At 39.0% G+C, this 144,179-nt stretch overlaps 5 protein-coding genes and 1 long non-coding RNA gene across 15 annotated transcripts; 3 read left to right on the top strand and 3 right to left on the bottom strand.

Annotated features, from left to right (window-relative positions):
* Positions 1-13,497: 13,497 nt before the first annotated feature.
* LOC145813304 (uncharacterized) lies at positions 13,498-15,221 on the bottom strand. Its single transcript, XM_082908596.1, has 2 exons — positions 14,675-15,221; positions 13,498-13,610 (listed from the first exon to the last, which is right to left on the bottom strand). Exons 1-2 carry the CDS (start codon positions 15,219-15,221, stop codon positions 13,498-13,500), a joined length of 660 nt encoding a protein of 219 aa, XP_082764722.1.
* A 7,274-nt stretch (positions 15,222-22,495) lies between these two features.
* On the bottom strand, positions 22,496-23,874 carry LOC114311785 (uncharacterized). The gene is made up of 2 exons (XR_014356881.1): positions 23,736-23,874; positions 22,496-22,733 (listed from the first exon to the last, which is right to left on the bottom strand). It is a non-coding gene; the product is annotated as an uncharacterized LOC114311785 (long non-coding RNA).
* Positions 23,875-47,429: 23,555 nt separating this feature from the next.
* LOC145813579 (uncharacterized) lies at positions 47,430-53,926 on the top strand. The gene is made up of 3 exons (XM_082909178.1): positions 47,430-47,505; positions 52,954-53,029; positions 53,458-53,926. The coding sequence occupies exons 1-3, from the start codon at positions 47,433-47,435 to the stop codon at positions 53,714-53,716; spliced, it is 408 nt and encodes a 135-aa protein (XP_082765304.1). The 5' UTR covers positions 47,430-47,432; the 3' UTR covers positions 53,717-53,926.
* A 1,597-nt stretch (positions 53,927-55,523) lies between these two features.
* Positions 55,524-56,357, top strand: LOC114320745 (protein FAR-RED IMPAIRED RESPONSE 1-like). Its single transcript, XM_028267809.2, has one exon. It carries the CDS (start codon positions 55,524-55,526, stop codon positions 56,355-56,357), a length of 834 nt encoding a protein of 277 aa, XP_028123610.2.
* A 1,435-nt stretch (positions 56,358-57,792) lies between these two features.
* LOC114316932 (WEB family protein At2g38370-like) lies at positions 57,793-102,395 on the bottom strand. Of its 10 annotated transcripts, XR_014356688.1 has the most exons (10): positions 101,972-102,388; positions 72,005-72,060; positions 71,825-71,908; positions 71,577-71,663; positions 71,340-71,417; positions 70,724-70,887; positions 69,832-69,880; positions 69,612-69,712; positions 68,460-68,560; positions 57,793-58,135 (listed from the first exon to the last, which is right to left on the bottom strand). XR_014356688.1 is itself a non-coding variant. In XM_082909065.1 (8 exons), the coding sequence occupies exons 1-2, from the start codon at positions 102,227-102,229 to the stop codon at positions 71,831-71,833; spliced, it is 336 nt and encodes a 111-aa protein (XP_082765191.1). In that variant the 5' UTR covers positions 102,230-102,395; the 3' UTR covers positions 57,793-58,135; positions 68,460-68,560; positions 69,612-69,712; positions 69,832-69,880; positions 70,724-71,417; positions 71,577-71,663; positions 71,825-71,830. The 10 variants fall into 10 exon arrangements, 2 of the variants coding, with proteins under 2 accessions (XP_082765191.1, XP_082765190.1); XR_014356686.1 differs by having other exon boundaries at positions 71,139-71,663; positions 101,972-102,390; XR_014356687.1 differs by having other exon boundaries at positions 71,340-71,663.
* A 7,308-nt stretch (positions 102,396-109,703) lies between these two features.
* Positions 109,704-117,618, top strand: LOC114298174 (cysteine-rich receptor-like protein kinase 44). The gene is made up of 5 exons (XM_082909701.1): positions 109,704-110,295; positions 115,714-115,924; positions 116,028-116,265; positions 116,479-116,629; positions 116,981-117,618. Exons 1-5 carry the CDS (start codon positions 110,083-110,085, stop codon positions 117,353-117,355), a joined length of 1,188 nt encoding a protein of 395 aa, XP_082765827.1. The 5' UTR covers positions 109,704-110,082; the 3' UTR covers positions 117,356-117,618.
* Positions 117,619-144,179: the final 26,561 nt, after the last annotated feature.

Genomic DNA, 144,179 nt, shown 5'->3' with positions numbered 1-144,179 from the left:
AACCAACAGGCGTATCTCAACGTATTTCATACGGAGAGAGGGAAGGTTTTAACCGGGGAGAATAACAATGGTGTAACCAACATGCATATCTCAACGTATTTCATACGGAGAGAGGGAAGGTTTTAACCGGAGAGAATAACGATGGTGTAACCAACAGGCGTATCTCAACGTATTTCATACGGAGAGAGGGAAGGTTTTAACCAAGGAGAATAACAATGGTGTAACCAACAGACGTATCTCAACGTATTTCATACGGAGAGAGGGAAGGTTTTAACCAAGGAGAATAACAATGGTGTAACCAACAGACGTATCTCAACGTATTTCATACGGAGAGAGGGAAGGTTTTAACCAGGGAGAATAACAATGGTGTAACCAACAGGCGTATCTCAACGTATTTCATACGGAGAGAGGGAAGGTTTTAACCGGAGAGAATAACAATGGTGTAACCAACAGGCGTATCTCAACGTATTTCATACGGAGAGAGGGAAGGTTTTAACCGGGGAGAATAACAATGGTGTAACCAACAGGCGTATCTCAACGTATTTCATACGGAGAGAGGGAAGGTTTTAACCGGGGAGAATAACAATGGTGTAACCAACAGGCATATCTCAACGTATTTCATACGGAGAGAGGGAAGGTTTTAACCGGAGAGAATAACGATGGTGTAACCAACAGGCGTATCTCAACGTATTTCATACGGAGAGAGGGAAGGTTTTAACCAGGGAGAATAACAATGGTGTAACCAACAGGCGTATCTCAACGTATTTCATACGGAGAGAGGGAAGGTTTTAACCAGGGAGAATAACAATGGTGTAACCAATAGGCGTATCTCAACGTATTTCATACGAAAAGAGGGAAGGTTTTAACCAGAGAGAATAACGATGGTGTAACCAACAGGCGTATCTCAACATATTTCATACGGAGAGAGGGAAGGTTTTAACCAAATGCGAAAGGGGGAAAGGAGGAAAGGTGAATTCGAAATCCAAATGCGTCTCACGCGAGTAGAAGAATGGTAAAATGATTTCTTGCTGACAAGGGGTAATCTCTACATGTAAAAGCCACGGATGTCGCTTTTCTTTCTGATCATATTCATAACTTTCCCTCATTACAAACAAAAGCCAAGATAACTCTGACGGGGAATGGTACTTGGGGAGAGCACTTCTGATCGCCATTCTGGCTTGAGACAGTGAAACAGTCAACATAGTATTCTGTTCACTTTGAACACACAGCTCATACCAGCACACTGCTCATTCTGAACACGCGGCTCCTAACACAGTATTTGGTTTATTCGACACACAGCTCATTCTGAACAGACAGTCTGATCTGAAAAGACAGGATGCAAAACGGAACCTGTAGAAGTTGAAACCAACCCGGATACTCCAAATTTTTCCTCTTTTCTTTTTCTTTGCAGTCTGGAACCTATATAGCTTCAGATAGATCCTGATTTTACTGTTCTCACATGACCTGGGTTGAACCCTGCCGTTTTCGAAAGAACAAATCTCGTTTTGCACAGATGTGGAGAACGGCACGGCACTCGGAGCACGAAACGATTTTATTTTTTTTTGAAATCGAGAGATGAGTTTTCGACCAGGTATTGAGTCTACGACTGAACACAGCAAAACGACTCAACAAGGAAATAAAAGGCACACAACCTAGACACATCGAGTAACACTCAAAACGACTCAAAACAAGAATCGAGATAAAACAAAAAAGACGCGACACTCAGACGTGCACAGGGAGCCTGTTTCATCGGGTAGTGTTTCCCACCCTTTCTCATTTGTGGTTCTCACATCACTTGGCCCTCAACCTCTGTTTTTTTTTCTGAAAAAGCCCTTTTCTCACTTTTTCTCTCATCGCACATCTCTCTATTCTTCAATCTCTCATTTTTCATCCCTCCCCTGGGTGGTTGATGGATAAATAGGAAGTTGCGGGCTCTTGCCCCTAGCATGCTGCTAAATTCTTTTTCTCCTGCGCACAGCAGTGAACTTCTCCCACAGAGGGGTTGTGATGCGGCTGGATGCGCAGCAGATCTGTAATTGACATTGGTTGATGATGCTCCACCGGGAGTATGGACGTGATCAGATCATTCCAGTTCGTGCTTTGCACTTGGCTTGATATCTCGCTGCTTGGAGGATGTTGAGAGCTTTCAGCCCTTTTCTGCTAACTTCAGTTGTGCCCTCTTCTGGCGAATACGATGCCCTTTCTGGTAAGTAGAGTGCCTTTTCTGGAAAATGCATTGACAACGAGGAAAAGATAGGAAGCTTGACTCAACTGTGCCCCTAGTTCATCAATTTGACCATTTTTTTGTTTTGGCTTTCTACTAAAACAGTTTTGACCAACATGAGGGTTAGATTAACATGCTTGTTCAATTTTTTGATTTGAAATCACGCAAGTCAGGCTATGAGCACTGAAAATTTTCCCTTTTTTGGGTCCAAGAAAATGGTCCAGTTTTGGAAAATGAAATAATTTTCGAGAAAATTAGCCAACCTCAGTAAAAATTCTCAAAAACTATTTTCGCAAACGGCCACTTGCTCAACGAGCATGAAACTTACTCCTGAGATGCACAACCTCGGATCCAAAGGAAAACTGCCCCGTTCTTGAAGAGAGCTGTATGGCAACGGAAAGTTGCCCCTTGTTTGAACGGCACCGCGGCGCATTGAATGGCAACGGAAAGTTGCCCCTTTGTTTGAATGGCACCGCGACGCATTGAATGGCAACGGAAAGTTGCCCCTTGTTTGAATGGCGCCGCAGCACACTGAGTGGCAACGGAGAGTTGCCCCTTGTTTGGATGATGCCGCAGCGCATTGTTGTCAGTCCTCAGAGCAATGAACACAACCAGACTCTCAGATACAGAGAAGGCAAAGATGACCAAAACGATCGCATGGGCACAATCAAATTGAAGTGTTTTACGGCTGGACTTCAGGATGAAGTTGCCTACGTATCCCTAAGATGGGAATCAAGCCTCACGTAGTTCGAGGTTAAGGTACACTCGGGTATTAACCTCTCCTTTTTTAGGCTCTAACTTTTGCCAAGGTGCCCGTCGCGGGTTTTCGACCTTGCGAGCTTTGTTCTTCTTTTCTTTTCAATTTTTTCATTTTTCATTCATTTTTTTGATTTGATTTTCTTTTCTTTTCTTTTCTCTTCTTTTTTTTTTTGCATTTTTTTTCTTCTTTTTCTTCTTTTCTTTTCTTTTTCTTCTTTTTTCTCTTTTGTTCTTTTTCTTCTTTTTCTTGCTCTAACTTTTGCCCGGGTCGCCCTTCCGAGTTTTCGGCCCAGCGAGCCTCTCAAGGGTAAAAGTGTAGCTTGGTCCATGCCAAATGGTTATAGGGTTTCGAAGCCATCCGTTTCCAGGAGAGTGGCTGTTGATTTGCACGTGGACTCATCTTCAGCTCTTCGAGCATGTCTGATATCTTTGCCCCTAGTTCGAGGGGTACTTCTGTTCTAGGTTTGCAAGCTTCTTCTGATCTTTTTGATCTGACTTTCCTGGCCTCTTGTTCGAGGGCTGCTTCAAATCTGGCCACACAGGCCTCACATCGTAGTTGACCGTTGAGCCTTCTGAATTCAAGTTCAAGGTTTGGAAGTGAAGGGGTTGAGTCTCGAGGCTGAGAGCGATCCTAGGCTGCACAATCTCAAGAGCGATTCCACACAGGTTTTCGCAGGACCGCGCAAAACATTTTGTTTTTGAAAATTTTTAAGAAAGCGACAAATCGCTCGTGCTGAAGATAGTGTGAAACCAGTCTGGATCAAGCCAGGGTCCTTCTCAGTGCTCACGCTAACAAGCATGATTTCATTCATTAAGGGCTTAGCACGCCTATCTTTCTCTCAAATGATCAAAGTTTTGCAAATCCCGAGGAATTCCTTCCTCTTTGTTTTCATCGCAGTGTTCAAAAAGTTTTGAAAAACTTAGGTCAATGCAATGATTTTGGGGTGCCGAAGAGTAGGCGAAAAGTACTGCCGTTTCATTCAAACTTTCTGGCACAATTGGCACATGGCCGAGGCAAACACAAGAGCGTGAAAAACCACTGCTGTTTCATTCAAATTTGTTGGCACGACTGGTTCCCTGGCAGAAACAGACTCAAAACAAAACGAAAAGACAAACACAAAACAAAATGGTGATGCCCGAGGCAACATCCCCTGGAATCACCCGACTCCTATACAACAGGACTGACTCGATACAGCAAGACAGACCCAAAACAAAAAAAGAGACTGACTCAAAACAAAAAGACAGACTCAAAACAAAACAACAAGACTGACCCAATACCCAAGTCAGAAAGCACAAAAGCTAGCATTCGCAAATGCTCAAAACAGTGCATGCCATCCACCATATCTGGAGTAAACTGAGCGCTGCCCGCAGGTGGTTCATCCCCCCAATCACATCACGTTATCCCCCAAGTTCACTGATCAAGTGCCGATAGACTTCGCAGGACCTGGTGCGGGGATGACCCCGTTGTCGATCAGATCTTGTATTTCGTGGCGGAGACGAAAGCACATGTCAGTGTCATGGCCAGCTCGCTGATGGAAGGCACAGTAGTCGGCTGGGTTGTGCGTGAGAGGGAGGTTCTTTGGTAATGGCTGCGGCTCCAGGGGCTTCAGATGCCCTTTCTTGATCAAAGCCCCTAGAGCCTTTGACAAAGGCATATAAAGTGGGGTGAAAACCTTCTTGGCTTGGGGTGGATATTTGGTTCCTTGTGGGCTACTTCCGGATGCACCGGTGAATGGGGTGGTTGTTTTTGGTGCGGTGGCGGTGACCATGCCCACTTCGGAAGATCTTGCAGCTGCGTCACCGCTGGTGGTCGCATTCGAACTGCGGGTAAACGCCCTCCTGGGCTGCTCCTTCTCCTGGTCAAAAAGGCCCCGCTTCATAGCGTCCTCGATCTGTACTCCTATCTCATGCAAATCTGAAAAGGTAGAGAAGGGGATCACAATCATTTTATGCATTAGCTTGGGCTGGAGATTGCGCACAATCATCCGAATTTGATCTTTGTCAGTGGGCCTAAGGGTCATCATTGAAGCCTTGGCCCTCCAGCGGGCTACGAATTCTGAGAAGCTCTCCTTCGGCGCCTGCCTCATTGTCTCAAGATCACGGGTCGTAATCTCGATTTGGGTATTGTATGAATATTGTGCGACGAAGGCCTCGGCCATCTCCTCCCAGCTTCGTTTCACTGAATCCTCTAATTTGGCATACCAGGTGACCGCAATACCCGACAAGGTCTTGCCAAAAAGGGAGAGCTTCTGTAATCTTGTCAAGCCCATCGGGCGCAAAACATCTGAAAACAAGCTCAGGTGGACCATGGGATCTCCTGACCCATCAAAACGGTCGATGTGAGGCATCTTGAACCTGTTCGGCAGAGTTACAGCTACGTCGGTGTACCCGTCCTCAATGTCCGGGATGGACTTTACCCCCTGGGATTTCTTGAACAACTTTTCAAGCTTGCTCAACTTCAACACTGTGGGGTCGACCTCGAACTCGGAGGGAGAGTCTGGTAGATTGGTAGGTGTTTTGGATAGTTGAGGTAAAATTGGGGGCGGAGCCGGCCCGCCTGGAATGTCCGCGTCATCCTGAACGTTTGGCGTCTCCCCAGGTGCTGGAGTTCCTGCTGGGGGAGGAACTTGTTGTGAAGTGGACGCACCGCTTTGCTGTTGCAGCTTGATGATGAGCTCGGCCTGCTGGGCTATGATCGCAGCCTGCTGTTTGGAAAATTCCTCCTGACGGGCAGCATCCTGCTGCATGAGTTTCATACTTTCTTGCATCTGGTGCATCATGGCCTCCATCCCTGACGTGTTCTGCTGTTCCATCTGACTGATTGGTATCTATCCCTGCAGTAGGAACTGAGACCTCAGCCTGACTGTTCACTGGTGGGGTGGATAAGGGCCACTGATCTGGTAACTGCTGAACCGGTGATTTGTGCCCGACTAGCCCTTTTTACCTTGCCTCTGGCGAAGGAACACTGATTGCCTTTGAACTGAATCTCTGACCTAACAAAGTCTATCAGCACAAGTTCGATGAACCTCGGGGGACATCGGAGCCTTCTGAAGCTATGGTTCCCAGATTACCCTAGCAAAAGAGAAAACAGACAGCATCTCAGCCTGATTCCATCTGAACAGATACGAGCATAGTTGAATGAGTGTGCCCTCTACTGAATTCTGTCTCAAAAATCTGCCCCAAATCCGAGTTTGATACCCACAGGTAAAGCTGACTCCCAAATATTGATAGTAATGCCCGCAGGCCTGATGCCCAGACTTGCAAACTGATACATGCATTCCTGTAGGGACACACCCTAAAGCACATAACAGATAAGTGAGAGCCAAAACACCCCTATGTTGGGGTAGGGTTTCCCTGTCCTATTTTGTCAGGAGCTAGGGTTTCACTACGCACACAGCGGTTTTCAAACAACCTATAAACGGGTAAGCAACCTGTCCTAGTTTGGAATGGTCACTATGGATCCGAATATGCACTAGGTCGAATGGTCAAAAAGGGTGCCCCGGTAAACCTGGGGTTTGTGTTCCCATACTGGCAGAGCCCACAACCGGTCAGCCTTATGGTTATGCCTTGACAAGACAAGCCTCCGGCAAACCGTTCAGGAATAGCAGATGGCAAACACGGTGTCCTAGGCACACCAATGCAAATGCAATGCAAAGAAACACACGAGTGTAGTCAAAAACAGATATCATGAGTTCGAGTCAAGTTCTCTAATTCCCCAGCAGAGTCGCCAGAAACTGTAGACGTCCCCGAACGCCCCGGGAGGAACGAGCTCCCGTTCTGTTCATATTGGGGTCGCTACAGCTCAGGACTCTCAAATTTGTCACGGTTCTAAGTCTGAACCAAAGAGTCCAAATCCGGCAAATCGTTTTGAGAAAACAGATTTTGAAAGAAGTGCCAAACATGGACTGCTTTGCCAGATACAGAGTCGCCACCTAAATATTTTATTTTGGGAAATTTAGGAAACCCTGACTCGTTGCCTAAGGCTACGTGTCCGTCATCACCAAAGCTGTCTCGGCTTGGGAACTTGGGTACGATTGGGGAAGGTCACTTCGTGAGCACCCCCGCTCGCCCGATCAAAGATCGGCCTCTACTAACCATGATATCTAGTTTTGAAAACTTTATGCGCTCTTATTCTAGTTATTAGCCTAGATTACTATGTGATGCGCACAGCATACAAGTATAGACTGGGTCGCCTGAATTGGAACGAAACAGTTCATGTTTGTTTTTGTTTGAAAATGGTTTGATGGTGCTACTCGCAAGTAGGCTAAGTCGTGGATTTGCCACCCTCGGGTGGGCTTAGAAAACAATGGTTTTGCCACTATCTAGTGGGCTTAAAACTCACAGTCAATGATTTGTTCCAATTTAAACAACCCAACCTTCACCCACAGGCATTCAGGCAGTTATATCACATAAGCATATTGCCTCATGGTAAGCATGCTATCATGGCATTCACTCACACGCATGCAAGGATGCTAAAGCATAAAGCTCACCGAGTACTCCAAGCCAAAATGGAAATCACATTAGAAATCATGCATGACCCTAAGTATACAGAAATGCCTAATGCAACACATGCAAAAATGCAACCTATAGTAGGCTCGGTTATTCTAAACATGGCATATGGAATGCTACAGCTAACATGTATTCAATTTGGAATTGAAAATACAATGCAGTTAGTATGATGCGCCGAGCCCGGTGCATGCAAAACGGATGAATGATGCAAACATGCTGTCATACTGTATGCTAATTGAAATATGCCCTAATCTAACCATCATAAGCGGATAAATAAAAGGGAGAAAGACGTGGGGTTGGAAGACATACAACACACACACGCACACTTATTACAGTTGTGCCCTCGCGCAGAGGGTCCGAATAAATATACAGTCCCGAATAAAAGAATATTACAGTTCAAATATTACAGTCCGAATAATATACAAATTCCTAATTAATTAACAAATTAACTAAGAAAACTGTAAAACTGGTATGCAAGCCAGGGACTGCCTTGCTTCTGATGAATGATGCATGTCTAGGCTGCCTTGCGCGGAAATCCACCGGGATGTCCCAATTAGCCTCTGTTTAGCAGTTATTCTTGGAAAGCGTGCCAAACTCCGAAAAGTTGCTCATTCTTCATTTTGCTGCAACAGAGAGCAGGAAAGGGGCATAGCAATGTATTTTCACAGATATATGCATGTCTCGATCCTCGTGCCACCAATCACGCATATCGAGGCATAATGGCCGAGGAGTCGAATTGCACAATTTAATATGGGATGAATGCACATGAAAACACAACAAGACCTAACTCCATCATGGATGATCCGGAGTGTCGGTGACTGGGGAATTGAGATACGTTCCGTCACTCGGAGTACGAAACGCACCTCGTTTCCCGTGCCCGGGCTAACTTCTATCCCGAACACGATGCAATATGCATGATATGCATGATTGCAACTAAGATACAGCCTAGCATGCACAATGCTATGAAAATGAGATGTCTCGAAATGCGTGCACACAGGCACGCAAATTGAGAAAAATGACTGAATGCGATCTAAGATACAACCTAGTATGCACTATGCTGTAAAAATGAGATGCCTCGAAATACGTGCACATGGGCACGCAAACCGAGAAAATGACATACGCAATGCAAATGACATGGAAATATGATATGGGCTTAAACTAACATGAGAGAGCCTCAGCCACGCTCACATAAGAGGCCGATGGATGAAAATGAAGTGTCTCGAAACGCGTGCACACGGGCACGCAAATCGAGGCAATGGCATACGCAATGCAATATGGCTAAAATGGCATAGAGAATGCAACATGGACTTATATTAACATGAGAGAGCCTCAGCCACACTCACATAAGAGGCCGATGGATGAAAATGAAGTGCCTCGAATGGCATATGTAATGCAATAATGGCTAAAATGGCATATAGAATGCAACGTGGACTTATACTAACATGAGAGAGCCTCAGCTGCACTCACATAAGAGGCCGATGGATGAAAATGAAGTGCCTCGAAACGCGTGCACACGGGCACGTAAATCGAGGCAATGGCATATGCAATGCAATGGCATGGAAAATGATATGCAAACATGCTAATGGGATTTCAGCACTGAAATGTGGGGGAAAACAGCCTCGAAATGAGGCGAAAGTACACCCGATGCATGGAATAGTCCCGAAACATGAATTTTGGGACCCGAAATGGCCTATAGCTATACCAAACATGCACAATATGGATATGCAATGAATAGACAGTAGCAAGGCAGCCCCAAAATAAGCATTTTACCAGTACAAATCATGGCCAATCAGCAAACACAGATAGGGCAACAATGGCATGCAAAAATGGCCCTAAATATGAGGTTATGAAGCAACTCACAGCTGCTGACCCCAAACAGGTTAGGGCCCTTCAACAACATTGAAGAGGGACCCAAAATAAGCCACTTTACAGAACTGTAAAAACCCTAAAAACAAACATAGATATGGCTAAGCTCTTATGCAAGAAAAAGGGCCAAAAGGTGGCCAAAGAGGCAAGTGGTATATGAAAAGCCCAAAATGAAAAATTCCCTTCTACAACATTGAAGAGGGACAAAAAATATGCACATTTACAGTTTATGGAAGCCCCGAAATCAGTATACAAACATGCTAGAAATGCAATGCAAAATGAGGCTCAAAAAGTGGCTATAACATGAGGTATACAAAGCATTCACCAAATGAGCAAAGACCCTTAATAAAACATGTTAAGAAGGTCAAAATAAGGCCACTTTCAGTTCTGATCATGGTCCAAAAATAGAAAAATGATAGGTTAGTGAAGCATGCAAGAATATTGACATACAAGGAGATATTGAAGCAAGTGCAAGATAGGGGGCTCAAACAGGGTTGAGCCCTTAAGAAAAAGTGAAAAAGAGCTCAAAAGAAGGCCACTTTCAGTTAGGGCCGGAGCTCAAAACAGCAAGCATATATGGCTAAGAAATGTTGCAAAAAAATGAGCTAGAAAGAGGGGAATGGTAACTCACCCTTGTAGACCAACCTTTAGCAACTTCTTGGACCAAATTTGCTGCCTCCTAGCCTCTGAGAAGACCTCCAAGCTGCTGGAAATGGAAGTGGTGGTCTGAGGCTTGGTGGTGTAGTGTAAAATGGTGTAGGGTTTGAAGGTTTTTTGAAGGAAATGAGAGAGATGGAGGGATATAATGCAAGAGGCTCTTAGGGAAATTTTCCCACCCTAAACCAGCAGCTGGAGCCTCTGTTAAATAGGCAAGAATGGGGGGAAAAATGGGGGGAAAAAGTGGGGGGAAAATGGATCAAGTTTCCCTCCAAAAAATGCCAAACCCTCGGACATGGGTGAAGTGTAAAAACAAATACATGGCTGGAATGCACTCACAGGGGCAAAAATGGCCGGCCAGTTTAAAAGGGGAAAAAAAGTCATCCACCAGGTAAGTGGCCGACCGGCCAGATAAAGTGGCCGGTCGGCTAGGTCAAAGGGAAAAAAGTGGCCGGCCACCCTCTAGGATGAAGCCCTAGAAGTTAGCTTTCCAATGGCGCAAACCTTGCATTAAAATTCCTCCTGTAGAAAAAGTTATGCCCTTTTCCGTGAAGCCGCGCAGATTCGGTCCAACCGGACTTCAACCAACCACATCTCTTCCCCCCGGACTTGGACTTGGGAGATTCTTGAGTGCAAAATGAAGCCCCGGAAGTAAGCTTTCTAATGGTGGTGGCCTCATATCTTAATTCCTCTTGTGAAAAGAGTTACGCCCGTTTCGGTGAAGCCGCGCAAATTTTTCTCCTTCCCGGATTCATGCTGAACCACTTTTGACCAAAAAGAAGTTGGCTTTTCAGCAAAATTGCTGGCCTCCCACCCTCCTACAAGCTTTCTAACAGTGAAAATAAGGTCTCCACCAAAAGTGAGCCCAAACCGATGCAAAATGAAGGTTCGGGGGCCAAAACGCGCAGCCCGAGGCCCCAAAAACTGGCTGTTAGGCACCGGGAGTGGTGTTCGACCACGAAGCCGGTCTCTCGGACCACAGTGTCCCTCAAAAGGGAGCAAATAAGATGTATGCCAAAAATCGGGGCAAACAGAGACGGTTAAGCTGTCCCGAACCGAGGCACACGGCCTGACGGTCCCGAAAATCGGAAACCGGGCTCCGAAATGGACAAAATGGCGTACAGCCACAAAATGTAGCCCACGGCCACTGAGAGATGGTCTACGAGACCTCTCCCTCCCCTTAGAAAAAGAAACAGAGAAAATCGATTCTGGTTCGCAAATCGAGACAAGGCACAGAAGAGGGTTCGGAAGTTCGGAGACAGGGCTCACGGCCGCGACTCTGAAACTTCTGAACGAGCACGATATGCAACATCACCAAGCGCTCAATCGGTGATGTCTGAGTCTTAAGGTCGGTCAAAAATGGGGTGTCTACACCCAACTAAATTATAAAGCTAAAGACTAGAATTCTTACCTAAGGTTCTCAATTTCTTAAGGTTTAGAAGTAATCTTAAGTAATTCTCCAAGCCTCCTAGCAATGTCTTCCATTTTCTTCTTGTATTCAACTCTCACCCTCTAATTCTCTCTCCCTTACGTTTGGAGTCTCTAGAGTGAAGGAACAAGAGTGTAAATGTAGTCTAGAGTATACATGAGCCTTATATAGGCCTCATTAAGTTGACTTAATTAATCTTGGCTTTACCTAATCAATGGGCATTAATTATTCTGATTTAATTTGTTCCGAATCAAATTTCAATTGAACCTATCATAATGTTCTAAACATTCTAAATAACACACATACCAAGTCAATTTCATGATCGGGTGCCGATAAGGCCTTCAATTCGTAGAGTAAAGTGGAAACACAAACAGATATTTCTACGGCAGACAGATATAAACCCAATAATGCAATGTACATGTAATTAACTCTAGATTTCATCTTAATTACTTATTAGGCATACTTAATCATGGCTTGATAGTTAATCATGGGTCGGGGTTGTTACAGTCTTCCTTCCTTAAAGAGTTTGGTCCTCTAAACTCGGATTACCTTTATTTTGAAAAAATACCAAGTCTAAAGGAAACAACTCAGGGTATCTCTTCATCATATCTTCTTCTGTTTCCCATGTCACATAGGTTCTACCATGATTTTGCCAATCAACTTTCACCAACAGAATTTCCTTATTTGTCAATCTTTTAATTCTTCGGTTAACAATTTGGATTGGTCGTTCTTCATATGTGTAATCTTCCTTCAAAAGTACGTGTGTCGACTCAATAACGTGTAATGGATCTCTCAAATAATCCTGAAGCATTGAAACTTGAAAAACAATGTACATATTCCCCATAACCGGAGGTAAGGCTACTCCGTATGTTACTGAGTTGATTTTCTTTAAGACTTCATATGGGCCAATGTATCTTGGTGCTAGTTTTCCTTTCACCCCAAATCGTGTTTGACCTTTCATTGGAGTTAATTTTATAAAAACATGATCACCGACCTCGTACTCTCAGTCTCTTCTCCAGACATCTGCATAGTTCTTTTGGCGACTTTGTGCAATTTTCAAGCGTTGTTGGATCAGTTTCACTTTTTCAGTTGTTTCTTGCACAAGTTTTGGTCCTAACAATGGTCTATCACCTACCTCAGCCCAGCAAATTAGAGATCGGCACTTTCTACCATACAAAGCTTCATAAGAAGCCATTCCAATGGTTGAATGATAACTGTTGTTGTATACAAACTCGGCTAGAGGAAGGTAAGTCTCTCAATTCCCTTAGAAGTCTAACACACACGTCCGTAGCATATCTTCCAAAGTTTGATTGGTTCGCTCAGTTTGGCCATCTGTTTGTGGGTGGTAGGCACTGCTCAGTCGCAGTTCAGTTCTCAAAGGCTATTGTAAACTCTGCCAGAATCTTGACGTGAACTTAGAATCTCTGTCAAATACAATGGATACTGGCACACTGTGCAATCTCACAATCTCATTCATATAAATGTTAGCTAACTTATTTGCATTGTAAAAAGTTTTAATAGGTAGAAAATGAGCAGATTTAGTCAAACAATCAACTATGACACAGAAAGAGTCCATACCTTGAGAGAAGTGAGGCAATCCCACAATGAAGTCCATGGTAATGTGCTCCCATTTCCATTCCGGTATTGGAAGCGGCTGAAGTAATCCAGCAGGTCGTTGATGTTCGGCTTTAACTTGTTGGCAATGTAAACATCTAGTCACATAATCAGCAATGCTCTTCTTCATTCCAGGCCACAAAAAATTCTGTTTCAAGTCTTGATACATCTTTATATTCCCCAGATGCATGGCAAAGTTGGAGTTGTGGGCTTCAGTCATAACATGTTTCCTCAATTCAGAATGGTCTGGTACACAAAATTTACCCTGAAATTTCAACACATTATTTTCCAACAAAAATCCTGGTCTCGGTTTTAAGTCAAATTCATCCATAATCTTTTTCAGAAATTCATCTTGCAGTTGTTTCTCTCTAATCTCTTCAATGATTACAGGCTGAGTAAAAATGGCGGCTAGAATTCCACTTTGTTCACGTAACACAATTTAAATCTCATTTCTCTCCAAGTCTGACATCAACTCCTTCTGACCGTTGAGCAAACATGACAAATGTCCCATTGACTTCCGACTCAAAGCATCTGCCACTGTATTAGCTTTCCCTGGATGGTACAAAATCTACAAATCATAGTCTTTAATGAATTCGAGCCATCTCCTCTATCTCATGTTCAATTCCTTTTAAGTATAGAAATATTTTAAACTTTTGTGATCGGTATACACTTCGCAAGTTATGCCGTACAGATAATGACGCCAGATTTTCAAAGCAAAGACCACAGCAGCGAGTTCAAGGTCGTGGGTCAAATAGTTCTTTTCATGTGGTCGGAGTTATTGCGAGGCATAAGCAATCACTCTACCATTTTGCATTAGTACACATCCCAAACCTTTATATGAAGTATCACTATAAATTTAGAATCTATCAGTACCATTAGACAAAGTTAAGATCGGTACAGTTACTAACCTGGTCTTCAGCTTTTGGAAGGCGTCTCCCTTTGTTCGTTTTCAATCAAATGGTGCATTTTTCTGAGTCAATTGTGTCAATGGCAAAACAAGTTTAGAGAAGTCTTTCACAAATCTGCGGTAGTAACCTGCAAGCCCCAGAAAACTTCTAACTTTAGATACATTAGTTGGCCTTGGCCAGTCTACAATGGCTTTAATTTTCTGTGGGTCTACTGATATACTATCCTTGTCAATTACATGTCCTAGAAATGCTACGCTGTCAAGCCAAAATTCACATTTGGACAATTTTGCATGCAACTTTTTTTCTCTCAAAATCTGTAAAAGCAGTTCTCAGGTGATGTTCATGTTCTTCCCTGCTTTTGAAGTAAATCAAGATATTATCAATAAACACAACAAATTCATCAAATTCATTAGGTCTATAAAAGTCGCAGGTGTATTCAATACTCCAAATGACATGACTAAAAATTCATAATACTCGTATCTAGTTTGGAAAGCGGTTTTCTCAATGTTTTCTGCCTTAACCTTCATTTGATGATAGCCCGATCTAAGGTCAATTTTGAAAAATACATAGGCTCCCTGAAGTTGGTCAAACAAATCATCTATTCAGGGAATGGATATTTATTCTTGATAGTTACTCGATTCAATTCCCAGTAATCTATACATAACCTTAGGGACCCATTCTTCTTCTTAACAAACAAAACTGGAGCACCCCAAGGTGAAGTGCTCGGGCGGATGTATTTCTTGTCTAACAAATCTTGTAATTGAGTTTTCAATTCTTTCAATTCAGAGGTTGACATGCAGTATGGGGTTTTAGAAATTAGCTGTGTCCTGAGTATTACATCAATGGTGAATTCGATTTTTCTATCAATTAAAGCCCCAGGCAATTCATTCGGAAACACATCGGGAAATTCACAAACAACAGGGATGGTTTCCACATTAGCACTATCAGAAGATATAGTCAATACACAACACAAGTAGCCCCGACACCCTTTTCTCAACAACTTCCTGGCTTTCATAAATGAAATCAAGTATGGCGAAGGAACTACCCCATTTCCAACGAACACAAACTCAAGCACACCAGGTGGTCGAAACACAACAATTTTATTCACACAATCAATAGTTGCATAATACTTTGTTAACCAATCCATACCAAGTATATAGTCAAAATGATCAAGACCCAATGGTAGTAAATCAACATATAATGTAATATCACCAATCACAATGTCACATGCTGAATACACATATGCGCATATCATCGAACCTCTAGATGGTGTAGAGACAGATAATAAATAATTCATAGGCTGTAGTGGTCTAGTTAATTTTCGGGAAAAAACTTGCAACACAAAAGAGTGCGTAGAACCAGAATCTATCAACATGTAGGCATTCTGAGCACAGATAGAAATCATACATGACACTACTAACTCAATGTTCTGTACATCACCAGGTACTAGTGCAAATACTTGACCTTGCCTCAAAGGTTCTTTCCCGGTATTGGTTCTCTCATTCGTTCTTGGTGCATGAGCAGATCCGGCAGAATTTGTTGCGAGTCAGGTAGCATTGTCGAATCTCATCGGATAGTCTCTAATGATGTGGCCAGTCTTGCCACACCAAAAACATGCACCAGATGCACGGTAACACATGCTCTTATGCTTCCTTCCACATTCTGGACAAACTGACATAGACCCACTATTTTGGCTTGAACTGCTTGAAGATCTGGTATTTTGCTTTTTGTTTATAAAGAATGAGCGGCCCTTCCGAAAGTTGGATCTAGATCTTTTAACTCTTCATTCAGTTGTTGTTGGGGCCTTGCTTTGTTTCATCGCTGCTAAGGTAGCTTCTGACATCAATGCTCTATCTAATACTTCTACATAGGTAGGCAACTTTAAGACGCCAACTCGGTCAAACACTTTTAACGTCAAAACTCCTTTAAATTTTCGTGCCTTTTTGTAATCGGTATGCACCATGTATGGAGCAAACCTGGCCAATTCAGTGAACTTGGCTTCATACTTTGCTATTGACATATTGCCCAGCTTGAGTTCTTGAAATTCTGAAACTTTTTGATTGTGAAAACACTAAGGGAAATATTTGTCGTAGAAGATCTCCTTGAATTGAACCCATGACATGTTTCCATTGTCGTTTCGAATTAACAGCCACCATCTTCGAGATTCATCCTTTAGGGTATAGGTGGCTAAAAGCACTTTCTGAGTCGTGAAGCAAGGGAACACTTCAAATAACTTTTCCATTTCAAGTAGCCATGTTTCTGCCCTCAACGGTTTAATACCACCAAAGAAAGTTGGTGGTTTCATTTTCATGAACTTTTGGGTTAAGTTGATTATGTCATTATTATCCGGTTCAATTTGCACCGGTGGAGACGGATGGGGCAAAGGTTGTTGTCTCTATTGTTGCATCATTGCTTCACTCAAAGCTGCAAGCATCTGTTCCATTCGATTCGTTCGGGCCTCAAAGGATTCAGTGGCAACATTACTTCTTGTATTTTCCATTGCTATAGGTAAACAAGATAATAATAAACATGGGCATAATAGCCTTGTTCTATGTGTTCTATTTTAAATCAATTTGCTTTATATGTGTTTACATTAGTTCAGTTTAGTTCGTGCAAGTTCTCATAATTCACACACCCACACATGCAGATAGAATGCCCCTAATTCTTTTCTAGGACATCCTATAGCTCATATGGACTCGTGTGTGCGATAGAACACCTGCTCTGATACTACTTTATCACGACCCAAACCCGCCCTTATAGGTTTAGCGTCGTAACCAGCCAATAATCCTTAGATTACCAAAGGCCTCTGAACAGATTTTGACATGGTAAGGGGCTGCGGAAGCAAATATAGGAACATACATAGTCCATAGAGCTGTGCAAACATACATGGAACTGAAATTCAAAACCTTATTTACGTATATGTGACGTCATAAATACAGTAGTCTTGCATCACATATTCATGGCAATACAACAAAATGAAGCTAGTCCATCGTACAGATCAACAAAAAACAAAATAGCAAAACATTCTTGGCATGGGTCACAAAACTTAACTTTTCAAATAGGAACCTCCCTGGGAGGCATAGTGGTTGGCTAGCCCAAAACTCTCCAGGCAATAGCTTAGGCTTAGTCACGCGCCCGCTCACCTACATACATAATATAAATAGTAAGTAAAAGCTCCGTGAATAATAAAAAAGTAAAGGGTTGAATGAATAATGTCCCATAATACTTTAGAAAACAGAAACAGATTCACATTCATATTGTTGTTCGAATCGTATACAAAAATTAGAGTTCATGCTTGATCATATGGGGTATATCCAATAGCGCTAACAGATCAATTACAGAGCATTAAGGGTCATACTTGTCAGTTCCATAAAAGAACCTCCGATACCGGGAACAGATAACATGCTTAAGCCATGATATTGTTACCCCCTCGGGCGAGGGCCATGAGACCACGGTATTATTACCCTCGAGCAAGGGCCTTGTGCTTATAGACCACGGTATGGTTACCCTCAGGCTAAGGCCTTGTGCTAAGGATACCACGAGTACTTGTTAGAAATTGGACATTCATTCATTGTACAAAATATAATATTTCATAAAATAGATCTTATTTCATCATACAGACAATAAATAAAGTTGAACATAGCTTTATTCAGTTATTACTCACAGATGGCTTCACTTGCAGAACAGGCAGAGCAGACGAATCAGATAACTTGTGGCGCGTGACCTACATAAACATAACAGACACACATATAATGAAACACACACTCGGAATTCGTTAACTTATTATATTTTGTTCCTAGTGTGTTTCTAGTCCTTATCCTTATCATTATGTCTTAAATATGGCCTAGGAATGCCTAGGATGCCAAAATGCCCTTGAAAACCCTTAGGCAAATATGCTAAAAACAGGGGCCTTGCTCGAGCGCAACTTCCTTCGCTCGAGCGGATGGTCAAAAATGTGAGTAGTCGCTCGAGCGGTCTATAAAATTTGTAAAAGTACTAGTTGTGTGAATTCTCTGCTCAACAGTCGCTCGAGCGTAAGACTAAGGTACTCGTTTGAGCGCAACTCTTGTCATTTGAGCAGTCTGCAAAACATGTGAACTTCTAGGACCATGCATTTTATGCTCAAGCCAACTTTTGGTCGCTCGAGCGGAGGTGCAAAACATAGAGGGGTCGCTCGAGCGCTGGTTCTGTCGCTCAAGTGGAGAGGCAGAATCTGGAATTTCCAGATTGCTCTTCCAAGTTCAAAACTCAAATTCAAAGTTGCAAATCATAGTCTTTTGGGCCAAAAACTTGAGGAAACTTGAGGAAACACTTGTAAACGGATAAAACATGGTGAATTCAAAATCATTTCACAAAATCATGGCCTAAAAGCTTGCTAATTGTGCAAAACAACACTCAATTCTTTGAAAACATAACATGCATGCTTTATCTTGACTTCAAAGTTCTCAAAACATGATCAATTGATATGAAATGGTATTAAACTAGATGAATTCTCAAAATAAAGGTAAGATGGACACATGTATGAGAGAATTCTTTGAAATCAAACTCAAATTGTGCTCAAATGGACACGCATGCATGGTATGATCTATATTCCTTCATTTCTAGTTCAATTCTCATGTGAATTTACCTATCTCCCTTGATTCTATGCATTACCCAACTAAACTATAAAGCTAAAGGCTAGAATTCTTACCTAAGGTTCTCAATTCCTTAAGGTTTATCTTGAGTAATTCTCCAAGCCTCCTAGTAATGTCCTCCATTTCCTTCTTGAATTCAACTCCCACCCTCTAATTCTCTCCCTCTCTTGTTTGAAGTCTCTAGAGTGAAGGAACAAGAGTGTAAATGTAGTCTAGAGTATACATGAGCCTTATATAGGCCCCATTAAGTTGACTCAATTAATCTTGGCTTTAACCATTCAATGGGCATTAATTATTCTGATTTAATTTGTTCCGAATCGAAATTCAATTGAACCTATCATAATGTTCTAAACATTCCAAATAACATATATACCAAGTCGATTTCATGATCGGATACCAATAAGGCCTTCAATTCGCAGAGTAAAGCGGAAACACAAACAGATATTTCTACGGCAGAGAGATATAAACACAATAATACAATATACATGTAATTAACTCAAGATTTCATTTTAATTACTTATTAGGCATACTTAATCATGGCTTAACAGTTAATCATGGGTTAGGGTTATTATAAAAGTGTTGTGATTAGTTGAGAAGGTAGGCCTATAATTTTATATCAGGTGATTGAGGAACATAAAGGAGCACGGTGTATGATGATTAGTCTTGAAGTATGAATACGTGACATTCTCAGAATATTAAATAGTTTTTTCTAATTGAGGCTTCCCAATTTCATCCCAATGACATGTCTAAGACCCATGTGAAATGGTCTTATACTCCTCTCTCTCTCTCTCTCTCTAAAAAAATGTTTCATCCATCCACATTCCTTCCCAATGATATGACAAATAATATCAACAAGTCAACTCTCTTTAAACTTTTCTCTCTTCTTTCAAAATTATTTGCATATCATTGGGGGAGTTTTTTTTTTTTAGGGGGAAATTGAGATGATGGAGCAATGCTCTCTCTCTCTCATCTTTAATCTCCTCTAATTTCACATTATCAAAATGAAATTGCCGAGGCAAATTAAAGAGATGAATCATTTTTCAATGCCCAAATACTAATAGCGAAAAAGGTGTATGTTTTAAGAACAATGTTAGGATCGCTATGCAACCCCTTATTAATATTATGGGTTTGACAGGGCCTACGCTGTCTATTGGGCCTAATATAGGGGTTTGCTACATACCGGGCCAGCATTGGCACAAACTAATGCAAAGTAGTAAAGCATGATTGACTAGGGTAGGTATCGTGTTGGGCTCTGTTCGTATCGTGTTATCTTGGATTCATGTCAGAATTACTTTAATGCTAATCTGATTTGTTTATTATTTTGTGTTATCGTTTTGTATCATTTTCAATTTGTATCTGGTTCATGTCGTGTTAACGTGTCATGTCAAAAAAATTTATTATTAATTAAAAATATCAAACGTATGAAAAAAAATTAAAAAAAATTCACAAGTTAAATTTAATGAAACTAGTCTCTATTAAATGAAATTATTTATAAAAATATTTGATTTCAACTTAGTTTTATTTTCTTAATTTATAAAAATTATATTTTATTATTATATTTGTTACTAGATTAACTTAAATAATAGACAAAAAAATACATTCAATTCAATTAAAAGCAAAAACAAAACCAATATTAAACTTAAAATTGCATTTTACATACTTTTTAATAGATTGGATGTAATTACGTAAGAGATTAAAAAATGTAATGATACTCTTTAGTAAAAATAATATTAAAATGTGTAACTGATTCTTCATTGTACGGGTTATTCATATCAATTTGGTGTTATATAAATTTAACACTAATTTGACCTGTTTAATATTCGTGTTATCGAGTCATGTCACATTCGTGCTCGTGTCAGGAAATGGTCAATCCTAACCAGGTAATTCATATACGGTTCGAGTCGTATTATCTTATCGTGTCTTAAATTCTCACCCTTAACACCAAAAATATATATTTATCATTTCAATCATGAAATTGTAATAATAATAATAATTAAAAAAATTAAAAAATAATGAAGATTGTGTTTCACAACATGTAACAGACATTGTAACCATATAATAACTTGATTACGTATTTAGTGTAAAGGGTATAAATTTGAATTTTTTTTTATAAAAAAAAGTGTAAATATGATAAATTAAAATGTAGAGGTAAAACTAAGTCTAAAATTGAGAACCTATGACTCAAAAATACCATAGTTTTTTTTTTTAAGAACATAAAATTCTTTGCAAATAATTCTTGCAAATGGTAGTTTAAGTAGTGTTTAACAATGATTTATATATTATGTATAATTAATTAGATAGTCAAATTATTGTTAAAAAAAAGTTCCAAATGTGTTGCAATGATTTATTGCATTATTGCGGAGATTCCTATCCCAAGATGAAAATGGGAGTTTGGGCCATGCTCATATCTTGATTGAGTTAGAGGTTAATCATATTGTGGCAACTTTACGTGAGACGGAGTTTTGTTTTTTGGGAGTAATAGTGGAAAAATTGACAGATAAGTCACCTTTACTGCTACTCTACAGAATCGTACATGAGATTTTCACTTCATAGGACTCCTCGTTCAATTCTTTCAAAGTCATTGGATCCTTTTCCTCATTCGAGAATCTCCTCCTTTCTGCCTCTCCGTCCTGATAGGACCCATTTAGTCATGTTTTCATGTTCCAATTGAATACTTTCCATATTTATTTTTGATTCTTCTCAAAGGAGAAGATTATTCTCTTTACCAAACATATGCGGCTCCAATCATGATCTTATAATAAGAATAAGAGATCTTTCTCGATCAATCCCTTTAACCCTCACTCTTCGAGAATCAGAAAGATCATTTTCATGTTTGAATTTGTTTGGTTTTAGGTTAGGTTTATCTTTTTTAGCAGTATTTTTTGTTCACTTTTTCATCTTTAGTGTTTTTTTTTTTTTTTTTTGAATTTTAGGTCTGTTAGACTTGACTGAACTAAAAAAATAATAAAAATATAAAATTTTTCTTTTAAAAAAGGGATTAAAAAAAAAGTTGATTTATTTTTGCCTTTTTTTTTTTGGTATTTACTGTCAATAATTTTTTGTTTTTGTTTTTGTTTTTTTTTTTACTTTTTACATCCTTTTAAATTAGATAAACTTGAAAAGTAAAAACTTTTTATATAGTTTTTTTTAAAGTAATTTTTTTTTTGTGAAGTAACTTTTTTTATCAGTTATCCAATAGATTCGACTGACTTTGATATAACATAGCCAACCCCACATGCAGCCCTAGTTAAAATATTATTTTTCACATTGTTTATTTCACTACTAAAATCTTAGTTTTTTGCGACGGTAAAATGCCGTCGCTAATACTCCTAATGCTGTCGCAAAAAAAATTTTGTGACGACAAATGACCTTTTGCGACGGCAAGAGGGGAGTCGCAACTGGGGACGTTGCAAAAGAGTTTTTGCAATAGCATTTTTGCCTTTTGCGACGGTACTTTGCAGTCGCTAATAATGTTTGAAATTCCTTTACTTTTTTGTGACGACACTATTTTACCGTCGCTAAAAATGTTATTTGAGATGGCAAAAAATATCGATGCTAATAATCTTTTTTTTTACAACGGTGTGACGCCGTCGCAAAAAGTATTAAAAAAATATAAAAATTTCTATTTTGCGACAGTGTACTTCTGTTGCAAAAAGTTTTTAAAAAATAATAAAATTTCTATTTTAAATAATAAAATTTCTATTTTTTCCGACAGTTTAGTGCCGTCACAAAAAGTAAAACCTATAACAAAATCGATAAAAATATTAAAATTTTCTTTTGTTTTTACGATGGTGCAGTGTCGTCGCAAAAAAGAAAAAAACATCCTACGATAAAATTATTAAAAATATTAAAATTTCTTCATAATAATATAAAAATTCCTATATAAAAATAACAATTTATCCATAATAAAATATTCTTCCATTCATAATTACACATCAACAAAATTATCCCACTACATAATATTTCATAATACATATATAATGTTTAAATACATGATTTTGTTCATAATTCAAAATAACATAAACCAAAATTAAATGTTTCTCATCATTCTTCGTAGATAACAAAAACAAAAATTAGCCAGATTCTCCACAGACATGCATTCCACAAGAAGCACACTCCTATATGGGAAATATCTGAAAAATAAAAATAAAAATAATTAATGACAATATAATTATGTGTTAATGTTAATTACAAAAAAACATAAAAATTTAACTACTATAACATCAAATACAATATTTTTTTTGTTAGTCATCAAATCCCACATGGATAATTAAACATCTCAATCAAATACAAAAATAAAAATTTAACTACTATCTCAATCAAATAGACATTCATTCCATCAAAACTGCCAAGCAACTTCTTACAAACTTCAAAACCACCGTAAAAGCTACAATGACTTCACAGACTTCCATGACAAAGCAAAATCCAACCAGAATTGGGTTCAGTACATATATTTTTAATAAGTAACATGGAAGTTTTATTTTAGCCGAGTGTATTCTAATTTTTGGCCTAATTCTTCTTTTGATGATCGATTCAACCTTATATTTCAACTCACCAACAAGTTTAGTGATGAGCGTAACGGCCCTATTGTTCTAATGGAGAAAAAAAACCTAAGATTAGCTTTCCAGAAAATTTCCAAATGAACCAAATAAAAAGGCATCAAGGAAGTTTCACTTGTATATACTAAATGTGTGTATACATATATATGAACTCTCCAGATAAAGGTCCTCTCTCTCTTTAACCTAATCAAACAAAATCTTTAATGATAACTATTTAACACAACCACATAATCCATGCCTTCAAAAGAGTGCCCTTTTTATCCCCAAGTACACCACATTTTTCTTTTTTTTTTTGATCAGCTTTGTCCCCAAATGCACCACATCAATCAAAGAGGAGCAACATTCCAATTCTTGTTGCTTAGCTTACCAAAAAACACCTTTTTCACCCACTAATAACTTCTGCTAACATTCGGGACAACCCCCATAAAGCCTCAGAATCAAGGCCCACAGATGGCTAGCAATACAAAAGCATACCAAGTTGAAAATTGAAATCCACTGTGAAAATAAAAAATAAGATTTGAACAACTTCCTAGTAAGTGATAGTAATACAAAATAAACAATAAAACATAATTCTACCTCTGTTTCATAGGTTGCCTTGCATTGTAAATTGAAATCCACTGTGTGGCAGGAACTCCTAGATGAACCTTCTTCTTAGGGAGCCCATCCTCATCCTCCTCAATATTTAATCTACTTCACTTTTGACCAACTTGATATATAATCTACCAATGATTACACAAACAGGATTTGTTAATAGCAAGGTACACAAGAAACGGAATCATAGTCATAAATTCAAAGATCACCAGAATCACCTTTTGAGCACCATCAGTGTTTATTGGCCTTATAGCAGGATTTGGTCCAATCAGTCCCTCGAACAGGGAGATTTGCTTGGAATAGTTAGGCTCTTCATCAAATTTCATGTTAATCACAATTTCAAGAAATTGTTTTAGTGGTGCAGGGCAGAAGCAGCACATCATTTCAGGACACGTTGCCATCTTCTTGATATTAGAGGTCTCTATCGAGAGAATTGGCCATTAACTAAAGTATTTTATTGCTATCTAAAGTTAGGATTATGGTTACTTTAACAATCTGGACCCACCAACCAAAGATTAAAAAAGAGAAAAAGTGAAGACCTTGTTACTAATATACAATGATTCAAAAAGATGTAAAATCTTTAACCATTCTACAACTGTAGATCACATTGTAACCAGTTAATCATGAACTACAAAAGCATGATTCCCCAGATATGTTACTTAGAAAGTATTTATAAAGTGTCTTTCAAAGGGAATTATTTGAATATAACATGCAAAATTGATGGTACAATAAAATAAAGTACAGAGAAGGAAAAGTTGTTAAAATAACAATCAAACTGTAAGATCTCACTATTAGCAATTTAGCATTATTCAAATTACATCAATAAACTCTAGTTTATGAGATTCAAAGCAAACAACCACAAACTTCAATCTGGATATTAAAATAACAAAGCAACCAATCACATCCCAATGTTTGGCATTACGGATAATTATTGTGATTCAAAAAGATTAATTCTATATCAGCAAAATCACTCATTAACAAAACCAAGCAGTCATAGAGACCTAATCAAGTTGTTTGAAGTTGACCAAGTGAATCTATACTATCTACAGTATTATATAAAGCACACAACTCATAAGATTTTGAAGGTTTGTTAAGCTATTATTTTTTCTTCCAAAAGTACACATATTGTTAAACAGTTATCAATTTCAATCCATTTTCCTCATTTAACAAATCACCAAAAAATGTATACATAAAATTGCAAACACATCACATTTGCACTTATTCTTCCAAAAATACACACATATTGTTAAACAGTTATCAATTTCAATCCATTTTCTACATTTAACAAATCACACAAAAAATTGAGATGTAAAATTAGATATAATTTATGTTAAATTACAAATGCATCACATTTGCACCGACAAGTTAGTTTTTAAAAAAGTTACTAGACCCCATCAAGTACTCTGCCAAAAAGAAAAATTGATAACAAAAATAATAAAAATACAAAGCAAAACAAGCTATATGGCTAGAAGAAACCAACAGTGTGACACCAATGAACAACCCGACAATCAAACAGTCAATTTTTCTCAAAAACCCAGATCATAACAAGCCATTATCAAACAGATCTACCAAATTGACACCCAAAACACATAGCTGCATCAAGATCTAAACATTATCATTAAAAAACAAAAACCCAGATTAAAAAACAAAAACCCAAATAGAAGGAAGACTCATAAAGCAATCATCGTCAATGGTGAAGATATACTTCTTCTTAGAACCCATATACCCAAAGCAGCGACAAGCAGAGTCCTTGAAGGAAATGCAAGAAGCCTTAGGACCCAAAATCCTGTTAATATCGTTACGATTATAGAGCTCGTAATCGAACCCATCAGGGACCTTGATGGTCTTCGAAGGGTCACCGTCCTGGACAATGATTCTCTCGATCATCCGGATGGTTTTCAAACTCTTCAAACCTCGCCAAGGGAGTCTCTTCGCTCAAATGCATGTTAGTATTCAAGGATTTGTATACCAGACGGGGAGGCGAGGAGGCTTCGAAGGGTCTAGAAGGGGAGAGAAGAAATGAGAAACTACTCGCCGCCGTCTGCAACCGCTCGCCGGAGAGAGAGAGAGAGAGAGAGAGAGAAAGAACCCTAAGAAGTGATTAGGGATTTTTGGTTTTTGAGATTGGGGATTTTGGGTTTTGGGGGGGGATTTTGGTTGAAGAGGTTGGGGATTTTGGGTTTTGGGGGGGCGGAAGGGAGAACCCGATTGGGGATTTTGGGTTTTTGGGCGGAGGGGGAGGGGGGAACGGGAATGGAAAACAAGAAACAGATTGGGGATTTTGGGTTTTGGGGGAGGGGGGAGCGGGAATGGAAAGAGGGAGGGGAGGAACCGGGCGGGAATGAGAATTTTTTTTTTTTTTAATTTCCATCACAAATAAATATTTAAATAATAAATCGGTTTTTTTTTTTCACAATGACAACAAAATTTATTTTTTGTTAAAATAATTTTTTTTATAGTTAATGAATTTATTTATTTATTTTTTATTTTCTTTTAGTTATTAAAGTTAAAAATTTATTTGTTTCATTTTATTTTAATGAATAAAAAATTATTATTATTATTTTTATTTGGTAGAAGTAGGGATAATATTTTAATGAAAAATATTTTCCATTAAAATAAAGTTAATTTTTTGTGGTCAATGAAAAATATTTTTTTGCAGCTCATTTTTTTTTTTTGTTACTAAAAATCAAGAACTAATTTTTTATGGTAGAGGATAGGGAGTGGCAGTAGTGGTGAAGGTGGTAGATAAGAGGTGATAGTGGTGGTGGTGGTAGTGGTAGCGAAGGAGATTAGTGGTGAAGTTGTGGTAGTGGTAGAGGAGGTAGAGTAGCGGTGGTGGTGGAGAGGTAATGGTAGTAGTAGTGGTGGTAGTGGAGTAATGGCGATGGCGGTAGTAATGATAGTCGTAGAGGTAGAGTGGCAACAGTAGTAGTAGTGGAATGGCGTTTGTAGTAGTGGTGAATGTGGTAGAGGAGATGGGTGGTGAGAGACAGATAGAGAAGAGAGAGAGAGAGAGACAAAGATAGAGTGATGAGTGAGAGAGAGACAAAGTGGTCTCTAAAAGTGCATTTTCTTGTAGTGGAGCGCTCGGTAAATAGAGATGATGAGAGGGAGAGAGTGAGCAAGGTGAACACAATGAAGGAGAGAGTGAGCAACAGCAATCTCTGCCGTCGTAAATACTCTATTTTTTTGCGACAACAAGTTGTGTCGTCTTAAAAAGTCATATTTTTTGCAACGGCAAGTTGTGCCGTCTCAAAAAGTCACTTTTTGCGACGGCAAATGTGCCGTCGCAAAAAGTTCCGTCTCTTATGCCCACTTTTCTTGTAGTGTTTTCATAAATAAATACGTTGAATCAGAAAATATGTGGTTGGGAGAAACAAGAGCTAAGGCCAAGTCTTGGTTTCATTAGTACGATTGTGGTTCCAATAGGCCTGGCGTTAAGCATTTGAAATTACTTGGTTATGCAAAGCTAATAATATTCAAAATGGGAGTTTATTTTCATTTTTAATTACTATCAACAAAACAAAATAGTTGACCGGTTTTTGCTATTGACAAAAATAATAAATTTGTAATTAAATTTGATTATATGAGAATTTTTTTTAAAAACCCAAATATAATTATATATCTAACTTATTCTTAAAGATATGACAAGGGAAAGTTATTAAGCGACAATATAGAGTAAAATCACAACAAGTGACATATAGAATAGATAGAAACTAATTAAGCTCTCATACTCAATCTCACGTTTGACAAAATTTGAACCCTCAATCCCTAGCTTTTCAACTTTTATTTGGTTTCTCAAATTGGCTTGACATTTCTCCATCGACTTGAAAATAAAATTTTAAAGGGTAAATTATACTTTATCCTTCTAAATCATTCTCCAATGTCACTTGATCCCCCTTGCAACCCCCTTTCATCTATCTTTTTTTTCTCAATTTAGTCCTTTATGACAAAAATATGTTTCTAACTATATGGTAAATTATAATTTACCTCGTTGAACTATCATTTAATATCACTTTACCCACTTAACAAAACAATGTTACATTTTTAACAATCTTGAACTATTAATTTGTATCAATGTAAATTTTCTGTTAAGGATTCATTACATAGATAGATACAAAATTGACTTGTGACTTGCACATGACATCTCAAATATTACACAGAATACTTAAAATAGCATTATTGTTTTTTTTCCTCCTTTTGTCCTACTCAAAGCAGCAATAATTGGCCATAATGTAGATAGCTATGGTTGTTTTTGATGTAGGCAAGACAAATAAAGGATAGAGAGATAAAAATAAATGGATATAGAAGAATACGATCTTCAAAATTTGAAATACCATGTGTAAGTCATATATCAATTCTTTATTAATTTATGCATCGGATCCTTGATGGAAGATTTACATAATTTCGGTGACAAAGTGTAACATCTATTAATTGAGAATTTAGAGTGATATTGTGTGGGTGTTGATTTTTGATCTCACAACCAAAAGGAGAACTTAGCTGGAGAGCACCGGCAGAATAGATTAAGCCCGAACAACCTATCACAAAAATATAAGAATTTGGCAGTGGTTCGTCTATCTGGGGACACTCTGACACTCAAGTCAGTAATCAAATATCTCTCAAATATAGCAAATTGTACTTAAACTCACAAGAAAGAACTTACTGCTCACAGTATGTCACACATGAAAGCATACTTTAGGCCCATGGGGGTGCCCTGCTTATATAGCCAGCATTGACCTGATCCCTGTTGAAGCCTCACTTCAGTGGACTGATGCTCAATGCTCATTCTGGACTCTCAGCTAGATAGGGATAAACTCCGTAAGAGCTTTATCTTTATCCAGGCTGAGATCCTCCATTGTTCTAGGACTCTTGTCTCTTATCCGCTTATCTCGGATTCCGGTATCTTCGCAGATAACCTCAGCCTATTCGAAATTACCTCGGCGCATAACCAGTCCACGTGGCACCTCGGCTGACATTTTGGTGTCACCTTGGCCACATGCTATTATTCACAAAATATGTCCCCATAACGTCCCGAAACTGCCCCCTAGGTTCTATTACCTCGGCAACCTGAGGAAATGAAGCCTACACCGTTCGTTCAGATTCATTTATCCTTCTGACCGAGACCATGGCTCGTCGGTTTCACATAACCAGGACTCAACTGTCCATCTTTATTAATGGCCAAGAACCAAGTACTAAGTTATTTAAGTTCCTTGACTAAGCCGAGGTTTTTACTTTGTTAAATCAAAAACTCCAAGAGTTTTATCTGCGTATAAGGTGTCACACACGGTTTTCTCAATCATTTCCGCCACGCGTCCTTTTCTCATTGATTCGTACTTGACACGCGCCATCAGATCGCGTTGTTTCTGCGCACGCCGCCTAACAAGCACGTCATCCAAGGCATTTTAATTATGTTTTGCCGTTTTTTCGTGTTTTAACAAAAACTCTTTCTCTCTCTTTGTCTTTTTACTTCGCATTCTCGCACTCTCTCTCAAAGTTTTCTTTGTCTACAAATTTTTCCCTAAACCTCCATTACCTTTTTTTCGAGCTTTCTGTGATCATCTAACTACCATTTCCGGTGAGCTTTTTACTATCAGGCTCTAGACAATACCATCGTTGGACTCCGACGATCCTCATTCTGGTGTACTTTCTGTTGGCTCCACTCGGTAAGTCCTCAGTTTCCATATATTCCACTCCATATCTATTTGCTGGGGAAGTTACATCTAGTTTCGTAGTTGTACTTTGTTTAGTATGAGACATTCTCTATTCTTGAATCTGTCTTGTTCCTTGAACTTTCGCCATTGTATTTGCTTGTGATTTGTGCACATTGCTTTTATATACTCGTATTGTATTTGTAATTCATGTTCTTGGACTGTCATCTGTATGGCTAAGCTCGTCTTTGACACATTGTACTGGTCACTTTGAATAACTGGCACTGCTCGTGCCATATCTATATTTCTTCCTACATGTTTGCTTTGTTCAATTCTTGAATTTTGTTTGCCTTTGTTGCTTTTGACTCTAAATCTTACTCCTTTTTCTATTTTTCTTGTTGTATTTTCAGATTTTTCCCTCAATTCTTATTTTTGTGTAGACTTAAAATTAGCTTTCGTCTAGAAACCAAATACTTAGAAGAAACTAAAGCAAACTTCCCTTAGATCTGAAAAAACCTTAGCCCCAGTGCTAGTTTAGGTTTTAATCGAGGCATTCAAACCTATATCCATCACTCTGTTGCCCAACCCTTCTTGCCGAGGTAATGGGTATGTTCAGATGGACGGTAGTCACCCCAAAAAAGCTCGAGTACTTTAGGAGATAGTTTTCTATCTCTGCCGACGTCTAGATTAGATTAGCTGGGAATGAGGACTCTATCATACCAGATGGAGACTCCATACCCTTCCCCGTTGTGACCTTTATAGAATGCAGACTTCGGCTTCTCTTAGACATTTTCTTTAGAGAAATCCTTTACTACTATAAACTCAACCCTATGCAGCTAGCCATCAATGGTATAATTGTTTTGTCCCGCCGAGAAAATGCTAGGATAACATTATCCGACATTCAGTATTGTTATACCATGTGTGGCCTAAAGTCTGAAAAATGCTACATTTACTACCTGAAACCCAGATCCACTACATATAAAATCATAACCGACTTCCCAGACTCCAACAAGGGTGCTGGAGATGATTACCTCATCGTTTCGGGCAACTGGGAGTTTGCTGCCGATGATGATCTTCATTTCTTCCCTCTGCGCCGATCTGTGTTTTAAAGAGGGTGATGGTAAGAACTGAGTCATCCTTTTAATCCTATTTCTATTAAGACTTGTCAACTCATATTTCTTTTTCTGAATGTCTTTCCCTTCTTGTTCTTTTTTGCAGTTCTTCCCCAACCGGCAAAGGACTTTTGAGAAACTTTTTTCCCCAGCAAGGACTTGAAAAAGTTGCTGGGCCTGCTTATTGACTAGCGCTGTCAAGACCTAGACCCAGACCCAGCCCTATAGATTTAGCGTTGTAACCGGCTAGTAATCCTTAGATTACCAAAGGCCTCATAACATAATATAAATATAATTAGGGGTTACGGAAGTAAATACATAAAATATACATAGTCCATCGAGTTATGAAGACATACATGGGACAGATAATCTTAAACTTTTATAAACATATGAGTGATGTCAAAAGATACAATATTTACACATCATTTCATGTACATAAAAATAGAGAAACTTGTTCAGGGAGCAAAAGAAACAAAATCTTATACAATCATAACAACACAACCACTAGACTTAACTTAATCCGAAACCTTCTTGGGAGGCGCAAAGGTTGGCTGACAAAAATTGAAACGCCAGGTCCTCAACTCTGAGCCCGGTCATGTGCTTGATCATCTGCATACATAATATAAATAGTGAGCCGGAGCCCAGTAAATAATAACAAAGTAAAGGGTTAAATGAATGATGTCCCATGACTAAGCTAGTTCACATTCGTATTCTTATTCAAATCATATACAGAATTCAGAATTTATACTTGATCATACATGGTTTATCCATTAGTGCTAATAGATCATATACAGAGCATCATAGATTATACTTGTTAGTTCCATAGGGGAACCTCCAACCGGGTACAGTTCCATAAAAAACCTCCGGACTGGGAACGGATAACTTGTCAATTCCATAAGGAACCTCCAGACTGGGAACAGATAACTTGTCAGTTCCATAAGGAACCTCCAGCCGAGTACAGATCACTTGTCAGTTGCATAAGGAACCTCCGGTCCGAGAACAGATAACATACTTATTATAAATACTTATCGAAAATTGGACAATCATTCATAACATTTCATAAAACAGATCTTATTGTAGACGAAAAAATAATTTAGCTTGAACATAGTTTTACTAAGTTGTTACTCACAGATAATCGGTGGCTCCAAATGGACGAATAGAGTAGGCAATTCGCTTAACTTGAGGCGCGTAACCTACATAACATGACAGATACATGCATTGGAACATACGCTCGGATTGTACATAACTTATTTCATTTGTTCTTAATGTGTTCTTAGTCTTTATCCTTATCATAGTGTCTTGATCTTGGCCTAGGAATGCCTAGGATGGAATAAGGATACAAAAATGTGCTTGAAAACATTTTTCAAAACTTGCTAAAGACATGGTCCACGCTCGAGCGTGGCTTTCCTTGCTCGAGCAAACATGTAAAATGTGAGGGTCTGCTCGAGCGCAACTTCCTTCGTTCGAGCGGTCTACAAATTTTTGAAAAAGTGCTGGTTGCTTGATTTTTCCGCTCGATGGTCGCTCGAGTGTGAGAGACATGCCCTCGCTCGAGCGCAACTTTTGTCACTTGAGCGGACTACAAAACATAAGAACTTCTGAGAGCTTGCATTTCCAGCTCGAGCAGATTTTTGGTTGCTTGAGCGAAAGTACACGCACTTAAAGTGGTCGCTTGTGTGTGGATTCCGTCGCTTGAGTATGGAAGTAGAATTCTGGAATTTCCAGATTTATTTCCAAAGTTCAAAACTCAATCTTAAAGCATCAAAACTCGATTTTCTGGGCTAAAACTTGAGGGAACACTTATAAACTCATAAAACATCATGAATTAAGGATCATTTCAAGAAATCATGGCCCAATAGCTTACCAATTGTGCAAAAATTTAACTTAAAATTTACGAATGTTCTATGAACATGACATGCATGAATTTCTTTGAACTTAAGCTTCTCAAAACATGATAAAATGTTACAAAACAACATAAAACTTGATGATTTCCTAAAATTAAGGTGAATTCAAGATATGCATGAGGGAATTCTTGGAAATTAAACTCAAAATGTGAGAAAATATGCATGCACGCATGGTATGGCTCAATACTCTTCATTCTAACCCAATTCTTACATTACTCAACTTAATTCTCTAGAGTTCATGTCTTACACTTCATAGTTATTCAAACAAAGGGTTGGATTCTTACCTAAACTTGTCAAGATGAGAGCTACAAGTTTGGTCCTTGAGTTTCTAACTCCAAATTCCCAAGTTCTCTAGCAATCTTTATAATTTGAGCTCAACTTCTCTTCTTCCCCTCTTTCTCACGTTGGTTGTGTGTGTGTGAGAGCTCAAAATGTGTTGACATGAGGGAAAAGAGTAAGTAGGAGTACACAAGAAGCCTTATATAGGCTTGTTTAATGGTAGATAATTAAGACTAATCAAATGAGCCATTAAATTAATCTAATTTAATCGTTCCGAATCGAATTTTAATTGGACCTACCATAAAATTCTAAAAATTCTAAATAACACACAAATCAAGTCAACTTCTGAATCGGATGTCGATAAGGCCTTCAATTTGCAACCCGAATAAAAACATGAACAAATCTTTCTACGTTAAACAGATATAAACACAAAGAGAGCAACACATGGTGCAAATTTTCACGTTAATTTCTTGTTAGGTGTGATTAACCATGGATTAACGTTAATCATGGGTCAGGGTTGTTACAAGCGCAAAACTCCTCTGCTACTCAATTACATCCCAACATACAAGTCGGCATTGCCCAACGTCCCGCGGAGAAGTCTAACTCCACCGTCTACCTCAACCCCTCCAGTTACTTCTTCACCCAAGGATGATCAAGCTTATTCTTCTGATCCACTTGAGTTACCATCAACATCTGTCCCCCAACTCATCCTGATATCACAACGCCAACGCCGACGCCGACGCCGAGCTCCACCAAATGTCCCTACCGACAGAACCCAAAGTCGCTGACAATGAGATTCTGAAGAATTGGCATTTGATCCAGCAAACCCATCAACAGCCTTGCCAACAATTCATTTTGGTACCAAAGTTACCCTCGCTGCTACTGCTGAAAACATGGGTCGCAAAGCCGTTGTTGAGGACCTCCTGACCCACTTGCCAGGAGTGTTCACCATCATTTCTTCTTCACTATCTCATTCCCAACCCAAATAAAAACCAAAAAAGATAAAGAGGGCTAAGGCAAAGGCCCTTGTTACCCAAGTTGATACTGATGATACAGTGTCAATCTCAAAATTAGTTGACGTTAAAAAGAGTGCCTCCAACGTCGAGAAAAGGCCTGTTGAGGACGAGCCGACCAACACTTCGCAATCGAAGAAGCCGAAGCCCTAGGCAGCCGCAAGCCCAAGTGCCTTTAAAGCCGATGATCCCTGGGCTCCTACCATCACGATTGGGGACCAACCAATCAAGGTTGATGTTAGTGCCATTGATAATATTGAGGTTGGTGTCGCTCTTTCCACCGCCGTTCTTCTCCCAATTGATCTAAATCGTATGGCCGAGATCTCGAGGTATGAAAACTTTGCTTTAATGATGCAACACTCTGTTCTGGTAAGCTTTCAACTCTTATCTCTTCTGGCTTTTTAGTTCAAGTTCTCATATTCCAAAATTTTACTAATTTGTTCATTATTTTCTTTTCAGGTGATCCAGCATGCTCATTCTTTTGCGATGAAAGCTGAGGATTTGAAGAAGGAATTGGTCCACAAGACCAAGGAGGCTGCTGGCTTCCTCACTTCCTTAAACAATGCTGAGGCCAAGATGAAAGTTCTGTTGGATCAGGCCAAGATAGCCAAACAAGCCCAAGACCAGGCCGAGGAAAAAGCAAAAGCAGCGAAGGCTATGGCCGAGGTTCTCAAAGCCGAGGCCCGAGGTTCTCAAAGCCAAGGCCAAGGAGGCCGAAACAAAAATCACCGAACCCCAATCAGAGCTCCAAAAAACCTTGGCCACTAAAGAGGCCGAAATCAAAGCTGCCGATGAGAAGGCTTTCTCAGAGAGGCAGGCTGCAATCCTACCCAAGCCTGTAACCAAGGCTTTTTCCTCGGCTGAACTGCAGCCCTAGACAAACTATCCATACCTACTGACTCTCTTTGCCGAGATACCAACTAACTCCAATTGCCATTTCCTCCAACTCCCAACAATTCCGAGGACGAAGCCGAGGATGAAGACCCTAAGGCTGGTGATGCTGATAAAGAGGAGGTTTCCATTAGTTTGAAAACCCACATTTAATTATTCTTAAAATAAAATAAATAAATAAATAAATAAATTAATTAATTAATTAATTTTATTCAGAGTCTACCTAAAATATATAATAGTGTAAAAGTTAGTTTTAAATTAACCCAATTCAATCACTAACAAAAACATTATTATGAATAATAATTTTGCGGGTATTCAATATTTATTGTTTATAAATTATTTTAATTAGTATTCAACATGATAATTATTCTTACTAAATACCTTAGTTAAAAATTTTAGTGTATCAATTTTAAGCAACTCACACAAAACAAAAACATATATATAGCAAATTTTTGGTGGCAACTTTGCCACATGTTTGTTTGCATGTAAGTGTAGGAACCCTTACCTCAATATGCATCATTGGAATTGAGAGGCACGTTGGACTACATGGAATGAAGATAAAGAGAAAGAAGAGAGAGAGAGAGAGAGAGAGAGCCTCAGAGAAGCTTCTATATATTCATACACACACAGTGTTCATGTTTTCAAAAGGCTAATCGGAGAGAGAGTAAGAAAAAGAAGAGGAGGGAATTCCTGTGGAAGAAGAGGAGGAGATTAAGGTTGCATATTTTCCTACCATTTCACCATTCCATTTCAATCCTACAACTAAGTAAGAAATCCCTCTCAACCATCTCATTTTTTTTTTTTTATTGTTGAAATTTTCAGATGATAAAATGACTAATTTATAGATAGAAATTTTTATATATATGTATGTAAATTTTGTGATGTGTATATCAAATATTTGAAGATATTGATAGTCTTAACGTCATGGTATTAGTGTGGAAATAGGCTTGCATGTGCAGTTTATACCATTAAAGAAAGGGTTGAAGAATTTATTTGGTCCTTAAATCTGCCAGAAAATTTGTACGAATTTTTAGAAAATTTTATACTCAAAATGTGAAGATGATATCTTCTAAAAGGTTGTTTAGAATGATGTCTACTTCATCCATGAATTTTTGTAACAATTATGGAGTTTTGTACGAATTTATACAGATTTTTAACAAAATTTGGAGCTATAGGTAGATTTTACTATGTGTTTGAAAAATCATTAAAAATTTTATATTAAACTAAATCTGGTAATTTCTAAACAAAAAATGAAATTTGAGAATTCAAGTTTCATAATAAAATTTTATATTATGGAATTGATTTATAAATTTAAGTATGGAATTAATTTAAGAAAATGTAATAAATCTGTGTCACGAACTTTCTTGGAATTTTTAAGAATTATTTATAATTCATTTTTGGAAAATTATTTCTGAAAAATGACCATAACATATTTATTGAGTATTCTGTATATTTTTATTAATTTTAAAGTTGTATAAGTAATTTATTTATAATTTTATCTGCGAGATATGCATTCTGAAAATTTTGACAGATTCAGGAGGAATCCAAAAAAAAATTATCTCTTCAATTGTTTATTTGGACTAAAATAAGATGATTTCTTCTACAAAGTTGTTTAGAATGATGTCTACTTTATCCATACATTTTTGCAACAATTATGGAGTTTTGTACAAATTTATACAGATTTTTAACCAAATCTGGAGCTATAGGCAGATTTTACCATGTGTTTGAAAAATCATTAAAAATTTTATATTAAACCAAATCTGGTAATTTCTAAGTAAAAAATGAAATTTGAGAAGTCTAGTTTCATAATAAATTTTTAGATTATGGAATTGATTTATAAATTTAAGTATGGAGTTAATTTAAGAAAATGTGATAAATCTGTGGCATGGAATTTTTAAGAATTATTTAAGAATTATTTTTTGGAAAATGCTTTCTGAAAAATTACCATAGCATGTTTATTGAGTATTCTGTATATTTATATGAATTTTAGGGTTGTATAAGTAATTTATTTATAATTTTATTTGCAAGATATACATTCTGAAAATTTTGGCAGATTCAAGAGGAATCAAAAATTATCTCTTCAATTGTTTACTTGGACTAAAATTTAAAATTGTGCTAGTCTAATCTTGTAGCCGAAAAATCCATGCAAGAGTGTGATTATGATTTATTTCTTTTTGGTATCTACATTATTATTTTATACCATGGTTTAAATTAATTGTTTATTTAAATTTTGTACATTGATTTATTTTTGGTATGACATGTGTAACATTTTATGTTGGGAGTTTTAATGAGTTGGTACAACATTATTGGTGAATAAAATTGGAATTATTTGTGATTAACATAAAACTAACTGAAACGATTAACAACTTATACAAAATTAACAATTGAGGGTTAATACCGGTTGTTCAGGGTGAGCCCTGATTTTTAATAATTTTTACGTAAATTGTGTCGCGAAACCCTAAGATAGCAGGGGACTTATTTGAACCTTTATCGGTATTTGGTTTTGAATTAAGGGTGGATGTGCGGGTGGCACGCAGGGAGGTTACATGCCCCTGGCAGACCATTCCCTTGGGGTAGACCATGGATGCCACAGTTTGGGTATATAACTCCGGGTGTGTGCATCTTTGGTAGTTCTTTAATATTTGACCAAGGGGGGGTTTTCAAATTAACCGTGGCCATGGCTTAGTAGTTAGTAAGAAAATCTCTTTGGTGAGATTTTGAGTGTCACCTAAACTATTAAAATTGTCGAAATTATTATAATGGTTGTTACATTTATCATGTTATTGAATTTTACTATCATTTTAATTGTCATGATTTGATTATTTTCTCTTAAAAATTGGTTACGTTTTCTTACTGTGTTGCAAAACTCATGGCATATATTTTGTTACCCTGGCGTTTCATGCTAGATTATGTCGAAGAAGGGACTGAGGCTAAATTTGGAGCTGCTGCTAATATTGAACCTTGGCTAACTTAAAGCCAAGACTTTATCGAAATAAAATTTTATTATACTTGGTATTGGTAATAACGTATGTTATAAAGTTGTTGTAATATTGTATGTGGACTCGTAATTTAGTTGTTAAGCTTTGACTATGTAAGAATCTAAATTTCCCTAATTAGTTATTAAAATTTTTATTTAGCAGATTATTTTTTATTAAAATTTTATGACGTTCCAAAAGAAAAATTGGGGCGTCACAATTTGGGCCAAGTCCCCTACTCTGAATGAGCAGGTCCTGGACTTGACTTGTGATGAGAAAGAAGAATTGGTTTCCAAGGATATTTCTCCCAAATGAACAACTTCTGAAGCTGAGGTTTTGTTAGCCGAGAAAAACTTAGACAAGACCCTTCTGGAAATTGACGCCGAGATAGCGGAAGAGAAGGAAACCACATTGCCAACCAAGGTCGACACAACGCCAACAGCCGAGGTTGAGCAATCTGAGACCCATGTCCCTGCCACCAACACCTAGAAGTTTATTTTCTTTTACTTTGAACCTTTCTTCTTTCAGTTGTACCTTCATTTTGTTTGAACAATTCTAAGTTTCAATTTGGCCAATGTGCCTTCTTTTGTGTTCGAACAAGTTGCCTTTTTGCCAGGCCGAAGTGCCTGCTTATGTACTTGAACAAGTTGTCTTTTTTTAGAATGCAAGTCTTATATTTTCTTCCAAGTGTTGAATGCATGCCTTCGTTTCTTTTATGTATGCCTTCAATGCTTCCATACTTAGAATATTTTTGCATTTCTTCAAAGCATACCTTAACTGTATAATAACTCCAGGATATAATACCTTGGATATAAACCTTGACTGTTTGCCTCGGCCAACCATTGGCATACCTCGGCTAACACTTTAAAAATATCAAAATATTTTTACAAGTGTTATTCAGTATTGCTTTTTTATCTCCATATGCTATCTTCTATTAAGACTTCACCCTTTCCAAGTTTTGATAACCTAGTTGGTTACCTTGGGTAACATGTATCTCGGATACTTTATTCATAATTACCTCTGCTAAATCCAACTTGTACATTTCTCCGAAATTTCAACAAATGTTAAGCCCATTTTAACTTGTTAATTTTTTTGAAATTTTCAACAAGTCCCAAGCTCTTAAGTTTATTTATCATTCATGCTCCCTACCCCCTAATGTGAACCTAAGTTCCAGTTAAGTTTACATTAAGCATGTGTCTACGATCTTTTGCCAAAGTCAGATTCAAACAAAGACTTCCCTAGGTGTTTCAACCTTGGTTTTCTCTGGTTAATGAACTTAGTTCCATTTTGAGTTTGACTCTGCCGATATGACAAGTCCAAGTTAATTCAACTTAGTTCAACTCTGTTATATGCAAGTATAATTCAACTATGCCATGAAATGAGTCTAAGTTATTCGTCATGTGTCATTCAAAAATATCATCAACTTAGTTCAACTCCGCCATATAATAAGTCTAAGTTATTCGTCATGTTTCATTCAAAAATATCGCCAATTTAGTTCAACTCTATTATATGCAAGTATAATTCAACTCTATCATATAATAAGTCTAAGTTATTCGTCATGTTTCATTTAGAAACATCGCCAACTTAGTTCAACTATATTATATGCAAGCATAATTCAACTCTGTTATATAATAAGTCTTAGTTATTCGTCATGTTTCATTCAGAAACATCGCCAACTTAGTTAAACTCTATTATATGCAAGTATAATTCAACTCTGCTACATAATAAATCTAAGTTATTCATCATGTTTCATTTAGAAACATCGCCATAGGACTGGTCAGTCCTATCACACAAATTTCAAATAAAAATCAAACTAAAATTTTATTATTACTTTGGCTAATAACATAAACTTCGAAAAACAAAAATCTAATGATAAAAAAACTTTAAGTTGCAAGTGTTCCAGGCTCTTGGCAACTCTTTTCCATCACTGTCCTCAAGCCGATATGCCCCGTTGCCAGCGACCGAGATGATTCTATAAGACCCCTCCCAATTTGGGCCTAGCTTGCCCTCCTTAGGATCCTTCTTGTTGTCAACTAATTTCCTCAGTACAAGGTCCCCAACTTTGAACTCTCTTAGGTTAACCTTCTTGTTGAATTAACTTATAGTCAAACTGTGTGTCATTGCCTGCTATTATTGCCCTTGAAATCCCAAACCTGGCGATGATGTTCTTCCATATGAAGTTCTTAATATTAATATCTCAAATCTTCGCAAGGGGTTCAGCTTTTACCCATTTTGTGAAGTAATCAGTCACTACCAACAGAAACTTTCTTTGCCTAGTTGCTTGGGGCAGTTGTCCAACAAGATCCATGCCCCACTGAGCAAATGGCCAAGGCTGGACGCTGGGTTCAAATCTGCTGCTAGTTGATGTATTAAAGGTGCAAACCTTTGACACTTCTCGCATTTTCTGACGTAGGCTCCAACATCCTTCTGCATGTAAGGCCACTAGTACCCCTGAGTAATGGCCCTATAAGCAAGTGATCTGCCCCCAGCATGACTTCCACATACTCCTTTATATATTTCATACAAGAAGTCTTCAACTTGGGAGGGATGCACACATCTTAAAAGGGACCAGTGAAGGATCTCCTATAGAGATGGCCATTTGCTGTTAGGCTGAACCTGGCCGATTTCAACCTGGTCTTATGTACCTCTTTTCGGTCGTCTGGCAGCTTGTCATCTTTAAGGAACATCACTATTGCATCCATCCAACTTGGTCCCATCTCCACACACATTGCTTCGTACTCTATGATTAGCGGTTCCATACTTGGGCCTGACAAATAATCAACCATTATTGTCCTTGCCTCTCCTGATTTCATTGCGCTAGCCATGTTAGCCAATGCATCGGCATGACTATTATCATCTCGGCTAACCTGTTGCAGCCAGCAATCCTGGAACAATGCTAGCAGTCTAATAACTTCTTCTACATAGGCTATCAATCTTTCATCTCAGGTTACATACTCGTCTGTTGCTTGGTTCACAATAATTTGGGAGTCACAGAAGACTACCACCTCATCGTCTTCTATTGTTGCTGCTAACTTCAACCTTGCAATCAGTACCTTATATTCTGCTTTATTGTTTGAGGCCTTGAACCCCAAATGAATAGAATGCTCTAACATTCGCCCATTTGACGATACTAACACCACTCCTGACCCCGCTCCTTGATGGTTTAAACTTCCATCGACAAACAAGCGGAAGGAATCGGGATGCAGATGTTGCAGGGCTTTGGCTTCTCTACCTTTTTCTACTCTCCTGTTGTGGGGTTTTTCATTCCCAACTAGGTTTCTTTTTGCTCCCTTGGACACCCTAAGCCACGGCTCACTGGAGCCTGACGTAGGACGACACCAGGTGTGAACTCGGCCATAAAGTCGGCCAGAACCTGGCCTTTAATTACTGTTCTGGGCCTAAACTCTAAGTCATATTGGCCCAACACTATCGCCTATCTGGCTACCCTGCATGTCAGATCTCCTTGCTGCAGCAGGGACTTCAAAAGATGCTCAGTCAACCCCACAATCTTGTGGGCCAGGAAATAATGATTCAACTTTTTGGAAGCCATCACTAAGGTCAATGTCAATTTCTCCAAGGGTAAGTACTTGGTCTCTGCACCTGCTAGGGTTTTATTTACATAGTATACTACCCTTTGTTCTCCTTTCTCTTCTTTGATTACCACTGCACTCACTGCGTGCTCTGAAACTACTAAGTATATGAGAAACTCTTCTCCAAGTACTAGATTTGACAGAACTGGAGATGTAGTCAGGTACTTCTTCAAGTCGGCCAAGGCAACTTCACACTCTTTCGTCCATAAAAAATCTGTGGCCTTCTTTAACAAACTGAAAAATGGTTTACATTTATCCGTACTTCTGCTTATAAACCTGTTCAGGGTTGCGGCCCTTCCAGTTAACATCTGCACTTGTTTTGCGAATATTGGGCTCTTCAAGTCCAAGATGGCCTTGATTTGATCTGGGCTTGCCTCAATGCCCCTTCCAGTAACCAAGTATCCCAGGAACTTACCAAACTCAACTCCAAATGCGCATTTCGAAACATTGAGTCGGAGCTAATATGTTCTAAGAATATTAAAAACTGCCTTTAAGTCGGCCAGGTGATTCACAGTTTCTTTGGTCTTCACGACCATGTCATGAATGTATACTTCCACTGTTTTGCTAATCAGATGTCTAAACATCTTGGTCACCAACCTCTGGTAGGTTGCTCCTGCATTTTTCAACCCGAAAGGCATCACCCTTTAGCAATACAGTCCTTTCAAGGTGATAAATGCAGCATTCTCCTCATCAGGGGGATACATTGCTATTTGGTGGTATCTCCTGTAAGCATCCAAGAAGCTCATCCTTTCATGCCCTAAAGTGGCATCTACTAATTGATCAATCTTGGGCAATGGGAAACTGTCTTTGGGATAAGTCTTATTCAGGCTGGTGAAGTCCACGCAGACCCTCCACATCTCATTCTTCTTTTTCACAACAACTGTGTTTGACAACCAAGTTGGATATTTTACCTCCCGAATGGCTCTGGTTTCCAATAATTTGTCCACTTCCTCATCTACTGCCTCCACATGAACCAATGTCAGCTTCCTTGCTCGTTGAATGACAAGTTTAGCCGACCTGTCTACATTTAGTCTATGGCAAGTGACCTCAGGATCAATGCCAGGCATCTCGTACGGCGTCCAGGCAAACACCTCTATGTTTGCTTACAAGAATGCTTCTAATTCCCTTTCCTCTTCCTCGACCAAGCCTGAGCCAAGAAGAAAGAAGCACTCTTCATCCCCTTATTGGACCAGAATTTTCTTCAAAGCTTCCTCGCATTTGTCGGTCGGTTCTTTGCTGACGTCATCCAGGACCTCCATGTCCTCATCTTCAATTTCTACTATTTCTGCCTCTCGCACATTGCAAGTGGATTTCATTGTTGCCATGGAGCAATTTTTTGCTTGCACTTGATCTCCTCTGACCTCCTCAATTCCATGCTTTGTTGAGAACCACAACAGCTGGTGTAATGTTGAGGGAACAACCCTTATTACATGCAACAATGGCCTCCCCAAGATAACATTATAAGGGGAGGGGGTGTCAATTACTGTGAACTTTGTGCTTACTTTCTTGGTGCCTGCCTGCACCTCCAAATTTATTGCTCCTAGGGGCCATGTCGGTTTTCTATTGAACTCAACTGTTAGGCTGTTGGACTGCTCCAAATCATCTCGATGAAGGCCGAGCTCCTTGCAACATCTGACGTACATGATGTCACAAGAGTTGTCTTGGTCAATCAGAATGCGCCTTACCTGGCATTCTTTAATTTTGAATGTTATTACCAGAGCAACGTTGTATGGATGTTGCACCATGTCTAGGTCTGCTTTAGTAAAAGACACCATTGGTCCTTAGTACTCGTTTGTCCTAGGTCTCTTTTGTTGGATTTGACACACATCCTATAAGTGCCTTCCCCTCTGAGTCTGCCCACGCACCTCGTTCTCATTGACCTTTGAGTGAATCTCATTGATCACTCTAGGTCCGTCTGCTTGCTGTTGTGATGCTGCTGGAGGTGGTGCTGCTAGTGACTGGGGTAGCCTTACATGCCTTTCCCTCGTTCTTTCTTAGTCTACTAGGTCCTTCAAGGGACCTTGTCTAACCAGGTCTTCCAAGTGCGTCTTCAGGGCTCTGCACCCCTGAGTTAGGTGCTCATCATCATTGTAGCAAGCACAGTGCTTCTCAAGGCTTCTTCTCATAAATTCTCTAGGAATCTTCTTTGGTGCTCTATAATAAGGCTGGTTCTTGATCTTTTCCAGAACTTTATAAACCGGGATCCTAAACACAGTGGTGACTGCCTGTGCAGTTCTTAACCCTATTTCATGTCTGTTAAAACTTGTATTACCTCGGCCTCGCTTCGGCAAGCCGTTCCTCTTCTCCTGCCTTAGCACCTTCATTCCTGGCTTATCTTCTTCTACTCTAGCATATTTCTCAATCCTTGTCATGAGCTCCTTCATACTCTTTGGCAAAATCTTTGCCAATGACTTCTAAAGCATGCAATCATCCTCCAGGCTGTTCTTAAAAGACACGACCGCCAACTCTTAGTTACATCCTGGTATTTGGTTGAACACCTCATAATACCTTTTGGCATAAGCCCTGAGGCTTTCACCCTCGCCAATTTTCAAAGCCATCAAGGAATTTACCCTCAACGGTTACAATTTATTTGTAACAAACCTAGCCACAAGCATCTCGGCCAGGCCTTCCCAACTCATCACAGTTCCTTTCGACAACTTGTAAAACCAATCTGATGCGATTTTTCCAAAGGATGAGGGAAACACCTTGCAAAGCAACAGTCCGTTCCAGGTATACAGTGCCATTAAATTCAAATATAAGCCGACATGAAAGTTCAGATCAGACTTACCGTCATATATTTGGAACCTCGGCATATGTAATCTTTTTGGGGCCTCAAACTTATCCAACTCCACCGAGAACTGTGTTCTCGGCTTGACGAGACATGTGACCTCATCATTCTGCCGCTTCCTTTAGAGGTAGTCCCTCAAATCCTCCTTAGTCTGACTAGGAGCTTGGCTGTCAACGGATTTCAGCCTTTTTGGTGCGCTGCTCCTGGTGTCGTTATGAGTCCTCTTGGACTTCTCTTCATTCACCGTGTCAAAACAAAGTTCCTTTCCTTGAACATGCTGATGCTCCTTGACATAAGTTCCTTTGGTACGAGACGTCCTATAAGACTCCTCTCTCATTGGCTCTACTCGCTCGGCGTCCTGTGAAGGCTGATGTGAGCGTTCCCTCACCTTGTTATGCTGGCGAACTACTGGGGTTACTTTCTGCCCCCCTTTCTGGGCATTGTTTTTGGCCGCTGGAATCGGCGTGTCCTTCAATGTTGACAACCAATTGTAGATATGCCAACTTGTTTGTTATTCCCTTCATCTCGTCGTCCCTCTTCGGGCATCTATCTTTCCATACCTAGAGGTCGTTTTCGTTGTAGTACTCGTCTCGGCCTACTTTTTTCGGTGGGTCTCCCTCTTGGCCGATGTCTTTCTCCCCGAGATTTTAATCTCATGGTCCTTCATTAGGGTTTTCCTCCTCCATGTTAGGATCAGCATGTTTACCACTTTCACTAAGGATGTCGTCCCCAATCTTCTCTTTCTGTCCGTCTTTGGCCATCTATTCTCTTTACGTTCCTACAGACAGTGCCAAATTATGGGTGTTTATTTTTGACCATATAACCAAACGGGAAACTCAGCTGGAGAGCATCGACAAAATAGATTAAGCCCGAACAACCTGTCATAGAAAGATAAGAATCCGATGATAGTTCGTCCACCCGAGGACACTTCGACGCTCAAGTCAGTAATCAAATATCTCTCAAAGAGAGTAAATTGTGCTTAAACTCACAAGAAAGAACTTACTGCTCACAGTATGTCACACATGAAAGCATAGCTTAGGCCTACGGAGGTGCCCTACTTATATAGCCAGCACTAACCTGATCCTTGTAAAAGCCTCACTTTAGTGGACTCATGCTCAATGCTCATTCTGAACTCTCAGTTAGATAGGGATAAACTCTCTGAGAGCTTTATCTTTATCCAGACTGAGATCCTTCCCTGTTCTAGGACTCTTGTCTCTTATTCGCTTATCTCAGATTCCGATATCTCCGCAGATAACCTTGGCCTATCCGAGATTACCTCAGTGCATGACCAGGTCACGTAGCATCTCGGCTGACACTTCAGCGTCACCTTGGCCACGTACTGTTATACATAAAATATGTCCTCACAACGAATATGTCCCCACATATTGAATGATAGCTTAAGAGGAAAAAGTGTAAATTGCCCCAATAGTTTAAAACGTATTTTCATCATTAAAGTTTAAATTTTTCAAAAAAAAATTGACAAATAAAGTATTATAATTTTTAATTTAAAAAAATGATTGATATATCGAATTGAAGTTCATCCGAATTGTAGGAATTTTGTAAGCTGGACGGCCGTCTGGATGATCAGTGCAATTCTTATCAATTGTGATTGTCATTTTTATCAATTGCGACTGTTATTCTTAAGTCTTGTTTGGTAACCTTCTATTTTAGCTAAAAAGTCAAAAAGTTATAATAAATTGTCACATCACTCTATCTACTTTTTTACACATCTTTTTGTAAAAATTAAAAAAATTATTAAAATAATATATTTTCAAACGAGGCCTTATTCTTAAATAATCGATCGAATGACGGAATATGCTCAAATTTAAACGAACTAAAATTCAGTAAATATAATATTATTTTTTTAATTAGTTGGTAAAATGATACCACAGAACAACTAAGAAAGGAACGTGAAATTTATCCAATTGATTAATGTTTGGAAGCACTAAAAAGGAAGTATTAGGGGGAGCGCTAATAAGGCAGCTCCCCTTGATGTGATGGTTGTCTCTTCTATTTTTTTTTTTTTTTCAATTCCGCTACAGACCCCCAGCAAAAGTTGACCCCCAGTGACCCCTAGTGACATGGCAGATGAGGTAGCAGCTGATGTGGAGTATGGGTGTATACGCTGTTGTGCTATGAGGAAAAAAAAAAAAAAGAAAGAAAAACAAAAACAAAAGATATAACGGGAACTTCCCAAACCTGTCTCCGCCATCTTCTTTCGTCTGTCCCCATCTGTCGCGGCCATCCTCCTCCTCCATTGTAGCTCTCCGCCGTCGACGACGGCCATAGCTCGCCGGGAACTCTGGCTGTCCTCTGTCTGTCTCTGGCTGTCTTCTTTCTGTTGCTCTGTATCTTTGGCTGTATCTCTGCTCGTCACTCTTATCAATCTTCAGCTGCGTGTCTGTGTCTCCCTCGTCTGTCTACAGCTGCGCTGTCGCTCTCTATCTTCGGCTGTGTCTCTGTCTCGTATGTAATCTGGATCGGTGGTTTATGAGGTAAAAAATCAATTTCATTAACTTCCTATAAAAAATCAGTTTCATATAAAATTAATAAACAAATCTGAAATTTGAATAGGGCTTCACATATGACTAATCTGAAATTTGAATATATGAAGTTCACATATGGCCTTCACATATGCTAATTCTCATCTATGGAGTTTGTATATATGGAGTCTGTATATATTCTGATATGGAGTTTAAAATGAGTTTGTATATATATATTCTCACTTTAATTCTCAAATATTCTAAAATCACTTTGAAATGAGTTTGTATATATATTTTGAAATCACTTTGAAATGAGTTTGTACATATATTCTGAAATCACTTTAATTCTCATATATGGAGTTCTCATAGATGCCGAAATCAGTTTTAGATTATATGTATAGAAGTGATTTCTGAAAATCAGTTCCATTTGTGAAGTTTATTTTTGACTCATTAACTCCCCTAATATGAAATTTGTCGTTTTGGACATTCCATCTTCCCACTGTGAGGATCTTTATTACTCTGTTTTGATTTGTAATGAACTTATAAACTTGGAATTTAGCAGACACAATAAGTAATTCTGATGGATGTCTTAGGTGTAGCTGGGATTACAGTGGATTGGATGCTAGGATTCATACCTCGTAGCCTATCAAAGCTCAAAAGAAATATCAATAAATTCTTGAATGGTCCAAGAAGATTTTACAAAAATAGTGATGGTGATTTTAGACATGTTGCTAATCTCGTGTGGATTGATATTTTGAAGTTATTACTGATAGAAGATGGTTATCTAAAGTTGTCCAATTTTGCGGGATTTTAATGTTTGTAAAAATCAGTTCCATATATATATATGAGTAATCTAAAATATGAAATTTGTCATTTTGAAGGAGGTTGTTTAACCTGAAATTATGAAATTTGTCATTTTGATCAAATCAATATTTTGTTTGGGTATTGTTAGGGAATTGATATTTGTTTAATTGTTATTTGATTACGCAGAGTAGAAGAATGGAGGTTGATTCAAATGTTGGTGACAATCCTTCAATAAATGAGAGCGAAGAAGTTGAAAAACCTAAGAAGGGTATGTGTTTTAGCTCAAGGGAAGAGGTGTACACATTTTATGGCAAATAGGCCAAGCATGTCGGATTTTCTATCACTACAAGAAAAGTGGGTTTATGAGACGGAACTATTTGCGACGGCACACTTGCCGTCTCAAAAAGTCACTTTTTGCGACGGCAGAAAATGCCATCTCAAAAAAGTAGAGTATTTGCGACGGCAGAAAATGCCGTCTCAAAAAAGCAGAGTATTTGCGACGGCACAATTTGCCGTCTCAAAAAATGAGAGTATTTGCGACGGCAGAAAATACCGTCGCAAATACTGTCATTTTTGAGACGGCAAATTGTGCCGTCGCAAATACTCTGCTTTTTTGAGACGGCATTTTCTGCCATCGCAAAAAGTGACTTTTGTGTTTTTTTTTTTTAGTGAATATTTTTAAAATTTTAAATATTTTTTTAAGATGCACCTTACTTAGATGTATCTAAAAAAAAAAATTATGAATTTTTTTTTTTAAAAATTAATAAATACATAAAAATACAAAAAAAAATGTATTGAATTATTGTATTTTTGGTATTTAGTGAATTTTAAAAATATTTTTTACAATTTTTTTAATTTTTAGGTGTATTTATGTTAGGTGTGTCTAAAAATTACAAAAAATACTTTAAATATTAAAAAAATTCAGTAAAAACAATATAACACGGAAACAAGAAAGTATAATTTTCTCAAAAGAGTTTTTGGAAAACTCTAACCTAGCATAGTGATTGTGGTTTTGAGACAGCTTCATATATATACAGTCACAAAATGGTTTGAATAAATTCAACGGTATTTTTCTATCGCAAAAAAAATTTAAAAAAACAATGTCGTCTTACTCTTTTGATATAACATTTCTCTTTTCATTCATTTTTTCATCTTCCTGTCTCTCTGTCTCTATCTCTCTCTCTCTTCTCTTTATCTCTTTCACTCATCACTCTTCTTTCTCTGTCTGTTTGTTTCTCTCTCTCATTTTCTCTCTATGTCTCTCGCCTATCTCTCTTCTCTCTATCTCTCGCATCTATTTTCTCTCTCTATCTCTCTCGCTCATCTCTCTTCTCTCTATCTCTCTCATTTCTTTTCTCTCTCTCTCTCTCTCTCTTATCTTTCTATCTCTCTCGCTCATTTCTCTTCTCTCTCTGTCTCTCTCTTTTTCTGTGTCTCTCTCTCACTCATCTTTTTTCGCTCTATTTCTCTCTTTTTTTTGTCTATCTCTCGCTCATCTCTTGTTTCTCTCTTTTTTTCTATCTCTCCCTCTCTCCATCTCTCTCTCTATCTCTTTTTCTGTCTATCTCTCTCTTTCACTGTCTCTCTCTCACTCATCACTCTTCTCTTTCTCTCTCTCTCTGTCTACTTGTCTATTTGTCTATCTCTCCCTCACTATGTTTGCCTTACTCACTTTCTTACTCTCATCTTCTCTATTTATCGAGCTCCTTCTCGATTTATCGATCCACTACAAACAATGTCGTCTTACTCTTTTGAACATTTCTCTTTTCACCCATTTTTTCATCTTCCTATCTCTCTGTCTCTCTTCTCTTTCTCTCTTTTACTCATCACTCTTCTCTGTTTGTCTCTCTCTCATTTTCTCTATGTGTCTCTGTCTCTCTTCTCTCTCTCTCATCACTCTTCTCTTTCTGTCAATCTCTCTCTTTCTCTCTGTCTCTGTCTCTCTTCTCTTTCTCACTCTGACTCATCACTCTTCTCTATCTGTCTGTCTATCTCTCTCTTTTTCTCTATGTCTCTCGTCCATCTCTCTTCTCTCTATCTCTTTCATATATCTTCTCTCTCTGTCTCTCTTCTCTCTCTCTTATTTTTTTCTCTCTCACTCTCTCGCTCATCTCTTTCTGTCTGTCTCTCTCTCTTATTTATCTATTTTCGCTCTTTTTTTTCTCTCTGTTTCTGTCTCTGTCTCTCTCTCTCTTTGGCTATATCTTTTCACTCATTTTTTCATCTTCTTCTCTCTCTTTTCTTTCTCTCTCTTATTCATCACTCTTCTCTCTCTGTCTGTCTGTTTGACTCTCTCTCTCTCTCTCTCTGTGTCTCTCATTCATTTATCTCTTCTCTCATCTATCTTCTCTCTTTGTCTCTTTCGCTCATCTCTCTTCTCTCTATCTCTCTCACCCATTACTACTGCCAACGTCACCACTTCACTACCACTACTACCACTATTGTGTAAATATTGATCCATTGTTTATCTCTTTCTCTCTATGTGTCTGTCTGTCTGTTTGTCTCTCTCCTCCATTGTGTTCTCCTTGCTCACTCTCTCCCTCATTTCTTCTTTATTTATTGAGTTATCCACTACAAGAAAATGCACTTTTAGCGACCACTTTGTCTCTCTCTCGCTCATCACTTTGTCTCTGTCTGTCTGTCTGTCTGTCTCTCTTTCTCTCTCTCTCTCTCTCTCTCTCTCTCTCTCTCTCTCTTCTCTATTTGTCTCTCACTCATCTCTCTTTCACTACCTATCTTCTCTACCACATTCACCACTACTACAAATGTCATTCCATTACTACCACTGTTGTCACTCCACCTCTATAACTATCATTACTACCATCATCGCTACCACTCTACTACCACCACTACTACTACCATTACCTCTCCTCTACCACTGCTATTCTATCTCCTCTACTACTACCACAACTTCACTACTTATCTTCTTCACCATCACTACCACCACCATTATCACCTCTTATCCACCACTTTCACCACTACTGCCACTTCCTATCTTCTACCACAAATATTAGTTCTTGATTTTTAATAACAAAAAAAAAAAAAAATGGGTCACAAAAAAATCTTTTTCATTGACCACAAAAAATTAACTTTATTTTAATGGAAAATATTATTCCTACTTTTACCAAATAAAAAAATAATAATAATTTTTTATTCATTAAAATAAATATAAAACAAATAAATTTTTAACTTTACCAAATGAAAAAAAAAATTCATTAACTATAACATTTGTGGGTGTGCGTAGGGTTTTGTTTGAGAACACACACACAACACAAACACAACAGAGCCGTCTCCTCTCCTCCTGTTCGCTCTCTCTCTCTCTCTCTCCATCTAGGGTTTCGCCTTCGTCTCTCTCTTTCACACAACGACGGCGCCGATCATCCGTCACCGCCGATCCTCCCTCACCCCCGATCCTCCCTCACCGTCGCTCGTACCTCACTGTCGATCCTCCTCCCTTACCGCCGCTGCTGCCTCCCTCTCTCTCTCTCTCACAAACGACGTTGACGGTTGCTCGCCCCTCACCGCCACTCCTCCCTCGCCGGCGATCTTCCCTCACCGCCGATTTCAAAGGGTATCTCTCTCTCTCTTTGTGTGTCGGGATTTCGGATATAGGGGGTTTTCATACACACACACACATATATATATATATATCTGTGAGTGTATATAGGGGGTTTTTGATCTGTTACATATATATATATATATATATGATCTGGTTTTTTTTCTTGATCTGTTTTTCCCATGCAGATCTGCCTAGTACTGCTACTCATACCAGCAGTACTAGTATCGATAGAGAAAAAAAAAAGTTTGAAACATTTTTGCTACACAAATAGAGAAAAAAGTTTTTTGCTACACAAATAGTATCGATAGAGAAAAAGACGACAAAGAAGAAAGGACGACAAATAGTATCGATTGAGTTGAAGATGCTTTTATTGGAAGAATGTGGTTTATTTTAGTTTTGTGCTAGTGTATGGGCAGCATTGGAGTGGTTTTTCTTAGTGATTTACTGGTTTTTCTAAGTGGTTTTTTTAGGTGGTTTTTCTAAGTGGTTTTTCTAGGTGGTTTTGCTATGCTAGTTATTTACTGGTATGCCACTCTGCTCTTCAAAAGAAAATTATTGACACATTATACTAACCTATTTCTCTGCTTTTAATGAATTTTTGAACAATGTTTCAAAATGAAAATGAAATCTATTTGCTGATTTATTAGGTGATTCATCATGTTTTTGCTAATTTAAAGTTATACAGATAGATAGAGATATGATTTCGGTGATTGATCTTGTTTTTACTAATTTGTTGGCTTATGTCTGGTGTTTTACCAGATTCTATGAATGAATATTAATCAAAAATTGATGAATGAATATTCTTAAATAACCATGACAGTTAGTGAACTCCAGTTCAAATTTCCTCTCAAAAACACATTAGCACAGTCTCCATAATTCTTTATGATAGCTTTGGGGGCTTTATTACTTTGAGAGAGGTCAATAGTCTGCTTTTTTATAAAACTTGTCTATATATGTGGTGTGGGACTGAAAACAGCTTTGGGGGCTTTATGACTTTGAGAGAGGTTAATGGTCTGCTTTTTACACCACCTTTTGTCTAGCAGAGAGCCAACTATAGCATAGAAGGCAAAAGTAATAATGGGATTTGTAATTGAGTTGGTTTAGTTGACATACAATTGTTGATACATTGTCATTTTGTTTCTTATTGCTGAAAAAAAAAGTACCATGTCTAAGAGGCGTGCTAGAGCAAAGATGGTTGACTTTACGTTAGTTGGTTGGAGAAATCTCTTAGAGACGTGTATTTAATTAATTGACACTTTTAATTCATCTTCTTCTGTAAATTGACCTTGAGAATCTTCAATCTTGTAATCCATACCAGAGAAGCTGGGTGGAACTAGACTAATTTTAGGAGTTCACTTGCAGTTGATTATGGTTTAATGTTTGCTTCACTGTCAAAAATCAATTATGAAAGTGCAAACTTCTAGATCTAAATGACTGACACTTTGTGTCGGAGTCACATTGGATTTCATTATCATATACCCAGATGTTGTTGGTTTTTGGGTTGGTCACAATGCATGCTAGATTCTGGTAAGATCAAGGAGCCAAATTGATCTATAGATTGGTGGTTTATTTACGGGTTAGTTGTTCAGACAGAGTTTCTATGCAATGATGTCAATTGGAAGTATCTATTTTGCTTAGCTGATTATGTTTATTAAGGAACAACAAATCATGGATTGCAAACACTTAAAAGGGAGAGAGTTGTTTTTGTAAATTCTCAGATCAACTAGTCATTGAGGTGCGATGAGTGTGTTATTTAAAACACATTTCCCTGTTGTAGTTTAAAAAACATGTAAGGTGGAACTGATAGGAATCTAACTATTTTTAAGTAATGAACCACTTGGCCAGGTACCTCTGCTGAAGTAGTTCAGATAACAGTTAAACAAATCCACCAATCAAATTTCTTAGTCCTTTATAGATGTTGGATGTTGGATGTTGGGGAAAGAAGGGTTATTACACATTTCATTGCTCATTGATTATTCTATAATGCATGATTTCTTCTCTGCCTAATTCCTTGAACTAGATTATGAAAAACTTGTAACAAATTTTCTTAATTGGATGACATCAATATCAATATTACATATTCACACTACATCCTACCAAAAAAGTTGCGCTCTTAAGTTTCTTATTTTTTGACTTAGATTTGGCTTTTGTCTGCAGGTCTCGAAAATTCCAAGGATGCACATAATGGAGGGGCTCAAACTGATTTAATTGTTGGAACAACTGCACAACCAAAGTGCGTAAGCTTTTATTTTGTGTTGGTTCTAGGTAGTCTTGCAGGGATAACTGTGGTTCTATCATTTCATATATTCCCTATCAAAATTTTCTTATATAACTCATGTCTTTGCTATCAATTTTTATTAGCCACCATTTCAATTACTCTTAGAGGTCAATTCTTTAATTAACCTTTACATAAACTAGCATCGACATTAATTACGTAACCCAGTGGAAATTTGTGAAATAAGCTGCATGACGCTTGAGTGCGTAAAACATGACTGTAGGAATGAGATATTGTTAAATATTGGAACCCAAAGGCAAGGCATACTGAGCCCTTGCCCTTTTTTCAAGTTTTATGTACCTGGTAGTTAACAGTAGAGCCATAATTGTGTCCACACTGAAACCTTTTCTATGGAACTGATTTGGTGCTTATGCATTTTTCAACAGACTTGATGTTGGTTTTTCCGGGAAAAGCACTGCTGTTGTTTCTACTGGCTGTTCATCTAAAAGGTTCTTGTCTTCCTTCTTTAGAGGATGGGTCATGGGCGTTATATTTCAGTTAGAGGATGGCCATTTCTACTTGGAAGACGTCACTGGAGCAGTTGAAATCAATTTGTCTAATGCAATATCCTCTACATGTTTATATTTTTCCCTTTTGAAAGACTTATTGTTTGTTTTGAATGCTTGGATTTGGGCTGCCCTATAATCTCCAAAAGCGAAAGTTCTCATTGTAGGCCTTTTTAAATAATGGAAAATAATGGTGAATTTTAGATTTTATTTTATTATTTTATTTTTTTTTAGGATTTGGGTGAATTTTATAATTTAAATATGCTTTTATGAACATGTACAGTTTAATTATTCTTTATAAAATATTGAATTTGATGGTTTGATCAATTTTTATTTTTATTTTCTGTTATGATGTTTTTGTGAATGGAATGTAAATAATCAGCTCTTAGAGAGTGAGAGACGGCACCACCGTCGGAAAAAATAGAAAATTTTAATATTTTTATTAATTTTGTTATAGGTTTTACTTTTTGCGACGACATTATACTGTCACAAAAAATAGAAATTTTATTATTTAAAATAAAAATTTTATTATTTTTTAATATTTTTTGCGACGGCATTACATTGTCGCAAAAAATAGAAAATTTCATATTTTTTATACTTTCTGCGACGGCACCACATCGTCGCAAAAAATAGTTTTTTTTTTTTTAAAAAAAAGATTATTAACGACGGTATTTTTTGCCGTCTCAAATAACATTTTTAGCGCGGTAAAATAGGGCCGTCGCAAAAAAGTCAAGAAATTTCAAATTATTAGCGACTGCACGGTGCCGTCGCAAAAAGGTAAAAAATGCCGTCACAAAACATTAGCGACGGCACTTACCGTCGCAAAAACTCTTTTGCAACCCCTGCAGTTGCGACCCCCTCTTGCCGTCGCAAAAAGTCATTTTGCCGTCGCAAAAAGTATTAGCGACGGCATTAGAAGTATTAGCGACGGTATTTTACCGTCGCAAAAAGTCAATTTTTTTGTAGTGTATAGCTTATAGAGCACAACATTTTAGAGATGATGGGCAATTACTAAACTTTGCAATTGAATGTTCTCGAGCGGGAGAGAGAAAAAAGAAATCAGAAGTCAACCCTCTGAAGCCATCTTTGTCCACAAAAATTGGTTGCACAGTAAGGGTACGAAGTAGTGTACAAAAGGATGGCAGATATAAACTAACCACAGTTAGCCTTAAGCATAATCATGATTTGATTCCCACTGACTCATGTCATTTTGCAATAAATAAGAAAATTCTTACTCCTGTAAAGAGAAGATTAGAAATTAATGATCAAGTAGGGATTGGGGTGTCTAGGAACTTTCATTCAATGGTTGTTGAAGCAGGGGGGTACGAGATCATTGACATTTGATGAGCGAGATGCAAGAAATTACATTGAGAGAGCTAGAAGATTGAGGGGGAAGGTGATGCCAAATCACTTCAAAGTTATTTTATGAGGATTTAAGCACATAGTGAGAGATTCTTTTATGTGATTGATGTTGATGAGGAGTTTTACATTAGAAACTTGTTTTGGGCTAATGCAAGAAGTCGGGCGACTTATGAAGCACTTGGAGATGTCGTTTCATTTGACACAACTTATTTGACGAACAAATATGACATGCCATTTGCTCCATTTGTCGGAGTTAATCACCATGGACAGTCCATTTTGCTTGGTTGTGGATTGTTATCTAGTGAAGGCACTAACACATTTGTTCGGCTATTCAAGTCGTGGTTAAGTTGCATATCAAATCATCCGCCAAAAGCTATCATAATTGATTAGTGTAGAGCTATGCAAAATGCTATAAAAATTGTCTTTCCACAAGCTCAACATCAATGGTGCTTATGGCATATCATGAAGAAAATTTCGGAGAAGTTGAAAGGATATGCTCAGTATGAAGCCATAAAGTTGGGGCTATGCAAAATGCAGTTTATGACTGTTTGACAAGAGCTGAATTTGAGAGTAAATAGGAAGAGATGCTTGCAACATTCAATCTTTATGATGATGAGTGGTTGGGGGTACTATATGATGAGCGGCATCGATGGGTACTTGTCTATGTTAAAGACATTTTTTGGGCTGGCATGTCAACTACACAACGAAGTGAAGGTATGAATGCGTTTTTTGATGGATATGTAAATCCAAAGACTACATTGAAGCATTTCGTTGAACAATATGACAATGCCTTGAGAAATAAGGTAGAGAAAGAGAAGACAGTAGACTTCAAGTCACGACACAAATTGTTTGATTGCCTAACTATATATGGTTTTGAGAAGCAATTTCAGCAAGCCTACACCAATGCAAAATTCAAAGAAATTCAAGGAGAGTTGAAGAGATTAGTTTACTGTCAACCGTTGTTTGTGCAAGAGGAGGGATCAATTTCTACATATAATGTCCAAGAAGCGATGGTAGTTTGTGAGAAGATGAAGCATGTGGACTTTGTTGTCTATTTTAATTCAATTGAATTTGAAGTTCAATGCATGTGTCGGTTGTTTGAGTTTAGAGGCATTATGTGTGCTCATTTACTCGATGTGCTTGTCAGAAGATGCATAAATGAGATGCCAAGTAAATGTATTTTTCCCCGGTGGAGAAAAGATGTGGATAGAGAATACGCATGCATCAAAACCACATACACTGGCTTTGGGAATGATTTCAATGCAAGTAGCTATGAGAGGATGAACAAAAAATTGATTGCCATTGTACAACTTGCTGGTAACTCTGAAGGCAAAACTAAAATTATAGACCTTGGGTTGGATGAAATCAAGGAAAGGGTCATGAAAGAAGAATCCGGTGATGGGAGTAATTTGCCATGATCCAAAAAAATTCGATTCGCACCGGTTCTACACAAGGAGCTACTAGTAGGAAAATGATTAGTCCTTTAGTTGCTCGGCAAAGAGGCCGTCCAGTTATCAAACGAAAGGTTGCCAAAGTAGATCAAATTGTGAATCGGTTTAAGGCAACAACAAAAAAACAAACAAAAGCAAAGGTAAATTGTGTATTCAACATTTTTTTTTTTACAAAGTGCATTCAAGTATGTAAAAGCAATTCATAAATTTCAATATTTAATTATTCTTAAAAAAATACAAGCTGCTAAGTTGCTTCGATTTGAAGCTCAAGCTCAAGCTCAAGCTAAAGCTACTACATATACACCGTATTATCTTTATATGGTTGGCACATACAATAGTATGTATGTACCAGTACGTGTTCGAAAGAGGACTTCATGTACTGTTAACATGTACTTTTAATTGAAAGAGGACTTCATGTACGTGTTTGAAAGAGGACTTCATGTACTTTTACAAAGTGTATTCTTCTAACATGTACTTTTAATTGGATTATCACAGGTGGCCCATGGTATTGGAGGCACATCTCTTACTCCATCGGATTTCATAAGTGGCACACAGGGAAGTTTGATGAGTGCTCCAACTCAGATTTATGGTTCTGTATCTCTAACCCCATCGGTTTCTAATGCATGCACACCGGGAAGCTTGGATATTACAGACATGTTTGACTAGTTTCTATGTATTCCAACAGTTTGTTTTTGAGATTGTAGCTTATGTTACAACTTTGTTATTGAGATTCAGCATGTGGATTTGTAAACACATGTTGTGTACTAATTATTAATGAAGTTATGTTATTATTATTATTTGTTATGTAATGAAGATGTTGCAATATTTATTAATGAACAATGTTTATTTAACAGTTCTTTGTATTGAACAATGTTTATTGAACAGTTTCCATGTATTCAACCATGTGTATTCAATAGTTTCCCTGCAATGAATAATGTATATTTAATAGTTTCTTTGCATTCAACAATGTATATTCAATGATTTCCCTGTATTCAACCATGTATATTCAATGGTTTCCTTGTATTCAAGAATGTATATTCAATGGTTTCCCCGTATTCAACAATGTATATTCAATAGTTTCCCTGTATTCAACAACGTATATTCAATAATTTCCTTGTATTCAACAATGTCTATTCAATGAGTATTAAATAAAGTGTACAAGTTTGAACAAGTCATTTTCCATTCCACTCACCACAAAAGAGGTACAATAATTAGGTTTCAATACACAACAAAACATAACTTCCTCTAAAACATCACAGTATTATACAAAAGTATTCAGTCTACTTGAACTTGTACATTGACATCTACTTCTACTTCTAACTTACATAACGGTATATCTATGTTATTACATCTTCATAAGTGTTAAGGTACAAATTACAAGCAACACGGACAATATATATATATATATATATATATATCAGCTTTTGCATCTTTGCACTTTGAACTCGAAGTTGTTCCGTCATCTCTCTTTGTTGTTCCGTCATAGCTCTAAGTTGTTCGGTCATAACTTGTTCGCCGACAATTGGCACTTCTTCTCTTGGCATTTGATGACGACCTCCATATTCTGAATTCATAGGCAAACACCATCCAACAAAACCACAATCATTACAAGAGTAGAATAATTTGTTCTTGTTTCGACCAGTCTCAGAAATTCGAATGATGGCCTTTTTATTACATCTACGACAATTTCTGTTGATGTATGTCAACCGATCTGAGCTACTGCCATTGACACTTGAACTTGACATCTCCAAAAACGAACAAATAGCAAGTTATGAAGGTTAATAAACTATTGTAGTAAGTTAAGTAAAGTTAATAAGTTAAGTTAACAAGTTAAGTTAATAAGCAACGCTGGTTTGATGTTAAAGTCAAAAAGGGACAAATAACAACACTGGATTGATGTTAAGTTAATAAGTTAAATTACTCTTGTTGGTTGCATTTATTTGAATTGAAAGAACTGGTCAAAATATGCATCAATAATATACATATCTAAAACCAGTGTTTGTGGTTTGTTAAGTTACTCTTGTTAGTTAAGGTACACTGCTTAACTAACCAATTAAGTTACACTGCTTAACTAATAATATACATATCTGAAACCAATTCTTCCAATTCAAATAATAAGTTACACTGCTTAACTAACCAGTTAAGTTAAGTTACTGCATCAATAATATACATAGCTGAAACCAATTCTTCCAATTCAAATAATATACATATCAAAATGTGCATCAATAATATACATATCTGAAACCAAGTAAGTTACTCTTGTTAGTTAAGTTACACTGCTTTTGAGTTTTTATACATATATGAAACCAGTGTTTGTGGTTTGTGAAAAACCCAATTCAAAATGTGCATCAATTTAGTGTCAAAATGTGAGTCCTGAGAGCAATCCCAAGATGTCCGAAATCCCTCCAAAGCCTTCTCATTAGCAAATGGCACCCGTAGACACCCCATTTTTGACCGTCCTCAAGACTTAGACGTCATCGTTTGAACACTCGATGATCATCCATGCTCGTGTTCGTTTTGAGTTCTCGAAAGTCTCGACTACGCGCCTTGCCTCAAGATCTCTCAACTTGTCTGTTTTGTGCTTGGTTGTGAACCAAACATTTGTGTTTTTGCTTCTAAGGGAAGATGGTGGCTTTTTTGCCATGCTCTCAACCCACCAGCCAAGGCTTGAGGCCACCGGCCCTGTTTTCTTTCCATCGGCCAAGTGTGTTGGCCGATCGGCACTGTTTTTGGCCGGCCGGCCATTATGTTGGTCGATCAGCCATTTTTTCTAGCCGAACCCTATTTATCTGCTTTATGCAGATATTTTGTGCTAGCTGGCACAGCTGGCATCCACAATTAACCCCCTCCATATACGTGTATGGAGGGATTTGCCCTTTGCTTAACTTCTCCAAGAAGCTTTGCAAATTGGATTTCTATAAGAGGGGAGGCCCTCCTCCCTTCTTAGAGGTTCTGGATTTTAGGGTTAGAATAGTTGTATCTCTCTATATGTCCTTATCTTCACACTTTTGTGTGTGTTTTTGAGACCTAAAGTATGATTTTGTCTTACTATTGCACACAAACACCTAGCAATACACCTTTTCTTTGTTACTGAGGTACTAAGGAGTTGGTTTTGGTGTTCTTGGGTGGGTTTGAACTCAGAAAACCTGTTGGAGTTTTGTTCTTGAAGAGGTTCTATAAGGGTGAGTTCCTTGCTTTAGATACCCCATTTTTGCTTAAGCTTTTAGCCCTTCTTGCTTATTGTTTTAAGCTTAGATTATAACTGATAAAAGTTCTGATTTTTAGTGCTTAAGATCTTTTTTTAAGGTCATTTTGGTGTTTGGGTTTGTCCCCCCCCCTCCTCTTAGGCCTTGTTTGGCCTTGTTCTTGTGCTTTATTTTTAAGCTTTGAAATCACCTTGTTTAGGCCTTCTCACCACTGAAATCCAGAGGGATTTCAGTGGTGGGGATGGTGTTTTAAGGTCTCAAATAGGAGAGGGCCATCCCCTCTCCTTGTTGTCTTGAATGCTTGCATAAATGGCTTATGTTGGTGGCTTGTATGCTTAGCTTGTTTTAGCTTCATTTCGGTATATATTAGGCTTTGTTTTGCCATGATATAGCACTGTTTTGACTTGGTTTAGACATACCATGCATGTTTTGTATACTTGTCTTGTAAACCCATGATTTGCCTTAGCATGTACCTAGCATTTAGACTATTATGCTTGCATGTTTTGGCCTACCTCCATGAAGCTTTTAGCCATGTTGTGACATGCTTAAGCTCTGATTTTGGTCTTCTTGGTCATGCTTGCATTGTTTTGTATAACTACCATGTAATCTAGCTTGTTAGCTTTGGGTGCTCAAGTCATTAGCATGCTCTATTTCGACCATTTTAGTGGTTTGGCATCACTTGTTACGCTATTTTAGTCCATATAATATGCTCATATGCTTGCACTTGTGATTTCTTTAATGCTTTAAAGAGTTGATATGTTATGCCTCATGAATATGCCATCATGTATGCCACCATGCTTAGGCCTTTGGGATGCCATCTAAGTGGGTTTTTTGGCTCATTTTGGCATGCCATATCTTTGTTTCCATTAACTTAAAACATGTCATGTTTGGTTGTCTTAGGTATAATGTAACACCTCTTAGGTAGTCTTGCATGTCTCATGTTTTTTGCCCCTTTATTTTTAGCTTGTTTTGGCTTTGATCATTGCATGTTTTAGGCTCACTTTGCCATGGTTTAGGACTGTTTTGGGTTATGCTTGCCATATTCCCTTTGTTTTGTGTAGCTTTGGTTCAAGTCCCTTCACTAGTCTTAGGCTTTAAGCCTTGTGCATACTATGATTGTGATTTGTTTATGTAATTTGGCATCACTCCTAGCCTCACTAAAAAGCATGTAATGTTGTTACATTTACATGTTTTTCATCCTTTTTAAGCATTCTCAAAGGTTGCCCTTTGATGCTTAAGTGTTAGGCCAATTACCATGCATGTTTGTATGTGATTGTCCCTTGTCCCTTAGCATATTGGCCACTGATTTGGGCCTATTTGAGAGGTGTCCATATTGGTTTAAGTCTATCCTTTGCATGTTGTTGCATTCTCGCCTTGCATGTTGTTATATACTTGGCCTATTGCATGTTGTTGCATGCTTAAGTTGTATTGCATTTGGCATACCCTTTTGTTAAGTTGCTTTGCATGTTTGCATGCATTGTCCCTTGCATGTTGTTGCATGCTTGCCTCGCATGTTGTTACATGCTTGCCTATCTTTAAATGTTGTCACATGCCTTGCATGTTTGCATACTTGTCTAGGTTGTATTGCATTTGGCATGCTTGTTACCTTTAGCCTTGTATGGCATGATCATTAACATGCTCATGTTACACTAGTTTTGCTTGCATGTTTACATCCCTTGCCTCTTGATAAACCATGATAGAGGTTGCGGTCCTTTATGTGTTTTATGTGCATTTCACTTGACATTAAAATGCACACTTGGCTCCTTTGGCCATCATGCATTGAAATGCATGATTGGTGATCCGAGAGTCAAGAATCATACTCCTTTGAGTCTTAAATATGATAAGGAGGGTGGTTGTGCAAACAGTTCCTTGAAAATGCATTGCCATGCTCTATCTGTCCTCTGTTGCAGCAAAAATAGCTTTCTGCAGGAATAGATAGCCGGTCTGCTATCTTCAATGCCGGTCGACTATGCATTGTTGGCCAAGAGCTTCATTCATGGTCGATGACCATTTCCACATAGCCGGTGTTCCTGTATTTTGGCCGGTGACATCCCACAGTGTTCAGGGAGTGGTTTGGAAGCATCCTTGAGACCTGCACAGTTTTCAGAGGTGCAATGCAGTGTAAATAGAGGTAGCATGAGCATGGCGATAGATTTCCGAGCGGAGCCGAGCATGCATGCATTTGTCCCTCTTTCCGAGGCCTCTTTATTGCTTTCATAGCTTAATTAATTTGTTTAATTAGTTAAGTGTTGTGTAATAATTAATTAGCTAGAATAGTTAGTTAATTAGTTGGTTTGTATTATTCTTTCGGTCCCTCCGTCGAGAGGGCACAATTTTGTAATAAGTGTGCATGAGTGTGTGAATGTCTTCCAACCCCGCGTCTTTCTCCCTTTTACTTAACCTCTTACGATGGTTAGTTTAGGGCATGTTTCAATTAGCATACTTATGCCTCGCATGTTTGTATTCATTCATCTGTATTGCATGCACCGGGCTCGGCGCATCATACTAATTGCATTGTATTTCAATACTGATTTGAATACATGATTATCAAGTTGCATTTCACATGCCATTTTAGAATAAGCGAGCCTAGTTGCATTTTGCATGCGTTCCATTAGCCATTTTAACATGAACTAGGGCCATACATTATTTACTAACTAGTTCCTGTTTTGGCTCGGAGTACTCGATGAGTGTTATGCTTTAGCATCTTGCATGAGTGTGAGTGTTACCATGATAGCATGCTTGCCATGAGGCTATTTGCTTATATGATATAAACTGTCTAAAAGCCTTTGGGTGAAGGTTGGGTTACTTGAATTGGAACAATTCATTAAAATGCGAGTTTTAAGCCCACTTGATTGTGGCAAAATCATGTTTTTTAAGCCCACTCGAGGGTGGCAAAATCCACGTCTTAGCCTACTTGCGAGTAGCACATTCAAACAATTTCCAAATAAACATGAGATGTTTTGTTCTAACTTAGGTGATCTAGTCTATACTTGTGTGTTGTGCGCATCACATAGTAATTGTAGCTAATAAACCGGAATAAGAATACATGTGTTTTCAAAAACAAGATATCATGTTTAGTACAGGCCGATCTTTGATCGGGCGAGCGGGGGTACTCATAGATGACCTTCCCCAATTGTACCTAAGTTCTCGAGTCGAGGCAACTTTGGTGATGACGGACACGTGGCCTTGGGCAGGGTTTCCTAAATTCCCCCAAAAATAAAATATTTAGGTGGCGACTCTGTATCTGGCAAAACAGTCCATGCTTGACACTTCTTTCTTAAAAATCAATTTTCCAAAACGATTTGCCGGATTTGGACTCTTTGGTGATTTATCAATCTCACATCGCACATTGTGAGATCAGATTAAGAACCGTGACAATTGAGTCCGAACTGTAGCATGAGGCCCTTGGGGCGCATCTACAGCACCAACTTCTTAGCAACTCATTAATCAAACATTAGGTGCACATGGCTAATTTTGTTAAAACGTTTAACATTTACTACGAATTGGACTAGCTTCATATGAAATCAAACAAGTTTATGAAATCAAGGATAGTAGAGTTTCACTTGCTTCAACCACAAATTTTGGATAAGAAGCTTTTTCAGGTCTTCATAATTTCATCATTTCATTGAGGAATTTCATCAAACAGGTTTATGGCAAGGTAAAACGCTAAATGAAAAGGCCACAATTTCCAAATCAAAAGGCCAAATTCAAGTCCCAAATCAAAAGGCCAAACTTCAATTTTTCAATTCCTATATCAGATTGTCAAAACTACTAAATACAAACATTCAGGAAATTTATGCAGATGTACACAAATATATATATATATATATATATATATATATATGCGCAGACATACATACATAGAGAGAGTCGGGGCTATATATATATACGCAGACATACATACATAGAGAGAGTCGGGGCTTCACAGATAGATATATATAGATATATATATATACGCAGATATACCTGTCGAATGAAAGGGATGAGAGGGAAAGAGACACAGAGAGAGTCGGGGCTTCAACACAGCGACAGTCGAGAAATTTACCTCCTAATCGTCCTTCGTCGGATGAGAGGGAAAGAGAGACAGAGAGATTCGCGAGTGAAGGGAACGAGCTGTCGGCGTCAGAGAGAAGGGAACGAGTTGTCACCGGCGTCGGAGTGGGGGTCACTAGCTGTTACCGTCTAGCCGTCTCAATCGTTGGAGTGAAGAGAGATATGTGTTTGAGGAGGGGGAGATTATTTTGAAAAGTGAATGTTTGGGTCTTATAGTCATGTGACTATCATGTGACTTGCCACATCAAGTGGGGGTCATGGGGGTCGAAAGAAACTAGAGGTCGGAAGTATTTTTGTTTTTTTTTTTTCACATTTTTCAATTTATTAGAGCTTTTAAAGGTATATTTTTTAGTGGTCTTAATCACTTCTGTATCTAATTTCAAAGGTTGGATGAGATGTCTATCTGGATAGAATTAAATGTATTGTCGGCTAAAAAATAAAAAAACTATTCTTGTCAGAAGTAACTTTTGAAGTTTGACTATTTCCAAGAATGATGCAATTTACTTTTTGGTCATCAACTGAAATTTATAAGTTGATTGTTGAATTGTTTTCATAAATAGTAACGCGTTCACAAATATGACATACTTGCTGTTATTACATGAAAGTAAACTTAAATTTCGGTGCGATGCAAGAAGGGTGAGAAATTGTTTCTACGTCAAAACTTTGACATAATTGTGATGAGTTAGAGCAATGAGAGTGTGAAATTGTGTCCAAAATCGAAACTTTGACAAAAATTGAGATGAGTGGGATTTGAGAAAACCATCCACTTCTTGCGCGAATAGTATGTAAGTGGCATTAACATTTTGTTTTTGCAGAATGAGTGGGATTAACACTTGGATGCTAGAGAAACATATTTGTGGGAAAATATGTCGCTCAAAACTTGTTTGGGATTTGAATTTATTTATTTATTTATTATTGGGTAAATTATATTGACATTCCTAAGGTTTATGTTTATTACAGTTCTCTCTTCACATTTGAGAAATTACACTGACTCCCTTGTCAGTGTAATTATTTGATGGTATTAACTTTTAAGTTAAAATGACATATTTACGCTTAACCTTTACATATACTTTAAAGGGTAAATTACATTGACACTCCCTGATATTTCAATTTAAAATGGATCCCCCCTGACATTTAAAAAAAAAAAAAAACTTATTTAATAAAAATAAATATGAAGAAATATATTTAGCTTGTAAAAAATTATTTCTAACCACTCGAAAAATAAAAATTATATAAAAATGATAATTATTTTTTTTAATTTCTTAACCAAATTAATTTTTAATTTTTTAAAAAAAAATTCTAAAAATCAAACCATACATAGCCTAAGAATCTTTTGATAAGTAATTTCTTACGTTAGTAACTTATTTAATTATTTGTTAATTTTACGACATTTTTACCATCTAAGACCTATTTGGTAACTATTTCGTTTTCAGTTTTCAATTTATATTTACAAAAATTTTTTAAAAAATGACATAAAAACTTGTTTGATAATTTTTTTGGTTTATAAATGGTTGTCTCAGTTTGTAAATTTGAAGAAAAAATGTAAATTCAAAAAATGAGTTTACGTTGGTTTTTAAGCAGAGATTTAAAATTTTGACTAACAAAATTTTTTTTCAATTCATTTTTTTTTTCAATTAAATTTTTTTTCAGCTAATACTAATCGAGAAGGCAATTGGTAATGCTACTTTAAACCTTGAGGAGGGGATTGTAATTTTTAAAATATGAGGAATGTCAATGTCATTTATCCAGTGAGGACAAAATTGATATTTAAAAAAATTAAATTACTAACATCAGCAAAATTTGTTAGTTGACTTAACAATCAACTAACTAAGAGAACAATCTGTAATAAAACTTTAACTCTCAAAAAAGGAAATGTTATTTTCAAAAGATGAGAAAAAAAATTATAATAAACATAAACTTCAGGAAATGTCAACGTAATTTACTCATAAAAAAAACTATTCTTGTCAGTAACTTTCAAGTTTGACTATTTCCAAGAATGATGCAATTTACTTTTTGGTCATCAACTGAAATTCATAAGTTGATTGTTGAATTGTTTTCATAAATAGTAACACGTTCACAAATAAGACATACTTCCTGTTATTACGAGAAAGTAAACTTAAATTTCGGTGCCATGCAAGAAGGGTGAGAAATTGTTTCTAAGTCAAAACTTTGACATAATTGTGATGAGTTAGAGCAATCAGGGTGTGAAATTGTTTCCAAAATCAAAACTTTGACAAAAATTTAGATGAGTTAATTTACCCAAGGGGCGGCACATTGGATAGCTCGAGCTAGATTAGGAGGGTCTCTTCCTGAAAATTTGGTGGCTAGTCCCCCATGTTGTCTCGTTCCTCACTTGACTTCTTTCAATATATAATGTTGTTTGGATCAAAAAATAAAAATAAAAATTTACCCATCATAAGTTAAACAAATATTTATAAATATCTTTTATGAATTCGTTTAATTCAATTGACCACTCATCTTTTAATTGTGAGATTAGAGCGTCTCCAACGCTTACTCTTTTCTTTTATCAAATTTAAATTTGATAAAAAAAAATTAGTTTTGGTACTCCAAAGTTAACGTCAAACTAATATCAAATTGAGAATTTTTTAAACTTTTCATCAAATTAAATATGTCTAGAGCCTTTCATTAAATTGATGTAGTAGCCGTTGGGACCATACAAGAATGACTGACCAATTGTCCTCCCAGACAACTTTTTCCTTGCTTCAAACTTCTAGTAAATTTATACTAACCGGTTGATCGGCTGAACATCCCCCCAATGGTTTGATAAAAAATGAAAATTTTCTATTGGAATACTCAATATATGAAGTTTTTACTCAAATTTGATGGGGAAAAAAAAAAGTAAACATTAGAGATACTCTTAGAGTCAATTTTTGTCAAAAATAAAGATTAATTATTTTTCCTTTATTAATTTATTTAGGTTATATCATCTCTTTATTTTTCTATATATCTTTTCAAAATAAATAAAAAAATTAACTTATAATTCATATTTAAAACAATCCTTTAAGGTTTTTTATTTCTCTATTTTAGGACTCTTTCTTATAAACAATCTCTCTTTCTTTTGCCACTCTTTTTCTCTATCTCTGTCTCTTTGTTTAGGAATTATAGAGGAAAAAGTAAGGTGACAGGCAGGCTAAAAAGGTGGGAGCGGAAGTGAGAATGGCAATAGAGATAGGAATGAGGGGGCGAGAGAGGCTAGAGATGACTCAGAGATGGGGTGACGGAGGGTAAAAGAGGTTAGGAATGGACTGTTAAGGAGTCGAGAATGGACAAAAGATGGTGTAGGTGGGAAGTAAGAGATAGCACCAACTAAGATTGAAATTTCAAAGGATTAGGAATGAAAAATACTAATAAGCTTAATGTAAGTATTTAAAAAAAAAAAGAAAAAAAAAGGGGATTTGTGGTGGCTCTTGTGTTAGAGGCATAGTGGCCATTGTTATACAGTTAAATAAGTCCATTTTGAGATTTATTTTGATAATTCAAATCGTTCACATTTTAGATGACATTAAGTGAACATATTTGCAAAACATTAAGTTAATCAGATACCGTTAATTCTTTTATCCACTTATATTTGTATCTATAAAAATAAATAACAATTACGATTTAAAGTATTAAAATAAATATAAATATAAGTGAATAAAAAAGTTAACAATATCTAATTAATTTAATTTTTTTAAATATATTATACTCAATATAATTTAAAATATAAACGATTAAGATTATTAAAACGAACTCTAAAATCAGCCTATCGGCTGCAGCCACCCGAATCCGAAATAAGGTGGGGGTAAGCAATCAGTCTTCTTCGTAACATAAGTGAATCTCATTTTCAATTTCAAAACCTTGGATTCAATTTTCAACGCCCCGTCAAATAAGTAACATATCCCCGTTGATTGGACCACTAAATTAAATGTATTCTAAATCAGAAGAGTCCAAAGGCAAAAAAATATCTAATTACCAAATTGAATTGAAAAAATATCTGATTACCGAATTGAATAGAGTTTTATATTCGAAATAGTATTACATACATCAATTAATATAATAATTAAGAAAAATATTATAAATTTTAAATTTTTTACTAAATAAATGACCAAATATTTCATATGAATAGACCTACACTTTTGTAGATCTCACACCATATGAGACATTTGGTCATTTATTTGGTAAAAAATTTAGTATGTCTAACATTACTCATCAATTAATATACCAATATATATTATGACACAGTCATTTTAAAATTATGAAAAAATTATAAAAATTCAAAATTTCTAAAATTATGTCACCGTTAATACACTAATTGATATTTAAAAAAATTAAATTACTAACATCAACAAAATTTGTTAGTTGACTGTTAAGTCAACTAACTAAGAGAACAATCTGTAATGAAATTTTAACTCTCAGAAAAAAAAATATAATTTTCAAAAGATAAGTGAAAAATTATAATAAACATAAACTTCAGAGGATGTCAACGTAATTTACTCATAAAAAAAACTATTCTTGTCAGTAACTTTCAAGTTTGACTATTCCAAGAATGATGCAGTTTACTTTTTGGTCATCAACTGAAATTCATAAGTTGGTTGTTGAATTGTTTTCATAAATAGTAACACGTTCACAAATAAGACATACTTCCTGTTATTACGTGAAAGTAGACTTAAATTTCGGTGCCGTGCAAGAAGGGTGAGAAATTGTTTCTAAGTCAAAACTTTGACATAATTGTGATGAGTTAAGAGCAATCAGGGTGTGAAATTGTTTCCAAAATCAAAACTTTGGCAAAAATTGAGATGAGTTAATTTACCCACGGGGCGGCACATTGGATAGCTCGAGCTAGATTAGGAGGGTCTCTTCCTGAAAATTTGGTGGCTAGTCCCCCTTCTTGTCTCGTTCCTCACTTGACTTCTTTCAATATATAATTGGTTGTTTCGATAAAAAAAAATAAATAAAAATTTACCCATCATAAGTTAAACAAATATTTATAAATATCTTTTATGAATTCGTTTAATTCAGTTGACCTCTCATCTTTTAATTGTGAGATTAGAGCGTCTCCAACGCTTACTCTTTTCTTTTATCAAATTTAAATTTGATGAAAAAAATTAATTTTGGTACTCCAACGTTAACGCCAAACTAATATCAAATTGAGAATTTTTTAAACTTTTCATCAAATTAAATGTCTGGAGCCTTTCATTAAATTGATGTAGTAGCCGTTGGGGCCATACACAGAATGACTGACCAATTGTCCTCCCAGACAGCTTTTTCCTTGCTTCAAACTTCTAGTAAATTTATACTAACCGGTTGATCGGCTAAACATCCTCCCGATGGTTTGATAAAAAATAATAATTTTCTATTGGAATACTCAATATATGAAGCTTTTACTCAAATTTGATGGGGAAAAAAAAAAGTAAACATTAGAGATACTCTTAGAGTCAATTTTTGTCAAAAATAAAGATTAATTATTTTTCCTTTATGAAGGAATCTTCTTTTTTTTTTCTTTCCTTTCTTAAGCCTCTTTTGGTAACATCTAAAAAAATTAGCTTATTGATTTATTAATTTACTAGCGTATGCCCGTGCCTAAAGGCACAGTGTAAATAATTTTAAGATTAAAATGTAGTTATAATTTATACAGTTTGTGTCATTTTTTGATAAAGACATTTCAATATTGTTATAAGTTCTTTAAGAAGAAAAATATTTCAATATATTTTTTCAGTATCTTTATTAAAAAATGGCACAAACTTTATAAATTTCAACATAATACGTATAAATTATAACGGCATTTTAATCTTAAAATTATTTACACCGTGTCTTTAGGCACAGGCATACGCTAGTATCACAATATTAGAAAAATGAGAGTAATCTACCTAAGTAGAGTAATCAACCTAAAACTCTATCTCTTATGTAGTAAGTTTGTATTTGTAAACTTGTTACATATCTTTTGTAGGTTAGGGCAAATTACCGTAGGTAAAACTGATAGCTTGAACTGCCCTCAATTATGTATTCATTCGGCGGAAAGATGTTGCTATTGAGACTGGACCGACCGCAAGATTAAGCTTGAGTCTGCATAAAAGCCCAATTCAAGTAAAATTAATACATTAAAGACTATCAAATCTTGTGAATTTAATAGTTTGTTGAACTTAATTAGCAAGAAAAACAAAGTAAGGGTGTTGAATACTCACAGAGGCCGACTATAGGTGGTAAATTCGCAAGCTTTGAATAACTTATTCCCTGCAGTGTGAGATAAAATCGACATGAGATCTGGGGAAAAGGTATAGATTTTCTTCTTTGCTATATATTTTTCTGGGATAGTATATGACCCCGATATGTGACATAGAACAAATAATTTTCCTAGCCGTTTAGTTGTGTTTCTGTTTGTAGTTTTTTTGAAAAACGAAGACAATGAAAAATTCTAAAAATGGCCATCATTTTAATATTTATGATTATATACACATATGAATACTCGAAAATAAGTACTTGTTTAGTTGCGTTTTCATCTTCTGTCATCTGTTTTTTATTTTTGGAAAAATAGCCAGAAATGTGACATAAAACTGGATAATTTTCCTACATAGCCCTGTTTGGTTATGCTTTTGTTTTCTTTGTTTTTCATGCTTTAAAAAATTAAAAAAAAAAACCAAAACAAGGAACAATGAAATGTTAAAATAAAAAATAAAATAAAAAAGTGATTTTTTTCATTGATAAGCAAAAACCGGCTGCTATGAAGAATGAATAATGCCCCTGCTCTCATGAGTCATATCCCCAGTTTAAGGTGAATACACAATGAAATCTATTGAAAATTCATATACCAAAGATTAATGTTTAGGTAAATTAGAAAGAAATAGGATTTCTGGTGCAATATCTTTATATGACTTAATAGATTGGGGTGTTTCTATAAATGTTAAAATAAAAAATAAAATAAAAAAGTGGTTTTTTTCATTGCTAAGAAAAAATGGTTTACGAAAATTCGAAAAATAATTCCTAAAAAGTGGGTTTTGTTCATTACAAAAATTTAATTAAATCAAAAAAGTTCACCAACCAACCTTTTTATGTTTATTCAAAAAACAAAACACCAACCTTTTTACTTGTTTTTTGAAAATGACATTATGTGTCCGAGCGTCTCTGATTCTGAAGGCATGACGAAAACATCTCCGCTGGCGTATGCTTGAGAGAGCTCTTCACCTCCTAACATCCCTGTGAATACGGCAGGCATGCCGGAGAACAGCTTTTCTAGATCCTCCCTGCCACGAACAAATCATTCTAGATGAATAAATTTTGCCCATGGTTCTTACTGGAAAATAAATTCAGACGATCATCATAGCCCAATTTGTGTATCATTGGATGTAAGCAAAAATATAAAAATAAATAATTCATTTCGTTAGACAGCGGTTTGTGGTTTTTAATACAAAGAATCATTTTATACTATATTCTATAGAGATTGCTCCGGCAATGTTGACAAAACTAAACAGCCAATAAGTCCTTAGAGAAATACATGTATGGTCCATCTCCAATAAAAGCAATTCGTGCCTCTGGTATCTGGTCCATGGCATTGTTCAATCATACATCCCAAATGTCAATGGTTACAACTTATAATAATTATGAAAAAAGCATTATTCCGTCAATATTTTGCAAATAATATTTCCTAAATTGCAAAAGCATAAAATACTTATCATTTGAAATAAAAGAGCAGTACCTTTTGAGTAAATCCAAACTCTTCTCAACTCCTAGTCGTCCAACATGGACTATCAATGGTCTCTCGGGCTCCCCATTGCTGATTAAAAAAAGAACAAAATAAAAACTGCAGAAATGGGATGGAAGAAAGCCATACCTTAGTCTTATTCGGGCTCCCCATTGCTTTCTCAAGCCATACCTTTGGAGGAAACTCATATTTTATTTCTCTGAAATTTTAAGGATTGAAAGAAAGCCATACCTTAGTCTTATTCGCATTTCTTGAGAGCGATATTTGGATGGAAGCTTTCGGAATCAACACCCTTATTCCAGAGACGAATCATGTTACCTGAAAATAAACAAAGAATTAACATGGATATGAGATGCTATTTTCAGAGAAACATTTGAAAAAAATAAAATAAAAATTCAAGCAAAAGCATAAATGTCAAATTTTGTTATGTGATCAATGTGAAATTTCAGAGAGTTATCTATTGGGCGATGTTCATTTACCTGCTGTTACCCTAGCTGCTTCAAGCTTCTTTGCAAGGGCAGCTGATGGAACCAGTGTAAGATCAGCTGCCCTATGAAGAAACTCTGTTAAGAAAAGAACAAAACTTTCATTTATTAGTTCACAAACACGAAAAGTCAGAATCCATGTGAAATTAAGGCTAGAAACAAAAGTTCACGTACTTATGACCCACGACAAAGGTTTGACCAGCCAACTAAAGGTGTATCTTGGTATGTATCTGCAAATCAAAACAAGAATCGGGCTCAACCCTTGTGGGGTGGCAAGCACACTGTGCAATTCCCAAAGATGATATGAAAAAAATTTATTGATACAAAGAAATTTTATTTGATTTGTATCAGCAGATTTTATTTTATAACAAATCAAATGTTGATCAGAAATAAAATCTACACAGAGATTAAAAAGTGAACTTCGAAAGATGACTAATTTTACAAACATAGTTTACATGAATTTACAAAGATACTGTGTTACTTCGCATCACAATCAAGATCAATATTCCCATAGAGAAAGCTCAAGCAATTCATTAGAAACCGTCATCACAATCAAGGATGATCCACTTGACTGACTTTAATTGGATTCAATTATAAATGCACACATGCCTCACATGCAATGGAGAATTAAAAATGTTGAGTCCCATAAATAACCACCTAGATTGGAATTCAAAAATGCATTCTCGTACTATAATGTCTGGCCCATGCCAAATTGGCTATACACAGGTACATTTCTCATGAATGGAAATTAGTGTGTATTCCTGCTAGAATGACTAAATTTGTGTTCTCTCCACCTTTCTAGATGCTCAATGATTGGTATGATAGAGAGATTGATGCTATTAATGAACCTTATCGTCCTATTCCTTCAGGGGCAATATCTGAGAATGAGGTACGGAATGTGATTAATTATTTTTTTTATACGCGAATGAGCACCAGAATTCATGTATTTTCGGATTTTTTTTTTTTTTTTGGAAAAAGGAAACAAATCTTTTAAAATTCCTTCTGTAACAAGCCCGCGGGGGACCTCGCTACAGCTCGGACTTGACTTGTAGTCACGGTTCTAGGTCTGAACCAAAGAGTCCAAATCCGGCAAATCGTTTTGAGAAAACAGATTTTTGAAAGAAGTGCCAAACATGGACTGCTTTTCCAGATACAGAGTCGCCACCTAAATATTTTATTTTGGGAAATTTAGGAAACCCTGACTCGGTGCCAAAAGGCCACGTGTCCGTCATCACCAAAGTTGCCTCGGCTCGGGAACTTGGGTACGATTGGGGAAGGTCACTTCGTGAGCACCCCCGCTCGCCCGATCAAAGATCGGCCTCTACTAACCATGATATCTATTTTTGAAAACATTGTGTGTTCTTATTCCAGTTATTAGCCTAGGTTACTATGTGATGCACACGGCATATAAGTATAGACTGGGTCGCCCGAATTGGAACAAAACATTTCATGCTTGTTTATTTGAAAGATGGTTTGCTACTCGCAAGTAGGCTTAAAATGCAGATTTTGCCACTCGCGGGTGGGCTTAGAAAAGATGATTTTGCCACTATCTAGTGGGCTTAAAACAAACATTTGATGAATTATTCCAATCTAAGTAACCCAACCTTCACCCACAGGCATTCAGGCAGTTATATCATATAAGCACATAGCCTCATGGTAAGCATGCTATTCATGGCAGTCACTCACACGTATGCAAGGATGCTAAAGCATAAAACTTACCGAGTGCTCCAAGCCAAAACAGAATTTACATTAGAAATCATGCATGATCCTAAGTATACAGAAATGCCTAATGCAACACATGCAAAATGCAACTATAGCAGGCTCGGCTATTCTAAGATGGCATATGAAATGCTACAACTATCATGTATTCAATTTGGAATTGAAAGTACAATGCAGTTAGTATGATGCGCCGAGCCCGGTGCATGCAAAACAGATGAATGATGCAAACATGCTGTCATACTGTATGCTAATTTAAACGTGCCCTAATCTAACCATCATAAGCAGGTAAATAAAAGGGAGAAAGACGTGGGATTGGAAGACATACAACACACACACGCACACTTATTACAGTTATGCCCTCGCGCAGAGGGTCCGAATAAATAATACAGTCCCAAATGAAAGAATAGTACAGTCCAAATATTACAGTCCGAAAAATATACAAATTCCTAATTAATTAACAAATTAACTAAGAAAACTGTAAAATTGGCATGCAAGCCAGGGGACTGCCTTGCTTCTGATGGATGATGCATATTTAGGCTGCCTTGCGCGGAAATCCACCGGGATGCCCCAATTAGCCTCTATTTAGCAGTTATTCTTGGAAAGCGTGCCAAGCTCCGAAAAGTTGTTGATTCTTCATTTTGCTGCAACAGAGAGCAGGAAAGGGGCATAGCAATGTATTTTCACAAATATATGCATGCCTCGATCCTCGTGCCACCAATCACGCATACCGATGCATGATGGCCGAGGAGTTGAATTGCACAACTCAATATAGAATGAATGCACATGAAAACACAACAAAACCTAACTCCATCATGGATGATCCGGAGTGTCGGTGACTGGGGAATTGAGACACATTCGGTCACTCGGAGTACGAAATGCACCTCGATTCCCGTGCCCGGGCTAACTCCTATCCCGAACACGATGCAATATGCATGACATGTATGAATGCAACTAAGATACAGCCTAGCATGCACAATGCTATGAAAATGAGATGCCTCGAAATGCGTGCACATGGGCACGCAAACCGAGAAAATGACAGAATGTGATCTAAGATACAACCTAGTATGCACTATGCTGTAAAAATGAGATGCCTCGAAATGCGTGCACACGGGCACACAAACCGAGAAGATGACATACGCAATGCAAATGATAGAGAAATATGATATGGGCTTACACTAACATGAGAGAGCCTTAGCCACACTCACATAAGAGGCCGATAGATGAAAATGAAGTGCCTCGAAATGCGTGCACACGGGCACGCAAACCGAGACAATGGCATACGCAATGCAATGGCATGGAAATGACATATAGAATGCAACATGGACTTATACCAACATGAGAGAGCCTCAGCCACACTCACATAAGAGGCCGATAGATGAAAATGAAGCGCCTCAAAATGCGTGCACACGGGCACGCAAACCGAGGCAATGGTATATGCAATGTAGATGACATGGAAATGTGATATGGGCTTACACTAACATGAGAGAGCCTCAGCCACACTCACATAAGAGGCCGGTAGATGAAAATGAAGCGCCTCGAAATGCGTGCACACGGGCACGCAAACCGAGGCAATGGTATATACAATGTAAATGACATGGAAATGTGATATGGGCTTACACTAACATGAGAGAGCCTCAGCCACACTCACATAAGAGGCCGGTAGATGAAAATGAAGCGCCTCGAAATGCGTGCACACGGGCACGCAAATCGAGGCAATGGTATATGCAATGTAAATGACATGGAAATGTGATATGAGCATGCTAATGGATTTTCAGCAATGGAACGTGGGGGAAAACAGCCCCGAAATGAGGCGAAAACACACCCGATGCGCGGAATAGTCCCGAAACACGAATTTTGGCACCTGAAATGGCCTATAGCTATACCAAACATGCAAAATTGGTACGTGGAATGTAAAGACAGAAGAAAGGCATCCCCAAAGTTAGCATTTTACTAGCACAAATCATGGCCAAACAGCAAACCAAGATAGGGCAAAACTAGCATGCAAGAAATGGCCCTAAACATGGGATTAAGAAGCAACTCATAGCTGATGCCCTCAAACAGGTTAGGGCCCTTCAACAAAGTTGAAGAGGGGCCCAAAATATGATGTTTTTCAGAACTGTAAAAACCCCAAAAACAAACACAGGTATGGCTGCACTCTCATGCAAGAAAAAGGGCCAAAAGGTGGCCAAAGAGGCAAGTGGTATATGCAAAGCCCAAACTGAAAAATTCCCTTCTACAACATTGAAGAGGGACCAAAAATATGACTATTTTCAGAACTGTAAAATGGCCAAAACAGTATACAAACATGCTAGAAATGCAATGCAAAATGAGGCTCAAAAGTGGCTATAACACAAAGTATACAAAATATTCCACAAACGGCCAAAGACCCTTAATGAAACATGAATAATGGGCCAAAATAAGACTATTTTCAGAACTGTAAAATGGCCAAAAACAAAAGCATGATAGGCTAACAAAACATGCAAGAATGGGGACCAAAAGAGAGATATAACATGAAGTGGCATATGGAGGTCCCAAACCATGAAAGGCCCTAAATGAAACATGAAGAATGGACCAAAATAAGACTATTTTCAGAACTGTAAAATGGCAAAAAACGAAAGCATGATAGGCTGCCAAAGCATGCAAAAATGGGACCAAAAAAGGAGTATAAAGGAAAGTATAGCATGGAGGTCCCAAACAGTGTTGAGCCCTTCTTCAATGTTGAAGAGGGGCTCAAAATAAGCCTATTATCATTTTAAAACATGCTCCAAAACAAATCACACACAAGCTAAAAATATCATGCAAGAAAATGACATTTTAGAGGGATAATGAAGCAAGTGCAAGATGGAGGGCTCAAATAGGGTTGAGCCCTTAATGAGACATGAAAATGAACTCAAAAGAAGGCCACTTTCAGTTATGGCCGGAGCTCAAAGCAAAAAGCATAGATGGCTAAGAAATATTGCAAAGAAAAGCTCAAAAAAGGGGAAATGGCAACTCACCCTTGGAAACAAGTCTTTTGTTGCTTTTTGGACCAATTTTGATGACTCTAAGCTGCTGGAATTCTTCCCCTTGCTGCTGAAATGGAGTGGTGGTGGTAGAGCTTGGTGGTGATGAAGAAAACAAGGTGTAGGACTTAAGGATTTTTAGGAAAATGAGGAAGATGGAGGGAGATATGTGTATTGAGGCTTGAAGACAATTTTTTCCAACCCCAAAATATGATATTGCCTGCTGGTTATATGGACCAAAAAGGGGGTGTAAAGGTGGGGGAAAAGGAGGCCAACTTTTCCCCACAAAATATCCCCTGGATACAGATATTTTCCGGGGGATAAAGCTATACAGCTGTAAAGTGAACAGTGTGAGGATTACGGCCGGCCAAGTATTTTGGTTGCAGGTGGCCGGCCGGCCACACCCCCTAGCCGGCCGGCTAGGGGCAAAAGGGTCAAGCTGGTTTAGTGGCCGGCCACCACATGATGGTGTCCTCCCATGTGTGTACATCACAAATATGTGGTTCAAAGTTCAAGAAAGTGGCCCCAAGGTGTTCAACATTAGCCCGGAAGGAGGGGTTCAAAAGGGTCAAGTAACATTAATGGCCGGCCACCAACTTTTAGGGTCCTCCTATGTGTGTACATCACAAATATGTGGATCAAAATTCAAGAAAGTGGCCTCAAGGTGTTCAACATTAGCCCGGAATGAGGGGTTCAAAAGGGTCAAGTAACATTAATGGCCGGCCACCAACTTTTAGGGTCCTCCCATGTGTGTACATCACAAATATGTGGTTCAAAGTTCAAGAAAGTGGCCCCAAGGTGTTCAACATTGGCTCAGAAGTGAGAAAAACGGGTGCCGGAGGGCGTCGGAGGATATATAACTGGTTGTTGCAACAATTACTGGCCTCCCACCCTTCTACGGCCTTCCCAGTGATAAAACAGAGGTACCTGCCAAAAATGAACGAAAACCGTTGCAAAACGAATGCTCGGGGGCCAAAACGCGTAGTTCGGGGTCCCGAAAATGGGCTGTTAAGCACCGAAAGTGGCATTCGGCCACGAAGTGGGTTTCTTAGACCCCAGTGTCCCTTGAAAGGGAGAAAAAAGGAAGTATGCCAAAATTTAGAGCAAACGGAGATGGTTAAGCGGTCCCGAACCGAGGCACACGGCCAACGGTCCCGAAAAATCGGAAACCGGGCTCCGAAATGGGCAAAATGGCCTACGGCCACAAAATGTAGCCCACGGCCACTGAGAGATGGTCTACGGGACCTCTCCCTCCCCTCAGGAAAAGAAACAAAGAAAACCGAGCCTGGTTCGCAAACCGAGGCAAAGCACAAAAGAGGGTTCGGAAGTCCGGAGGCAGGGCTCACGGCCGCGACTCTGAAACTTCTGAACGAGCACATTATGCAGTATCACCAAGCGCTCAACTGGTGATGTCTAAGTCTTAAGGTCGGTCAAAAATGGGGTGTCTACAATTGCCCATCTTTGACAGAACTCGGAAGTCACAAGTGACGGGAGTGAATGTCAAAGCCTAGAGACGACCCATTTTTGACAAGGCCGAAGACTTAGACAAACTTACAAAGTAAGCAGAGATGTGCCCGCAGGCAGGGGGGGCAAAATGCAAAGCGATATGTAAGAAGCCGAACATAACTCAATGATCATGCAAATGCAGCAAGCTGTAATGAAGCAAGTATTCGCAAATAGATGCAACAGTTTTAAGCAAGAATGCAAAGCAACAACTACATTTCATGCAGTTAAGAATGCGGAGAATTATTCAATCCTCGCCACGTCTCACACGGAGAAGATACGATACCTGCGCGATTTGTCTGGTCGCACCAGCCTCAATTGAACCGTACATACAATATCGTGCCTGCAAAAGAGAGAAATTGCAACAAGTACAATATGCTACCAACATATATCCAATGTGATTCTGGAAGTTTGACACACGCAGTGCCGGCGAGTGAATGCATCGCAATGCAAGAGTGGAACATGCGTGACAACGCATGCTCAAGCATAGAGGTATGCCAATATCAAGAAATGTGCATAAAAATGTAAGTATGCTCATGAGAATGCGAATTATGTGCATGATAGTGCAAAGCGAGCATAAGTCAACGTGCCCGTTTGTTACGAAACAACGAGCAATGGAAACGCGTGTTTCGGAGAAGGCAACTCGATCACGGCCTCCAATCCGCTTCCCGGAAAGGCTACAACTCATTCAAAAAGGATACACTTTGATTTTGATGAATGATGATGAGACACATGTCAGATCTTGAAGCTGAAGTTCCGGCGGAGCAATTTCGCGACCGGAAGTGTACTTTTCTTAAACTTTTTCAGGTCCCGGGAACTCCGATCTTCCTCAAAATTTGCAGAGAGCTAGGTGGGCATGTGGAGGACACCACCGGCCGTTTATCTTCCCAAGGGAAGGCCACCGGCCACTTTTGCAAAAAGGAATTGGCTGGCCGGCCGGTTTTCCAAAAAGGAAATGGCTGGCCGGCTAGAAAAGGTGGCCGGCCGGCCATATGCCCAAATCCGAGGGCATTTTGGTCTTTTCACCTCCTTTTTTCATGCTCCTTCATCCCAAGACTTGGAGCCTATATAATGCAGCCGAGATCTTCTCCTCTCTTGCCTCCTACAACACTTTTTTCTCCAGATCTGAGTTCCATACGCGTTTTCCAACGCCCCACGCAAGTTGTTTCCGCAAAAATATTCAGTTTTAAACACTTTGAAGCGATTAAATTTCGGTTTCGGAGCTTCTTTTCTCATTTTCGCCACTTGAGGTAAGTTTGTCTCAATATTTGGAAGATTTTCTCGGGAGTTGACTCTTGTTGACCTTTTCATTTCCCGAGAGTTGACTTTTGTTGACTTTTTCCAATTTTGGCTCATTTTCGCTCATTTTTGCTCCTTTTGCAGATTCTTTGAAAATGGTGGGTAATTCTCCCCATGGTGGAGGCTTTCCGGGTGCCGGGGACGATTTTGATCCTATGACTTTGCCCCCGAGGGTCCGACCTTTTATTCCCGGGAGGTACAATCCGCCAGCACATGTCCTCCCTCGTGCCGTCTTCCGTCATTTCACTAATTTTGATGAGCGAGCACCTGGGGATCTGCTTCTCCGAGAACCAGAGCATCACCTCTCTCATGAGGCTCGAGAGGTATTTACTTCATTTTCTGCATTTTTCGTACATTTCAGCACCTTTGCCATGCTTGAACACGCAGTTTAGCTTATGACATAGTACTTTGCTTGCATCCTGAACATGTAGTTTAAATACTCGAATTTCTGAACACTCGGCTCATTAATTAATTGCGAACACACAGTACACATTAGTTAAGAGGTGAACACACGGTTCAAACACTGCTTTGTCGAACACACAGCCCGAATTCGAAAGTGAACACACAGCCCACACTTTAAATTTTCTGAACACACAGCCCAGATTAGAATAGTGAACACGCAGACCACACTGATTGAAAGTTGAACACGCAGCCCAAACTTTAAATTTTCTGAACACGCAGCCCAGATTAAATAGTGAACACGCAGCCCACACTAGTTGAAAGTTGAACACGCAGCCTAAACTTTAAATTTTCTGAACACGCAGCCCAGATTAGAATAGTGAACACGCAGCCCACACTGGTTGAATGTTGAACACGCAACCCAAACTTTAATTTTCTGAACACGCAGCCCAGATTAGTTAGTGAACACGCAGCCCACGCTAGTTGAAAGTTGAACACGCAGCCCAAAATTTAAATTTTCTGAACACGCAGCCCAGATTAGAATAGTGAACACGCAGCCCACACTAGTTGAAAGTTGAACACGCAGCCCAAACTTTAATTTTCTGAACACGCAGCCCAGATTAAATAGTGAACACACAGCCCACACTAGTTAAAAGTTGAACACGCAGCCCAAACTTTAAATTTTCTGAACACGCAGCCCAGATTAGAATAGTGAACACGCAGCCCACACTAGTTGAAAGTTGAACACGCAGCCCAAACTTTAATTTTCTGAACACGCAGCCCAGATTAAATACTGAACACGCAGCCCACACTAGTTGAAAGTTGAACACGCAGCCCAAACTTTAAATTTTCTGAACACGCAACCCAGATTAAATAGTGAACACGCAGCCCACACTAGTTGAAAGTTGAACACGCAGCCCAAACTTTAAATTTTCTGAACACGCAGCCCAGATTAGAATAGTGAACACGCAGCCCACACTGGTTAAAAGTTGAACACGCAGCCCAAACTTTAATTTTCTGAACACGCAGCCCAGATTAGTTAGTGAACACGCAGCCCACACTAGTTGAAAGTTGAACACGCAGCCCAAACTTTAATTTTCTGAACACGCAGCCCAGATTAGAATAGTGAACACGCAGCCCACACTAGTTGAAAGTTGAACACGCAGCCCAAACTTTAATTTTCTGAACACGCAGCCCAGATTAAATAGTGAACACGCAGCCCACACTAGTTGAAAGTTGAACACGCAGCCCAAACTTTAAATTTTCTGAACACGCAGCCCAGATTAGAATAGTGAACACGCAGCCCACACTAGTTGAAAGTTGAACACGCAGCCCAAACTTTAATTTTCTGAACACGCAGCCCAGATTAAATAGTGAACACGCAGCCCACACTAGTTGAAAGTTGAACACGCAGCCCAAACTTTAATTTTCTGAACACGCAGCCCAGATTAGAATAGTGAACACGCAGCCCACACTGGTTGAAAGTTGAACACGCAGCCCAAACTTTAATTTTCTGAACACGCAGCCCAGATTAAATAGTGAACACGCAGCCCACACTAGTTGAAAGTTGAACACGCAGCCCAAACTTTAATTTTCTGAACACGCAGCCCAGATTAGAATAGTGAACACGCAGCCCACACTGGTTGAAAGTTGAACACGCAGCCCAAACTTTAATTTTCTGAACACGCAGCCCAGATTAAATAGTGAACACGCAGCCCACACTAGTTGAAAGTTGAACACGCAGCCCAAACTTTAATTTTCTGAACACGCAGCCCAGATTAAATAGTGAACACGCAGCCCACACTAGTTGAAAGTTGAACACGCAGCCCAAACTTTAAATTTTCTGAACACGCAGCCCAGATTAAATAGTGAACACGCAGCCCACACTAGTTGAAAGTTGAACACGCAGCCCAAACTTTAATTTTCTGAACACGCAGCCCAGATTAGAATAGTGAACACGCAGCCCACACTGGTTGAAAGTCAAACACGCAGCCCAAACTTTAATTTTCTGAACAGGCAGCCCAGATTAAATAGTGAACACGCAGCCCACACTAGTTGAAAGTTGAACACACAGCCCAAACTTTAATTTTCTGAACACGCAGCCCAGATTAAATAGTGAACACGCAGCCCACACTAGTTGAAAGTTGAACACGCAGCCCAAACTTTAATTTTCTGAACACGCAGCCCAGATTGGAATAGTGAACACGCAGCCCACACTGGTTGAAAGTTGAACACGCAGCCCAAACTTTAATTTTCTGAACACGCAGCCCAGATTAAATAGTGAACACGCAGCCCACACTAGTTGAAAGTTGAACACGCAGCCCAAACTTTAATTTTCTGGACACGCAGCCCAGATTAAATATCATGTAGCTTATTTCACTTCATTGGTACACAACCCATTTCATTTCATCGGCACGCAGCCTATTTCACTTCATTGGCATGCAGCTAAAACTTTCCATTATTGACACATGTATTCATTCTGAATGCAGGTTGGTTCTCGTAGTGTACGGGGGTATGGTTCCACCGCCGCGCGGGACTGGTACGCTGAGCTCCGGGAGAGTGTCCGAGATTTAGTAGACTTGGCAGGGTTCGGGGCCTTCTGCGTTGGGTTGTCACGTTGTTCCGCCAGGAGGACACTGATGGCAGCATTGGTAGAGAGATGGTGGGACACCACCAACTCTTTTCATTTCTCTGCCACTAGAAACATGACCATGACGCCTCTAGATTTTGCTGTGCTGACCGGCCTGGACATAGGAGGTTGGCCCATCCCCTATGACGAGGACATGGGCGAGTGGGAGGCCGCTTGGGCATATCTATTGGGGGCTCGCCCGCCTGTTGACAGGGTTTCTGGGAGAGTCCGATACACTTGGTTCTCTTCCCACTTCCGGCGGGCGGAGATGGTGCCCGAGACTCCTGAGGAGACGGAGCAGTACGCCCGTGGTTTCCTTATGTTCCTCTTTGGGACTACCCTGTTCGCCGATAGAGGGAACACAGTCGGGCTATACCTGCTGAGCGCTCTGGTTGACCTATCACAGGTCAGTCGATATGACTGGGGTGGCGCCGGTCTGGCTACCCTTTACTTTTATATGAGCGCGACCTCCCGCGGGCGAGGAGATTTACTTGGCGGCTACTGGAGAGCCTGGGAGGTACTTTTCTGTCCCCTTGATTTACATTTCTGCTCTTCATTACTTGTACATTACACATACAGCGCACTTTTACAGTCTGTATTTTGCTCTCAGCATTTCGTACTTACATTCTGCACTGCTTTTCTCAACTATGGGTCTATGTATACTTCCCAGCATTAGCCCCAGAGTTGGAGGTGGCAGGGCCCCCCATGACCCCATATTCGCTGGTGTTCGAGGGCCTGCACCGGCCGAGACCCCGAGAGACTCTCATTTACCTGCGACAGTACTTTGACACTGTGCGGCATTCGGAGGTACTCCAGAACTTTCAGTTCCTTTCATTTTCATCTTTGATTTGCTCTGTATATTCCCGATTTCTGATTGGTTTATGCATTTATCATCCGCAGATCACATGGCAGCCCTGGGCGTCTCTGGGTGATGGTCTCCGACTTCAGTATACCGGAGGGTCGGACACCTCCCAGTATAGGGTCCTGCTCGAAGGGCCGGTTGGCAGGGCATGGTTTCTGGGGGAACGCTTTCTGCGTCAGGTATGGGGGTATCTTTCTCAGGATCCTCCCGCAGTACCCCCAGTCAGTATGCGGACTGCTGACAGGCTCTCTTTCTCGGAGGTAGTCGGCGCCATGCTGGGTAGTGATGCTTTACTATATCTTGAGGAGGGGGACTACGCCACTTACCGTCACATATATTTGATGCCTCCATTGACGGGAGCCCGTACCCCGATGACGAGGCCTGCTGGTATGTCATCCTCGGGCCAGGCCCGGGCTCGGGCTGCAGACGCCCCTTCTACTAGTAGGGCTGGTACATCTAGAGGTGGGGGTAGACCAGTTCCTCCGATTCCGTCGACTTATCCTCATCCTGGATGGCCAGACATGCCAACTGAGTTGATGGCGTGGTAGTATGGGGCTATCTCTCCGACCCCGATCCCGCTAGAGCCTCCGATGCCCAGTGATCGATACGCCATTGATCCTGACTCACCGCTGGTATGCTCCACTGTTTTTCATTCATCATTCAGATGTTTAGACATTCTTTTGTTCACTGATGATTATGAGCTCATATTTGCAGCCACCGCGAGGGTACATGGAGGAGGTGGTTGGACTGGTGGCCACACTCGAGGGCATGGTCCTGCGGAGGGAGGCACAGTTGTCTATCGCGGGCATTCAGGTACCTTTCAGTTTTCTGGCATTTATCATACTTCTGATGACATGCTGATTTCTACTGCATCGATAGACTACTTGTGTAGAGCACATCTGACACACACCCCACTTGTACACTGTATTTACATGCACCTACTTCACGTAGCCTTTGCTTGTATCTGCATCTGATGTATATATTTGGACTGATGTATTTGAATTGATCTCTTTGTTTTCAGATGCCTTCATGGTCCGGTCAGCCGCAGGCCAGGCCACCTGCGCCTCCTTGGGGAGCTGGGCCATCTAGGCCATTTCACGGAGTTGGGTCATCCGGGCCTTTTCAGGGGGCTGGGCCATCCCGGCCTTTCCGAGGAGCCGGGCCATCTAGGCCTTTTCGAGGAGCTCGAGGAGGGCCTGTCCGCAGACGCAGGGCTCACGTTGTGGAGGCGGAGCCTGATGAGGAGGAGGAGGAGGAGGATGATGAGGAGGAGGAGGAGGAGGCTACCGACCGTCAGTCAGAGACATCTGCTGAGGAGGGGGCTCCGGTCTTGGTTCGGGGAATAGAGGCGAGGCTGAGGGGGATCCTGAGGATGACAGCTCCGACCCAGATGATGATGATGGTGCAGAGGTTGTCCCGCAGAAGAGGATGAGGAGTGCTTCTCATTCCCGCTCCCGAGGACATTGATGCTGTTGTTTCCTGCTTTATTTTTCTTTTGCTAGTAGTTTGTAGCACTTTGCACATTGTTAGGCAGTTTTATTTTTTTGTAAAACTTGTACCTTTGTTTGTTGTAAAGCATGATGGAATGAAACAGCTTTTGAAAAGGTGTTTGTATTTTAAACTTTAGCATCGTATCGCATCATTTTATTTTGCACAAAAATGAAATTGAATGGGAATGCGCATTGTGTAATCATCAAGTCAGGTAGTGAACCGACGCAACAAACTAAGCAACTCAACTTACTAAGATATAACAAAACCTTTAGCAAGTTTACAACTCGATAAACAAAATGCAATAACGTTGACAACACAAATAAACAAGATTTAAACAAAGATTGCTTAAACAGAGCGCAATGACTCAAAAACACGAAACACGTCCGCTCAACAAACAACTCAATAAGCAAAACAACAACTCGATAATCAAAACAACAACAACAGAGTGTACTTCAAACGATCTGGGCACCGGAACGCATCCGAAACAGAGGGAAATGAAGGCCTTTGACTCTCCCGTTGCATAGAAATGCTTGAAACTTTCCCTCGAAGGGTAAAACAGGGCCAATGGGATACACTGCAGCATTGCCGGCCACCTTTGGGAGCCGGCCGGCCAATTTTGTGGAGAGAGGGAGCCGGCCGGCCAGTTTGTAAAAAGTAAATGGCTGGCCAGCCAGAAAAGGTGGCCGGCCGGCCACTTATTCCTGCAGCCACCTGGTTTTTGACACGTGTCCTCGTGAATAGTATTTTTCCCTCTATAAAAGCCTCAACTTCGGGAACATTCATTTCATCTTAGTTTTACACAAAAATGGAGGCGTTTCTCGCGGAAAATCTCACATCTTAGATCTTTTCTCTAGATGGCTCGGAAAAGCTGAACTTCCGGGGTTTCGGCTTGAATGCACTATTCACGCTAAGTCGTACCCCGCTACAGCTCCCTTTTCTCCATGTCGCGGCAAGGTTCTGGAACCCAGTGACGCACGTTTTTAGCTTTGGCGGCCAAGAGATGTGTCCCACTTTCGAAGATTTTCAGGTTTTGATGGAGTCTGAATGCTCTGAAGTGATCTTGCCCCAGCTCCGTTTTGGCCATGCTCAGGCTTTAGGGCGGATGTGTGGCCTCACGGCGCATGACGCTCGATCTCTGATCTGCAGTGGGGAACTGGACATCCTCGGCTTGATCCATCGTTTTTCCGACGCCGGTGACCGCAGCAACCATTATTGGCAGGGTTTCCGGCAACACGCCCTCTACTTGTGTTTGTTGTCTCACTTTCTGCTTTCCTCGGGCTTCGGCGGGGCTAGCATTCGCCTGATTCAAGTCGCCCAAGGCTTGAGAGAAGGAAAGAGCTGTATTGCCATGACCTTGGCCGAGACACTGATGGGCTTAGATTCTGTCTATCGCCGGGAGGCGACTAGGTTTGCTGGGAGTCCACTGCTGCTGCAGGTAATGTTTCCCACCCAACCTTACATATATATTTGCTCACATCACTCGACCCTCAGGCTCGGTTTTTCTCACAAAACCCTTGTCTTACTTTTCTCTCATCGTACATCTCTCTGTTCTTTATTCTCTCATTTTCCATCCCTCCCCTAGGTATGGTTAATGGATAAGTTGCAGGTTGTGGACTCTTGCCGGCCTATTTAGCTCGAGGCTACTTCTTTCGGCAGCGCCTAGTCAATGCTCTTGACGAAAGGTGGTGGTTTGACTGGATGTGCAATTTGTCCGCAGACCGCATCGCTTGGCGTTGTCCTTGGCTCAACCTCCCGGCAATGAGCTATAGTATGTCCCGGCTGATTGGGATCCAATTGATTGGTCTAACCCACTGCGTATTCTATTTTCCGTTCCGGTTCCTGCGTCAGTTTGGTCATGATCAGACCTGCCCACCGGAAGGGATTGAGTACCCAGCTGCTTTCCCGGTCCGGGGTGCACAGCTTGCCCGATATGCCACAGCATGGAGGACTAGAGAGCTCCTAGCCCCTGCTTCCACTTTCAGTTGCACTTTGTTCGACGAGTGCTTGGATTGGCTCAACGAGGAGGCACAGGTTGGGCCTAGCTTGGCTTCAGATGCTTCGTCCAGCTCTGGGAGGGGACGCAGAGATACTTGATTCAACTATGTCCCAAATTTATTGCTTATTTAGTATTTTCAAGTTTTCTTTATGAATGTACTAAAAAAGCAACCTCGATTGTAATGCAAGAGCAGGAGAACTCAGTTTTGAAATCAATGAAATTGAAGGTTGTGGTACTGAAAATTTTCCGCTTTGGTCCAAAAATGGTCTTAGTCGTAAAAAGATTAATTTGAACAAAGTCAACTTTTATTAAAACTTTTCAAAACTATTTTCGATGTGGATCAGAACTGGACACGCCGAAGATCTGTCACTGAGATGCACAACCCCAGATCCCTGCAACTGGAAAGTTGCCCTAGTCTGAAGAACAATGCGGCACTTCATGGCAACGGAAAGTTGCCCCTTGTCTGAGTAACTTTGCACCGTCGCGGCAACGGAAAGTTGCCCCTAGTCTGAACAGCACTGTACCGGAGATCGCGATAAATGCTGATGGATAAAGATGACTGAGATGATCAAAATGGACAGAGTTGATCGGGGAAAAGTTTATGGCTGAACTTCAAGGTGAAGTTGCCTGCGTATCCCAAAGATGGGAATCAAGCCTTACGTAGTTCAGGCCTAGGTTCACTCGAGTATTTTCACTCTCCTTTTGCGCTCTAACTTTTGCCAAGGCCGCCCTTTGCGGGTTTTCAACCTTGCGAGCTCAGTTTTTATATTTTCTAATTTTTTGTGCTCTGACTTTTGCCTAGGTCGCCCTTTCGGGTTTTCGACCTAGCGAGCCTCTCAAGGGTAATATTTCTTCAACTTGTCCATATTGATCGGTTGTGAGAACTCCAAGCCATCTAGATCCATCAGAACCACAGCTCCACCTGACCAGATAGCTTTGATGATGTAAGGACCAGTCCAATTGGGTTTGAACTTGCCCCTTGGGTCGTGGATGGGAGCTCGGTTGTCTTTGAGCACCAAATCTCCTTCTTTCAGATTCCTGGACTTAACCTTCTTGTTGAAAGCCCGGGCAATTCTGCGTTGATAGCCTTAGATGTGGTACAGTGCTTTCAGTCTTCTTTCATCAAAGAGCATGAGTTCTTCGAATCTGCTTTGCTGCCAATCTGCTTCGGCTATTTGGCATTCAGCCAATACTCGTAACGACGGAACCTCAATCTCGATGGGTAGAACAGCCTCCATTCCATAGACCAATGAATATGGAGTTGCTCCAGTAGAAGTTCTGATTGAAGTCCTGTAGCCCCACAGAGCAAATGGCAGCTTGTCTGGCCAATCCCGATAGGTTCCCACCATCTTCTGCAATATATGCTTGATATTCTTGTTGGCGGCCTCAACCGCTCCGTTGGTCTGCGGCCGGTATGTAGATGACTTATGGAAAGCCACATTGTATTTTTCCAACAAGTCTATCACTTCTTTCTTGAAGTGGGAACCATTATCTGAAATTATCTCATTTGGCACCCCGTAGCGACAGATGATGTTGTTTCTGATGAACTTTGCGACGTGCGACGCCTTCAACACCGCGTATGATTGGGCCTCGACCCACTTTGTGAAATAATCTATCGCTACTAGGATAAACTCATGCCCGTTTGACCCTTTCGGGGTAACAGCTCCGATCACATCAATTCCCCAAACCGAAAAAGGCCATGGTGAAGTCATGTTGTACAGCTTTGACGGCGGGATGTTCATGCGGTTTGCATGAATTTGACACTTGTGGCATCGCCGAACAAAACTAATACAATCCTCCTCCATGGTTGACCAGTAGTAGCCCTGTCTGAGGATCTTTCTGGCCAACATTACTCCATTCATGTGTGCACCGCACTCCCCCCCATGGATGGCTTCCATCAGGCGTTTCGACTCTTCAGCTTCTACACAGAGCTTATGCATTCCCAGATGACCCCTTTTGTACAGCTTACCCCCGCAGATGATAAACTGAGCAGCCATTCTTCTGATGGCCCTCTTATCCTTGGCATTTGCCCCTAGTTGATACGTCTCCTTTTCCAAGCAGTTCCAGATGTCGTAATACCAGGGGTTGCCGTCTTGAGCCTCATCTATGGCGGAAATCGACTCGTATGCTGGCACAAACTTCTGATCAATAATGACTGGACGCATCTGGACTCCGGACGGGATGTCTATCATAGAAGATAGAGTTGCTAACGAATCTGCGAACCTGTTGTTCTCTCTTACGAGGTGGGTGAAATTTAGCTTCTCAAACCGAGGAATTAACAAATCTAAGGTTTGGTGGTAAATTATCATCCTTTCCTCCTTGACTTTCCAATCTCCTTTTGCTTGAGATACAACTAGGTTTGAGTCCCCAATGACGTCCAACCGTCTTGCCCCTAGTTCTAGGGCTGCTTCCAGGCCAGCAATACATGCCTCATACTCTGCCTCATTGTTCGAGACTTTGAACTGGAGCTTGAATGCTAAAGGGATACGGGAATCATCAGGTGCTATCAGCAACACCCCTATCCCATACCCATACTGGTTTGACGCTCCGTCAAAGTACATCGTCCAAGTTTCATCTTCGACGTGCAGAATGGCTTCATCTGGGAATAGATACTCAACCGCTTCATCCCCCTCAACCGGGTGGTCGGCAAGGAACTCCGCTACCGCTCTCCCTTTTACTGACTTGCGCGTTATATACTTCAAATCAAATTCGGAGAGCAACAGCAGCCAACGAGCTAGCCTACCCGTAAGTGCTGGTTTCTCGAAAAGATATTTGATGGGATCCAAACGCGAAACCAACATTACAGAGTGAGCTAACAGATAGTGCCGCAGCTTCCTGGTAGCCCATACCAAGGCCAAACAAGCCTTCTCCAGCGGTGTATAGCGGGTCTCGTAATCCAGCATCTTTTTGCTCAGATAGTAGATGACCCTTTCCACTTTGTCTTCTGACTCTTGCGCGAGCATGCAGCCCATGGTAGTCTCAGTTACCGAAAGGTACAATATCAACGGTCTTCCCGTCTCTGGTGGTGACAACACGGGTGGGTTCTGTAGATACTCTTTGATCTGCTCAAAAGCTGCTTGACATCGGCCGTCCCATTGGAATTTCTTTCCTTTCTTCAGGAGACCAAAAAGTGGTTCACAAGTCAAGGTTAATTTAGAAATAAACCGTCTTATGAATTGCACTTTACCCAGAAAGCCTCGCACCTCCTTTTCAGTCCTTGGGGGTGGCATTTCTAAGATGGCCTTGATTTTGGAAGGGTCAACCTCGATACCTCTCTGTGTAATCAGAAACCCTAGCATCTTCCCTGCTGTAACACCAAACGTGCACTTCTGGGGATTCAATCGCAGCCGAAACTCTCTGATCCTTTGAAAGAATTTTTGTAAGGCGGTGTAGTGGCCCTCTCTTTCTTTGGACTTGACAATCATGTCGTCCACATACACCTCGACCTCTTTATGGATCATATCATGCAATATTGTAGTTGCTGCCCGTTGATACGTAGCTCCAGCATTTTTCAACCCGAATGGCATCACTCTATAACAATATGTACCCCACGGGGTAGTGAACGCAGTCTTCTCCCGGTCTTCGGGTGCCATTACTATCTGATTATAGCCTGAGAAACCATCCATAAACGAAAGCAAAGCGTGTCCTGCCGTGAAATCCACCAATTCATCAATGTGTGGCAAGGGAAAGTCGTCCTTCGGACTGGCCCTGTTCAAATCTCTGAAGTCTACACAGACCCGAATTCTGCCGTCCTTCTTTGGCACCGGAACAATGTTGGCCAACCAAGTTGGGTATTCAGATACCAGCAGGAACCCTGCGTCAATTTGCTTGGTGACCTCTTCCTTAATTTTGAGAGCCCAGTCCGAGCGGATCCTTCTGAGTTTCTGTTTGACAGGGCGGGCCTCGGGATCAAGAGGGATCCGGTGTTGTACAATCTCAGGATCGATTCCAGGCATGTCTTCGTAGGACCACGTGAAAACATCTTTGAAATCTTTTAATAAAGCGACTAAGCGCTCGCGCTCCTCCGAAGACAACGTGGACCCGATCTGGACCAGCCGCGGGTCCTTCTCAGTACCAACATTCACAGTAGTGATTTCATCCATTAAAGGTTTAACAAATCTTTCCTGCTCTTGATCAATTAACCGTTGTAAAACTGGGGGAATTTCTCCCTCGTTGTTTTCATCAAAATTTTGAAAATCCTGATTTAAGCAATAAATCAAAGGCACAGAAAAATACTCAGAAACCACATCCACATCATTCTCATTAAATATTTCCAAGCCGTCAAATTCCTCTGTTACAACAGACTCAAAAGAAAATGAAAATGACGACCTAGACAGGACTGTGGCATCCGGGTTATCACCCCCAGGAATACCGGACTCAGACTCAGTCGAGCTGGAATCTGATTCCGACGCACAAGATTCGGTGGAATCAGATTCCGGCTCACTACCTGACCCGGAACTGCTAGATAAAAAGCCTTCCTCATATTGCCAGATGAGAGAAGGTGCGATAGATGCATCCAAGATCGGCGCTGGAAAGCCCGCAGCTATTTCATCTCCAATCATAGAAACCGAAGAGTTATCCCCCAAGCACTCTTGGTCGATCGGAGGATCTAAAAGTAGACTCGCCAGTGCTACCCCCATTTCAAGCTTTGTGCTCTCAGGATCCACTGTTCTACACTGCTCAACCTCAGTTGGTGGGTCTGTCTGCGCTTCGGCAACGTCATCCCCAGATAATTGTATGTCGAAGAAGATTTCGAAACCAGGCACGCGCTTCTTCTCCGCGTTCAGCCATGGCTCTGGGAAGCCGCAGAATGGAAAATCTTCCCCCTCCCGGACGAAGCGTCCGTTTAGGGTACCCCAGATGGGTCTATGCATTAACTCAAATGGCTTCCCAGCCTTCTTTGCTCTGGCCCTTCCGGCCATTTCTTTTCCTTTCCTTACCCAATCCTCTTTGGTGGGCAGATAACCCAATCCAAAGGTGTGAGGGTTGTGTGGCACTTCGGCCAACACTGAGACGCCCTTCCGGCCGCTTCTCCCTAATCCCATCCCGGCGGTATGTTTTAGCTTGTTCATGAGGTAGATAGATTGAGCACTAACGTACATACCCTCATTCACAGCCATGACATTCTACACCACTTGAGCCTCGGCCAAAGCGAACCCCGACAAAAACACATCCTCCGTGCCGTGCTCGATCTCCAAGACAGGTGTGGACACTTCCGGCGGCGGATGGATTGATGAATTCCCAAAAACGATCGCTACTCCTTTCCCGTGAGGGTACTTTAGCATCTGATGTAGAGTGGAAGAGACTGCTTTGACCTGGTGCAACCACGGTCGTCCCAAAAGTAGGTTAAAGGTTGCGGGAACGTCCAAGATATGAAATTCAATGCTGTGTTGTCCTGGACCAACCTTAGTTTGAATTTTAACAGTCCCCATCACTTCTCTGCTGGTATTGTCGTATGCTCTGATCACTTGGGTAGTTGGGACGAAGTCCACGGGCTTCAACCCGATTGCATATGCCGTTCTGGTCGGGCAGACATTAATCACAGACCCGGTATCAACAAGTACCACCGGTATCCACTTATCTCTACATTCCACAGAAATATAGAGAGGTCTGTTATGATTTGTGCCCTCAGGCGGTAGCTCCTTGTCCGAAAAGGTTAATGCCGGGGAACCTCCTCCCGGAAAAACCAGCCCAACCAGCTGTTCAGGCGTGGTATCTATGGAGAGTTTGGACTTGTCCATAGCAGACAGGACAACTTCTCTATGTACTCGTGATGCCATTAGCAGTCCCCAGATGGAGATGTCTGCTTGTATCTTTTTTAACTGTTTCAGCACAGTTTCATCTTCAATCTGCTTCTCCTTCTGTTTCTCCACTTCTCTATCCTTCCCGGATGCCTCGGGTTGGTCCAGGTGTGGGGGTTTGAAGTACCGCCCACTTCTCGTCATGTGGTCAACCTCATCGAGGTACCAAGTGTCATCCGGTTGATTATTCCCCCAGTCTTCATCCGTGTGGGCAAGACATAAGTCATCGTCTTCCCACCACATTCCGTCGGCAACCAACAGACACCTGTCTGGCTCCGGTTTAGTTGCATTCGCAGTACTCCCTGTCCACATGCTCGCAGCATTCTCTATCTTCGTGCACACAGCACTTTCAGTTCCCTCAGGGCCTTTAGCTTTCCTAATTCTCTCAGCCTCCTCAAACTTTTCTCGTTCCAGCTGCATCAGTACAGCTGTTTGTTCAACAATTCTCGTATCCATAATGCCCATGTCTCGAGCGGAATTCTTAGCACCGGCGCTCTCCGGCGATACAATTTGACTTTTGGCCATTCCGGCCACAGCTGATACCTCTGCCCCTGCCGGGCTTTGTTCTGGTTGGGCTTCCCCCACTTCATCTGGTTGATCCTCGAGCCATCCAGTGGCCTCTGCCGATTCCTCATGGTCGAACCAGTTGATTGACGCATCCCCCGGTTCCTAGTCATCGAAAAATTGCAGGTTGGCAAAGTCCTCCTCTACGGCTGTCAGATCATCTGCCCATAGCCCAGATCCATCCCCTCGGATCATGCATAGCTCTCCTGTCTCTGGCAATTCTATACCTAGCCCAATTCGGCTCGTTGATAGGATATACTCGCTTGGATCATAGGCTCTCCCAGCAAAACTCTATCCAGTCCCAGATTCAACAATCTCATTCTCTCCTGAAATCTGCCCTGCCCCGTCTTCGACGGTCACCACCATCGGTTCTGGTTGGGTTTTGGAGATGTCCACTATGCACAAGAAGTCAGTGCAATCGGGGAGGAGTACCTCCGGTTTGGGTAGGTGGGTGGGCGTAATATAGATGCTAGGATCGTAAGATGCGACCCCAGTCTGGATAAAATTGATTCTATTGGGAGGAGGAGCTTGGTTATGTGGTGGGAGAGGGTTGGTTGTGACATTGGGTTTATCAGGAGGCGCGATCACCTGCTTGTCAATAAGATCCTAGATCTCATAACGCAATCTGTAACAACGGTCGGTGTCGTGACCGTGTTATTGGTGATACGCACAGTACTTTGCTGGGTCATGAGAGGGAGGGAGTGGATTCGGTAATGGCTTTGGCTCCAGGGGTTTCAAATGCTTTTTCCTGATCAATACCCCTAGAGCTTTGGATAGGGGCATATATAGTGGGGTAAAGGTTCTTTGGCCTCGCGGTTGGAATCTGTTGGTTTGTGTGTTGCTTCCGGACGTGCCGGAGAAGGGTGTGGCAGCCATGGGCCTTGGAGGTGGAGGGGGAGGGGGAGTGGTGGTGACCATACTAACTTCCGAGGCTCTCATATTTGCAGCGCCACTCGGGCCCGCATTGTTGTTACGGTTGAAGGTCCTCCTCGGTTGTTCCCTGTCGTGGTCAAACAAACCTTGTTTCATTGCATCTTCGATTTGCACCCCCATCTCATGTAAATCTGCGAAAGTAGGAAAGGGGACTACAATCATTCTCTGCATCAACTTTGGGTGGAGATTGCGCACAATCATCCGGATTTTATCTTTGTCAGTGGGCCTTAAAGTCATCATTGACGCCTTTGCCCTCCATCGGATCACAAAGTCCGAGAAAGTTTCCTTGGGCTCTTGCCTTGTCGTTTCAAAATCACGGGTTGTGATCTCGATCTGAATGTTGTACGAATATTGCGCGACAAAGGCCTCAGCCATTTCATCTCAATTACTTTTCACTTCATCTTGTAACTTTGCATACCAGTGGGCGGCCACACCCGACAGGGTTCGGCCGAATAGTGAAAGCTTCTGTGGTCGTGTTAGGCCCATTGGCCGCAAAATGTCTGCGAACAGTCGGAGATGGACCATGGGGTCGCCGGACCCGTCAAAGCGGTCGATTTGTGGCATTTTGAACCTATCGGGGAGTGTCACGGCCTCCTCGGTATATCCGTCTTTGATATCCGGCATAGCCTTGACCCCTTGGGATTTCTTGAAGAGTTTCTCAAGTTTGCTCAATTTCAGAGCTTTATGATCAACCTCGAACTCGAAGGGAGAGTCGGGGCGATTGGGTGCATGGACCTTGGACAGTTGTGGTGGAAGCGGGGGCAGAGCTGGCCCCGTTGGAAGATTCGTGTCCTCTTGTAAGTTTTGGACATTCGGCAGGGTATTCTGGGCATTTGGTGGGGCGTTCTGAACAGTAGGTGCCTGCTCAGGTAATGGAGCCCCTGCCGGAGGAGGAATTTGGTGTGAAACAGATGCAGCATTCTGCTGTTGCAATCGGGTAATTAGCTCAGCCTACTGGGTCATAATCTCGGCCTGCTGCTTGGCGAGTTCATCTCGGCGAACGGCATCCTACTGCATGGCCCGCATGGTTTCTTGCATTTGGCGCACCATCTCCTCAACTCCTGTTGGCGTTGCCATACTGTTTTGATCTATCTGAACTACTAACAGATCTGTCTCAATGGGGATCTCAATCCGACTATCCACTGATGGGGGAAACCACTGTTCTGGTGATCTCTGTTCAGATACATTGCGCTTTTTCTGCTTTCTTCTGGTAATAGGGGGTAGAGAATGGAACACTGGCTGTCCGTCGATTAAATCCTCAGATCGATTGAGTCGACGACCTCGTGTCCAAAGTGCTTGGGGAATGCCTGCTGGGTTGGAAGCAATTGTGCTAGAACTGACCTAGCAAAAGATAAATAAAGCGAAAAGGAAATAAATAAACAGATAAACGGACAACATAACAGCTTAAAAAAAAATGCATGACACACAGCCGGGCATAACAACACACAGTTGATAAGCTGAATACACACTGTCCTCAAACACTGATTATTATCCCTGTATCACTGTTCCCTAAAACAGAATCTGATACCCGCAGATAGCTGATTCTCAAATACTGGCTGATGCCCGCAGGCCTGATACTGACAATACTGAACTGATGCCCGCAGGCCTGATACTGACAATACTGAACTGATGCCCGCAGGCCTGATACCCAAACTCATATACTGATACATGCATTCCTGTAGAGACGCACTCTAAAGCACATAACAGATATGTGAGAGCCAAAACACCCCTATGTTGGGGTAGGGTTTCCCTGTCCTATTTCGTCAGGAGCTAGGGTTTCACTACGCACACAGCGGTTTAAAACAACCTATAAACTGGTAAGCAACCTGTCCTAATTTGGAATGGTCACTATGGATCCGAATATGTACTAGGTCGAAAGGTCAAAGAGGGTGCCCCGGTAAAACCGGGGTTTGTGTTCCCATACTGGCAGAGCCCACAACCGGTCAGCCTTATGGTCATGCCTTGACAAGACAAGCCTCCGGCAAACCGTTCAGGAATAGCAGATGGCAAACACGGTGTCCTAGGCGCACCAATGCAAATGCAATGCAAAGAAACACACAAGTGTAGTCAAAAACAGATATCATGAGTTCGAGTCAAGTTCTCTAAATCCCCAGCAGAGTCGCCAAAAACTGTAACAAGCCCGCGGGGGACCTCGCTACAGCTCGGACTCGACTTGTAGTCACGGTTCTAGGTCTGAACCAAAGAGTCCAAATCCGGCAAATCGTTTTGAGAAAACAGATTTTTGAAAGAAGTGCCAAACATGGACTGCTTTGCCAAATACAGAGTCGCCACCTAAATATTTTATTTTGAAAAATTTAGGAAACCCTGACTCGGTGCCAAAAGGCCACGTGTCCGTCATCACCAAAGTTGCCTCGGCTCGGGAACTTGGGTACGATTGGGGAAGGTCACTTCGTGAGCACCCCCGCTCGCCCGATCAAAGATCGGCCTCTACTAACCATGATATCTATTTTTGAAAACATTGTGTGTTCTTATTCCAGTTATTAGCCTAGGTTACTATGTGATGCACACGGCATATAAGTATAGACTGGGTCGCCCGAATTGGAACAAAACATTTCATGCTTGTTTATTTGAAAGATGGTTTGCTACTCGCAAGTAGGCTTAAAATGCAGATTTTGCCACTCGCGGGTGGGCTTAGAAAAGATGATTTTGCCACTATCTAGTGGGCTTAAAACAAACATTTGATGAATTATTCCAATCTAAGTAACCCAACCTTCACCCACAGACATTCAGGCAGTTATATCATATAAGCACATAGCCTCATGGTAAGCATGCTATTCATGGCAGTCACTCACACGTATGCAAGGATGCTAAAGCATAAAACTTACCGAGTACTCCAAGCCAAAACAGAATTTACATTAGAAATCATGCATGATCCTAAGTATACAGAAATGCCTAATGCAACACATGCAAAATGCAACTATAGCAGGCTCGGCTATTCTAAGATGGCATATGAAATGCTACAACTATCATGTATTCAATTTGGAATTGAAAGTACAATGCAGTTAGTATGATGCGCCGAGCCCGGTGCATGCAAAACAGATGAATGATGCAAACATGCTGTCATACTGTATGCTAATTTAAACGTGCCCTAATCTAACCATCATAAGCAGGTAAATAAAAGGGAGAAAGACGTGGGATTGGAAGACATACAACACACACACGCACACTTATTACAGTTATGCCCTCGCGCAGAGGGTCCGAATAAATAATACAGTCCCAAATGAAAGAATAGTACAGTCCAAATATTACAGTCCGAAAAATATACAAATTCCTAATTAATTAACAAATTAACTAAGAAAACTGTAAAATTGGCATGCAAGCCAGGGGACTGCCTTGCTTCTGATGGATGATGCATATTTAGGCTGCCTTGCGCGGAAATCCACCGGGATGCCCCAATTAGCCTCTATTTAGCAGTTATTCTTGGAAAGCGTGCCAAGCTCCGAAAAGTTACTGATTCTTCATTTTGCTGCAACAGAGGGCAGGAAAGGGGCATAGCAATGTATTTTCACAAATATATGCATGCCTCGATCCTCGTGCCACCAATCACGCATACCGATGCATGATGGCCGAGGAGTCGAATTGCACAACTCAATATAGAATGAATGCACATGAAAACACAACAAAACCTAACTCCATCATGGATGATTCGGAGTGTCGGTGACTGGGGAATTGAGACACATTCCGTCACTCGAAGTACGAAATGCACCTCGATTCCCGTGCCCGGGCTAACTCCTATCCCGAACACGATGCAATATGCATGACATGTATGAATGCAACTAAGATACAGCCTAGCATGCACAATGCTATGAAAATGAGATGCCTCGAAATGCGTGCACACGGGCACGCAAACTGAGAAAATGACAGAATGTGATCTAAGATACAACCTAGTATGCACTATGCTGTAAAAATAAGATGCCTCGAAATGCGTGCACACGGGCACGCAAACCGAGAAGATGACATACGCAATGCAAATGATAGAGAAATATGATATGGGCTTACACTAACATGAGAGAGCCTCAGCCACACTCACATAAGAGGCCGATAGATGAAAATGAAGTGCCTCGAAATGCGTGCACACGGGCACGCAAACCGAGGCAATGGCATACGCAATGCAATGGCATGGAAATGACATATAGAATGCAACATGGACTTATACCAACATGAGAGAGCCCCAGCCACACTCACATAAGAGGCTGATAGATGAAAATGAAGCGCCTCGAAATGCGTGCACACGGGCATGCAAACCGAGGCAATGGTATATGCAATGTAAATAACATGGAAATGTGATATGGGCTTACACTAATATGAGAGAGCCTCAGCCACACTCACATAAGAGGCCGGTAGATGAAAATGAAGCGCCTCGAAATGCGTGCACACGGGCACGCAAACCGAGGCAATGGTATATGCAATGTAAATGACATGGAATTGTGATATGAGCATGCTAATGGATTTTCAGCAATGGAACGTGGGGGAAAACAGCCCCGAAATGAGGCGAAAACACACCCGATGCGCGGAATAGTCCCGAAACACGAATTTTGGCACCCGAAATGGCCTATAGCTATACCAAACATGCAAAATTGGTACGTGGAATGTAAAGACAGAAGAAAGGCATCCCCAAAGTTAGCATTTTACTAGCACAAATCATGGCCAAACAGCAAACCAAGATAGGGCAAAACTAGCATGCAAGAAATGGCCCTAAACATGGGATTAAGAAGCAACTCATAGCTGATGCCATCAAACAGGTTAGGGCCCTTCAACAAAGTTGAAGAGGGGCCCAAAATATGATGTTTTTCAGAACTGTAAAAACCCCAAAAACAAACACAGGTATGGCTGCACTCTCATGCAAGAAAAAGGGCCAAAAGGTGGCCAAAGAGGCAAGTGGTATATGCAAAGCCCAAACTGAAAAATTCCCTTCTACAACATTGAAGAGGGACCAAAAATATGACTATTTTCAGAACTGTAAAATGGCCAAAACAGTATACAAACATGCTAGAAATGCAATGCAAAATGAGGCTCAAAAGTGGCTATAACACAAAGTATACAAAATATTCCACAAACGGCCAAAGACCCTTAATGAAACATGAATAATGGGCCAAAATAAGACTATTTTCAGAACTGTAAAATGGCCAAAAACAAAAGCATGATAGGCTAACAAAACATGCAAGAATGGGGACCAAAAGAGAGATATAACATGAAGTGGCATATGGAGGTCCCAAACCATGAAAGGCCCTAAATGAAACATGAAGAATGGACCAAAATAAGACTATTTTTAGAACTGTAAAATGTCCAAAAACGAAAGCATGATAGGCTGCCAAAGCATGCAAAAATGGTACCAAAAAAGGAGTATAAAGGCAAGTATAGCATGGAGGTCCCAAACAGTGTTGAGCCCTTCTTCAATGTTGAAGAGGGGCTCAAAATAAGTCTATTATCAGTTTACAACATGCTCCAAAACAAATCACACACAAGCTAAAAATATCATGCAAGAAAATGACATTTTAGAAGGATAATAAAGCAAGTGCAAGATGGAGGGCTCAAACAGGGTTGAGCCCTTAATGAGACATGAAAATGAGCTCAAAAGAAGGCCACTTTCAGTTATGGCCGGAGCTCAAAGCAAAAAGCATAGATGGCTAAGAAATATTGCAAAGAAAAGCTCAAAAAAGGGGAAATGGCAACTCACCCTTGGAGACAAGTCTTTTGTTGCTTTTTGGACCAATTTTGATGACTCTAAGCTGCTGGAATTCTTCCCCTTGCTGCTGAAATGGAGTGGTGGTGGTAGAGCTTGGTGGTGATGAAGAAAACAAGGTGTAGGACTTAAGGATTTTTAGGAAAATGAGGAAGATGGAGGGAGATATGTGTATTGAGGCTTGAAGACAATTTTTTCCAACCCCAAAATATGATATTGCCTGCTGGTTATATGGACCAAAAAGGGGGTGTAAAGGTGGGGGAAAAGGAGGCCAACTTTTCCCCACAAAATATCCCCTGGATACAGATATTTTCCGGGGGATAAAGCTATACAGCTGTAAAGTGAACAGTGTGAGGATTACGGCCGGCCAAGTATTTTGGTTGCAGGTGGCCGGCCGGCCACACCCCCTAGCCGGCCGGTTAGGGGTCAAAAGGGTCAAGCTGGTTTAGTGGCCGGCCACCACATGAGGGTGTCCTCCCATGTGTGTACATCACAAATATGTGGTTCAAAGTTCAAGAAAGTGGCCCCAAGGTGTTCAACATTAGCCCGGAATGAGGGGTTCAAAAGGGTCAAGTAACATTAATGGCCGGCCACCAACTTTTAGGGTCCTCCTATGTGTGTACATCACAAATATGTGGTTCAAAGTTCAAGAAAGTGGCCCCAAGGTGTTCAACATTAGCCCGAAATGAGGGGTTCAAAAGGGTCAAGTAACATTAATGGCCGGCCACCAACTTTTAGGGTCCTCTCATGTGTGTACATCACAAATATGTGGTTCAAAGTTTAAGAAAGTGGCCCCAAGGTGTTCAACATTGGCTCGGAAGTGAGAAAAACGGGTGCCGGAGGGCGTCGGAGGATATATAACTGGTTGCTGCAACAATTACTGGCCTCCCACCCTTCTATGGCCTTCCCAGTGATAAAACAGAGGTACCTGCCAAAAATGAACGAAAACCGTTGCAAAACGAATGCTCGGGGGCCAAAACGCGCAGTTCGGGGTCCCAAAAATGGGCTGTTAAGCACCGAAAGTGGCATTCGGCCACGAAGTGGGTTTCTTAGACCCCAGTGTCCCTTGAAAGGGATAAAAAAGGAAGTATGCCAAAATTTAGAGCAAACGGAGATGGTTAAGCGGTCCCGAACCGAGGCACACGGCCAACGGTCCCGAAAAACCGGAAACCGGGCTCTGAAATGAGCAAAATGGCCTACGGCCACAAAATGTAGCCCACGGCCACTGAGAGATGGTCTACGGGACCTCTCCCTCCCCTTAGGAAAAGAAACAAAGAAAACCGAGCCTGGTTCGCAAACCGAGGCAAAGCACAAAAGAGGGTTCGGAAGTCCGGAGGCAGGGCTCACGGCCGTGACTCTGAAACTTCTGAACGAGCACATTATGCAGTATCACCAAGCGCTCAACTGGTGATGTCTGAGTCTTAAGGTCGGTTAAAAATGGGGTGTCTACACCTTCACTCGGGTGATTACCCAAATCTGGGTACTGCTTTTGGGAGGCCTTGGGTCAGTTGGTTTATTGAATTATTTAATAGGTGGCCAGTGATCTATTTTTCTTCTCATAAAGTATTTAAAATGAATGGCAATCCCTGAATGTCATCTATTTTTCTTCTCATAAAGTATTTAAAACAATCTCATAAAGTATTTTTCTTCTCAAATTCATATTTAAAATCCTTCAATTATCCAAATTCAAAAGTCATTCATATTTCAAATTCTTATTTCAAACTTTGGAGGTCTTCATAGATATGGTCATCGAATTCATATTTCAAAAGTTGCTTCAATTTATATATATTAACACTCTAGCCTAATGTAATATAGAGAAGGAAAAAAAAGGTATAGAATTGTATTTCAAATTTCAAACTGAAATAAAAGGAATAAATGTTTTAGAAGAAACCATAACTCCCATTGTCGAAAATTTGAAACATCAAATCAAAAAAAAAAAAACAATCAAAATCAGAACCAATCTGGAGCAACACAAAATTGAAAACAATGATGTAACAAAAACAGAGGGTAAGATCGATGAATAGCTGTAATCCAGATACAAAATTAAACAAACCCAGATCACAAAATCATCAAAAAAAAAATAGAATCAAAGAACAGAGAGATCCCATTATTAAAATAATTGTAATCCAGATCGATGAATAGCTGTAATAACTAAAGAATAACATGTTAAAATAAAAACATTAATAAACTTTGCTTGGAGAGAGAGAGAGAGAGAGAGAGAGAGAGAGAGAGAGTAGACCTTAGAAGACCCAGAAGGCTTGTGGGAATTGGGTTTCCAGAAACCGATTCCACCGAATCGACTCGCTGCCTCCTTCACAGACTCGAAAGGCGCTGACGTGTCGATTTCAGCCCTCATCTTCATCTTCTTCCCCGAACCCAGTTCAGCTTCGCTCTGTCTAAGTCCAATTTCGACACTTTTTGCTTCACCCCCAATTGAATCTGTCTCTAGTGTTTTCGAAACAAATTGGGTAAAGCAATCTGATTCCTCAGCAGCCATTGAAACCTCAATCCAAAACCTAAAACTTGTGGATAATGAACAATGATTATCCCAAACAGAGAGAGATGTATTAAAGAACAGAGAGGGAGAGAGAGAGAGAGATAGAAAGGGAAGGTGGGGAGGCAGACGTGGGTAGGTGGAAAAGACAATAATGCTTAGGAGAGAAGTCTTGGGCAGGAGGTGTATTGATCTCAACCGTTAATATATTCTTAGAATTGATTTCAGCCATTGGATTAAAATGTATCTCACATACATTTTGATATATTTTTCAAAAACCTTTGTGCCTTATTATATAGATTTAGGTTATATAATCTTTTTATTTTTCTACACATCTTTTCAAAATAAATAAAAAAATTAACTTATAAGTCATATTTAAAACAATCCTTAAGGTTGTTTATTTCTCTATTTTAGGACTCTTTCTTATTAACAATCTCTCTTTCTTTTGCCACTCTTTTTCTCTATCTCTCTCTTTGTTTAGGAATTATAGAGGAAAAAGTAAGGTGACTGGGAGGCTAAAAAAGAGAGAGCGGAAGTGAGAATGGCAATAGAGATAGGAATGAGGGGGCGAAAGAGGCTAGAGATGACTCAGAGATGGGCTGACGGAGGTTAAAAGAGGTTAGGAATGGACTGTTAAGGAGTCGAGAATGGACAAAAGATGGTGCAGGTGGGATGTAAGAGTTAGCACCAACTAAGATTGAAATTTCGAAGGATTAGGAATGAAAAATACTAATAAGCTTAATGTAAGTATTTAAAAACAAAATAAAAATAAAAAATTAGGGGATTTGGGGTGGCTCGTGTTAGAGGCATAGCAGCTATTGTTTATTTTAATAATTTAAATCGTTCACATTTTAGATGACATTAAGTGAGCATATTTGTAAAAAATTAAGTTAATCAGATACCTTTAATTCTTTCATCCACTCACATTTGTATCTATAAAAATAAATAACAATTACAATTTAAAGTATTAAAATAAATATAAATATAAGTGCATAAAAAAATTAATGACATCCGATTAATTTAATTTTTTTAAATATATTATACTCAATATAGTTTAAAATATAAACGATTAAGATTATTAAAAGGAACTCTAAAATGAGCCTATCAGCTGCAGCCACCCAAATCCGAAATTAGGTCCAAATGAACCGAGCTTTTCATGAACAAGCTCGGCTCGGCTTGTTAAGGGCTCGGCTCAACTCGGCTCGTTTAGTAAATGAGTCGAGCTCGAGTTCGATTATTAGGCTCGTTTAGTAAACGAGTCAAGCTCGAGTTCGCATAAATTCGGCTCGTTAAGTTCAGCTCGTTTATCTTTATTTAAATTATATAATAAATATATTATTTATTTATTAAATAATAATATAAATACATTTTTTATATATTAAATAATATAAATAATATTTTTATTTAAATATTTATATTTAAATAATATAAATAATATTAAAAAAAATTATCGAGCCAAACTGAGCCGAACTCGAGTTTCATTAAAATTGACGAGTCGAACCGAGCTCGAGCCCAATTTCTTATCAAGCTAATTTCAAACTCAATAAACAAATTTAATAAGTAAATGAGTTGAGCTTAATTTCAACAAAACTCGACTCGATTCGATTCGTTTGTAGTCTTAGGCCAAGTTTGGCATCCTCCAAAAAATCCAAAAAGTCAAAAAGTCACTATCCTATTTAAGTCACATCATCTTATTTAAGTCACATCACCTCTCTAACACATCACTTCAAACCCAACCCAAATCCAACCCATATTTTATAAAAAGTCAAAAAGTACACTTATTTAGTCTTCCCAAACTTGGCCTTAGAGACAAGTAACCAGTCATCTTCATAACATAAGTGAATCTCATTTTCAATTTCAAAACCTTGGATTCAATTTTCAACGCCCCGTCAAATAAGTAACATCTCCCCGTCAAATCAGAAGAGTCCCAAGGCAAAAAAATATCTAGTTACCAAATTGAATTGAAAAAATATCTGATTACCGAATTGAATAGAGTTTTATATTCGAAATAGTATTACATACATCAATTAATTTAATAATTAAGAAAAATATTATAAGTATTAAATTTTACTAAATAAATAACTAAATACACTTTTGTGAACTACACATTCATATGAGATATTTAGTCATTTATTTGATAAAAAATTTAGTATCTCTAACATTACTCATCAATTAATATACCAACATATATTATGACACAGTCATTTTAAAATTATGAAAAAATTATAAAAATTCAAAATTTCTAAAATTATGTCACTGTTAATACACTAATTGATATATCAATCGATACATATAATTTTATTCTATTCAAAATGTTAATCCATTTGTGGTCTTTATTACGTCATAATTAAATCCTTTTGCAGTTGTAACTATAAAAGAAAAAATCATAATTAAATATCATACAAAATATAATTAAAAAAATTGAATCATAATTAAAATACTAAGTAACATCACCCCGTTGATTGAACCACTAAGGTTTATTTTGACATCTGGATTAAAACTAAAGTTTTTACTTTTTTGACTTTTTTAACTCGCATCACCATTTTATTTTATTTTTTGCACGTTTTTATAATTAAAAAAAAAAACCTGACTTTTAAATAAGCCTAAAATGTATTCTAAATCAAAAGAGTCGCAAGGCAATAAAAAACCTAATTATCAAATGACTAGAGTTTTATATTGGGTCCAGTTTGTTTCATGTTTGAAATCAGTCCAATTTGGCCCATGGGATTATTTTTGGGCCCATTTTGATAATTTGAACCATTCAATATGTAGAACTCGTCAAGTACTATATTCTTGTAAAAATTCAAGTTAATCGGATATCGATAACTATATGACCAGATCAAATTTGTATAAATAAATGGATGGTGAAAAAATAAATGATTGACAGAATTCTGATCCGATCAAATAACTATCGATATCCGATCAAAGTAAATTTTTATAAAGATATAGTACTTAACGAGTTCTACATATTGAACGATTCGAAATATCAAAACGGGACCCAAAAATGAGCCCATAGACTGAATTGGACAGTCCAATCTTGATCTCAAACATGAAACAAGCTGGACCTTTTATATTCAAAATGTTGATTCATTTGTGGTCTTCATTATGTCAACTAAGGCCCCGTTTGGGGAGGGGCTAAAAAAGTCAAAAAACTAATATAAGTTGTCAAATTATTCTCTACTTTTTTTTTACATATTTTTTAATAAAAAATCAAAAAGTCACTAAAAAAAACTACCAAACACCTGGTAAATCCTTTTGTGTCGTAATTATAAAAGAAAAAGCCATAATCAAACCTCATATAAAGGTATAACAAAAAAATATATATATAATTAGAATAATATTTATAACTAGCATCATAATGATTTATAATTAAGTTATAACTAACATCACAATAAATCATAATAAAGATCAAAATTGTCTTAATTAGAACGTATGGTATACACCCCAAAAGGTATTATAGAATCCCTATTATGATAGATGTTTGAGAAAATAACAAAAAAAATCTCAGAGTTTGATCTTTGTAACAAAATAAATTCTAATTTTTTTATTTTGTTAATTTAAAGTTTAATTGTTAATTTGTTTATAATTTAAACCATTTGCCTATTTTTATTAAATAAAACTGATGGATTAGTCATTAAATTGAACAAAAAATAATATTTCAAGCATTTTATATACACCTACATTGAGTTTAATAGCTAAAATATTTTTTTTTTTGTTAGTTTTACTTGACCAAAATAGAATTAGAATTTAAATTAACAAATTAAAATTTTTAATATTTATTTTGTTACAAAAGTCAAATTCTAAGATTTTCTCTATTTTTTTAAAAAAATAGCAATTTTCGGGTGCTTTCATTACTTAAATCTATTATTAATAGATATATTAATACAATAATGACATGGTCATGATAGATTACTTTAGTGTCGGTGTTTATTCGTAATAAATTATTACAATGCATAAAGTTATAATATGTCGTTAAATTTAGGAAAAATTACTTATTAGTGGTCCTATTAAAAAAAATATTACAGAATTATAAAAGAAATTATAATTCTAATTATTTATATGTATAAAGTTTATCACTTGTCTGTAGTTTTTATTTTTATTTGTATTTTAAACCATACATTGAATTGAAATTCCCTCTTCAATTTAAAATTAATCATCTATAAGTTTGACTTTTTTATAAAGTGAAAAAAGTTAGTGTATTTGAAATGATTTTTTCAGTTGAATATATAGTTATGAAGAAGAAAAAAAATTTAATAGGTATGGTATGATATTTTGATTCTTTTGTAATTTTTAAATTTTTTTAATTAAAAGATTGATTACCAAAGGAGACCTTAATAAAAATATGTGATTTTTTCACAACAATTTACACGGTATGATGCAGAGAGGAGTATTCATATCCCCGTTTTTTAATTAAAAATCAACTAAATATTATATGAATTAGAATTTTAAATTAATTAATTGAATATAATTATGATAAAATTATATAAGTTATTACATTTTTTCAAAATTTTAGAGCCCAGTTTATGTGTTGGACTAGGTTGGATAAGATTATTTATATAATGAGTTTGAATGAATATATTATTAACATGATAATATTAAGTTGAAAATGTAAGATAAATTGTGTTGTGTACTAATACCATGATATTAGTTAGATGAAATTAAATGTATAAAATTACGTTAAAATTCTCATTATGTAAAAAATAACTTTGTTACATGGAAAATTCTCCATTCTGCATTGCACACTGTATGCAAGCAACAATATATAATATTATGTAATTTTTCATGAATTTACATAAGTAATCTCATAAAATTGAGTATATTGAATAAAATTTTACGTGATCATGTAAGTTTTCACGAACTTACTGAAATCACTTGTGTAAATTCGTAAAAACTTAAGTATTTTATGTAGGGTTGCATACAGTGTGCATTGCACATCAAAGCATACTTTTGTAAAGAAACAAAATAGTCATTTCACCTCTCATCCTATGAGATTGAATTTGAAACTCTCCGTGTCTCTTTTTTTTTTTTTTTTTGGTCTAATTTTCATTTTAGGGTTGATTTGGGAAGTTGGTTAAAAGCTGACTTTTTGAATTTTTAAACTTCTTTTAGCTTTTTTTATGTGAAAAGTGATATGACCAAAAATGGGTTAAAAGCTAACTTTTGATTTTTTTTTTAATTTGTTCCCAACTGATCCCTTAGTCTATCCCAAAATATTTATTTCTTTTTATTTTAGGTTTTGAAATTTTTTAGACTTTTAAAATTGCCCATTATACACAAACATAAACATGTTTTAAAATTCAAAATCAAAAAATATTACGATAAAAATATTTTAAATTTTAAATTAGTATATAATAATTATTTGTCTCCTTAATAAGTTAAATTCTTTAAAATAAATAAATATATTGGGACAAAAGGAAAGGAGTAGCACATATCTCTCATGTAATTCCAATCAATGCCATCTTTTAAAATAACGGTGGTGTTATATGTATTAATTAGTATATTAATATTAGTTATAACATTATTATTGATTCCACTCATTAAACAAATTATAAATATCAAAAACTTCTTAAATTATATCACATCATCAATTGATATACTAATTAATACACTAACAATATTCTTAAGGGCTAATTTAGGAAGTGGGTTAAAAGCTACTTTCCAACTTTTAACCCACTTCCCTCTCTTACGAAAAAGGAAAATTCTATTTTCACACACTTAATTATCTCAATTCAAATCATTTCTTAGTATACACGCTTTATAATTTAATTATTAATTAATTTTCTCAATGTACACACTAAATGTATCAATTATACCCTTCACTCATTTCATTGTATACACACCCTTTCAACCCTCATTCTACACACTTGTCCCTCTTTTCACATGCACTGCTACTGCTACGATTTGAAAATTTGTAGACTCACAGTGCTACAACAGTCAAAGTAAAGATCCACAATGAAGAATTTTGCTCTGTTGAAGACCTTAATTCTCAGAGAAAAGAAAAAAAAAATCTTAGTCCAGTTCTTTAATCTTCTTAATTAATTTTAGTTCCTCTACCTAGTTCTTCAATCATAAACCAAAGAGATATGCAGAGAGATAAAATTAAATAAATAAAATGAAATAAAATGAACTGAGTAGATATTAAACATGAGCTGTGATTGGAAGCCCGAATGTGGGAGCCCCGAATGCCCCTAATATACAAAACGTCGCCGTTTTTGTATTTATTTATTTTTTTTCAGCAGAAGAAGGAAGAAGACGAAGAAGAGAATGAGGGGGAGGGGGAGGGGAGGAAGAGAAGGAGGGGAGGAGAGGGGGCCATCAAACTCTGGGCTGAGGCAAGGGGCGGAGGCGGGGGGCGGTGAGGTAGAGGCGGAGCTACGACGGCAGGGCTGCTGCGACGAGCTGGAGCTACTGCGACGAGCTGGAGCTGCTGCGACGAGCAACGGCGGGCGACGATCGGGCGGCTGCGACGGCGGGCGGCGAGGCGACGAGCTGCGGTCCTCTCTTCTCTCTCTTTCTCTCCCTCTCCCTCTCCCTCAGCCTCACCCTTACCCGTTTCAGACTGGAGGAAGAAAAAAAAAATTGAATTGGTGAAACGACGTCGTTTCACCAATTCGGGGCATTCGGGGGAGCCTCATTCGAGGCACAAATCTTTTCTCATTAAACATATATAAGGAATTGACGAAACCCAAAACCCTAAATCGATATAAGTAAAGAAAACAACATGGGAGTACTCAATCTTAGCTTCTTCTTTTTTTTTTCTTTTTTTTTTCGAGTATTTATTTAGTTTGGTTTCTTCACACTTACCATTGATTGGAGAATTAATCGAGTGCTGATTTCAAGGAATCAATGAGTGCGAATCGTTCGTATTATATGTATCATATCATCGTCCCAGTCACCCTCTAACAGCAATGGTTCTCATTCTCAAAAATTCAACCCGATCTTTCCCCTTCAATCCTGGGTTGAGTCGACCCAGTCCTCTATTGGAAAACCTCACTTCTTAGATAATAATAATAATAATAATCCTCAACCCAGTTTTTCAATCTTCTTAGTTAATTTTAGTTCCTCAATATGGTTCTTCAATTATAAATCAAAGAGCATTTTATGTTGATAAGAAGATAAACCAAAATAATCAATCATAAACCAAAGAGCAGAGTACGTTCACTATTTTTTTTAGGGTTGTGCTTCGCTGGTTAACAATCCTTAACACAATTCTTTAATCTTCTTAGTTAATTTCAGTTGAATCTAAAAAAAAAAAAAAAAAAAATGCAATCTCTCTCAGCAATGTGACAACAATAGAAAAATTAGGGTTTACTTCTTCTTCTTCTTTTTTAGTTCAAAAGGTGTATATTGAGTTTTTTTATTCTTAAAAGATGTGTATAGAGAATTTTTTCATATAATATTATAAATGTTGTTAAATGTCTATTATGATCATTTTTATTTACAATATAAATATCATTAAATTAATATTTCATTAAATATGTGCCATAAACTAACTATGTGGGTAGAATTAGAATTTTCCCACAAAAAAGTTTTAAAAAAAAATAAAAAATAATTATTAACTATTTTCTCAAAACACCTCTAAAATAAACATGATAGATGAGTAAAATTTTCTCAAAATGGTTTGTCAATAAAGTAGCTACAATCCAACGAATAAACTTTCGGACTCGGGACCACAGTAGTTGGTGAGTTCTTAAAAGCAAAGTTCAACCTCCACAACCACACATATTTCGTACTTGTATATTCACGTTCACAAGTTTTATAATAGTCCACAGAGTTGTTATTAGCCGTACGATTCGATCGAGAGGTTGAGGATCATCATCAAAATCATCAAATCAAATGTCCTCGTAGGTTTGGCGATGTTAATCAATGCCTGCATGAGGTTTCTCTTCGGATTCTGCGGTTGCTTGGAGAAGAGGCTGAGACTCGGCGGCGATGACGGCGGAGGAGAGGAGGAAGGCGGCGGAGAGTCGTCGGACTTGTTCTTCGAGCTTCGGACTCTGCAAGTGGCCACCAATTTTTTCTCCGAGTTGAACCAGCTCGGTCACGGAGGCTTTGGTCCTGTTTACAAGGTATGTTTCGCAAATTTCAAGTTCGTTTAGGGTTAATTTCGGGAAATCAAAAAAAAATTCAAAGTTTTCGTGGTTGGGATAGTTCAGTTCGTTCATTTAGTGGATTGGTTTTTTTGCGCGGAAATGATGGATTGTCTAGATTACCCTTCGTAGTTGGTTGCAATAACAGAAACAAGGATGGATCTAGGGGCGGGGCGGGGCGGGCGGTGGCAGGTCAAAAATTATAAAAACTATATATAATATAATGGTAATTAATAAGATAATTATAAAAAAAATGAGAAGTTATATGTGTTTTTGCTTTCCAAAGTTCAAATCCTCATCCATTATTGAACGGAAATAGATTTTGGGTTGGGTTGGGGGGTGTTGTGTGTGTGTGTGTTGAGTACGCATAATCTAAATAAATATATATATATATATATATATATTTTATTTATTTATTTATAAAAGATGTGTAAAGATGTAGAGAGTTGATATCAGTGTTCTAAAGGGTTTTAGCCGCACCAAGATGTTAAGGTCTCCTATAGCCTAAGCGTGAGGCAGGAGGTGAGGCACGCACAATTCACCAAAGCGAAGCATAAGTAATAGAAGAAAAGTAAAATTATAAAATAGGTAAATTTTTCAATATAACAAATATATATAAAATTTTAAAAATTATAACTATTTTCGATAATCTTTAAATATAATATTCAATCTTCTAAAAATTAGAAATATAATATCTAACAAAAGATATAAAGTATGACATTCAATCTTTTATCACTTTTTGCTTTCTTTTAAGCATATTTAGGCCTTGTTTGACAAACACCCTTTTAGTCAAAAAGTTATTAAAAAAATTAAAAAGCCAACAATCCATACTAAAAAATCAAAGATTTCATTCTCTCTACTTTTTGCACATCTTTTCGTAAAAAGTCAAAAAGTCATTCTAAACATACTAGTTTTTTTTACATCACATTTTAGTCAAAAAATCAAAAAATTACTAAAAAAACATGTTCCCAAACGAGGCATTAGTCATTTTATATTGAAGAGTTTTGAATTTCCATGGGTATGCCCACAAAAAAAGCACTAAATCAACAATTGGAGTAGAAAAATAAGTAAAGCACATGAAGCCCACACCTCGTGCCTCAAAAGCTATCGCCTCAACGCCTTACGTATTGCGCCGTGCCTCGCCTCAATCTGTTCAAAGCGCAAGGCGTGTGCCTGAGCGTGCCTTTTAAAACACTGGATGATGTGATCCAAATAAGTGTATTTATCTGAATAAGTGCACTTATATAGGTTATGTCAAATACTCCTAAGTTATTTATAGATTTATTGACTTATTCTGTCACATCACTTCTAATACTTTTTACATATTTTTTTGTAATAAGTAAAAAAATAAGCGATAATGTTATGCTTGTTGATTTGAACCATTTGGTACATGCATAGCCACCATATTAATCTGTATTATTTGATGCTATATTTCCTTGTTGGTTTTCAAAGTTTTTGAGTTCGTTTTTTTCTTAAATAATTTTTTTTTTTGTATTTTTGTCAAATTTTAAATTTGTTTGATACATGGATATTTGTAAAGGAAACGTTTAAAAGAAATGTTCACCACTAAAAAAAAATGGGAAAATTGTACGTTTTCGTATCTTAGTGCCTTCTTTTTTTTTTTTTGTATAAATATTTTACATGTAATTTAAAAGTTAGAATATAAAAATAATAAGAATAAACACAAAAATTCAGAAAGTTAAAAACAGTTTTTATTCGGTTTATGGCTTTATTAGGGAAGTGAGTTAGCTTTTTTTTTTTTTTTGGTTATTTTAGTTTGGAATTAAAAAATCTAGTTTGGGGAGGGATTTTAACTTTTTTGACTTTTTTGTGAGAGAAAAAATGTAATAATTATGAGTTGAACGTAATGTTTTACTGAAAAATCTATTTTATTTTTTATTACTATTTTAACTCCAAACTCACTACCCAAACAATGCCTATGATGCATAATTATGCCTTGATGGAAAAATTGTTGTGCGCTCCTGACCGAGTCCCAACTCTCCTCCCAGGGCCCACATGATCGTGTAAATCCTATGAGCTATGGGGCTGTGTCTCGGGACCATGGAATAAGATGAGTTTATGATTCGACATGGCATTGCTTGTTTGTTTGGTTGATATGCTCAAGGTGGCATAGGCTGGATAGCATTCTAATATATGGCTTCTTATTACACGTGTCACGAGTCAAAGACATCACCCTGTTTCATGGATTTTACAAGAGACTAACTAAATTCCTTTTGTGAATTTTTATAATTAAAATTTTTTTTTTCTAATTTTGCCCTAGTTACGAAGTTAGGCCTCATTTGAGAATAAACTTTTTTAGTAATTGTTTGACTTTTTGAATAAAATATAACGTAAAAAAAATTAATATATTTGTGATGACTTTTTAATTTTTTACAAAAAGATGTGTAAAAAAATAGAGAAAAAAGAGAATTTTTTTTTTTTAATTTTTTGATATAAGTTGTTGATTTTTTAATATTTTTAATAATTTTTTAATTAAAAAAACTACTTGTCAAACGAGGCGATACAAGGTATGTATGCAAGAATGCCCTTTTTTGGGGGTGGTTGTTTACTTCAATAGTATGACAAAATGTTTACACCACTGTGGGAAGTAGACTGTACATCTTGAAGAACAAATCAAATTTGTGTACCGCTTCTAATTCTTTAATCGATTCCGGTGGGTTTCAGTTGGGTTTTAAGACTTTTTTTAACTTTGTTTATGACTATATAGTAATTTAGTTAGGTTTCATTAGAATATCAATGCCTGTTGAGCTGTATTATTATTTTAAAAAATTATTTCTTCGACAAGTTCTTCCTTGATATAATATTATTTATTTATCCTTTTTGGACCTTAAAAGTCAAGAATTATTTTATAATCATGGGGCAGATTTACTGTGTGTCTGTGAACATTATTAGTCAACATCTTACTTAATTACAAGTATGCGCGTATCTTCTTTCGCAAAAGAATTTTGAATTTATTTTATATGAACGTGCAAGACCTTTTAACTCGAAAGGTTATGAATTAAGTTAACTACCAAAAATATATGTTTTCATTATTTTATATTATTAATGAACGTAAATGAAAATTATGAATGATTGGTTATGAGAGGCTTGAATATGTACATGCGTAATATTTTTTAATTTTTGCCAACTGTCCTTCATATGTGACAATGACAGGATTTCTTGAATGTTATGTTTGGATTTTCAAAATTATCAATGAAAGAAATTGTTTAGTATAGATATTCAATTTTTTTTTTTTATAAATACAGATATTTATTTTTCATCGGTAAGGATTTTTTTTTTTTTGTGTGGGTGTGTTAATTAACTATTGATTTTCTTCTCATTTTTCTGAAAAAAAATATAATTGAAAGATACAGCTGAAGTTGAGGTCAACACCAAGTTTTAAAACCATGTGTTAGTTGGATGTGGAGCCACCACTTGAATCTTTTACAAGATGGATTTTGCAACTAGTGCAACAGTCTTATTAAAGTCTTTCCTTCAATTTGAATCTAGCCTTATGCAACTAATGTAGCCTTTGTTTCTAACAACGGTACCATGCTCATCCTTTTGTTTTTTAAAATATATTTAATACCTATTATCACATTAGTATCCTTTTGAAACACCATCCTCACTTTTGTGGTTAGGGTCAAAAACAAAATATTTAATTTTTGTCACAGCCTCACAGGGTACATTTAAAGGTTTGTGACCTTATCAGTTTATAGCCTGTGTTTTATTTTATCCAGCAGTTGTTGATGTAGGACGAGTAGGGACTAATTTTGTACAAGTAGTGAGCTTGGTTTAAGTATACCGGTAGCAGCAACAGTAGACTTGTAGGGATGGATTTGGTAGAATTTTATGACTGTTGAAGTATTGAAAAAATAAGAGTTTAAGGGTTTGTAAAAAGGTAGGGTTTTGAAAATGAAAACACAAATGTTTAGGGACAGTTGGGTGGTTGTTCTAAGTACTGTGAATAGTGACGTGACAATAACCTTACTTGATAGAAGAGAGAGAGAGAGAGAGAGAGAGAGAGAGAAGTGCTTCGCCCTCACAAGGGATAGGCCAATCACACGAACACAATCTCAAATTTTCATAGTATTAATTGAATCATTGAGATTACATATATATTTATAGGCTAAAGACTCTTCTAATTCTATAAGGACTATTACTCAAATTTAGAAATTAAAAATATTTAGCAACTACTAATATTCTAAACCAACTATAACTTCAAATTCTACTTCAATCATAATAGAAAACTTAAATGACTTCTAATTCTACTTCAATATCAAAATAGGAAATTTGGACTTCTGAGCACTAAGATTATTTTAGACATAATAAAACCTATATATATATAATAACCCATTTCATAACTTGACCACAAATAAAATCCATGGGCAACCTTATAGCCCATGTCCAGCAAAATTGAAATTACCATAATATCCTTAACTAGTAAAACCTACTACAACGTCATGAAGACTCAAAATAATTCCAAATATTTAATTCTTGATGTCCTAAATGTGCTTCGTGTGAAATTCCAAATCTGCCCTTTTTCTTTTTTTCATGATCTTCATCAGTTGCTTTACTTAGGTTTGAAACAAAACACATGGCTGCTAAAATAGCAGCAAAGGAAGCTCCAGTGCTGACAGGGGTTGTGTTAGGAATTTGTGGTGAAACAGATACAGACATTGCTCCTTCTGGACAGCGATTGCTGTTCATTTGGCTAAGAATTAGGTCCTCTATGCCAGAAGTACTTTAATTGGAAGTATAACTAGATATAAAAGCTGGTTGTGGATATTAGGATACTGTTGGTAAAGGCTTACAGCAATAACAAAGCAGTAAATGTGGCAATAAAGTTAGATTTAGAAGTTCAAACATTGTTTGCACTGGATTTGTATTTTGTGGCACTTGAGGAGTACATATTTATCTGCACTATACTCTAAATGCAACCCAAGTTACGGAATTCTGGGAAATCTCTTTGCGTGATTTTTTTTTCATAGTCTTGCCTGTAGAATCAGCCTTTCAGTATAATGGATGAAGTTTATCTTCTAATTGAGAATAGGGCCTAGGTGGGTGGTGTCCAAAACAAGAAACAGGTATTCAGGAGCTAGTGCAGCTAGAAAGATTGATTGAAAGGCGTCAAGTGTCCAATATGGGTAATAGCATAGGAGCTCTATGACCATCTTTGGATTGTTGGTGGTCACTTCCCATTCCTGTTTTGGGTTTATACTTTCTTAGAAACTATTTAGCTCCTCTGTGCTTTGTATGTTACGTATGCTATATTTTCTGAAACCTGTAATGATACCAATTCAACAGTTGGATTTCTATTGCAAATTAATGGACGTTTTACTGGTTCTGTCAAACTAGTATTCGATTCTGTCTTATGTATATTTTATTTTGTTACAGGGGTTGATGCCAAATGGGCAAGAAGTAGCTGTGAAGAAGCTATCACTGAATTCAAGACAGGGACTGAGAGAATTCACTAATGAGGTGAAACTGTTATTGAAAATTCAACACAAAAACTTGGTGACATTATTGGGATGTTGTGCTGATGGACCTGAGAAGATGCTCGTGTACGAGTACCTTCCAAACAAGAGCCTTGACTATTTCCTTTTCGGTAAAAAAAAGAACCGTTCAACTTTTGATTTTTATCTCCATAGGTGAGATGAAGCTTATTTGGTAGTTTGCATGCGAAATTGAAAGATTTCCAATTGTTTCAGATAAAACTAAGTCTCCATCGTTGGATTGGTCGAAACGCTTTCAAATAGTCACAGGCATTGCAAGAGGTCTTCTCTACCTACACGAAGAAGCTCCTGAAAGGATCATCCATAGAGACATTAAAGCCAGTAATATTTTGTTAGATGAACAGTTAAATCCGAAGATCTCAGATTTCGGCTTGGCTAGGCTTTTCCCTGGGGAAGACACCCATGTAAATACGTTTCGGATTTCTGGTACTCAGTAAGTAGTTTTTCCTCAACCTCTTTCTGTCCCCTCAACTATTGTACTAACACCAAGGCTATGTTTGGATCTTGAATGAAACAGAAGTATTTTTTTAGCATAACTGTCATCATGGGGACTTTGTTTTCCCTTTTCTAGTCTACATGTCCAATGCTTTCTTGAATAGCTAAAAAGAGTGTACAATAAATAAACAAATTATGTTGTTCAATGCAGTGGTTATATGGCTCCTGAATATGCAATACATGGGTACTTGTCTGTGAAAACGGATGTGTTCAGTTTTGGAGTTTTAGTGTTGGAGATAGTGAGTGGAAGAAAGAATCATGCTAAGGAGCTTGGTGGAGAGAAGGCTGATCTCTTAAACTACGTAAGTTTTCTCGAAAAGTTCTAATGTAATCTTTTTTTATTTTGTTTGATTGGAAAAATCTCCCAAATAACATCCACCCCTGCTGAACTCATCCAAACACTAGTGCCCCTGTTGAGGCTTGAAACCTCAACCTCCCCCATGGAAGTGTTGAGGTTAATGCAATCTTTCCCATTAACTATAGTGACAGTTGCATTTTATTGAGGTTTTTATTTTTAAACTTTTCCCTCATAAAAATAATAATTAAATGATGTTTGTCTTTGAGACCGAGTAAATTCGTCTTCAAATTTTGATGATTTGACAAAAATGAGGGATGAGTAATTTCAACAGACTTTGTTTGCTCCTCTTCCGCAGACGTGGACGCTCTTTCAAGCCAGGAAAACATTGGAATTAGTTGACCCAAGTCTTGCAAAATATATTCCAGATGAGGCAGCAATGTGCATTCAGCTAGGGTTGTTATGCTGTCAAGCAAGTGTCCAAGACAGGCCCGATATGAACTCTGTTCATCTTATGCTGTCAAGCGATTCGTTTACTTTGGCAAAACCTGGAAAACCCGGGCTTCAAGGCCGCAAAGGGCAGTGGAATACCACCACCACATCTGCAGCATTTAGTAGCACTAATCCCGGTAGTACCAACACAGCCACAACCAGGGTTTCTGGAGGTAGTAGTTTTGTTGAGGAGTTTTCTAGGAATTCTATATCTTATTCTTCCATGGATGAAGGTAGATAGATGGCGCCTCTCCATTGATGTAAAGCTTTGTTATTATTGATTGTAACTTCTTCTATATATAGTTACAGGTAAAATTCTTGATTTTGCATTTTTTAGTACGAAACTGTTTTTGCATTATTTGTAGTGGAAGTTCTCTGAGGCTTTCTCTAGCAAAGTAATAGGTTATTTTACAGAAAATTCATACAGAATAGGCTACTAGCTTAGTGTTGTAACATTTTTGTAATTGATAATTATCTTAGTGGATTTTTTATTTTGAAGTGATAGATTTATGATGCAGTTATATCATTGTGTAAATTTTTTGTTGTTTCTCATTACTAATTAAGAGTTTTTAGCTATATAATATCATAGAATACTAATTAAGAGTTCTTAAAAGTATTTCAATTTTTAACTGTTTAGAAAAAAATTTATTAATCAATCTTAACTAGAAAGTTGAATATTTGATATTTAATTTTTATTATATGGCTGAAAAACAATTTTCATTATAGTAATCAATATTCAGAATTTTTTTTTTTTTTTGATCTTTATTATTGTTATTTTTTGACTTTACTAATATTATACACTAATAATAAACAAAAAAAAGAAAAAAAAAAAAGAAGCACTCAAACCAGATGTTCAAATTTTAAACTTTTGAGGTCAATGAGGTTAACTTCGTTTGGAAAGAATTATTTTAACTTGATTTTTTAGTATTTTTGCTTAATCTGGCTAAAGCCTAGTTTGGCGTAAATTAGTAAGTACACATTTTTTATCTTTTTATTTGAGAAGGATTTTTTGATTTTTTTTACTTTTTTGTAAAAGAAAAATTAAAATAATTATAGTTTAGATATAACATTTTATCTTATTGACTTATTTAGTATATTTTACCTTTTTGTATGACTTATTTAGTCTATTTTATCTTTTTGTATTTTTTTTAATTTTAACCTAAACCCAATTCACTTATCAAATGAGGACTTAAATTTTTTAAGTCCAAAAAGATATTGATTTATCCAAAATGACATCTATCTATTCAAAACTTACCTAGTAGTGTGGACTTTTCACTAATTAATTTATTTAAAAAAATAGAAGAAAAAAAAATAAAATCTGACAAAAAAAATTGAAAGTAGATTTCTTTATTAAGACGACGGTGCCGTAACTATTGATTACAGGGATTAACAGTTGGCCACATGCAAGTCTGTGCCTTTTTTTTTTTTTGTTTTGTTTTTTTTTTTTGGATTCAAATGAAAGGTTAAAGATAAGGTATACAGTTACGGTGTCTTTGATTAGATGGGCTGGATAAAAGGGGATTAGAATTTATCGAATTTGAGTCTTAAGACTGTGAATCTCTCAGATTATTTGGTTAGATTGAATATGTATCCCGTATTTGTTTTTTCATGGGATTAGATGTCTGGAAATGATGATTTTTAATAAATCCAACGTTTGGTTAGACGGACTGGATATGATAAATGATCAAAAGACTATTTTACTCTTTTTCAATAGTTTATTAAATAATAACAATATTAAACATATCTTTAATATTTTAATTATTTTTATCTAGATTAAATAAAAATTTATTTTATTTTATTTTTTACACAATTAAATAAATTTATTTTTAAAAAATTAAATAAATAAAATATCAATAAAAATATATGTTATTTTTTAATTAAAATTTTAAATAAATTTGTTTTTAAAAATAATAATAATTAAACAATGAAATTAAATAAAACATCTATTAAAATTTAAATAATGAAATTAAATAAAATATAAATAAAATTTTAAAATAAAACATCAACAAAATATCTATAAAAAATTATTTTAAAAAAATTAAATAAATAAAACATCAATAAAAAGTTAAATAAAATTATTTTATTTTTAAATTGAGACATTTAAATTTTATTGAATTTTATTAAATATAATACATAATTAAATAGTAGATGGTCAAAATTGTCATTTTATCACCTAATTTCAATAGTGGATTGTCCCTCCAAAATTGTCCCACACCCCCCTTAGGACACAATAGTCCCCCATACGAGGGATAAGGAGTTCGGTCGGACTCCATGTTCGGGGGACTAAAAAAAAAACAAACGGCGGATTGGATGCTTCCTCCAAATTACAATCCGCACAGTAAATAGTCCCCCCTTATCCCCCCTTAGGTAGGAATAGCAACGGGGCAAGGCGGGGCCGGGGATCACACTCCCCGTCCCCGATCCCCGATTGTGAAAATCTCCCCAGTCCCGGCCCCGATCCCGATCCCCGACGGGGAACATACCACCGTCCCCATCCCCGCGCCCCTAACGGGGATCGGGTTTCCCCGACCTCGAAAATTCCCCGGCCCCCAAATCTATTTCAACACCACCATCAACAACAACAACAACAACAACAACATCAACAGAATCATCAATATGAACTTATCATTTTCAACATCATATCAACAAAATCATCAATAGATAATAAACCAAAAATGAATAAAAATTAACAGACACACATGTATACCTACACAAACAGATCTGAGATATGTGTCAGAGAGAGAGAGAGAGAGAGAGAGAGAGAGTGGAAGATCGGATACAGATGGAGGACGATACAGATCTCAGATCGGAGAAGATTAGACGATACACACATGCACACATACGTGTAGACGTCCCCCGAACGCCCCGGGAGGGTGAGTCCCGTTCTGTTCATTTGGGGTCACTACAGCTCAAGACTCTCAAATTGTCACGGTTCTAAATCTGAACCAAAGAGTCCAAATCCGGCAAATCGTTTTGAGAAAATAGATTTTTGAAAGAAGTGCCAAACATGGACTACTTTGCCAGATACAGAGTCGCCACCTAAATATTTTATTTTTGGGAAATTTAAGAAACCCTGACTCGTTTGCCTAAGGCCACGTGTCCGTCATCACCAAAGTTACCTCGGCTCGGGAACTTGGGTACGATTGGGGAAGGTCACTTCGTGAGCACCCCCGCTTGCCCGATCAAAGATCGGCCTCTACTAACCATGATATCTATTTTTGAAAACATTATGTGTTCTTATTCCGGTTATTAGCCTAGATTACTATGTGATGCGCACAGCATACAAGTATAGACTGGATCGCCTGAATTGGAACAAAGCATTTCATGTTTGTTTGTTTGAAAATGGTTTGATGGTGCTACCCGCAAGTAGGCTAAGACGTGGATTTGCCACCCTCAGGTGGGCTTAGAAAAAATATGATTTTGCCACTATCTAGTGGGCTTAAAACTCACAATTGATGAATTGTTCCAATCCAAATAACCCAACCTTCACCCACAGGCACTTAGGCAGTTATATCACATAAGCAATTAGCTTCATGGCAAGCATGCTATCATGGCAGTCACTCACACACATGCAAGGATGCTAAAGCATAAAACTTACCGAGTACTCCAAGCCAAAACAGAAACTAGGTTAGAAATCCATGCATGATCCTAACTATACAGAAATGCCTAATGCAACACATGCAAAAATGCAACTATAGCAGGCTCGGCTATTCTAAACATGGCATATGAAATGCTACAGCTAACATGTATTCAATTTGGAATTGAAAATACAATGCAGTTAGTATGATGCGCCGAGCCCGGTGCATGCAAAACAGATGAATGAATGCAAACATGCTATCATACTGTATGCTAATTGAAACATGCCCTAATCTAACCATCATAAGCTGGTAAATAAAAGGGAAGAAAGACGTGGGGTTGGAAGACATACATCACACACACGCACACTTATTACAACATTGCCCTCGCACAGAGGGTCCAAATAAATATACAGTCCCAAATAAATAATTACAGTCCCGAATAAATACAAAAATCCTAATTAATTTACAAATTAATCTAGGAAAGCTATAAACTGGCATGCAAGCCAGAGACTGCCTTGATTCTGATGAATGATGTATGTTTGGGCTGCCTTGCGCGGAAATCCACTGGGATGCCCCAATTAGTCTCTGTTTTGCAATTATTCTTGGAAAGCATGCCAAGCTCCGGAAGGTTGCTAATTCTTGATTTGCTGCAACAGAGAGCAGGAAAGGGGCATAGCAATGTATTTTCACATATGTATGCATGTCTCGATCCCCGTGCCACCAATCACGCATATCGATGCATAATGGTCGAGGAGTCGAATTGCGCAACTCAATATAGAATGAATGCACATGAAAACAAAACAAAACCTAGACTCCATCATGGATAATCTGGAGTGTCGGTGACTGGGGAATTGAGACACGTTCCGTCACTCGGAGTACGAAACGTCCCTCGTTTCCCATGCTCGGGCTAACTCCTATCCCGAACACAATGCAATATGCATGACATGCATGAATGCAACTAATATACAACCTAGCATGCACAATGCTAAGAAATGACATACACGATGTACGAGATAACATGGCATACACAATGCGCTAACATATAACCTAGCATACGCAATACTACAAAATGAAATGGCATACACAATGCATAATGGACTTACACCAACATGAGTGGACCTCAGCCACACTCACATAGGCGGCCATAAGATGAAAATGAGACAACTCGGAATGCGTGCACACGTGCACGCAAACCGAGGACCGGTCCTAAGGCACAAAATGCTACTCTAACAAGATATGGCAAGGCATGAAATATGATATGCATACATGCAAATTTGAGAACTGAAATGCGACACAAAACAGCCCCGAATCATGGAAACATGGCACCCGATGCATGAAATGGTACCCGAAATGCAAAATTAGGCATACGCAATGACCTGTAGCTACATCAAGCATGCATTATTTGAACATGAAATGTAAAGACAGGTTCAAGGAAGTCCCAAAACAAGCATGTTTTCAGTTTATAGAAAAGCCAAACAATGAACATAAATGAGGCTAAACCAGCATGCAAAAATGGCCCTAAATATGAGGTAATGAAGCAAGTCACAGCTGCTGGCCCCAAACAGCTGAGGGTCCTTCAACAACATTGAAGAGGGGCCCAAAATATGACCTTTTACAGTTTACAACAAACCACAAAAACCAACACAGGTATGGCTAAGCTCTTATGCAAGAAATGGGCCAAAAGAGGGACAAAGAAGCAAGTGGTGGTTTCTGGCCTTAAACACAAAGGGGCCCTTCAACAATATTGAAGAGGGGCCAAAAATATTGCACTTTACAGTTGATGGACAGACCCAAAACTATATGCAAGCATGCTCAAAAATGCTATGCAAAATAAGGCCAAAAAGAGAGATATAACACAAAGTATAAAAAGGATGCCTCAAACAGTAGAAGACCCTCAATGAAACATGAAGAGGGGGTCAAAATAAGACTATTTTCAGTTCTGAAAAGAGCCCCAAAACAGAAGCACAATAGGCTAACAAATCATGCAAAAAAATGGCCAAAAGAGAGTTATAAAGGCAAGTGGAAGATAGAGACCTCAAACAGCAATGAGCCCTTCAAAAATGTTGAAGAAGGGCTCAAAATAAGCCTCTTCTCAGTTCATGACAGAGCTCAAAACAGTTTATACATAGGCCAAAAATACTACGCAAGAAAATGGCATACAAGAGGGATAATGAAGCAAGTGCAACGAGGAGGCCTCAAACAGTTAGAGGCCCTTAAACAAAAGTGAAAAGGGGCTCAAAATAAGCCTAGTTCCAGTTAGGGTCGGAGCCCAAAACAGCAAGCAAGTATGGCTAATGTATTGAACAAAATAAAGCTCAAAAAAGAAAAATAGGGACTCACCCTTGTAGACCAATACTCCAACAACCTTTGAGCCAAGTTTGGGAGTCCTTCACCTCTGGAAATCAGCTTTGACCTTCTGGAATGGAAGATGGGGATGTGGTGCTATGAGGTGTAGTGTAAAATGGTGTAGGGTTTGAAGGATTTTGGTGCTTGGAGTAGAGAGGGAGAGAGATGTAATGCAAGAGCCTAAAGCAATTTTTTGTAACCCTTAAACCAGAGCTGGAGCTGCTGTTATATAGGCAAAAAGGAGGGAAAAAAAGGGGGGGGGGAAATGGGGGGGGGGAAACAATTCAAGTTTCCCTCCAAAAATGTCAAAAAGTGGAATATAAAGGCAAGTGGTAGCTTCTGGACCCAAATTGCCGAGAGCCCTTCAACAAAGTTGAAGAGGGGCTCAAAAAAAGACACTTTGTAGTTTATGACCAAGTCCGAAACAGCTCACAAGTAAGCCTAAAATACCGTGCAAAAATAGGCCTAAAAGAGCATTAAAGAAGCAAGTGATAGGAGGAGATCTCAAACAGCAAAAGGTCCTTAATCAAACATAAAAAGGACCTCAAAATATGACTATCTCAAGTTCGGGTCGGAGCCCAAAAATGCAGAATGAAGGTTTGGAAGCCAAAATACGCAGTTTGGGGCCCCGAAAGTGGGCTGTTAGGCACCGGAAGTGGTGTCCGACCACGAAGTTGGTCTCTCGGACCACAGTGTCCCTCAAAAGGGAGCAAATAAGATGTATGCCAAAAACTGAGACAAACGGAGGTGGTTAAGCGGTCCCGAACCGAGGCACACGGCCAACGGCTCCGAAAAATCGAAAACCGGGCTCCAAACGGGCAAAATAGCCTACGACCACGAAACGTAGCCTACAGCCACTGAGAGATGATCTACGAGACCTCTCCCTCCCTTCGAGAAGAGAAAACAGAGAAAATAGATCCTGGTTCGCAAACCGAGGCAAAGCATGAAAGAGTTCAGAAGTTCGGAGGCAAGGTTCGCAGCCGAGACTCTGAAACTTCTGAACAAGCACAATATGCAATATCACCGAGTGCTCAACTGGTGACGTCTGAGTCTCAAGGCCGGTCAAAAATGGGGTGTCTACAATTGCCCCTCTTTGACAGAACTCGAAAGTCATAAGTGACGGGAGTGAATGTCAAAGCCCAGAGACGACCCATTTTTGACAAGGCCGAAGACTTAGACAAACAGGTGTGATAAACAGAGATGGGCCCGCAGGAAAGCCCGCAAGCAGGGGCAAAATGCAACTGACAATGCAAGAAGCCGAAGGTACCTTATGACCATGCAAATGCAGCAAGCTGTAATGAAGCAAGTATTCGCAAATAGATGCAACAGTTTTAAGCAATAATGCAAATCGAACTACATTTCATGCAGTTATGGTGCAATCTTAGCGAGCATGTGTGATAGATACACAAAAGTGAAGAGAGTGTGTTGGATACACTAATAAAGTGTGATTGATACACTAAGTGAAGCAAAGTGTGATAGATACACAAAGTGAACAGAGTGTGATTGATACACTGAAGGTGAACACAGAGTGTGATAGATGCACTATGTGAATAGAGTATGATAAATATACTGAAAATGAACACGAAGTGTGATAGATGCACTTAGTGAACAGAGTATGATTGATATACTGAAAATGAACACAAAGTGTGATAGATGCACAATGTGAGCAGAGTATGATTGATATACCAAATGTGAGCATGGAGTGTGATAAATGCACTTACTGCATGTTTGATTGGAAGGATTAAAGTATGGGATTAGGATTATTAATCCGTGGGCCCAACCATCCTATGTTTGTTTTGACATTTGGTTTAGGACTATTAATCCAATGGATAATTAATCCAACAAATTTGTAGGATAATTAGTAATGGGGTAGGGGTGGGATAGTTAATACCACACTAATTTGATAGGATTATTAATACCTCACTATTAGTATTGTGAATCAAACATGGCCTTAGTGAACAGAGTATGATTGATATACTGAAAATGAACACAAAGTGTGATAGATGCACAATGTGAGCAGAGTATGATTGATATACTAAATGTGAACACGAAGTGTGATAGATGCACTTAGTGAACAGAGTATGATTGATATACTGAAAATGAACACAAAGTGTGATAGATGCACAGTGTGAACAGAGTATGATTGATATACTGAAAATGAACACAAAGTGTGATAGATGCACAATGTGAGCAGAGTATGATTGATATACTAAATGTGAACACGAAGTGTGATAGATGCACAGTGTGAACAGAGTATGATTGATATACTGAAAATGAACACAAAGTGTGATAGATGCACAGTGTGAACAGAGTATGATTGATATACAAAATGTGAACACGAAGTGTGATAGATGCACTTAGTGAACAGAGTATGATTGATATACTAGAGGTGAACACGAAGTGTAATAGATGCACTTAGTGAACAGAGTATGATTGATATACTGAAAATGAACACAAAGTGTGATAGATGCACAATGTGAGCAGAGTATGATTGATATACTGAAAATGAACACAAAGTGTGATAGATGCACAATGTGAACAGAGTATGATTGATATACTAAATGTGAACACGAAGTGTGATAGACGCACTTAGTGAACAGAGTATGATTGATATACTGAAAATGAACACAAAGTGTGATAGATGCACAATGTGAACAGAGTATGATTGATATACTAAATGTGAACACGAAGTGTGATAGATGCACTTAGTGAACAGAGTATGATTGATATACTAAAGGTGAACACGAAGTGTGATAGATGCACTTAGTGAACAGAGTATGATTGATATACTGAAAATGAACACAAAGTGTGATAGATGCACTATGTGAACAGAGTGTGATTGATGCACTAAAAGTGAACACAAAGTGTGATAGATGCACTATGTGAACAGAGTGTGATTGATACACTAAAAGTGAACACTAAAAGTGAACACAAAGTGTGATAGATGCACTAAATAAATGAAGTGTGATTGATACACTAAATAAATGATCTTAAAACGAAACTTCTTTGAATGAGCCCTACATACATCGTGCGTGATTGAGGAACAAACTTGATAGGTACAATGCATTACAATGCATGATGCTTAAGGAAAGCAATAAATGGACAAAGCGGCGCTTTAGAAAGCACCTCATGAGGTGAGTGGCGATGAACCGCTCTACTCTGACGGGGATCTCCCCTCGTGCTCTTCGAACACTTACCTTCAACTTACAGTACAAAGGCTCTGAAATGCTAACAGGGGTCCTTCACGTAGAACACTTGGGATGCCACTTTTCTTCCTGACCACATTCACAACTTTCCCTATTCTCCAACGGGGTGACAGACTAGGTTGGTTCAGTATCCAGAATTGAGGTGCATACACATGCTATCTCAATCTATGGGGCTGCCATGCAGATTTCAAGCCGAGGATAGACCCCTGGGTATTTAAACCAGACTTTAGTCTCGAAAATTCCAAACCTTTGCGTTCTAGGCAATAGCCGTCCGAACTCTAGTTTCCACCGTCGCAGTTGGTCTCCTAGGAACTCATTGCAAACACAGCCAAGATGCATCTGGCAGGGGCTGGTTTTCTGAGAGAGCACTTCGATTGCCATTCTGGCATTGAAGTAGGCTTGATCTTGAGCTTGAGGTAGAGGCACACTCATACTTCGGAGCTTTGGCAAGACTTGAAGAGGTATATCACGGAATGTAGTCTCGGAACTTACTGAAGTAGAAACAAACTCAGATACCCGACATTTCCTCTTTTCTTTTGCTTTGCAGTCTGGGACCCATATAGCTTCAGATAGGTCCTGGTTTTATTGCTCTCACATGACCTGGGTTGAATCCTGCGATTTTATGAAAGAACAAATTCTGTTTTGTACAAATGTGGAGAATGGCACGGCACTCGGAGCACAAAACGATTTTATTTTTGAAATTGGGAGATGAGTTTTTGACCAAGTATTGAGCCTACGACTGAACACAGCAAAACGGCTCAACAAGGAAATAAAAGGCACACAACCTAGACACATCGAGTAACACTCGAAACGACTCGAAACAAGAATCAAGATAAAACAAAAAGACACGACACTCAGACGTGCACAGGGAGCCTGTTTCACCGGGTAGTGTTTCCCACCCTTTCTCATTTGTGGTTCTCACAGCACTCGGCCCTCAAGCTCTGTTTTTTTGAAAAAGCCTTCTTCTCACTTTTCCTCTCATCGCACATCTCTCTATTCTTCAATCTCTCATTTTTCATCCCTCTCCTGGGTGGTTGATGGATAAACAGCAAATTGTGGGCTCGTACCCCTAGCATTCTGCTAGATTCTCTTTCTTCCGCTCACAGCTAGTGAATTCCTTCCACGGAAGGGTTGCGCTACAACTGGGTGTGTAGCAAATCTGCAGCTAACATCAGTTGATGATGCTTTGCTAGGGAGTTTGGACGTGATAAGATCTGTCTAGATGATAGAGTGGAATATCTTGCCCCATTCTAGTTCGTGCTTCGCACTTTGCTTGATACCTTGTTGCTTGGAGGATGCGAGAGCTTTCTGCCCTTTGTTGTGCCCTTTTCTGGCGAATACGGTGCCCTTTCCGACAAGTAGAGTGCCCTTTCTGGCAAGTATTTTGACAAAGGGGAAAAGACAGAACACCTCACTCAACTGTGCCCCTAGTTCATCATTTTGACCATTTTTTGTTTTTGTTTTCAACTAAAACAGTTTTGACCAACATGAGAGTTAGATTAACGCGCTTGTTCGATTTTCTGATTTAAAATCATGCAAGTCAGGCTATAAGCACTGAAAATTTTCCTCTTTTGGGTCCAAGAAATGGTCCAGTTTTGAAAATGGAATACTTTTCGAGAAGATTAGTCAACCTCAGTAAAAATTCTCAAAAAACTATTTTTGCAAACGACCACTGCTTAACTAGCACGGAACCTACTCTTGAGATGCACGACCTCGGATCCATAGCAATGGAAAATTGCCCCTTGTCTGAAGGACACTGCATGGCAACGGAAAGTTGCCCCTTGTTTGAAATGACATTGCGGCGTTTTGAATGGCAACGGAAAGTTGCCCCTTGTTTGGATAGCACTGCAGCGCATTGTAGTCAGTCCTCAGAGCGACGAACACAACCAGACTCTCAGATACAGAGAAGACAAAGATGACCAGAACCATCGCATGGACACAGTTGATTTGGAAGTGTTTATGGCTGGACTTCAGAATGAAGTTGCCTACGTATCCCAAAGATGGGAATCAAGCCTTACGTAGTTCGGGGTTAAGGTACACTCGGGTATTAACCTCTCATTTTTAGGTTCTAACTTTTGCCAAGGCGCCCGTCGCGGGTTTTTGACCTTGCGAGCTTTGTTCTTCTTTCTTTCTTTTTTCCAATTCTTTTCTTCTTTTTTTTTGATATTCTTTTCTTTTCTTTTCTTTTCTTTTTTTTTTTTTTTTTTTTTGCATTTTTTTTTGCATTTTTTTTTTTCTTTTCTTTTTCTTCTTTTTTCTTTTTTTGTTCTTTTTCTTCTTTTTCTTGCTCTAACTTTTGCCTGGGTCGCCCTTCCGGGTTTTCGGCCCAGCGAGCCTCTCAAGGGTAAAAGTGTAGCTTGGTCCATGCCAAATGGTTATAGGGTTTCGAAGCCATCCGTATCCAGGAGAGTGGCTGTTGATTTGCAAGAGGACTCATCTTCAGCTCTTCGAGCATGTCTGATATCTTTGCCCCTAGTTCGAGGGGTACTTCTGTTCTAGCTTTGCAAGCTTCTTCTGATCTTCTGATCTTTTTTATCTGACTTTCCTGACCTCTTGTTCGAGGGCTGCTTCAAATCTAGCCACACAGGCCTCACATCGTAGTTGACCGTTGAACCTTCTGAATTCAAGTTCAAGGTTTGGAAGCGAAAGGGGTTGAGTCTCGAGGCTGAGAGCGATCCTAGGCTGCACAATCTCAAGAGCGATTCCACACAGGTCTTCGCAGGACCGCGCAAAACATTTTGTTTTTGAAAGTTTTTAAGAAAGCGACAAATCGCTCGCGCTGAAGATAGTGTGAAACCAGTCTGAATCAAGCCAGGGTCCTTCTCAGTACTCACGCTAACAAGCATGATTTCATTCATTAAGGGCTTAGCACGCCTCTCTTTCTCTCAAATGATCAAAGTTTTACAAATCTCGAGAAATTCCTTCCTCTTTGTTTTCATCACAATGTTCAAAAGGTTTTGAAAAACTTAGGTCAATGCAATGAATTCAAGGCACAGAAAAGTAGGTGAAAAGTACTGCCGTTCGATTCAAATTTTCTGGCACAATTGGCGCATGGCCGAGGCAAACACACAAGAGTGTGAAAATCACTGCTGTTTCATTCAAATCTGTTGGCACAACTGGCTCCCCGGCAGAAACAGACTCAAAAGAAAACAAAAGGACAAACACAAAACAAAATAGTGATATCCGAAGTAACACCTTCGGAATCACCCGACTCTAACAAAACAGGACTGACCCGGTACAACAAGACAGGCCCAACTGACTCAGTAAGAAAAGACTGACTCTGTACAAAACGACAAGACTGACCGAATACCCAAGTCAGAAACTGGCATTCGCAAATGCTCAAAACAGTGCCTGTCCTTCCCACATCTGGAGTAAATCGAGTGTCACCCGCAGCTGGTTCAACCTCTGATCAGATCACATTATCCCCCCACAAATTCACTGATCAAGTGCCGATAGACTTTGTAGGACTTGGTGCGGCAATGACCCCGTTGTCAAATGGATCTTGTACATCATGGCGCAGACGAAAGCAATTGTCGGTGTCATGACCGGTTTGTTAATGGTAGGCGCAGTACTTAGTCTAATCATGTTTTGCAGGGATAGGATCAGGTAGGGGCCGTTGTTCCAACGGTTTTAGATGCCCTTTCCGGATTAAAACCTCTAGAGCCTTTGACAAAGGCATATGAAGTGGGGTAAAAACCCTCTTGACTCGAGGCGGGTATTTGGTTCCTTGTGAGCTACTTCCGGACGCACCGGTGAATAGGGTAGCTGTTTTTGATACAGTGGTGGTAACCATGCCCACATCAGAAGATCTTGTAGCTGCATCACCACTGGTGGTCGCATTTGAATTGCGGAAAAATGCCCTCCTAGGCTGCTCTTTCTCCTGGTCAAGAAGGCCCTGCTTCATAGCGTCCTCAATCTGTACCCCCATCTCATGCAGATCAGAAAAGGTAGGGAAGGGGAGTACAATCATCTTTTGCATCAGTTTTGGCTGGAGATTGCGCACAATCATCCTGATCTGGTCCTTGTCAGTAGGCCTCAGGGTCATCATCGATGCCTTCGCCCTCCATCGAGTTACAAATTCTGAGAAAGTCTCTTTGGGCTCCTGCCTCGTCGTTTCGAAATCACGAGTTGTAATCTCAATCTGGGTATTGTACGAGTACTGCGCGACAAAGGCCTCAGCCATTTCATCCCAGCTTCTTTTTACCTCATCTTCCAATTTCGCGTACCAGATAGCGGCCACACCCGACAGGGTTCGGCCGAACAGCGAAAGCTTTTGTGGTCGAGTTAGGCCCATTGGCCGCAGTATATCTGAGAATAACCGGAGGTGGACCATGGGATCCCCGGATCCGTCAAAACGATCAATCTATGGTATCTTGAATCTATCTGGCAACATTACGGCCACATCGGTATATCCGTCCTCGATATCCGGAATAGCCTTTACTCCTTGTGATTTCTTGAAAAGCTTCTCGAGCTTGCTCAGTTTCAGAGCTATATGGTCTATCTCGAACTCGAAGGGAGAGTCCGGGTGGTTGGGTGTATGGGTCTTGGACAGTTGAGGCGGAAGCGGGGGCGGAGCTGGCCCCGTTGGAAGGTCTGTGTCCTCTTGGATGTTCTGGACATTGGGTAAGGTGTTCTGGGTGTTTGGAAGGGCATTCTGGACAGTAGGTGCTTGCTCGGGTAACGGGATCCCTGGTTGAGGAGGAACTTGATGTGAGGCCGATGCTGCATTTTACTGTTGCAGTCTAGTGATTAGCTCGGCCTGCTGAGCCATGACTGTGGCCTGCTGTTTAGAGAACTCTGCTTGGCGGGCAGCGTCCTCCTACATTTGTTTCATGCTCTCTTGGAGCTGGCGCAATATTTCTTCCATCCTGGCAGTATTTTACTGATCTTGCTGACTGACTGGTGGGGTGACTAAAATCTGATAAAAACTGAGGCCTCAGCCCGGCTATTCACTGGTGGGGCGGATAAGGGCCACTGATCTGGTAACTGCTGAACTGGTGATTTGTGCCTGACCGGCCCTTTTACCCTGCCTCTGGCAAAGGAACACTGATTGCCCTTGAACTGAATTTTCGACCTGACAAAGTCTATCAGCACAAGTTCGATGAACCTCGGGGGATATCGGAGCCTTTCGAAGCTATGGTTCCTAGACTACCCCTAGCAAAAGAGAAAACATGCAGCATCTCAGCCTGATTTCACCTGAATAGATATGAGCATAGTTGAATGAGTGTGCTCTCTACTGAATTCTGCCCAAAATTCTACCGGCGAACTGATACCCTCAGGTAAAACTGATTCCCAGATACTGATGCCCTCAGGCCTGATGCCCAAACTACTAAACTGGTGCCCGCAGGCCTGATGCCCAAACTTGTAGACTGATACATGCATTCCTGTAGAGACGCACTCTAAAGCACATAACAGATAAGTGAGAGCCAAAACACCCCTATGTTGGGGTAGGGTTTCCCTGTCCTATTTTGTCAGTAGCTAGGGTTTCACTACGTACGCAGCGGTTTCAAACAACCTATATCGGGTAAGCAACCTGTCCTAGTTTGGAATGGTCACTATGGATTCCGAATATGCACTAGGTCGAATGGTCAAAAGGGTGCCCCGGTAAAACCGGGGTTTGTGTTCCCATACTGGCAGAGCCCACAACCGGTCTGCCTTATGGTCATGTCTTGACAAGACAAGCCTCCGGCAAACCGTTCAGGAATAGCAGATGGCAAACACGGTGTCCTAGGCGCACCAATGCAAATGCAATGCAAAGAAACACACAAGTGTAGTCAAAACAAGATATCATCAGTTCAAGTCAAGTTCTCTAAATCCCAAGCAGAGTCGCCAGAAACTGTAGACGTCCCCCGAACGCCCCGGGAGGGTGAGTCCCGTTCTGTTCATTTGGGGTCACTACAGCTCAGGACTCTCAAATTGTCACAGTTCTAAATCTGAACCAAAGAGTCCAAATTCGGCAAATCGTTTTGAGAAAATAGATTTTTGAAAGAAGTGCCAAACATGGACTACTTTGCCAGATACAGAGTCGCCACCTAAATATTTTATTTTTGAGAAATTTAGGAAACCCTGACTCGTTTGCCTAAGGCCACGTGTCCGTCATCACCAAAGTTGCCTCGGCTCGGGAATTTGGGTACGATTGGGGAAGGTCACTTCGTGAGCACCCCCGCTCGCCCGATCAAAGATCGGCCTCTACTAACCATGATATCTATTTTTGAAAACATTATGTGTTCTTATTCCGGTTATTAGCCTAGATTACTATGTAATGCGCACAGCATACAAGTATAGACTGGATCGCCTGAATTGGAATAAAACATTTCATGTTTGTTTGTTTGAAAATGGTTTGATGGTGCTACCCGCAAGTAGGCTAAGACGTGGATTTGCCACCCTCAGGTGGGCTAAGAAAAAACATGATTTTACCACTATCTAGTGGGCTTAAAACTCACAATTGATGAATTGTTCCAATCCAAATAACCCAACCTTCACCCACAGGCACTCAGGCAGTTATATCACATAAGCAATTAGCCTCATGGCAAGCATGCTATCATGGCAGTCACTCACACAGATGCAAGGATGCTAAAGCATAAAACTTATCGAGTACTCCAAGCCAAAACAGAAACTAGGTTAGAAATCCATGCATGATCCTAACTATACAGAAATGCCTAATGCAACACATGCAAAAATGCAACTATAGCAGGCTCAGCTATTCTAAACATGGCATATGAAATGCTACAGCTAACATGTATTCAATTTGGAATTGAAAATACAATGCAGTTAGTATGATGCGCCGAGCCCGGTGCATGCAAAACAGATGAATGAATGCAAACATGTTATCATACTGTATGCTAACTGAAACATGCCCTAATCTAACCATCATAAGCTAGTAAATAAAAGGGAAGAAAGACGTGGGGTTGGAAGACATACATCACACACACGCACACTTATTACAACATTGCCCTCGCACAGAGGGTCCAAATAAATATACAGTCCAAAATAAATAATTACAGTCCCGAATAAATACAAAAATCCAAATTAATTTACAAATTAATCTAGGAAAGCTATAAACTGGCATGCAAGCCAGGGACTACCTTGCTTTTGATGAATGATGTATGTTTGGGCTGCCTTGCGCGGAAATCCACTGGGATGCCCTAATTAGCCTCTATTTTGCAATTATTCTTGGAAAGCACGCCAAGCTCCGGAAGGTTGCTAATTCTTGATTTGCTGCAACAGAGAGCAGGAAAGGGGCATAGCAATGTATTTTCACATATGTATGCATGTCTCGATCCCCGTGCCACCAATCACGCATATCGATGCATAATGGCCGAGGAGTCGAATTGCGTAACTCAATATAGAATGAATGCACATGAAAACAAAACAAAACCTAGACTCCATCATGGATAATCCGGAGTGTCGGTGACTGGGGAATTGAGACACGTTCCGTCACTCGGAGTACGAAATGTCCCTCGTTTCCCATGCTCGGGCTAACTCCTATCTCGAACACAATGCAATATGCATGACATGCATGAATGCAACTAATATACAACCTAGCATGCACAATGCTAAGAAATGACATACACGATGTACGAGATAACATGGCATACACAATACGCTAACATACAACCTAGCATACGCAATACTATGAAATGAAATGGCATACACAATGCATAATGGACTTACACCAACATGAGTGGACCTCAGCCACACTCACATAGGCGGCCATAAGATGAAAATGAGACAACTCGGAATGCGTGCACACGTGCACGCAAACCGAGGACCGGCCCTAAGGCACAAAATGCCACTCTAACAAGACATGGCAAAGCATGAAATATGATATGCAAAAATGAAAATTTCAGAACTGAAATGCGACACAAAACAGCCCCGAATCATGGAAACATGGCACCCGATGCATGAAATGGTACCCGAAATGCAAAATTAGGCATACGCAATGACCTGTAGCTACATCAAGCATGCATTATTTGAACATGAAATGTAAAGACAGGTTCAAGGAAGTCCCAAAACAAGCATGTTTCCAGTTTATAGAAAAGCCAAACAATGAACATAAATGAGGCTAAACCAGCATGCAAAAATGGCCCTTAATATGAGGTAATGAAGCAAGTCACAGCTGCTGGCCCCAAACAGCTGAGGGTCCTTCAACAACATTGAAGAGGGGCCCAAAATATGACCTTTTACAGTTTACAACAAACCACAAAAACCAACACAGGTATGGCTAAGCTCTTATGCAAGAAATGGGCCAAAAGAGGGACAAAGAAGCAAGTGGTGGTTTCTGGCCTTAAACACAAAGGGGCCCTTCAACAATGTTGAAGAGGGGCCAAAAATATTTCACTTTACAGTTGATGGAAAGACCCAAAACAGTATGCAAGCATGCTCAAAAATGCTATGCAAAATAAGGCCAAAAAGAGAGATATAACACAAAGTATAAAAAGGATGCCTCAAACAGTAGAAGACCCTCAATGAAAAATGAAGAGGGGGTCAAAATAAGACTGTTTTCAGTTCTGAAAAGAGCCCCAAAACAGAAGCACAATAGGCTAACAAATCATGCAAAAAAATGGCCAAAAGAGAGTTATAAAGGCAAGTGGAAGATAGAGACCTCAAACAGCAATGAGCCCTTCAAAAATGTTGAAGAAGGGCTCAAAATAAGCCTCTTCTCAGTTCATGACAGAGCTCAAAACAGTTTATACATAGGCCAAAAATACTACGCAAGAAAATGGCATACAAGAGGGATAATGAAGCAAGTGAAACGAGGAGGCCTCAAACAGGGAGAGGCCCTAAACAAAAGTGAAAAGGGGCTCAAAATAAGCCTAGTTCCAGTTAGGGTCGGAGCCCAAAACAGCAAGCAAGTATGGCTAATGTATTGAACAAAATAAAGCTCAAAAAAGGAAAATAGGGACTCACCCTTGTAGACCAATACTCCAACAACCTTTGAGCCAAGTTTGGGAGTCCTTCACCTTTGGAAATCAGCTTCGACCTTCTGGAATGGAAGATGGGGATGTGGTGCTATGAGGTGTAGTGTAAAATGGTGTAGGGTTTGAAGGATTTTGGTGCTTGGAGTAGAGAGGGAGAGAGATGTAATGCAAGAGCCTAAAGAAATTTTTTGTAACCCTTAAAGCAGAGCTAGAGCTGCTGTTATATAGGCAAAAAAGGGGGGAAAAAGGGGGTGGAAAAAATGGGCGGGAAAACAATTCAAGTTTCCCCCCAAAAAGGCCAAAAAGTGGGATATAAAGGCAAGTGGTAGCTGCTGGACCCAAATGGCCGAGAGCCCTTCAACAAAGTTGAAGAGGGGCTCAAAAAAAGACACTTTGTAGTTTATGACCAAGTCCTAAACAGCTCACAAGTAAGCCTAAAATACCGTGCAAAAATAGGCCTAAAAGAGCGTTAAAGAAGCAAGTGATAGGAGGAGATCTCAAACAGCAAAAGGTCCTTAATCAAACATGAAAAGGACCTCAAAATATGACTATCTCAAGTTTGGGTCGAAGCCCAAAAAAATATGAAAAGGACCTCAAAATACGACTATCTCAAGTTCGGGTCGGAGCCAAAAAATGCAGAATGAAGGTTTGGGAGCCAAAACACGCAGTTCGGGGCCCTGAAAGTGGGCTGTTAGGCACCGGAAGTGGTGTCCGACCACGAAGTTGGTCTCTCGGACCACAGTGTCCCTCAAAAGGGAGCAAATAAGATGTATGCCAAAAACTGAGGCAAACGGAGGTGGTTAAGTGGTCCCGGACCGAGGCACACGGCCAACGGCTCCGAAAAACCGATAACCGGGCTTCAAATGGGCAAAATGCCCTACGACCACGAAACGTAGCCTACGGCCACTGAGAGATGATCTACGAGACCTCTCCCTCCCTTCGAGAAGAGAAAACAGAGAAAACAGATCCTGGTTCGCAAACTGAGGCAAAGTATGAAAGAGTCTGAAAGTTCGGAGGCAAGGCTCGCAGCCGAGACTCTGAAACTTCTGAACGAGCACAATATGCAATATCACCGAGCGCTCAACTGGTGACGTCTGAGTCTCAAGGCCGGTCAAAAATGGGGTGTCTACAATACGGAGGAGATCGGAGGAGGCGATGGTGGACGAAGGAGGAGGAGGACGATCGGAGATTCCGAGGCGATGGATGGCTGTGACTGTGACGACGGAGGCCATGGACGACGGAGGAGGCCGATCGGCGTCGCGGACAGTGACGATCGGCGTCGCGAACAATACGAGAGTGAGTGAGAGAGTAGAACTGTACGAGAGTTTACTACATGAGTGAGAGAGTAGAACAGTGAACTGAGATATGAGGACGGTTTACCACATGTGTATATAATATATATATAGGGGTAACATAGTAATTTCACATCGGGGATAAACCGGGCTGGGGAACGGGGACGCGGCCGGGCCGGGTACGCGGCTGGGACACTTATCCCCGTCCCCAGCCCCGGCCCGAATCTGTTCGGGGATTGATTTTTGAATACCATCCCTGTCCCGTCGAGGGTATTTTTTGAAGAAAACCCGCTCAATTCGGGGTCGGGGGGTCAGGTCCCGGTCGGGCTGGGTTCAAATTGCCATCCCTACCCTTAGGATGTGTTTGATTGGACGGACTGGATAAAGGGGGATTAGAATCCATCGGACTTGAGTCTTGGGACTGTGAATCTCCTGGACTATTTGGCTGGATTGGATATGTATCCTGTGTTTGTTTTTTCATGGGATTAGATGTTTGGAAAGGACTATTTTTAGTGAATCCAACGTTTGGTTGGACGGACTGGATATGATAAATGAACAAAAAGCTATTTTACCCTTTTTTAATTATTTACTAACTAATAGCAATATTAAACATATCTTTAATATTTTAATTATTTTTAGCTAGATTAAATAAAAATTTATTTTATTTTATTTTTTACACAATTAAATAATTTTATTTTTTTAAATAAAATAAATAAAATATCAATAAAAATATATGTTATTTTTTTAATTAAAATTTAAAATTTTATTATTTTTAAAAGTAATAATAATTAAACAATGAAATTAAATAAAACATCAATTAAATTTAAATAATGAAATTAAATAAAATATAAACAAAATTTTAAAATAAAACATCAATAAAATATCTATAAAAAATTATTTTAAAAAAATTAAATAAATAAAATATTAATAAAAAGTTAAATAAAATTATTTTATTTTTAAATTGAGATATTTAAATTTTATTGAATTTTATTAAATATAATACATAATTAACAAGGAAAAGATGAAACTTGGTGGATCTTTTAGAAAAATGGTATGTTCTTGTAGGTTGACATCTAGGTTGGCCATAGAATCTGCACCATGGTTAGCGTCCTTGGGAATAAGGGTGTGTGCGGTGCGGGTCGATGCGGTTTAGGAGAAAAATAAAAATCGTATGGTGGGTAGCGGATTGATAAAAATGTCATTAGAATTTGTCATTTTTCTTATCAAAAACTGGCTGTTCGGTTGGCAAATAATGGGGGATTTGCCTTGGCGGATTGGCGGTTTATAAAAAATATAATTAAAATTACAAAACTTAAATCAAAGAGTAAAAAAAATTAATTTATAAATTAACTGAAATAGTCAAAATTAAAATATTTGAACAAAAATAAATAAATAAACTAAATGATAAGTAAATAAATAAAAATTATCAATGATAATAATAAGTATATATAAATAAAAGTTATAAACAAAAGAGAGAGAGCACATTCTGTATTGTCTTTACTGATGTTCAAGGGGAAACAATAGAAGTCAGAACAGAATATCAATTACCTATCTCATATTTGAACAAAAACTGATTACCAAAAATGAAAGTTATCATGCTGCTTTCTGAACCAATGGGAAAATATTGAGCATTGTAATTCAAAGGGACAAAAACAAAAAATGATTTGTGAGGTTGTCTGGAATATGAACTATAAAACCCAAAATTTCACAAATGAAAAAAGTAGTAAACAGGGAATTCAAAGAAATCATAGATAATGAATTGGCCATGGTTTATGACTACTAAAGATTTACAGCCTTGCATTATTATAATCTCTTTATGAAATAGTATCACTGATGTTATATATATATATAGAGCAGGTATATATATATATATAGAACAGAGAGAGCATCGAGAGAGAGAGAGCGAGAGAGAGCAGTAAGAGTACCGACGAGTCGACGATGACGAGAAGAGGCTAACAGCGGTGAGCCGATCGGTAAGGGAATGAGAAACCAGCGGCGGCGGTGAGAATAGGCGAACAACGGCGAGTCGATCGACACAACAATGGTGATGAATCTATGCGTGTGTGAATTGATGAAATTGAAATGTGTGGATATTAGGTTTAATGGAGGAATTATTGTGTGAGTGTATAACAGATGAATTTTTTTTTATTATTATTTTTTTGAAACATAGGCAGGTCGGTTCGGTTTGACTTGCAGGTTGAGAAATTTCACTCGCCACCCGCGTCGACCAGCCAGCACTGGGCCTCCCACCCGCTCAACCCGTCTGCCAGAGTTGAAATTTTGCGCGGTTCGGAGCGATTCGATGCGGTTTTAGTGGTTTTGACGGTATTATGCACAGCTCTACTTGTGAATGGCTTGGATTGTGCATTGATATCTCTTTAAGAGGAAGTTTGGCATCTTTAATGATTGCTCTATAAGGTGAGTTCATTTCTGCTACATCTCGAATAAGCTCCATAGCTCTCTGTGAATCTGCCTCGATTGTAATGTTGGTCATCCCCTTTTACATTGATGATTGCTAAATCTCTGTAGATACCCAAAAGCTTAGCCTCCAGGCTACCCAGGTTCTAACTTCATCTCTGAGCAGCCCTCCATATCTTAACTGTCTAGGGTTTCCTTTGGAGCTACCATCCGTGTTCAGCTTGAGCTTACCAGCAATAGGACAAGACCACATCATTAGTTTAGGATCTCTGAAATTTGGGTTCCAGATGGCCTGGAAGGCGTCCTAGGTTTCCGTGGCTTGTCATTAAGATAGAGTTAACACTGATATGGATAGGCTGGGAGACGTTGTCAAACATTTCCTTGTTCATTTCTTTCCAAATGTTCCAGATTGCTATCAAGAACACTATAGGCCATTAAATGTTATTTACTTGGTCCTTACTTCTCATATTGATTCTAATTCATTCCTGCAGAGGGATGTTGTTGCCATGTTGCCACCATCCAAAGCTTTTGAGGTTGAACCATATTACCTTGGCTTTAAGGCAGCCTCTAAGTAGATGGTGCATATCTTCTTTGTGAGCTTGGCACCTGGGACATGTCTCAGAGTTTGAAAGGTTCCTGACAAGCCTCGTATGGTTAGTTAGAAGCCTCTCATGCATGACAAGCCAAAGAAAGCTTTTGAGTTTGTGAGGAGCCTTAACTTTTCATATCCACTGACAATTTACTCCCTCTCTTTTTTCCTTCAATATATCTTGATATGCTGCTGCTGTTGAATAGTTGCCACTAAGGGAGCCTTTCCAATGGGGTGTGTCACTTGTCACGCCCTCAAAAAAATACATAAAACCCATCATTTTAGATATGCCATGATGTACGAGAAATAACTATCTTTCTATTAATCAGAGTAGCTCTTACAGAAATATTACAAGCTACTAACAAACAAATGTCCTACGGGCTTACAGCTTTCCAAGTTAACACTTGGTTACAAAAAAAGAAGAGTACTAACTCAATACATCTTAAGCCCTTGGCTTGAATTTACATATAATACATCAAAGAAAGCAAAACAACAAAAGCAGTCTGTCTGCCTCTTGCTTCCCAAACTACGCCCTTGGAAGTGGCATGCTTCCTGTACCTGAAAATGGTGTCCCATATAGGGTGAGCCACAGCCCAGTAGAAATACACTAAACCAACTATAAACAATGACTAAGATAATAGCGTTCAACGGGTGGTCCGCACTTATATTCCAATTTATACTGTGTTACAGTTTAACGACAATCATGTCCATGTTACATTCACTTTCCGTTTCTTGACCAATTCTCAATTCATAACTCTGACTCAGAGCCTGGTCAAACAACCTATATGAGACAAATACTCATATTAAGCATTTACATTTCGCAATAGATAAACATACTAGTTATATCAATACATCAACAGATAACCATACAAGCTGTATCTGCACTTCAATAGATAAGCATATGAGCTGTATCTGCACTTCAATAGATAAGCATATGAGCTGTATCTGCACTTCAATTTCCGGTTTAGAGGTCCAGCCCCTTTCTTCCAATAAACCTTTCAGTTTAGAGGTCCAGCCCCTTTCTTCCAATAAACCGTGGAGTATAGCCCCTTTCTCCTCCCACACAAACAATGTATATAAACAGTTATCATATACAACCAATCAATACATAAAGTCAATGTATTATTCCAATCGCTATATTCAATAGTACACTTAATCGATTAGTTTTAGTTTGCCTAATCATCATGCATTGTCTACAACAATCAAAACTATCCTCCACCGATAGCCCCAGGCAGTTATTTCTAAACAGAGAATAAATGCGCCAAATGGGTAAAATATTGACATTTCAATTTGGTGAGTGATGAATAACCCAACTGCACCCTTTAATCCCATACATCCCCAATTCCAACATTTTCAATTCCATTTCTCATTTCTCACATTTATTTCACAAATTGATTTAACAATGCAATTAGGGCATTTCCCATAATTAACAAAACAACCCTAAGGTTTCATTTCTATCAACAATCCAACATTCATCTCATTTCTCTATGCCCAACATGCACATAGGTAATAATAAATAAAACCCCAACTTTGTAAAATTACACAAAGACCCAAACTTCCTCAAAATTACCCAACGACTCCAAACATATCAAAATGCCAAAATTCAATGACAAAACTTATAAGATGGAGTAGGGTATCCCTACCTCGAAGTTAGAGCTCAAACGGAGGAGATGACCAAACCCAAAGTGCTCCAAACTCCAAACTTTTCGGAACAAAACGTAGCCCTCGACGATCAACACACTTTTTGTAAAGGCTAAAGGGTAGAAGAACACTCTAACTAGATCAATACTTAGAGAGAAGTTGAGTTTTAGTGAGAGAAGCTCTCAAATGGATTTTTTGGAAAAGTAAGAGAGAGAAAGGATGTTGAAATGTGATTCAAAAATGCACAGCTGCCAACTGATATACGCATGATCCGCTCGAGCAGATAATAGAACGTTCGAGCGTCAAGCACAAAACTGGACCCGCTCGAGCGCAATAAGGCCCGCTCGAGCTCCAGGACACAAGAACAAAATACATCTGCTCGAGCGCGAAAACCAGTTCGCTCGAGCGTAGATTACCCCTTCTCAGAACTATCGTAGACAAAGGACACCCCGCTCGAGCGCCAACAGACCCGCTCGAGCGTGACCGGCTCGAGCGTAATGAAACCCGCTCGAGCGTGAAAAACATATCTGCAGAAGTTTTGCAGAGGCACAGATTACTAGAAGTGTGAAAACTCCGCTCGAGCGCGATATGGTCCGCTCGAGCTTACAACTAAAAATGAAACTCCGCTCGAGCGCAAGGGTACCCGCTCGAGCGTACCACCAAAACTCTGGGCAACAAGGAAAGGGACTAAGGCTCAACCAGCCTGTTCGAAACACTCCTAACACATCCTAAAACTCAGACATACGGAACCTAAAGGATGGCAACAAGACATACAACCACTAACTCCACGGAAACCTACGACCGGAGCACTATTCATATAGGGGACAAACCCGGGATCGCTATAACCTCCTTCCCTTAAAGAATTTCATCCCCGAAATTAAGAAAATAACACAATTACAAGGTCAACCGACCACAAAGAACTCAACCCCCGAGCACTTCGGAAAGAAACTATTCTCTCAACAAATTTGTAGTTAACTCTCACAAAAGAAAGAACTAACTAAGGGAACACGTTCTAACGACAACACTCAGGCACAAAAGACCTCAACAGAGCCAAACTCTTCCCGAGATAGATCACCAAAACACCCGACTAGTGCTCCCAGCTAAGTCACTTCTCAACATATATAGTCCCAAATAAAACAACCAACGCAAATCCTTTGTACAAATATAAGGGAAATCATTCTCTTGCTCATGAGGCATATCTCAAAAAAAAAAAAAAAAAAAATCAAATTTTCAACGTTGGCATTCCAAAACAAACTTTGCATTTTCCATGTGAAACTTAAAAGTTTTGTAAACATTTTTCATAAACACAACGTCATTCATAACACATGACCATCCACAATTCACTTGCCAAATACCTCTCATTGAAATGTTTCATAACGTTTAAGTTAAATCAATTTCTCAACAATATCATAATTTAATATTCAACAACTTGACCCATTACTGGTCACTTCACTCCTATTCAAGGGGCCATTTACAATATATGCTTCAACATGCATTTCTTTAAATATAACAATTTCCAATATACAAGGTTCACAATTTCACACATATCATAGTCAGTGTTCATGATGTATTTTCAGTCTTGCAATACATTCAACATACGCAATGTTACACAACTTAAGACATGTTCAATGCTCGTAAATTTTAACAACACAACAAAGATACAACAAGTGCTCAACAATCAGAGATAGATCCGGATTTTTCTCGTGGACTTGAAATTCACTCACCCAAGTGGTTTCCTCAACCCCCATTACGTTTTCATAATGCCTTACGAATGGGAAAGTTCGGCCTAGTCAGACTCGATAACAATGATAATAATAAGACACATTCAATCACCACAGTGTTCTGAGACATCCACCACGTCTCGACTACTCACAACACTCAAACCAGTATTGGGTACTAAATATCCCAACAAAGGAAACACGGAAACGTTTGTACACAGGGCTTCCAGTCAACTCTCACCAAACACGTATGTAAGACGAAGCACGGGTAGGGAACAACATTACGGCACATTACTACCTCACTGCTTCAAGGTCTCGCCAAAATCACACAGCATATAACCAGCGACTCAGGCTAGGTCGAGTCTAACTTCCCGTAAAATATTCAGGTTCATAAGGCTATCACTAAACACGTCATTTACATCTGGCCACAGCCGAACTCAAAGATTTCTCTCAAATTATTTTCCCGAAAATAGGGTAGCAAAACTCACGTTTCGATTCAAAAATTATTTTGGTTTACGAAAAGCACTCAATGACCCCTGAGTGAATCTCAACACAGCCAACCCACAAAACCCGCCATACTCACAGTGATGACACAATACCCAAAAACATAACTTCCATAAAAAGGACTCCTAAACACTTAAAATTTTCAATGACGTAACGACACAACAGGTAACATTGCACACCCCCGTGCCTTGCACACACAAACAAGGGCCAAACGGGTCAAAATGACTCTAACAAGGTGCCTTACTCACTTTTCACAACCTTACCACCTCGCTTATGTTACCACTGTCCAAACTGGACGGCAGACACTTATGTCGAAGCGACCTGACTTAACCAAACATCCAACCTCTCGACTTCACTAAGAAACCACACTATTGCCTTATCAAGGTATTCACTTGGGATTTTCCAGGACTGATCCCCTTCTACACATCATCTAATAACAACCTATGAACTACACACTAATACGTACCGCACTAGGCAAAACCTCCTTATTTTGCAAGCTATCTTACTCCCATACCGAGTCCTCTCATGATCCATAGGGTCCACTCTTTACCCCGCATCTTAGTTGTCACTCATCCCGAGAGTACCATCAAGAGGCCCAACCTCCGTGTCGAACCACTAGCCAATGCTACCGCTAGACAACCACCACGAACCCAACCCCGACATCGTCGCCTGTCGCCGACAAGGCTTTCACAGGTTCACCATTCTAAATTTCTGGAGGAGTAAAAGTCCTCAACCTTCTCATTATCATCCCAAACCTTTCTTCGCAAGGACCAAACCACAGTGATTCTACTCACGGTTTACACCCAAACCATGGGTTATATCCCCAACCAATCCTGTCGTCAGCATCACTTG

The sequence above is a fragment of the Camellia sinensis genome, chromosome 15 (assembly GCF_055761805.1).
Source record: "Camellia sinensis isolate YWXY chromosome 15, ASM5576180v1, whole genome shotgun sequence".
In the NCBI taxonomy this organism is placed as follows: domain Eukaryota; kingdom Viridiplantae; phylum Streptophyta; class Magnoliopsida; order Ericales; family Theaceae; genus Camellia; species Camellia sinensis.
Note: the sequence above shows the minus strand (reverse complement) of the source record. Positions and strands in the feature narration are given on the sequence as shown.

Bases quoted from the DNA above. Each gene is read 5' to 3' on its own strand.
- LOC145813304 (XM_082908596.1), bottom strand. From the start codon at position 15,221: ATGATATGCGCATATGTGTATTCAGCATGTGACATTGTGATTGGTGAT. The intron at 13,611-14,674 runs GTGCTCCAGTTT...TGTACCATCCAG, and splicing joins CCCGAGCACTTCACCTTGGG to GGAAAGCTAATACAGTGGCA.
- LOC145813579 (XM_082909178.1), top strand. From the start codon at position 47,433: ATGGAGGTTGATTCAAATGTTGGTGACAATCCTTCAATAAATGAGAGC. The intron at 47,506-52,953 runs GTATGTGTTTTA...TTTTGTCTGCAG, and splicing joins AGTTGAAAAACCTAAGAAGG to GTCTCGAAAATTCCAAGGAT. The intron at 53,030-53,457 runs GTGCGTAAGCTT...ATTTTTCAACAG, and splicing joins GGAACAACTGCACAACCAAA to ACTTGATGTTGGTTTTTCCG.
- LOC114320745 (XM_028267809.2), top strand. From the start codon at position 55,524: ATGCTTGCAACATTCAATCTTTATGATGATGAGTGGTTGGGGGTACTA.
- LOC114316932 (XM_082909064.1), bottom strand. From the start codon at position 102,229: ATGGCTGCTGAGGAATCAGATTGCTTTACCCAATTTGTTTCGAAAACA. The intron at 71,909-101,971 runs GTCTACTCTCTC...TTTTCTTAACAG, and splicing joins AGCCTTCTGGGTCTTCTAAG to AGTTTCTTCATAGGGCAGCT.
- LOC114298174 (XM_082909701.1), top strand. From the start codon at position 110,083: ATGTTAATCAATGCCTGCATGAGGTTTCTCTTCGGATTCTGCGGTTGC. The intron at 116,266-116,478 runs GTAAGTAGTTTT...TGTTCAATGCAG, and splicing joins TTTCGGATTTCTGGTACTCA to TGGTTATATGGCTCCTGAAT. The intron at 116,630-116,980 runs GTAAGTTTTCTC...CCTCTTCCGCAG, and splicing joins AGGCTGATCTCTTAAACTAC to ACGTGGACGCTCTTTCAAGC.